This window comes from Euprymna scolopes, chromosome 22 (assembly GCF_053919585.1).
Source record: "Euprymna scolopes isolate OS-2025 chromosome 22, ASM5391958v1, whole genome shotgun sequence".
NCBI lineage: Eukaryota > Metazoa > Mollusca > Cephalopoda > Sepiida > Sepiolidae > Euprymna > Euprymna scolopes.
The window spans coordinates 93,273,868-93,418,046 of record NC_136503.1 but is presented as its reverse complement, the minus strand read 5'-3'; the positions used below and the strand labels follow the sequence as shown (position 1 = coordinate 93,418,046).

At 29.0% G+C, this 144,179-nt stretch overlaps 1 protein-coding gene across 1 annotated transcript; it reads right to left on the bottom strand.

Moving 5' to 3' along the window:
- Positions 1-23,524: 23,524 nt before the first annotated feature.
- Positions 23,525-138,630, bottom strand: LOC145243548 (uncharacterized). Its single transcript, XM_080106526.1, has 2 exons — positions 138,419-138,630; positions 23,525-23,994 (listed from the first exon to the last, which is right to left on the bottom strand). Exons 1-2 carry the CDS (start codon positions 138,479-138,481, stop codon positions 23,635-23,637), a joined length of 423 nt encoding a protein of 140 aa, XP_079962652.1. The 5' UTR covers positions 138,482-138,630; the 3' UTR covers positions 23,525-23,634.
- Positions 138,631-144,179: the final 5,549 nt, after the last annotated feature.

Genomic DNA, 144,179 nt, shown 5'->3' with positions numbered 1-144,179 from the left:
ATTCCTCACACAATTCCAGAAAGATGTCGAGGTTTACACGGTTGGAATTCTCACCAGATTCCAGGAAAATGCCGAGGTGAAAAGACGGAGAATTCTCACCAGTATCCTGAAAGTTGTCGAGGTGAACACATGGGGAATTCTCCCCAGATTCCAGAAAGATGTCGAGGTGAACACACGTGAATTTCTCACCAGATTCCAGAAAGATGCGGACGTGAACACACGGGGAATTCTCACAATATTCCACAAAGATGTCGAGCTGAACACACGTGGACTTAATCTTGAGATTCCAGAAAAATGTCGCGGTGAACACACATGAAATTCTCAGCAGATTCCAGAAAGATATTGAGGTGAACAAACGTGGAATTCTCACCAGAGTCCACAAACATGTCGAGGTGAACAAACTCGCATTTCTCACCCGATTACAAAAAGATGCCGACTTAAATACACGTGAATTTCTCACCAGATTCCAGAAAGATGTCGAGGTGAACACACGTGAATTTCTCACTAGATTCCAGAAAGTTGTCGGGGTAAACACATGGGAAATTCTCACCAGATTCCGGCAAGATATCGAGGAGAACGCACGTTGAATTTCTATCCAGATTCCAAAAAATTGTCGAGGAGTACACACAAGGAAATTCACACCAGATTCCCGACATATGTCGAGGTAAACACACGTAGAATTTCAAACCGGATCCCAGAAACATGTGGCGGTGCACACACGTGAACTTCTCACGGAATTCCAGAAAGATGACGAGGTTTACACACGAGAATTTCTCACCGGATTCGAGAAAGAGGTCAAAGTCGACGCACGTTGAATTTCTCACCGTATTCCAGAAAGATTTCGAGGTGAACAGACGTTTAATTCCCACCAGATTCAAGAAAGATGTCGAAGTGAACACCGAGGGAATTCTCACCGGATTCCAGAAAGATGTCGAGGTGGACGTCGCACCAGATTCTAAAAAGATGTCGAGGTGAACAAACTTGAATTTCTCACCAGATTACACAAAAATGTCGGGGTCAACACACGTTAATTTCGCACCAGACTCTAGAAAGATGTCGAGGTGAACACCCGTGAATTCGTCAACAGATCGCAGAAAAATATCGAGGTGCACACACATGAATTTCCCACCAGATTCCAGAAAGATGTCGAGGTGAAGAAATGTAAATTTTTCACCAGATTCCTGAAAGTGGTCGAGGTGAACACAAGAGGAATTCTAACAAGATTCAAGAAAGATGTCGAAGTTAACACACGTGGAATTCTCACCAGATTACTGAAACATGCCGAGGTGAACAGTAGGGGGAATTCTCATTATATTTCACAAATATGTCATGAAAACACCGAGATTTTATCACCAGATGCCAGAAAAACGCCGAGGTAAACACACGTGATTTCAGAAAGATACCGATGTCAACACACAGGGAATTCTCACTAGATTCCAGAAAGCTGTCGAAGTGAACACACCGGGAATTCTCACCAGACTCCAGAAAGATGTCAAGGTGAACATCTCACCGGATTCCAGACAAATATCGAGGTTAACAAACGTGGAATTTCTCACCAGATTCCGGGAAGCTGGCGAGTGAAACACAGGTGAATTTCTCACCGGATTACAGAACTATGTCGAGGTAAAGACACGTGGAATTTCTCACCAAATTCCAGAAAGATGTGGAAGTTAACACACGTAAAATTCTCAAACAATTCCGGAAGATATCGAGGTGAACACACGCGAATGTCTCACCAGATTCCAGAAAGATGTCAAGGTGAACACACGTGAATTTCTCTCCAGATTCATGAAAAATGTCGAGGTGAACACACGTGAATTTCTCACCATATTCCAGAAAGATGCCGGGCAAAACACACGGGGAATTCTCACCAGATTTCAGAAAGATGTCGGGATGAACACCCGTGAATTTCTCAGAAGATTCCAGAAAGACATCGAGGTAAACACACTTGAATTTCTCACCAGATTCCAGAAAGATGTTGAGGTGCACACGTGTAAATTTCTCATCAGACTCACGCCAGATGTCGTGGTGAACACACGTGGATTTCTCACACGATTCTTAAAAGATGTGGAGTTGCACACACGTGGAATTTTCCCCGGATTCAAGAAAGATTTCGATGTGAATACACATGGAATTCTCACAAGATTCCAGAAAAGGATTGACGTGAATATATCGAAATTTCTCAACTGATCCCAGAAAGATGTCTAGGTAAAAGCATGGGGAATTCTCACCAGATCCCAAAAAAGTTGAATTTCTCACAACATTCCAGTAGGATGTCGAGGTAAATACACGTGGAATTCTCACAAGATTCCAGAAAGTCCTCGAGGTTAACACACCGGGAATTCTCACCAGATTCATTACAGATGTCGAGGTAAACACACGAGGAAATATTCCAAGATTCCAGAAAGATGTCCATGTTTACACATGGGGAATTCTCACCAGATTCCACCATGATGTCGAGGTGAACATCCTGAATTTCTCACCAGATTCCAGAAAGATACCGATGTAAACACACAGGGAATTCTAACCAGATCCCAGAAAGATGTCGAGGTGAAAACACAGGGAATTCTCACAAGATTCTAGAAATATATCGAGGCGAACACACGTGGAATTTCTCACCATGTTCCAGAAAGATGTCGAGTGAACACACGTGAATTTTTCACAAATTTTAAAACAAATATCGAGGTGAGCACACGTGGAATTCTCACCAGATTCCAGAAAAATGTCCAAGTGAACATACGTAGAATTTCTCACCAGATCCCAAAGAAGATGTGGAGGGTTATACACGTGGAATTTACGACCAGACTCGAGAAAGATATCGAGGTGTACACACGTGTATTTCTAACCAGATTCAAGAAAGATGCTGAGGTAAACACAAAAGAAATTCTTACCAGATTCCAGAAAGATATCGAGGTTAACACACATGGAATTTCTCACCAGATTCCAAAAAATATGTCGGGGTCAACACACGGGAAAATTCTCACGGTTTCAAAAAAAAAGACGAGGTGACCACACGTGGGATGTTCACCAGATTCCAGAAAGATGTCCAGGTGAACACACCTGCATTTCTCACCGGATTCCAAAAAGATTTCGAGATGAACCCACGGCTAATTTTTAACCAGATTTTACAAAGATGTAAAGGTAAACACACGTGCATTTACACCGAATTCACGAAAGATGTCGAGGTTATCACATGTAGAATTTCTCACCGGATTCCAGAAAGATGTCCAGGTGAACACACCTGCATTGTTCACCGGATTCCAGAAAGATATCGAGTTGAACACAGATGATATTCGTCCCAGATTCCAGAAAGGTGTCGAGGTGAACACACGTTACATTTCTCACAAGATTCCAGAAAGATGTCAAACGTGGAATTCTCACCAGATTCTAGAAAGATGCCAAGGCTAACACACGTGGAATACTCACCAGATCCCAGATATATGTCGAGGGAGAAACCCCGTGATTTTCTCATCAGATTCCAGAACGACGTCGAGGTGAACACACGGGAATTTCCAACCAGATTCTAGCTAAATGTCTAGGTTAACACGCGGAGAATTCTCACAAGATTTCAGAAAGATGTCGAGGTAAACATACGTGAATTTGTCACCAGATTCTCGCTAAATGTCGAGGTGAACACACGGAGAATTTCTCACCAGATTCGAGAAAGATGTCGAGGTGAACACACGTTAATTTTTCACCAAATTCCAAAAACATATCGAAGGAAACATACGTGTAATTTCTAACCAGATGCCAGAAAGATGTAAAGGTGAACACACGTTAATTTCTCACCGAATTTCCGAAAGATGTCGATGTAGAATTTCTCATCGAATTGTAAAAAGATGTAGAGGTGAACACACGTGGAACTTCTAGCAAGATTACAGAAAGATGTCGAGTTGAATACACGTAACTTTCTCCAGAATCCAGAATGATGTCGACTTTAATACACGTGAATTTCTCACCGGATTCCAGAAATATGTCGAGGGTCAATCACGTGTTTTTCTCACAAGATTCCAGAGGAATGCCGAGGTGAACACACATGAATTTCTCACCGGATTCCAGAATGATGTCGAGGTGCACACACGTTAATTTCTCACCAGATTCCAGAAAGATGTCAAGGTGAATACACGAGAATTTTTCACCGAATTCCAGAAAGATGTCGCGGAAAACGTACGTGGAAATCTCACCAGATCTGAGAAAGATGTCGAGGTAAACAAACCTGAATTTCTCACCAGATTCACGCAAGATAACATGGAATTTCTTACCGGATTCTCGAAGGGTGTCGGGGTGAATACACGTAAAACTCTCACCAGATTTTAGAAAGTTGTCGAAGTAACATGCGTGGAATTTCTCACCGGAGTCCAGAAAGATGTCCAGGTTAACACACGTTGAATTTTCACCAGATACCCTAAAGATGTCAAAGTGACCACACGTGCAACTCTCACCATATTCCAGACAGTTGTCGAAGTTTACACACCGGGAATTTCTCACCAGTTTCCAGAAAGATGTCGAGGTTAACACACATTAATTGCTCACCAGATTTCAGAAAGGTGTGGAGGTGAACACACGTGAATTTCTCACCAGATTGCAGAAAGATGCTGAGGTAAAGACACGTGGAATTCTAATCAGATTCCAGAAAGGTGTCGAGGTGAACACATGGGGAATGCTCACAAGATTCCATAAAGATGTTGAGGTTAACACACGTGAATTTCTCACCGGATTCCAGAAAAATGTCGAAGTTAACTCGTGTAGAATTTCTCACCAAATTCAAGTAAGATGTCGATGTGAACACACGTAGAATTTCTCACCAAATTCCAGAAAGATGTCGAGGTGAACACACGTGAAATTCTCACCGGGGTCCAGAAAGATGTCGCGGTTAACACACATGGAATGTCTGACCAAATTATGAAAAGATGAATACAAGTGAATTTCTAACTAAATTCCTGAAAGATGTCGAGGTGATCACACGTGACATTTCACACTGGATTCCAAAAATATGTCGAAGGGCACACACGTGATTTTTTCACCAGATTTCAGAAAGATGTCTAGGTTAACAGACGTGTAATTTCTCACTGGATTCCAGAAAGATTTAGAGGTGAACACACGTGGAATTATCACAAGATTACAGAAAGATGTCGAGGTAAACACACGTGAATTTCTAACCAGATTCCAGAAAGATGTCGAGGTAGAAACCCCGTGAATTTCTCACCGGACGCCAGGACGATGTCGTGGCTAACACGGAAAATTGTAACCACACGTATATTTCTCACCAAACTCCAGGAAAATGTCTAGGTGAACACACGTGAATTTCTCACCAGATTCCAAAAAGATGTCGAGGTGACCACACGTGAATTTCTCACCAGATTCTAGCAAAATATCGAGGTTAACACACGGAGAGTTCTAACCAGATTCCAGAAAGCGGTCGAGATAGACATACGTTAAATTCTTCACTGGATCTCAGAAAGATGTCGAGTCGAACACACGTGGAATTTCTCATCAAGTTCAGGAACATGTCGAAATGAACACAAGTGGAATTTCTCACCGGAATCAAGCAAGATGTAGAGTTTAACACACGTGGAATTTCTCACAAGATTACAGACAGATGTCGAGTTGGACACACGTTAATGTCACACCGGATTCTAGAAAGTGATTTTCGAAGTGAACACACGTGGAATTCTCGCCAGATTAAAGATAGATGTTGATGTGAATACACTTGAATTTCTCACCAGATTCCAGAAGGTGTCAAGGTAAACACATAGGGAATTCTAACCAGATTTTAGAAAGATGTCGAGGTGAACACACGTACAATTCTCAGCAGATTCAAGAAAGATGTCGAGGTGAACACACGTACAATTCTCAGCAGATTCAAGAAAGATGTCGAGGTGAACACACGGTGATTTTTCACCAGATTCCAGATATATGTCGAGGTGAGCACACGATAATTTCTCACAAGATTCCAGAAAGGTTTCGAGGTGAACACACGTGAATTACTCACCGGATTCCAGACAAAATTAAAGGTAAACATACGTAGAATTTCTAACCAGATTCCAGAAAGATGTCGAGGTGAACACACGTGAAATTTCTCACCGAACTCATACAAGATGACGAGGTGATTACAAGTGGGATTTATAACAGGATTCCAGAAAGATGTCGAGGTTAACACACGTGAAATTTCACACCAGATTCCAGAAAGATGTTGAGGTAAACACGCGTGAATTTCTCACAAAATCCCAGAAAGATGTCGAGGTTAATACACGTTGAATTCTCACCAGATTCCAAACATATGACGAGGTGAACACACGTGAAATTTCTCACCGGAGTCCAGAAAGATGTCGAGGTAGACGCACGTGAAATTTCTCACCGGATTCCCGAAAGATTTTAAATGCACACAAGTGAATTTCTCACCAGATTCCAGACAGATGTTAAGGTAAACACACGTGAATTTCTCACCGAATTCCAGGAAGATGTTTAGGTGAACACACGTGAATTTCCCACTGGATTCCAGGAATATGTCGATGTGAACACACGTAGAATGTTTCACCAGATACCAGACCGATTTCGAACTGAACACACGTAGGATTCTCACTAGATTCCAAAAAGGTGCCGACGTAAACATACGTGAATTTCTTACCAGGTTAAACACAGAGTTCGAGATGAACGCACGTGAATTTCTCACATAATTCCAGAAAAATATCCAGGTGTAGACGTGAATTTCTTTTACAAGATTACAGACAGATTTCGAAGTAAACACACGTGGAATTTCTCACTAGATTACAGAAAGGTGTCTAAGTAAACACACGTGAATTTCTAACCAGATTCCAGAAAGATGTCGAGGTGAACACACGTGGAATTCTCCCCAGATTCCAGGAAGATGTCAAGGTGATCACACGTAGAATTTTCCAACAGATTCCATAAAGATCTCGAGGTGAAAACGCGTGAATTTCTCACCAGATTCCAGAAAATATCTAGGTTAACACACGTGAATTTCTCACCGAATTCCAGAAATATGTCGAGGTTAACACAGGTTGAATTTCTGACTAGATTCCGGGAAGATTTCGAGGTGAACACACGTAAATTTCTCACCAAATTCCGGAAAGATGTCGAGGTGAATGAAGTTGAATTTCTCCCCAGATTCTAAAAGGTGTCAACGCTAACACATTGGAAATTCTCACAAGATTCCAGAAAGATGTCGAGGTGAACACACGTGGAATTCTTACAAGATTACAGAAACATTTCGAGGTGAACACAAATTAATTTCTCACCAGATTCTAGAAGGTTGTCGAGGTAAGCACACGTGAATTTCTCACCATATGAAAGAAAGATTTCGATGTAAACACACGTGGCATTCTCGTCGGATTCCAGAAAGATGTTGAGTCGAACTCACGTGAATTTCTCACCAGATTACAAACATATGTCGAGGTATACACACAGGGAATTTTCATAAGATTTCAGAAGGTTTCGAGGTGAACACACGTGAATTTCTCACCAGATTCCAGAAAAATGTCGAGGTGAACACACGCGGAATGCTCACCAAATTCAAGAAATGCGTCGAGGTAAACACACGTGAATTTCCCGCCAGATTCCAGAAATATATCGACGTGAACACATGTTAATTTCAAAGCGGATTCCCGAAAAATGTCTAGGTGAACACACGTGAATTTTTCACCAGATCCCATAAAGGTGTCGAGGTGAAAACACGTAGAATTCTCACCAGATTCCAGAAAGGTGTTGCGGTGAGAACACGTGAATTTCTCACCCGATTCCAGAAAAATGTCGAGGTGAACACACGAGGAATTATTACCAGATTCAAGAAAGGCCTCCAGGTAAACACACGGGAATTTCTCACCAGATTCCAGAAAGATGTCGAGGTTTGTTCGAGAATTTCTCACACGATGTCAGAAAGATATCGAGGTAAACACACGGTGAATTCCTCACCAGATTCGGGGAAAATGTCAAGGTGAACACACGTGAATTTCTCACAAGATTCCAGAAAAATGTGGCGGTGAACAAACGTATATTTCTCACCAGATGCTAGAAATATGTCGTGGGGGACACACGGTAATTTCTCACCAGATTCCAAAAAGATTTCGAGTTTTATACACGTGAATTCCTCACCAAATCTCAGAAAGTTCTCGAGGTGAACGCACGTGGAAGTCTTACCAGATTCCAGAATGATGTCTAGGTAATCACACGTGGAATTCTTCACGAGATTCCAGAAAGATTTCGAAGTGAATACACGTGAATTTCTAACCATATTGTAGAAAGATGTCGACGAAAACACACATGAATTCCACACACGATTTAAGAAAGATGTCGAGTTTAACAGACAGAGAATTCTCACAAGATTCAATTGAGTTACTTTCGATATCGAAAGTAACTCACCCGATTCCAGAAAGATGTCAAGGTGAACACTCGTGAATTTCTAACAAGATTCCGGAAAGATGTCGCGATGAACATATTGGCGATTATTCACTAGGTTCCAGAGAGATGTCGAGGTGAACACTCGTGAATTTCTTACCAGATTCCGGAAAAATGTCGAGGTGAACATATTGGCGATTATTCACCAGATTCCAGAAAGATGTCGAGGTGAATACTCGTGAATTGTTCACCAGATTCCGGAAATATTTCTAGGTGAACACATTGGCGATTGTTCACCCGATTCCAGAAGATGTCGAGGTGAACACAATGATAATTCTTACAAGATACTAAAAGGTGTCAAGGTTCACACACAATAATTTCTCACCAGATTCCAGACAGATGTCGAAGTTAACACACGGGAATTCTCGCCAGATTCAAGAGAGATGTCGAGCTGGAAACACGTTGAATTCTCACTAGATTCTAGAAAGATGTCGAGATGAACACACGAGAATTTCTCGCCAGATTCCAGAAAAGTGTCGAGGTTAACACATGTGAATTTCTCACCAGATTTCAGAGAGTTGTCGAGGGTATAAATCACCAGATTCCAAAAAGATGTCGAGGGTAAAACACGTGGAATTTAAACCAGATACCAGAAAGATGTCAATATGAATACACGTAAATTTTTCACCAGATTCGAGATAGATGTCGGTGTGTACACACGGTGAATTCTCATCAGATTCGAGAAAGATGTCGAACTGAACACACGTTGAATTTTCACGAGATTTAAAAAATGTGTCGAAGTTCACATACTGGGGATTCTCGCCGGATTCCAGAAAGATATCGAGGTAAACACAAATAAATTTCTCACCAGATTCCTGAAAGGTGTCGAGGTGAACACACGTGGAATTACTCACTGGATTCCAGAAATATTTCGAGGTGAACACACGTGAATTTTTCACCAGATTCCAGAAAGTTGTCGAGGAGAACACGCGTGAATTTCTCTTCTCACCAGATCTCAGAAAGATGTCGAGGTGAATACACGTGAATTTCTCACCAGATTCCAGAAAAATGTCGAGGTGAACACACATGGAATTCTAACCAGATTCCAGAAAAATGTCGAGGTGAACATACGTGAATTTCTCACAAGATTCCAGAAAGATATCCAGGTGAACATACGTGCAATTCTCACCAGATTCCAGCAAGATGTCGAGGTGAACATATGTGAATTTCTCACCAGATTCCAGAAAAATGTCGAGGTGAACATATGTGAATTTCTCACAAGATTCCAGAAAGATATCCAGGTGAACATACGTGCAATTCTCACCAGATTCCAGCAAGATGTCGAGGTAAACATATGTGAATTTCTCACCAGATTCCAGAAAAATGTCGAGGTGAACACACATGGAATTCTAACCAGATTCCAGAAAGATATCGAGGTGAACATACGTGAATTTCTCACCAGATTCCAGAAAGATATCCAGGTGAACATACGTGCAATTCTCACCAGATTCCAGCAAGATGTCCAGGTGAACATATGTGAATTTCTCACCAGATTCCAGAAAAATGTCGAGGTGAACACATATGGAATTCTAACCAGATTACAGAAAGATATCGAGGTGAACATACGTGAATTTCTCACCAGATTCCAGACAGATGTTAAGGTAAACACACGTGAATTTCTCACCAGATTCCAGAAAAATGTCGTAGTGATCACACGGGATTTTTTCACCAGATTCTATAAAAATGTCGAGGTGAACACACATGGATTTCTCACCAGATTCCAGAAAGATGTCGAGGTGAACAATTGGAGAATTCTCACCAGATTCCAGAAATATGTCGAGGTGAACAAACGTGGAATTCTCACCAGATTCCAGAAAGATGTCGAAGCGAACATACGTTAATTTCTCCCCAGATTTCAGGAAGCTTTGAGGTGAACCCACGAGGATGTTTTACTCGAATCCTAAAAGACGTAGGATGGAACAGACTGGATTCTCACTCGAATCAAAGCTTCGAAATTACTTGTTGCTTAGAGACGTTTTAAATGCCCAAATGTTGAGCGGAACTATCATTCAATTTAATAATATTTAAGCAGGGCAAAGTTATATCTGCACGCTAGTGCTACAATTTATTGTTTGTGAAGACGATATTAAGGTCTACTGTTTTACCTGCATTTGTCCGCGATTGGACAGTAATCTACAATGGGTCCATCTAGCTGCATCCCTCGTTGAAGACATGACTTCTCCGACCTACGCATACTTCGTCAGCGGGAATTCTACCCAACCTTTATCAAAGAACTATTTTTCCTATGGGAATGTTACCAAACTGGCAGATAGCTGAAGATGACGGATCTTTTGCAAACATGAACCTTTTTACTTTAATAAAATTTACGCTGAAGTTATAAGTTGAGCTTGTTGTAATTTCTGTATGGTTTTCTTCCATTATGCTAAGGGCAAAAACCTTATGAGAGAAATCTCACACTACAAAGACTGGTAAGTTTAAAACCTAACCCTAAATTGCTTGCACTAAAGTTAGGGGCGTTATTTACTTACTCTTCAGATGCAGCCAACTTAACGCATAAACTAGTAAAGTGTAACGGACATATAGACATTTGTCAGTATACATTAAGCACAAATATTAGTATATATGAAGAAGAATAAGACTGCCTAAAATACATTATACAGTTATATAAAAGAATTTAGACTGAAAGAGGGCAGAAACGTGCTGTTGTCGAGAGAGTGACTCACTCCTTTCCGAACCCCAGAACAGAATCCTGATTATAACGCTAGAAGCTATTTCGGCAGTCAAGGAGGTTAACATGGCTGATTGGAGACCGTCAACTCAGATGTTGAGACCCTTCACTGGGGAGGGTGACCTAATTAAAGGGCTGGAAAAATTAAAGATGGTGGCGAGGTTGCAAAAAATCGAAAACGTGGTCACCCTGCTACCGCTCTACTTAGAGGGGGAAGCCCTCACTATTTACCAGTAGATGCGCGATGAAGATAAGGGAGACCTTGCTTCAGTGGAGCAAAGACTAAAATTGACTTTCGCCAAGAGTCCATTTGAAGCACTCGGCAAGGTTGCAAGTTTGAGGTGGACTGGCGAGTCTGTTGACGTATTTGCTGTGGAGATCAGAAGACTGGCAGGATTGGCTGGTTACGTGGGGAGGAGTCTGAAGATGACGGTACAGCTATACCTAGTGAATGGCTTCCCAGAAGAAATCTCCGCGAACATGCAGAGAATCACTGAGATCAATACGATGGAAGTGGACAATCTCTTGGTCCACGCCAGAGTCCTAGTCAAGAATGTCAAGGGCCCAATCATGGCTGCAGCTGTGAGTGGAAATAAGTGCATGAGGCCCCACTTGAATGATGAGAGGCAGGCTGCGAGGCGACAGGAGGGGAGGCCTGCCATCAAGTGTTTCCGGTGCCAGGGTCCTCACCTGCTCAAGGACTGCAAAGAGCCGAGACCGGGGGTCATCTGCTACCGATGTGGACGAGTGTGGCACATTAGCTGCTATTGTGCTGCTACACGGGACCAGGGAAACGAGGGAAGGGGAGCCATTGCGCCAGTGGTTCCCCCTTCTATCTGGAAATGGCGCACAACAAAACGTTGCCTCAGTTACTGGTAGTAGTCAATGGGAAGAGAGCCATGGCCCTTGTTGACTCAGGCTGCACCACAACGTTGGTAACGAAGAATGTTGCTAGATCATGGAGGGGAGCCAGGAGTACTAAGACTGTGGATGGCAGGGAGGTGAAATGCCTGGGAGACACAACAGCGGAAGTACTGGTGCAAGGTGTGCCTATTGGACTACGAGCCCTGGTGTTGGACCATCTGGTTGGTGATGTTGATGTGGTTTTAGGTGTAAGTGCGATCAACCAACTGGGGGGCGCTATGTTGAGAGGGAACAAGTAACTTTTGGACGTCTCGGCGCAGTAGGAATGGCAGGAGTGGAAGGTGATAGAAATATCAGAACACAAAAACCAGAGGCTTGCTGCATCGAGGACGAGGATTTCCTGGCGAGGTTCGATGGTGAGAGGTGGACGGTAGAATGGAAATGGATCTCCGGGCCTCAGGAACTATGAAACAAAGTAAGCTGCTACGAGAAAACACTGCGAGGAGAAATAAGAAAAGGATTCGAGGAAGAAGCGGAGAGGTGGATAGAGGAGGGGATTCTGAAACCGTGGACAGGGGAAGAAAAAGGAGTGCTACCATTACTGACGGTTGTTCAACCCACAAAGAATAAAGTTAGACCGGTAGTGGATTTCAGAGAATTAAACAGATACATAGCCTGCCACACTGGAAAGGGGATTGATGTATGCGAAGAGGTGATGAGGAAATGGAGGAGGGTGAAGCAGGCTACTAAGATTGTCGACCTGAAGTCGGCTTATCTCCAGATTCATGTAGATGGAAAACTCTGGAAACATCAATTGGTCCGGTACAAGTGGAAGTTGTATTGCCTGACGAGGTTAGGCTTTGGGCTGAGCTCAGCCCCCAAAATTATGACTGCCGTGCTGAAGACAATGCTAAGTAAAGACTGTACAGTGAACAAGGCCACTAGTTCGTACATTGACGACATTCTCGTGGAGGAAGCAGAGGTGACAGCAGAGAAAGTGAGAAGCCATATCGCGAGGTATGGGTTGACTGCAAAACCAGTGGAGTCCCTGAATGGAGGAGTGGCGGTGGGGTTGAAACTATGCCGAGATGGCAAAGGAAGCCTTGTCTTTAGACAAGGGAATGCAATACCCGAAATCGGAACCGACCTGACAAAACGAGAACTCTTCTCAGTCTGCAGGAGACTGGTGGGACACTATCCAATCGCCGGCTGTGACGAAGGAGGTCACAAGCATGCTACAAGAAATCATCGTGAGAGTGAAAGAAGACTCAGTAAAGGGGGAATGGTATGTCAGTGGCGGAGACGTGGGGGTGATTTGGTGTGATGCCAGCAGTCTGGCATTGGGCGTCATATTAGAGATGGGAGGCATAACTGTGGAAGATGGTTAAGGAAGAAAAACGACTATTCCCATATCAACGTAGCCGAACTGGAGGCCACTATGAAAGGAATCAATCTGGCCCTGTAATGGGGATTGAAAACGATTGAAATCAAATCCGATTCGGCAATGGTAGTTTCAAGGATCAGGTCAGCAGAGACTGGCGATAAGAGAGTTAGGATTAGAGGCGCTGCAGAAATGCTGATCAACCACAGGCTTGGAGCACTTGCAGATTTGATAGCGGAATTCCAGTTGAAGGTATCTGTAGTCTGATCCCATCAGAAAAGAACAAGGCGGATTCGATGACATGGGTAAAGAAGGCCTGGCTGCAAGAGAGAAAGGAGGTTTCCTCAGTATGCTGTGCAGGGGAGGAAGTTAAAAAGTTACATGAAATGCACCACTTTGGTCGAGAACGGACGTTATTCCTGGCAAGAGAGGTTTACCCAGAAACCACCGAGAAGGAGGTCAAGGAGGTAGTGGAGCACTGTCAGGAGTGCCAATCGATAGACCCTGGACCATCCAGATACGAAGCAGGAGAATTACACATTGCAGAGGACTGGAAGCGATTGGCCATTGATGTGACCCATTATCGCCATAAGCTGTATCTGTCGATGATCGACTGTGGACCGGGGATGTTTGCCATATGGAGAGAGATCAGTGCAGAAGCTGCATGGGCGATCGGAGGAGGTCATCGAAGAAATATTTTAGAAAGAGGGCCGGTTGAGGAACTGTTAGTGGACAATGGCCCCACTTTCCAATCAGAAGAGGTGTGTGATAGGTGGGGAGTAAGGCAATCTTTTAGGCAGCGTATCGGCCGAGTGGTAATGAGATAGTGGAGAGGAATTATCGCACCATCAAGGCTGCTGTGGAAAAAAGCAACATTTCACCCATGGAGGCGGTGTTTTGGTACAACATCTCACCGAAAACCAGACAAGATGAGACAACTGTGCCTCATAGAGCCATCTTTGCATATAAGTGACGGCATCCGTGCAACAAAACAGTAGAAATTGAGGGTGAAGAAGCTACCATTAAAGTGGGCGAGGAGGTGTGGGTAAAGCCCCCCCCCAATGCAAAATGTACCACTCGCTGGGGGAGGGGAGGTCGTAATGGGAACACAGTCAAAGAACAGCATAATGGTGAATGGCGTTCCCCGGCATATCTTAGACCTGCGTCGTGTAACCCTGCCAGTGCGCAGTGATGGCAGTGAAGAGGAGGAAGTCGATATCCACCAAGAAGCTAACGATGCACCCCAATTCGACTTAGCCCCACATTGTAGTTCTTTACAACTGGACGAGAATGTCTGTAGGGAACCTGAAAATGTCAACCTCCAAGAAGTTGTCCCCCAGAGGCCTCAATGTGACAGGAGTAGGCCTGCTTGGATGAAGGATTATGAAGTGTCTTATTGATCTCAAAGGTCAGGTGGGGCGTGTGGGGTATATGGTAAAAAAAACAAAAAAAAACGTACCGGGCGTATCTGCATTGCTGTTTGGGAAAGAAGAAGGAAAGGATGGGAAACATATTTGTATACGCGAGGGCATCTTGGGAAGGCAGAGCATGATGGGAGAAGCTATTTTTTTCCCCTGTCTCTTCCTTTTTTTTTTTTTTTAGATAGGAGGATATAAAAGCTGAGAAAAATTCCCTGGGCGCGCAGAGAGAAAAGAGTCGTGAACATCTTCTCTTGAAAAGAATTTCGGATTGCTGACGTTCGGATTGTGCGGTGTGACATTGGTGGCGAGAGGCCAGGTGTGGTCGATTGAAAAAGAAGAGGGCAGAAACGTGCTGTTGTCGAGAGAGTGACTCACTCCTTCCCGAACCCCAGAACCGAATCCTGATTATAACGCTAGAAAGGGAAAGAATCATTATTTTAGTGTAAAAATGTCGGGGGGGGGGAATTGTAATTAAGCAACGTAAAAGTAAGAATGGGATAAGAATTAATGTTTGTGGGAATGGCGCTATCGGTTAATTCTGTGATGCATTTCGCATAGAATGTAAGCATAGAATGGAAAGACACAGTAAAATTCCATTCTAGATTTTTTAAGCAATTACAAAGTACAGAAAACTGAAACCGGTGTTCTTTCGTAAATGTCCCGTGTGAACCATCCCGCAACAGTGTAAGTGGTGATGGGGGTAGGAGGAATTAATTAGAGAGAAAAGATTTTACTACTTCCATTGATTTTAACCGATTTTGGCAGTGAACTCTCAACAGAAAAAATATAGGAATCTATGATTATCGAGGAAGTGGAGAGGTAATATGCCTATAACACACCTCAGATATTGTGCTGCAATTTGTGCATATTACATTTGCATGAAATGCCTTGATTTTTAATCCTATTAAGGTCAAAATCTGAGTAGAAAAAATGAGTTCATTTTATATATATATATATATATATATATATATATATATATATATATATATATATATATATATAGGGAGGGATAAGTATTTAAGAAATTGATTCCCGAATTGATTTTTTTAAAATTACAAATCCTTTAATCTAAACAACTCGACAACAAAATAATCGCCTCTCTTGATGTTGAAAGCTTATTTACAAATGTTCTCGTAAAAAAAAAAAAAAAAAAAAAAAAAACATTGAAATAATCCTGGACAACATATACAAAAACCTATCCCTCCCCCTTAAATTAACCAAAACATACTTCTAGTCTGCATCACCGGAGTACTCTTCTATGACCTTGCACCCATCTTCAGCGAGTTCTACATGAGTCATCTAGAAAACCTGATACTCAAAAACACCAATAACCTCCATTTATATAAGGTATGTAGAAGATATCCTCCTCCTTGTTAATAACAACCAACAAATCCTTACACTTAAGGGCCTTCTCCAAGACAACTCTGTACTCAAATTTACTGAAGAATTAAATGTTAATAACAAAATTCCTTTCTTCCTTATTGACACTTCCGATAACACTTTTAGCACTTCTTACTACAAAACCTGCTATAATTCTTGCCTTCTAAATTTCAAGAGCAAATGCCCCACCGTAACAAAATAGCCATTATCAAGTGTGGTATAAGGGCCTACTTCACAAGATTTCCAGCTATGGTATACCTGGAAATGTTTTCTCAATCATTAAATCATTTCTCTCTGATAGTCTCATACGAGTAGTGGTTGATGGGTAGAAATCAGAGGCCCACAGTATTAATGCTGGAGTCCCCCAGGGGTCCATCCTGGGCCCGACTCTCTTCCTGATCTACATCAATGATCTCCCAAAACACATACTTAAATCATTATTTGATATCTATGCTGATGACACGACCATCTCTGGCAACACATCAAAGGCCGTAAATGACAAAGTTCTCTCTCCTTTGATCTCAAGCGCGTGGTACAGTGGGGGAAGAGCTGGCTGGTTACTTTTAATGCATTTAAAACCAAACTCCTATCTTTACATCATCAACGTTCTGATCCCCATCTGGCATCAACTGAAATGGATGGCTCTCGTCTAGGGGAAGCGCCATGTTTTGATAAGCTTCTGGGTTTGACCTTTACTCCTGACCTGAAATGGAAGATGTACATCAAGTATGTTGCCAAGGTCGCTGGAAAAATGGTAGGATCCTTCTACAGCTCCAGAAGAAATCTCACTGCTGATGCAATTCTCTATCTATATAAAAGCCAAGTACGTTCAAGGATGGAGTACTGCTGCCACATCTGGGCAGGAGCTGCTAAAAACAGCCTATCCTGCCTTGACAGAGTACAAAATAGGCTTCCTGGCTTGGTGGGGGATGCCTTTTTCTCTTCCCTGCAACCTCTCTCCCACAGAAGAGACGTTGCGAGCCTGTCTTTGTTTTATCGTTACTTCCATGGCAAGTGCTCGTCTGAGCTCCAATCTCTGGCCCCCCCTCGCCAATCTTTCACGAAAAATACCCATCTAGCTGAATCCACTGTCAAAAATTTCCCCCACTCTTTATCTATGCCAAAACCAAAACGTAGATTCCATGAACAAAGCTTCTTTCTTAGAAGTGCACGCCTATAGAACTCTGTTCCGTTTGCCTGTTTCCCACCTGACTACAACCTGGATGTCTTCAAGTTCAATATAAACAAATTCCTGATGAACCGCCCCCTTAAGTAAGGCACTTTATCAAATCTCAACACTAACGTACTGTACACGCAATAACCCTTATCCCTGAGTGGCTTCCACCTTGTAAAGAAAAAAAAAATCCTCAACCGAGCAAAACGCATCCAACAAAAAATACAACTCATCAAACTAAAAAATATGTAAACAAGTTCTCATCAACAACGGATCACCAAATTGTTGCCCAACACATAAATTACCAAATTGTTGTCCAACACATAAATTACCAAATTGTTGCCCAACACATAAATTACCAAATTGTTGCCCAACACATAAATCACCAAATTGTTGCCCAACACATAAATTACCAAATTGTTGCCCAACACATAAATTACCAAATTGTTGCCCAACACATAAATTACCAAATTGTTGCCCAACACATAAATTCCACGATCCAGAAATTAAACAACATCCCCACTAACATCATAACTAATATAATCATTTTATTGCAATCAAATGCACCCTGGTTTTAAGTTAGAAGAAATCGCTATAAAAACATCATCAATAGATACATCTCCTCCATTGACAACAATAACATTAGATTCATCATTTACTATAAAATTATAAACCCAAAACTTTCTTATTAAAAACAATCCCTCCCTTCCTCCCACTTGAATGCACTAACGTCATCTATCAGTTTAAATGCCCCTTGGGAGAATGTAACTCCGATAACAACAATGTTACTAATAGGCACGTTGTACATGCAACTACCACATTATACCGCCGCTTTTTATTTAAAATTTAAAATTTCAATCCAATGGGTAAATTCCAAATGGTCCATTTGGAATTTACCCATTGGATTGAAATTTTAAATTCGACCTTTTGGATTTACCACTTTTGGATTTTTACCCTTCACCGGACTATCCATTCATGTGAAATCTTTTTATCATTTTTCTTTCGCCTCCTGTTCCCCTTACCTCACCCTTTTTTTTAACCAAGTAATATCTGTGACTCACTTGTAGTTTCATTAAATACTTTTATATGCAAAATCCGAAACTCCACGAATTAAGGACTATCCACTTATCTTGTGTTTCCTTTTTTAAAATTAAATATGTTTTTAACTCTTTTTCAAGATGTCTTTTAACATGTTTTATTAATCATTTGTTATATATATATATATATATATATATATATATATATATATATATATATATATATTTGTAGTCATCCACAAATCCTGTTTCGTTGTATCACACCTTGGCTTATCAGTGCGGCTAGACTAGCACCCTTCCCAAGCCGAGGATTGAACCTAGAACCATCGCGTTGACAGTCGGCAGTTCTACCCATCGACCCTCGAGCTCAGCTGCGCCCGTAAATGACTTCCACAAATGTCTATTTTAAACAGTCGTCCACTACTTTTATAGTGCTTAATCCACTTGTTTACAAACAGCGAGCCTCGCATTTTTCAGCCAATTAAGTTGCGGGTGGGATTACTTACGACAGTGTCCTACCCAATATATATAAACACACACACACACACACACACACACACATATGTGTGTGGGCGTGTGTGTGCATGTGTATATATATATGTGCATATACATATATATACATACATATATACTCTGATAAATATATATTTATACATTACATATTTACATATATAGATATAAGCATATGCATATATACACATAAAATATATACATATAGATGTATACATATATCGGTAGTAATTACCACACAAAAGATACATGCAGACTTGTATGACACAAAAAGCCTACTCACACACACACACACGCGCGTGCTCGCACGCGCACACACACATTCACACACACACGCACACACACATTCACACACACACACACACATTCACACACACACACACACACATAAGTGCGCGTCTCTCTTTTTCTTTCTCTCTTCGAGCTTTTTACACGGAAATAAAAACTTGAATTTGTTCTTTCAAATTCGGTTCTTCTGCTTTCTTCTGTCTCTTCTCTCTTATTTTTAAAACTAGTACGAATAGTTTTCTGCCCATCTCTTTCTCTCGCTTTGTTTAATTCTCACTCTTCATAATTCATTACTTTATTCCAATCCCTTTACTACTTTCTTTGCAGATTTACAATACTGATTCTCAACGCTTGACCTTCATTTGACAAATTTACGCCTGCTAACCACTGACATCTAACTCTCTCTCGCTCTCTCTCTCTCTCTCTCTCTCTCTCTCTCTCTCTCTATATATATATATATATATATATATATATATATATATATATGTATATATATATATACGAGAAAGGAATATATATATATATATATATATACGAGAAAGGTCCTTTCTCGTATATATATATATATATATATATATATATATATATATATATATATATATATATATATTCCTTTCTCGTATATACATACATATATATATATATATATATATATATATATATATATATATATATATATATATATGTATATATATATATATATTCCTTTCTCGTTTCGTTTATTTATTTTCTGTTTTTAACATTTTATTGTTTTTTTTTATTTTTCTTCAGTTTTTGCTTCCTCTCTCTCTCTATCTTTCTCACACACACACACACACACTCTCTCTCTCTCTCTCCCTCTCCCTCTATGTATATATATGTGTGTGTGTGTGTGTGTGTGTGTATATATGTGTGTGCTTGTATATATATATATATATATATATATATATATATATATATATATATATATATATTTCTCCACCCCTCATATTTTATTTTCTTTCCTTACTACTTCTATATTTGATCTATCATTATTCTCTCTCGCTCTCCTATTAAAAATAGGCGTGAATGAATCAAAACCTCCCCACTTACATTTTAGGCAACCTGGAAGCTTTCCATTGGTTGATGTTTTCTCGTTGTGTGTGGTTCCTCTAATTCTGATTGGTTAACTTTTCGGTCGATTCTTGGAAAGACCACGCCTTTTTGACCTTCAATTGTTTCGTAGTCTCCACGACATTTTAAAAGGTATCTGGGGGGAGTCTTTCATCTTTTTTTTCTTTCTTGTATTACTTAATTCAAATTCTAGCGCTTCGCGATTGCTTTTTTCAACGCAAAAACGTTTGTCTGATTCGGTCAAGTCTCGAACAGTTGATGTTGATGAACCCTTTCTCTTTTGAGAGAAAAATGATCTTTCCAATCAGTAGAGAAGGAGAGAACCACACTGATACATTCATTTAATATTTAGATATGCAGCATATGCTATAACATATATTATACATTGAAGCACATCACCAATTAATAAATTAACTGATCATTACGAATTTTGGAATACAGCTGCTGAGCATAAGTGTGGTTTATGTGAATTTTTTTTTTTTTTTTTTTTTTTACATGGAGTTCACCACTTATCAAGGCCCAATGGCCACTCAGGGATAAGGGTTATTGTGTGTACAGTAATCAAAGGGATAGTGTAGCAATAGTATTGGAGAATTTGTAAGGTGTCATTACTTGGGGGGCGGCGGTTCATCAGGAATTTGTTTGTGTTGGACTTGAAGACATCCAGGTTGAAGTCGGGAGGGAAACAGGCAAGCGGAACAGAGTTCCACAGGCGTGTAGTTCTAAGAAAGAAGCTTTGTTCATGGTATCTACGTTTTGATTTAGGCAAAGATAGGGAGTGGGAAAAATTATTGACGGTGGTTTCAGCTAGTCAGGTGTTTTTTGAAAAAGATTGGCGAGGGGGGACCAGAGAATGGAGCTCAGACGAGCACCTGCCATGGAAATAACGATAGAACAATGACAGACTCGCTACGTCTCTTCTGTGGGAAAGAGGTTGCAGAGTAGAGAAAAGGGCATCCCCCACCAAACCACGGAGTCTATTTTGTCAAGGCAGGATAGGCTGTTTTTAGCAGCCCCCGCCCAGATGTGGCAGCAGTACTCCATCTTTGAACGTACTTGGCTCTTATATAGATAGAGAATTGCATCATTAGTGAGATATCTTCTGGAGCGGTAGAAGGATCCTACCATTTTTCCAGCGACCTTGGCCACAGACTTGATGTATGTGTTCCATTTAAGATCAGGTGTAAAGGTCAAACCCAGGAGCTTATCAAAGCCTGGGGCCTCCCTTAGACGAGAGACATCCATTTCAATTGATGCCAGATGGGGATCAGAGCGTTTATGATGTAGAGATAGGAGCTTGGTCTTAGATGCATTAAAGGTACCCAGCCACCTCTTTCCCCACTGTACCACGCGCTCAAGATCAGAGGAGAGAGAATCAGCAAGAACATCATCATTTACAGCCTTTGATGTGTTGCCATAGATGGTCATGTCATCAGCATAGATGTCAACGAAAGATTTTAGTATGTGTTTTGGGAGATCATTGATGTAGATCAGGAAGAGAGTTGGGCCGAGCATGGAGAAGCATGTAACTCTGTCTGTCTTGTAACAAAAACTGTATCGAATCACCTTATAGCGTTAATCCACATTTACGAGGTTGTATACATGCTCGGATTCGTTTTGTCCTTTTTTTTTTTTTTTGTTTTTTACAAAGGCATCACCACATTATCAAGGCCCAGAGGCCACTCAAGAATAAGGGTTAAAGAGTATACAGTAGAAATTGGACAATATAGTAATCATTAGTAATGAAAATTTGGTAAATTTGATAACTTATATGGAACGGTTTATCAAGAACTTATTTACTGTAGACTTGAACACAACCATATTGTAGTCAGCCGGAAAGCAGGAAATCGGAAGACAATTCCACAGGCGTGCAGTTCTAAGAAAGAAGCTTTGTTCATGGAATTATATTTAGTCAGAATTAGCTTCACGCAGAGCGGGCAAATAGGAGGTTGAAGCCCGACGTGAAAATTGAGATTATGCCGATTTTTTGTGAAATCTTAACAATAGGCATTAGATATCAATGAGTATTTCCTAAATTTCATTTAACTGTTAATACATCAAACGGCTCATAAGGAAATATAGCCCAAACTTCGTGTTTGGAATGCAACTGTGATTATTTCCAGTTTGAAACTAAAATCGAAATTGTAAACAATTTATTTTTGTAAGATTCCGATTTTGTATTAATAACAATTTTCAGAATTACGATCTAATTAGGTGAATTTTCTTTCTTTTTACTCCCTCCACCTAGTTTGAGTTCAGGGAGTTTACTGTGGAGCAGGAGTGTATAAATGGAGGGGGGGTCGACAGTGTAATTCAGTTTTCTTGTTTCGATTTAATACTTTTCGCATTTGGGCAACAGTACAGAGAGTATCATATGACATCTTGCAAGCCGCTATAAATCTGACCCCAATTTCACAGTATGTCTCAGCGGCAATGTGCCTTGTTTCTGGTGAGCTTCGGAATCTTAGTCTTAACCAGGTAGAAAGTATTCTCATGATGCCTCAAAGTCCCCTCTTGTCTTGGGTTCCTGGGCTGTAAATCCGATACTGTGTTATGCATAAAAACATCTTTACTTTTCTTCACTTGACCTTTTCAACCATCGATTGCAATGACTGGTCACACCCTTCTCATGAGTAATTGAGATAAATAAAGTATATATTTCTCTATAAAGGCATTACTCGCCCATGCATAGAGTATTGTGTACCAATCATTCTCTTGGACAGGGTAGAATGAAAAACTTCTTACCAAATAGCGTCTTGGTAACAATTTGCCTTGTTTTCGAATAAATGCCAAACCGTAAAAGCAAATATAACTTATTATTTAGAGTTATCGGACTTCTGTTCTCATCTTGGGTGTTATTCTCACAGCGTTTCAGCTGATGTAACAACCAACATTCTACGGGTACATCTTGTCGAATTCGGGAATCTGTACGAGCTCGTCGCGTCACGGATACATGTAATAAAGCTCTGAGTAATAAAGTCTCTGGTCAAAACTTGCAGTTGATACTAAGAATAAAATTACGAATTACTTAACACTTCTAATCGATCAAGATTGACCAACCTTGACCGGGTCGAAGTCGTATATAAACAACTCACGTGGCTTAAATGAAGAGTTCCGTTTGAAATCTTGTAAAGATTTCAGAGTTCGACTGAAAGATTACAAAATTCGGCAAGTCCAGGAAGAAGACCGAAGATTACATCGACCGTAACGTCGTGGGAATTCGAAATGAGAACAATAGTCCAAATAGTCCAAAAAAGACACATTCTTAAAAAATTTCGAACCAAATAAAAGTACTTTTACTAAAATAAAATTATTTTTTAAAATCGTTTTTTTTCCTAAGTTTTCAAAAGTTCATTTTGTCCCGAACAAATGCCCGATTCCGATCAGACGCACAGTTCAAATGAGATTCTCACCCTGGGTTTCTTGAGTGGTTCTCTCATATCGATCACATCGATCTTGACGGGTGTTTTCGATATCGGTGCCTCTTTTAAAACTTTGATCAGCTGCAATGAATTGTTCCATTTGATGTGTCGCGTTGTCCATCGAACTCGAAACCATTTACTAGTTTTCAGGATGGACTTGGGTGCAAAACTTCCCGCTCCTTTAGGGGGCGTTTTAAAAACACACACTTGCAATCGTTTCTGTTCGTTGTTGTTCTTCTTGTTGGTGATAAAATGCGACGCGATCCACGTGAGCAACGCTCCCATATGCCAAGTACTATCTTCATTGACCGTAATGCCATACTGAAAAAGAATGAGAGAAAGGAAATATTTTCTTTTAATTTATTATCCTTTTTCACATTACCAAATATTTGTTACTAGTGTAAATTTTTTATCTGTCTGCTTCAGTAGTGGACCTGCATGTACACACAAGATGTTTTATAAAATATGAATATTAAATTGGAATGTAAAACTTCATGGAAATCTTTTTTTAACTGCCAGATATCCAAAATTCTATATTCAAAATATTAGTATGTTTCACCGGATGCTGGCTTGCCAGGCTAAGAACAGGCTCAGGATACTGTGGAATGTTCGGTAAAAAAAAAAAAAAAAATTGCTGTTAACTGCGGAAAACTCTTTAGATAACCTCTCCTTATTCGATATGAAACAGATGACCGGTAAAACAAAATAACGTTTTCAACATTAATTTTTTCATTTTATTTTTCAAACATTTCATTGAATATATCTATTTATAAGATAACTTTTACTGCTTGATAAAACTATCAAATTTAATTTTTCGTTCGATAATTTACATTATTACGAGTGTTCTGCCTATAGTAGAATAATAATTCATCTCCCTTAGCCTTTATTTCTAAGACTTCCGCAGGATCGTCACGAACGATGTTCCAGTGACCGTTCTTATATACATCGTAGCTGTTTACTTCGCAACCACATGAGGCCGTTTTCAATCTCTCTAAATATTCTGATGTTTGGGCATCGACGGCGAAGAACTTTGCATTTCCTTTATCTAAGAATATAATTAAATCGTATTAGTATTTTTTCTTAACATATCTTAAGAAATATATACTTTATTTACCTATTCCCATAAGTTTTTCTACATTTATAAATCGGTTGCCACCTACAGTAATTTGTATTTTTCAGTTTCTATCGTTATTTTGTCCAGTGCAAATATCTCGTCTGTGATATTATTCTTTGTGCTTTACGTCTTTATTTTTTTGTAATTATGTGCTTGCGAAATTGTTTTTTAATTAAAGTTTTTCACGGCCAACAAAGTTTTTTATTGTTGAAAAGAGTTTATCTAACTAACGAAATTCACACACGTCGCCACGAAACCGAAAGATAGTTGCGATAGACATTTAATTACGATATATATATATATATATATATATATATATATATATATATATATATATATATATATATATATATATATATATATATAAGAAATATGTTGCGGCTTGATTGAAATATTGTTTAACGGATTAAAAGGGTTTTGTAAATTTGTAAAAAATATGAGTTTGTAAAAAAAAATGAGTTTGTATTTAAAAATAAGATTGTAATAAAAAATGAGATTGTAATTAAAATGAGATTGTAATTAAGAAATAAATTTTAATAAAACTGAGATCGTAATGAGTTCGTAAAAAATGAGTTTGTAATTAAAAATAAGTTGGTAATTAAAAATAAAATTGTAATTAAAAATGAGTTTGTAATTAAACATGAGATTGTAATTAAAAATGTATTTGAAATAAAAATGTGATTAGTTTGTAATTAAAAATGAGATTGTAAAAAATAGTTTTCAACTACAAATGAGTAAGTAATAAAAAGAAAAGTTTGTAATTAAAATGAGTTTGTAATTAAAAATGAAATTGTAATTAAAAATGAAATTGTAATTAAAAATGAAATTATAATTACAAATGAAATTCTAATCGAAAATGAGATTGTAATTAAAAATGACATTGTAATTAAAAATGAAATTGTAATTAAAAATGAGATTGTAATAAAAAATGTAACTGTAATTAAAAATGAGATTGTAATTAAAAATGAAATTTTAATTGAAAATGAAATTATAATTGAAAATGAAATTGTAATTGAAAATGAAATTGTAATTAAAAATGAGTCTAATTAAAAATGAGATTGTAATAAAAATTGACATTGTAATTACAAAGGAAATTCTAAGAAATGATGAGATTTTAATAAAAAATAAAATTGTAATTAAAAACGAAAATTTAATTAAATAATAGAGATAGGAATTAAAAATAAAATTTCGATTAAAAATGAGATTCTAACTGAAAATGAGTTGTAATTAAAAATCAGATTTTAATTAAAATTAAGATTGTATGTAAAAATGAGATTGTAATTAAAAATGAGATTTTAATAAAAAATGTAACTGTAATAAAAATGTGATTGTAATTAAAAATGAAATTATAATTACAAATGAAATTCTAATTGAAAATTTAGATTGTAATTAAAAATGAGATTGTAATTAAAAATGAGTTTGCAATTAAAAATGAAATTGTAATTGTAAATGAAATTGTAATTAAAAATGAAATTGGAAATGTAAAATGAAATTTAAATTAAAAATGAGATTCTAATTAAAATGAGATTGTAATAAAAATTGACATTGTGTTTACAAAGTAATGATAAGATTTCAATAAAAAAATTGTAGTTAAAATGAAATTTTAATTAAAAATGACATTTTAATTAAAAACGGATTTTAGGGGGAAATGAGTTTGTAATTAAAAATGAAATTCTAATAAAATTAATTGTAATTACACATAAAACTTTAATTAAAATGATATTGTATTAAAAATGAGATTGTAATAAAAAATGAAATTGTAATATAAAATGAAATTGTAATTAAAAATGATATTATAATAAAAAATGAGATTCTAATTAAAAATTAAATTTAAATTAAAAATAGGATTGCAATTGAAAATGAGATTTTAATTAAAAATGAGTTTGTAATAAAAATGGTTTGTAATTAAAAATGAGATTGTAATAAAAGATTATTAAAATTAGATTGTAATTAAAAATAAGTCTGTCATTAAAAATGAGATTGTAATTAAAAATGAGTTGCAAATTAAAAATGAGTTTGAAATTAAAATGGAGATTGTAATCAAAATGAGTTTATTAATAAAAATTTAGATTGTATTTAAAATTGAGATTGTAATTAAAATTGAGATTGTAATTAAAATTGAGATTGTAATTAAAAATAAGTCTGTCATTAAAAGTGAGATTGTAATTAAAAATGAGTTGCAAATTAAAAATGAGATTGTAATTAAAATTGAGATTGTAATTAAAAATAACTTTAAAATACAAAATCGAGTTTGTAATTAAAAATGAGATAGGAATTTAAAATAAAATTTCGATAAAAATGGGATGCTAACTGAAAATGAAGTTGTAATTAAAATCACATTCTAATTGAAAATGAAGTAGTAATAAAAAATAATATTGTAATTTCGAATGTAATTAAAAATGACATTGTAATTAAAATTGAAATTGTATTTAAAAATGAAATTGTAATTAAAAATTAGATTGTAATAAAATATGTAACTGTAATTAAAAATGAGATTGTAATTAAAAATGAGTTTAAAATTTATAATGAGTTTGTAATTAAAAATGAAATTATAATTACAAATGAAATTCTAATTGAAAATTTAGATTGTAATTAAAAATGAAATTGTTATTAAAAATGAAATTGTAATTGAAAATGAAATTTTAATTGGAAATGAATATATAATTAAAAATGAGATACTAATTAAAAGTAAGATTGTAATAAAAATTGACATTGTAATTATAAAGGAAAATGTAAGTAATAATACGATTTTAATAAAAAATAAAATTGTAATTAAAAATGAAATTTTATTTAAAAATTAAAGTTTAATTAAAAAAAGATTTTAATCGAAAATGAGATTGTTAAAAATATCATTCTAATTGAAAATGAGTTTGTAATAAAAAATAGATTGTAATTAAAAATGAGTTGAAAATTTAAAATGAGTTTGTAATTAAAATGGAGATTGTAATCAGAATGAGATTGTAATTAAAATCAAATTGTAATTAAAAATAAGTTTGTAATTAAAAATGAGATTTTAATTAAAAATTATTAAAAATTCAAAATGAATTTGTAATTAAAATGTAGATTGTAATCAAAATGAGTTGCAAATTAAAAATGAGATTGTAATTAAAATTGAGATTGTAATTAAAAATAACTTTAACATACAAAATCGAGTTTGTAATTAAAAATGAGATAAAATTCCGATTAAAAATGAGATCTAACTGATAATGAAGTTGTAATTAAACATCAGATTCTAATTGAAAATAAAATAGTAATAAAAAATAATATTGTAATTTCGAATGTAATTAAAAATGAGATTGTAATTAAAATTGAAATTGTATTTAAAAATGAGATTGTAATAAAAAGTGTAACTGTAATTAAAAATGAGATTGTAATTAAAAATGAAATTGTAATTAAAAATGAGATTGTAATTTAAAAAGTAGATTGTAATAAAAAAATGAGTTTGTAATTAAAAATGAGATTGTAATTAAAAATGAGATTGTAACAAAAAATGAAATTGTAATTAAAAATGAAATTTTAATTAAAAATGAAATTGTAATTAAAAATGAGATTGTAATAAAAAATGTAACTGTAATTAAAAATTAGATTGTTAGTAAAAATGAAATTTTAATTAAAAATGAGATTGTAATTAAAAATTAAATTGTAATTAAAAATGAAATTGTAATTAAAAATGAGATTGTAATAAAAAATGAAATTGTTATTAAAAATGAGATTGTAATTAAAAATGAAATTGTAATTAAAAATTAAATTGTAATAAAAAATGAGATTGTAATTAAAAATGAAATTGTAATTAAAAATGAGATTGTAATTAAAAATGCAATTGTTATTAAAAATGAGATTGTAATTAAAAATGAGATTGTCATTAAAAATGAGATTGTAATTAAAAATGATATTGTAATAAAAATGTAACTGTAATTAAAAATGAAATTGTAATTAAAAATGAAATTGTAATTAAAAATGAGATTGTAATTAAAATTAAAATTGTAATTAAAAATGAGATTGTAATAAAAAATGAGATTGTAATTAAAAATGAAATTTTAATTAAAAATGAGATTGTAATTAAAAATTTAATTGTAATCAAAAATGAAATTGTAGTTAAAAATGAGATTGTAATTTAATATGAAATTGATGATTAAATTGTAATTACAAATGGAATTGTAATTAAAAGTGGGATTCTAATTGAAGATGAGATTGTCATTAAAAATTAGATTGTAATCAAAATGAGTTTATAATTAAAATGAGATTGTAATAAAAAGTAAGATTGTAATTAGAAATAAGATTGTAATTAAAAATTAGTTTGTAATTTAAAAAAAGATTGGAATTAAAATTGAGTTTGTAATTAGAAATGAGTTTGTAATTAAAATGTGTTTGTAATTTAAAATAAGTTTGTAATTACAACTGTGATTGTGATAAAAAATTATAAACGATTTGTAATTAAAAATGAGTTTGTAATAAAAATTATATTGTAATTAAACACAGTAGTGTTACTTAAAATGATTTTGAAATTAAAAATGAGATTGTAAATGAAATAAAATTGAAATTATGAATGGGATTGCAATTAAAAATGAGTTTGTAATTAAAAAATGAGATTGTAATTAAAAATCAGTTGAACTTTAAAATGACATTGTAAAAAAACTTTCTAACTAAAGATGTATTAAAAATAAAAAAGTTTGTAAGTAAAATGAGATTGTAATAAAAAATGAGTTTGTAATTAAATATAAATTTAAATGAAAAATTGAGTTTTTAATAGAAAATAAAATTTTAATTCAAAATAAGATTCTAACTTAAAATGAAGTTGAATTAAAAATAAGATTTTAATCAAAGATTAAATTTTATAATGAGATTGTAATCGAAAAAAAATTGTAATAAAATTAAATTGTAATTAAAAATTAGATTATAATAGAAAATAAGATCGTAATCAAAAATCACATTTTAATTAAAATAACATTGTAATTAAAATAACATTGTAATTAAAAATGAGATTTTAACTACAAATGAAATTGTACTTAAAAATGATTGTAATTTAAAATTAAATTCTAATTAAAAAATTAATTTTAATTAAAAGTGAGATTTAACTGGAAATTAGATTCAAATAAAAATGAGATTGTAATTAAATAGGAAATTGTAATTAAAAATAATGAAAATCTAAGTGAAAATGAGATTTTAATTAAAAATTAAATTGTAATTAAACATGATATTTTAGTTAAAAATAAGATTGAAATTAAAAATGAGGCTGTAATTGAAAATCAGTTGTCAATTAACAATAAAATTTTACTTAAGAATTGTATTCTAATTGAAACTGTGGTTGTAATTAAAAATGTGTATGTAATTAAAATCAAATTCTAATTCAAAATAATATTGTAATGCAAAATAAAATTCTAATTAAATATGAGATTGTAATTAAAAATGAAAGTGTAATTACATATATGATTACAATTAAAAATTAAATTGTAATTAAAAATTAGTTTGTAAAAAATGAGATTTTTATTAAAATGATATTGTAATAAAGTAAGATTGTAATTAAAAATGAGTTTTTAATTTTAAAAAGTTTGTAATGAAAATGGGGTTTTAATTTAAAATAAGTTTGTAATTAAAATTGTTTGAAAGTTACAACGAGTTTGTAATTAAAATGATTTTGAAATTAAAAATGTGATTGTAATTGAAATGAAATTGAAATTATAAATGAGATTGTAATTAAAAATGAGTTTGTAATTAAAAATAAGATTGTAATTAAAAATGACATTGTAATTGAAATGGGGAATTTTTATAAACAATGAGATTGTAATTGAATATGAGATAGTTATCAAAAATAACATTGTAATTACAAATGAAATTGTTATTAAAATGAGTTTGTAATTTACAATAAAATTGTAATAAAAATTAGATTGAAATAAAAATTAGATTGTAATAAAAATGAGTTTGTAATCAAGATTGAGTTTGTAATTAAACATGAGGTTGTAATAAAATTAAAAATAGGATTCTAATCGATAATGAGATTGTAATTAAAAATTAAATTGTAATTAAAAATGAGTTTGTAATTAAAAATGAATATGTAATTAAAGATATATTTGTAATTAAATATAAGATTGCAATAAAAAATTGAGTTTGTAATTTAAAATAAATTTGGAATTAAAAATGAAATTGAAATAAGAAAAATGAGTTTCAAAGTAAAAATTAGTTTGTGATTAAAAATGAGTTTGTTATTAAAAATATGATTGCAATTAAAAATGTTTTTAAAATTAAAAATGAGTTTCTAATTAAAAACGAGATTTTAATTAAAAATGTTTAATTAGAAAAGGAGATTTTAATTGACAATGAGATTGTAATTACCAATGAGATTGTAGTTTAAAATGAAAATGTAATTGAAAATGAGATTATTATTAAAAATGAGATGTTAATTACAAATGCGTTTGTCATAAAAAATGGTGTAATAAAAAATGAGATTAAAATCAAAAATGAGATTGTAATTAAAAATGAGTTTGCAATCAAAAATGTGATGGTAATTTAAAATGAGATTGTACTTAAAAATCAGATTGTAATTTAAAAAGAGATAGTACTTAAAATGATATAGTAATTAAAAATGAGATTGTAATACAAATGGAGATGGGAATCCAAATGAGTTTATAATTAAAAATCATTTTAATTGCAAACTCATTTTCAATTACAATAGCATTTTAATTACAATTTAATTTTTTTACATTTAAATATAAACATAAGTTTCTAATTAAAAATAAATTGTACTTAAAAACGATTTAAAAATTAAGTTTAAATTAAAAATTAGTATGCTATTACAAATAAAATTGCAATTAAAGATGAGATTGTAATATAAAATGTGATTGTAATAAAAATGAGATTGTAATTTAAAATGGGATTGTAATAAAAATTAAAATTATAATTTAAAATAATATTGCAATGAAAAATGAGTTTGTAATTAAACATGAGATTATAATTGCATATGAGTTTGTAATTAACAACGATATTGTAATTAACATGAGATTGTAGTAATAATGAGACTGTAATTTAAAATGAAATCGTAATTAATATCATTTTGTAATTTAAAATGAAATTGTAATTTACAATAAAATTGTAATTAAAATATGGTTGTGATTGAAAAGTAGTTTGTAATTAAAAATGAAACCGTAATTAACAATTAGATTAAATAAAAAAGAGATTTAATAAAACATAAGTTTGTAATTAAGATTCGGTTGTAATTAAAAATTAGAATGAAATTTGCAATTAAAAATGAAATTTAAATTATAAATGAGATTTTAATTTAAAATAAGTCTACAATAAAAAGAAATTGTAATTAAAAATGAAATTTTAATGTAAATGAATTCGTAATTGATAATGTAATTTTAATAAAAAAGAGTTCGTAATTAAAAATGTAATTGTAGTTAAAAATTTGTTTCTTATTACAGACGAATTGTAATTAAAAATTAAAGTGTAATTAAAAATGATTTTGTAATTAAAAATTAGATTGTAATTTAAAATTAGTTTGTAACAAAAATGATTTTGTAGTTAAAAATTAAATTGAAATTAAAAATTAGATGGTAATTAAAAATGAAATTGTTATTAAAATTGAGATTATAAGTAAAAATATTATTGTAATAAAATTAGATTGTAATTAAAAATGAGTTTGTAATTTAAAAAAAATTTGTAATTAAAAATTAGTTTGTAATTAAATATAAGATTGTGATGAAAAATGAGTTTGTAATTAAAAGAGGTTTAAAAGGCTTTTAAGTTAAAATGATATTGTAAAAAAATGAGCTTCAAAGTGAAATTGAAAATAAAAAATGAGTTTGTAATTAAAAATGAGATTGTAATTAAAAATGGTTTGTAATAAAAATGAGATTGTAATTAAAAATGAGATTGTAAATAAATAAGAGTTTTTAATCAAAAATCAAAATGTAAAAAAATAAGATTGTGAGTTAAAATGAAATTGTAATTAAGAATGAGTTTTAATTAAAAATTGAGTGTTTAATTAAAAATGAGTTTGTAATTAAATTGTGATTGTAATTAAAAATGAGGTTGTAATAGAAATTAGATTGTATTTAAAAATTGTAATTAAAAAGACGTTTGTAATTAAAAATTAGTTTTTAATAAAAAATGTGTTTTTAATTAAACATGCGTCTGCAATTAAAAATGAGATTTAATTAAAAATGAGTTCGTAGAAAAATTAAAAATGAGATTGTAATTAAAAATGAGTTTGTAATAAAAAATGAGTTTGTAATTAAAAATGGGATTGTAATTTAAAATGAAATAGGATTTTTATAAGATTTTAATTAAAAATGAGTTTGTAATTGAAAAAAGTTTGTAATTAAAAATGAGATTGTAATAAAAATGAAATTGTAATTAAAATTGAGTGTGTAATTTGAAACGAGTTTATAATAAAAAATTAATAATAAAAAATAATAATAATAAAAGTTAATTAAAAAATGAGCTTGAAATTAAAAATGAGATTTTAATTTAAAATGTGTTTGTAATTTAAAGTAAGTTTGTAATTAAAAATGAGATTTTGTATTACAATCTCATTTTTATTTTAATCTCATTTTTAATTACAATTAAACTTTTGATTACAAACTCATTTTTAATAAAAACTGACATTAATTTAAATTACAAAATTATTTTTATTAGAATCTCATTTTTATAACAAACTCATTTTAATTACTATCCAATTTTAATCATTAACTGATTTTTAATACAATTTCATGTTTTATTACAATTTAGTTTTAATTAACATCCCATTTTGAATTACAATCTAATTTTTAATTACAACCTCATTTTATATTACAAACTAATTTTTAATTACAAACTGATTTTTATTACAATCTCATTTTAATTACAATTTCATTTTTAAATATAATCTTCTCTTTAATTATAAACTCATTTGTAATTAAAACTCATTTGTAATATAAACTCATTTTTAATTAAAACTCATTTTAATTAAAACTCATTTTTAATGACAATCACATTTTTAATTACAATCTCATTTTTAATGACAATCTCATTTTTAATTACAATCTCATTTTTAATTACAATCTCATTTTTAATGACAATCTCATTTTTAATTACAATCTCATTTTTAATTACAATCTCATTTTTAATGACAATCTCATTTTTAATTACAATCTAATGTTTACTTACAATCAAATTTTAATTGTAATTTTATTTTAAATTACAGTTCCATTTTTATTACAAACTAATTTTTAATTTCAAATGCATTTGTTAATATCTCATTTTTAATTACCCACTCATTTTTATTGCAATTTTATTTTTAATTACAAACTCATTTTTAATTACAAACTTTTCTTTTTGCAATTTTATGTTTTATTACAATCTCATTTTTATTACCAACTCATTTTTAAATGAAACTCATTTTTAATTAAAAATGAAATTGTTATAAAAAACGAGTTTTTAATGAATATAAAATGAAATTTTAATTAGAAATGAGATTGTAATATAAAATGAGTTTGTAATTAAAAAATGATTAGGTAATTAAAAATTTAATTGTAAGTAAAAATGAAATTGTAATTAATAATTAAATTGTATTTAAAATGAGTTTTTAATTGAAAATACGATTGTAATTAAAAATTAATTTGTAATTAAAAATTAAATTATAATTTACAATGAGTTTGTTATGAAAAATTAGATTATAATTAATAATTAAATTATAATTAAAAATGAAATTGCAATTAAAATGAGTTTGTAATAAAAAAATGAAATTGTAATTTAAAATTAGTTTGTAACTAAATATGAGTTTTCTAATTAAAAATTGAATTGGAATTAAAAATAGATTTATTTAAAAATGAAATTGGAATTAAGAAGTATATTGTAATTAAAAATTAAATTTCAATTACAAAGGAGTTTGAAATTTTAAATGAAATTAAAAATGAGTAGTAATAAAAAAATGAAATTGTAATTAAAAATGAAATTTTAATAAAAGATGAGTTTGTAATTAAAAATTAAATTGTAATTAAAAATTAAATTGTAATAAAAAAGGTTTTATAATTAAAAATGCAATTTTAAGTAAAATGAGATTGTAATTAAAAATGAAGTTGTTATTTAAATATGAAATTTTTAATTTAAAATGTAATTGAAGTAAAACATTAGTTTGTAACTAAAAATGAAATTGTAATTAAAAGTAAAATATTAATTAAAAATGAAAGTGTAATTAAAAATGTGATTGTAATTAGAAATGAGATTGTAATTTAAAATGAATTTGTAATTAAAAAATAACTAGGTAATTAAAAATTAAATTGTAAGCACATTCTATATTGTAATTCAAATGAAATTGTATTTAAAAATGAGTTTGTAATTAAAAATGAAATTATAATTTACAATAAGTCTGTAATTAAAAATGATATTATAATTAAAAATGAGTTTTTTATTAAAAATGAAATTGTAATTAAAAATGTAAATTGTACTTGAAAATGAGATATTAATTCAATATACTTTTCGTTACGTGTGTAATTTTACATGTAATTGTAAAATCTGTGAATACTTTGCCTAATTTTTGTTATTCAACATTTAAATATGTTTGTAATAAAATATTTTTTCTAAACGTTTGTAATTGAAAATGAAATTGTAATAAAATATGTGTCATTTTCTAAACTTTTGTACTTTAAAATTAGCTATTAATGAAATATGTATACTTTTTCTAGCGTCTGTCATTAAAAATGAAATTGTAATTAAAAATTAGATAGTAATCAAATATGTGTACTTTTCTTAAATTTGTAATTAACATTGAGATTGTAATAACGTTTGTAAAAGAATATGAGATGGTCATTTTCTAAATGTTTGCAATTGGAAATTTGCATACAAACTTTGATTGCTACACATTTGTATTTTTCGGACGTTTATTATACAAAATAAGATAGTAAAAATATTAGTATAGTTTATCTAACGTTTGTAATAAAAAAATGAGATTGAGAAACATGTGCATATTTTTCGAACGAATTATAATGCTGAATTTAATTGCAAAAAGATGTGTTGTTTTTTAACTTTTGTAATACAACATTATGTGGTAAAAAATTGTATTGTTTTTATACGTATTGCAAATTTTAATTTTTAAGATATGTATAGTTTTACTACCTTATGTATTTCGTAATGGTAATACATATGTCATATAAAAACACGATACAAAAAAATCTAAAAACACATGTATAGTTTTTCTAAAGCATGTAATATGGAATTAGATTTTCAAAACATATGTATAGTTTTTAAAACGTTTGTAATACAAAATTGGATTGTGAGAACATATACATAGTTTTCCCTCGTTTGTTATACAAAATAAGATTGTAAAAACACATTTCTTGTTTTTCTTACGTTTGTAAGATAAGATTAGATTGTACTAACTTATGTAGAGTTTCTCTAACGTTGCATAACAATGAAAAGTATGTAAAATAATGCATGTATGTATATAATCATAAAATCATATATATATAATCATAAAACTCAAATGGCCTTATAACGAGTGTTGTAACCCAACATCAGGTTTACGATTTCCGGTTGTGCATGCGTACATAAACAAATAATCAACGCGACAATAAAACATATTGTTGTACTGTGTGCGTTTTCAGCGTCCCAATTGTTTTTTTTCGCGTTTAAATTATCAAAATAAACAATTGTTAATACTTTCTGCGTTTTTTTACATCATTAATTTCTGTATTACGTTTAAGCAATTAACAAATAAATCTTCTTTAACCCGGTAGCAGCAATAAGACCATTTTACAACGGCCATTTACCCATCGCCTTCACTTTTTTAACTTATTCTCCATTTTTTAATACACCCTTCTTTAAAAACCATTTACACATTTTCTTCTACACTACCAACATAAATAAATAACCCCGAAATATGTTTTTATTTACAAAAATAATCAACGCAACAATAAAACGTATTGTTTTACTGCATACGTTTTCAGTGGCCCAATTGTTTTCTTTTTTTTTTCGCATTTAAATTAAAAGATATATCAAAATTTGAATTTAACTTTCAGTATTATGGGATCTGTTCAGTGTACATTTTCCTATAAGTATGGCAAACCACTTTTAATTCAATGGCTGTAAGTTTTTTTTTAAATAAACAATTATAAAAAGAACGACTCATAGAAATCTATCTATATTCTTTTTTCATTTTAATATACTTTTATAGAAATGTGTCTGTTATGTCACAAAAACTATTTTCTTTACGTCACAAGTGTCACGCTCATACATTAATTCCATAGCTAATATAATGTACGGTTAGTCTAGTGTGTACATATATATATATATATATATATATATATATATATATATATATATATATATATATATATATATATATATATATATTTCTTTTTTTTTATCTATTTTCACCCCAAACAAGGCATAGTACCACTTTGAAGAAGGGGTTACTATCGGGGATATAAGTTGCAGGAGCAATACAGTTCGGAATGCAGAATCCCGGAAGGAAGTTCAAAGTCTAGCAGTTTTGGAGAAGAAACTATGTGAGTAAAAGACTTTCTTACACCTGTGAAGGGGTTTTATTAATTTATATGTTCTATTTTATTTTTATCCATTTATATATTTTATTTTTATTTTTATCCATTTATATATTTTATTTTTATACATTTATATATTTTATTTTTATTTTTATACATTCATATATTTGTTTTAATTTTTATCAATTTATATATTTTATTTTTATTTTTATCCCTTTATATATTTTATTTTTTATTTTTATACATTTATATATTTTATTTTTATTTTTATCCATTTATATATTTGTTTTTATTTTTATATATTTATATATATCCGTTTTTTTTTGTTTTAGCTGTTTTATGTATTTTATTTTATTTTTATTGATTTATATATTTTATTTTATTCATTTATATATATTATTTTTATTTTTACCAATTTATGTATTTTATTTCATGTTTTTATCCATTTAATATTTAATTATTATTTTTATATATTTATAGTTGTATAACTATAAAATAGATAAAAATATTAAAAAATACATAAATCGATAAAAAATGTAAAATACATATATTGATGAAAATAAAAAATATAAATAAAAATTAACTATAAAATTGATAAACTTATAAAATTAAATGGATAAAAGAAAATATATAAATGGACAAAAATAATAATAAAATACATAAACGGGTAAAACAAAATATATATATAAATATATAAAAATAAACGTAAAATAAATAAATGGATAACCTTAAATAGATAAATGGATAAAAATAATATATATATATATATATATATATATATATAAATGGATGAAAATAAAAATAATTAACATAAATGGATAAAAAATACATAAATGTATAGAAATAAAATAAATAAATTGATAAAAACAAATATAAAACTAGAATATATAAATGGATAAATAAAAATAAAATATATAAGTAAATAAAAATAAAAATATAATATAAAAATGGATAACCATACAAATAAAAGTAAAATATATAAATTGATGAAAATAAAAATAAAATATATAAATGGATAAAAATAGAAATAAAATATATAAACGGATAAAAATAGAAATAAAATATATACGGATAAAAATAAACATAATGGACATAAATAGATAAAAATAAAAATGAAATACATGAATAAAAATATATAAATGGACAAAAAATAATATATATAAATGGATAAAAATAAAAATAAATGGATAAAAATAAAATGTATAAACGGATAAAAATCAAAAATAAATATATAAATGGATAAAAATAAATATAAAATGGATAAATTGATGAAATAAAAATAAAATTATATAAATGGATAAAATTAAAAATACATGACTAAAAATAAAATTTATAAATGAAAAAATATATAACATATGAATGGATAAAAATAAAAAATATAAATAGACAAAATGAAAAATAAAATATATAAATTGATAAAAATAAAAATAAAATATATAAATTGATAAAAATAAAAATAAAATATATAAACGGTTAAAAATAAAAAAAATATATATAAATGGATAGAAATAAATATGAAATGTATAAATGGATAAAATTAAAAATAAAATCTATAAATTGATAAAATTAAAAATACATGAATAAAAGTAAAAATATAATATATAAATAAAAAATATAGAATATATGAATTGATAACAACAAAAATATATAAATAGACAAAATGAAAAATAAAATATATAAATGGATAAAAACAAAAATAAAATATATAAATGTATAAAAATAAAAACAAAATATATAAATGAATAAAAATAAAAATAAACAATATATGTGGATAAAATAAAAATAAAATATATAAATGGATAAAATAAAAATAAAATATATAAAGTGATAAAAATAAAAATAAATAGATAAAAATAAAAATGAAATATATAAACGGATCAAAAAAATAAAATGGATGAATGGAAAAAATAAAAATATAAAAATGGATAAATTAAAAAAAAAATATATAAATGGATAAAATACATGAATAAAAATAAAAATAAAATACATAAATAAAGAAATTACAAAATATAATATACTAATGGATAAAAATTTCAAAAAATATATAAATGGACAAAAACAAAAATAAAATATATAAGGGGATCAAAATATAAACAAATTATATAAATGGATAGAAATAAAAATATATATAAATGGAAAAAGGTAAAAATAAAACATATAAATGAATAAAAATATAAATAAAATACTAAATGGATAAACAAAAATAAAATATATAAATGGATAAAAATAAAAATAAAATATATAATGGAAAAATAAAATTAAAAATATATATATAAATGAATAAAAATAAAAATAAAATATATAAATGGATGAAAATAAAAATACAATGTATAAACCGATAAAAATAAAAATAAATATATAAATCGACAAAATAAAAAATAAAATATTTAAGTTGATAAAACTAAAATACATAAATGGATAAAAATTAAAATTAACTATAAAACTATATTTATATGTTTTATTTTTATCCATTTATATATTTAAATTTTATTTTTAACTGTTTATATATATATATATATATATATATATATACATATTGCATCCCTTTATATATTTTATGATATGTTTATCTACTTATATATTTTATTTTTGATTTTGATTTTTATCCATTTATATATTTTATTTGTATGTTTATTCATTTATATATTTTATTTGTATTTTTATTCACTAATGTACTTTATCTTTAAGTTTATCCATTTATACATTTGATTTTTTTTCAATTTATATATTTTATTTTTATTTTTAGATTTATCCATTTATATATTATATTTTATTTTTATCTATTTATATATTTTATATTTTTATCGATTTATGTATTTTATTTTTCTGTTTATATATTCATATATTTTATTTGTATTTTTCATCCAGTTATATATTTCATTTTTATTCATTTATGTACTTTATATTTGTTATCCATTTATATATATATATATATATATATATATATATATATATTTATATATATATATATATATATTGTCAATTTATATATTTTATTTTTATTTTTATTTGTATCCATTTATATATTTTATTTTATGTTTATCCATTTGGTATGTAATTTATATTTTCATTCATTTATATATTTTATTTTATATATATATATATTGTTTTTATTTTTGTCCATTTATATATATTTTACATTTTTATCTAGTCATACATTATGTTTTTATTGTTTTTCATTGATATATTTTATTTTTATTCTTATTCATGTATTTCTAATTTTATCCATTTATATATATTATTTTTATTTTTATCCATTTATATTTTTTATTTTTGTTTTTATCAGTTTATGTATTTTCAATTTATTTTTTATTTTTTATTTTTATCCATTTATATATTTATTCTTATTTTATCCATATATATATATTTTTTATCCATTTATGTATATTATTTTATTTTTATACATTTCTATATTGTATTTATTTTTCATCCATTTATATATATTATTTTTATGTTTATCCATTTATATATTTCATTTTGCATCCATTTATGTATTTTAGTTTATATTTTTATCCATTTTATATTTAATTTTTATTTTCATCCATTTATATATTTTATTTTTATCAACTTATACATTTGTTTTTGTTATTTTTATCGATTTATATATTTTATTTTCATTTTCATCCATTTATATACTGTATTTTTATTTTTATCCATTAATTTATTTTATTTTTATTCATTTATATATTTTATTTTTATTTTTATTTTTATCCATTTATGTACTGTATGTTTATTTTAACCATTTATATATTTTTATTTTTATCCGTTTATATATTTTATTTTTATTTTTATACATTTATTTATTTTATTTTTATTTTTCTACATTTATGTATTTTAGTTTTATATATTTATGTATATTATTTTTATTGTCATCGCTTTATATATTTTATTTTTATTTTTATACATTTATGTGTTTTATGTTTATTTTCATCCATTTATATATTTTGTTTTTGTTTTTATCCATGTATTTATTTTATTTTTATCTATTTATACTTTTTATAAATCAATTTATATATTTTATTTTTGTTTTATTTTTTATCCATTTATATATTTTATTTTTATGAATTTATATATTTCATTTTTGTTTTCATACATGTATATAATTTTGAAAATGTTTATTTTATATATTTATATATTTTATTTTTATTTTTATCAATTTATATATTTTTACGACTCGGCTATCTCCACTGGGAAAGTGTAGAGAAAGGATTGCAACACTTATAAAAAAAAACAATTTTTCTCCGGGATAAAAAATAAATAAATACGGGAAGGGATTATCTAAATTCTTCAGAGGCAACGGTAAAACACAAGACAGAAAAACGCAACCGAAATAACAAACAAAAGGCTGATGGTAAATATGAAGAAAGTTTATTTATAACAAAAATGCAATTGTTTTGATAGTTTAAATTGTAATGCGTGAAAGAAAAATAAATTGCCTTTATCGAGAGAGAATGTTCAAGTTAAATATATGCCAGACCCAAATACGACATTTTCGTACTGGTCATTGTCGTCTGCTCAGTTCAAAACAAAAAGAGTAAGGGAGAGAGAGAGAGAGAGAGAGAGAGAGAGAGAGAGAGAGAAATAGAGAGAGATTTTGTTTCACTCTCTATCTTAGTGTCTTTACTTCTTTCTTCTTCTTATCCGATTTCCTTCCGAAAAACTGGCTCCAAAATAGCTTAAGTAGACGCCTTTGAATCATCAAAGCCTTTTATTTTATTTAATTATAAGTAGTAAGAATAAAAAAGCACAAAAATGTGATCAATAAATCAAAAGCAGTTGGCAAAAATGTTCACTTTATAACAAAAACAACAATCGAAAACTTTTTGAAATTATTTCTCCAAATGAAACAAGAAAATCCCATTGAACAAACCACAAACAACGACCAGTTAAGAGGGAAAGAAAAATCAGGGATGGGGTGGGGGGTCAATAAAGAAGACTAGCAGCAGTATTTAATCGAAACTCTTTAAATTTCCAAGAGTATAAAAATATTACAGAGAAAAAAATTCACATTATTTTATAAACATTTTATGCATCACAGAACAAAAAGGCTCAATGAATATATATGAACTAGCAGGGATACCCGGCGTTGCCCGAGTTGAATTTGGACCCACCTGATATAGAGCACTTTTTGATTTCAAAATTCCACTTTCATCTCGGACAATGCCGAGTATATTTTCTTGTATATTTAGCATTCACGTTTGTTTGTAAGTGTTTCAATGCCACAAATAGGACCTTTTTTTTTAGTATATGGAATTACCACCCGTTAGTTCACCAAAAGTATAATGCAAAAACAATATGGACCATCATGTCTGGGGGTGTAATAAACATTTTTAAATATTTTTTCGGGTGGAGGGGGGGTAAACTCAAGTGATGAAAAATACTTGTAAAAGTAATGATAACGAATGTATAGATTTAAAGATTTAAAATTAAAAAATAATTAAAACCACGTAAAAATTATTTTTGTTTCAAATATGAATCTGGGAAGAAGAGGAGTTCGCAAGCACATTTGTCAAAAAGAAAGTTGTATTCAAAGTGCCACATTTCGTCACAGTACTGTAATTTGTTTTTGTTTCCTGTTTGTTTGTTTTTTGTTTGTTTTGTTTTTTATCTTGAATTTAAAAAAACTTGGGGCAGGCTAATAAACTTTTTGGGAGTCGGGGCTGATGAAATAAGCGGTTCCGTAAAATTAAATATCGACCATGAGAAGGTGTAATAAAAAATTTTCGATTTTTTTCAGGGTGGTTAAGCTTGATTGAAAATATTTATGTTTGTCTAAATTAAAATGATGATAAATTCATTGATTTCAAATAGTAAAAACACTTAAAACTTTCAAAACCAAATTGTCAATCCAAGATCTAGTGAGAGAGAGAGAGAGAGAGAGATGGGGGGAGAGAGAAAGAGAGAGAGTTACCTGTTTAACTTTTTATAAACTCGATCACGAGCTGGATTCTGAATTAATTATTAAATTAATAATAAATTACTCCAATTTATATATTTTCTGTTTTCTATTTTAAATATAATATGGGAATCGACTTTATTATTTAGAAACTAATTTTTAATATGAAAAATTTGTTTTCTTAACTATTCTACACGTTCAAATAACAATTTAATAAACAAAAGAAAAACATTATTTAACTTATCTAAAAACTAGCATGTTTCATAAACTTTAGAAATATTAAACAGATAACAAATACGAAAGTGTAATCGCTTAAAAAAGTTGCAAATTTTTAAGATGTTGCAGTAGAGCCTCCTTATTATTAAAATGCTTCGATTATTTTTTTAAAACAAGAACACACATTTGATGATTTTAGAAAAATCTCTCCCGCCAAATATTATCAACTAAATGAACCATGATTGAGTGAAGGGGGTGTTTAAATGGTGGAAAATACTCGTGTTTTGGCTAAATAAAAGTGATTATAGATTTAAAACGATAAAAGAACACAAAATATTCAAAACTACGCAGTAATCCTTCGAATTTATCGTTATTTTATTGGTTTTGTTTCAAATTAAACTAGGGTGGGGGACAAACACTTAAACATTTGCAACTTTTGCACTTACGGATCGTGCAAAAAGAATGACGTCATTATTTAAAAATATGGAAGAAGGGCTTTCTTAACTATTCTGTATTTTCACATAGCAATTTAATAAACCAAAGATATGGTAAAAATTAAATTTAACTTGAAAAAATAGTACGATTCGTAAACTGCAGAAGTATGAAACAGATAAAAAGACAACAATGTAATCGCTCTAAAAAAAGAAGAAAATCTGCATTTTTTATGGGTAGACTGTCTCTAATCATTCGTGACACACGTTTCCACTACTACTTTAGACACAAACTGCCATGAACTTTGTCTCTTTCAACAAGCCTGTATCAAGTCTCCAATAGAAACTCTTCCTGCGAATAACCCGTTTCCTTTTTCTTACTAATGAAGATGACTAATAAAGCTGCTTTTAAATGTTAGAATGAAATTTCTTGTCACCCATTTCTACAGACCCCTAATTATTTAGATGCTCAAATTATGCTATTAAGAAGGAATCAACGCATATTTGATGATTTAAAAATATCTCCACCCCCTTCAAAAATATCAACTAAATAAATCCACCCATGCAGCGGTTACACACAAAATAGCATTTCTCTTAACAATGGAAGAAGAAAATTGAAAACTTCGATCGATCAAAAAAATACTGTAAGAAACCCACCCAATATATGCTACCGTGACATAGGCTGACATATATTGAGTGAGTTTCTAACAGTATTTTGTATATTTTTTTTGTTTGAACTCATTTTCCCAAACTTAACGTATTCAACAAAGACCTAGCCGCCATGTGTCTTAGTAACTTATCTTGCCTTTGATTACATTTATTTGTTTTTTTGACAACTTTTTCGTATCTATGTGAATAAATATAAAAGAAACCCGAATATTTAAATAAATGCTTTTCCGAGAGAATTCAAACAGTTTCGGCACATAAGAAATAAATGCTAGGAAGAGTAAAATCAATCATTTGTTTAGCTTTTTATTTATCTATTTAAAAGGGTTTTTTTTTTTATTAATTCGCCGTCGGGTTAAAAAAAAAATCCTTTTATCGCCGTGTCTCCCCAGTGAGTTGTTTCTGTAGTAGCTTTTTTACAAAAATGAAAAAAAGACTTTATTCCAGTTTTTAAACGGAAGTTGTGTCGACTTCAGCAAATAATTAAAAAAAATAATAATAAATAAAAAGTAAATTAAACAAATCAACTTTAAATAATATTCTTAAATAAAACAAAACAATTAATTGTAAATTAGCTTACCTATGAAATGTAGATTTCCTCTCAATATATATATATACAGGGTGGTCGAAAAGTCCCAGGACACTCTATCTTTAATATTTTAATGCTGTTAAATATGATTGATTTTAATATTCTAATGTTGTTAAAACAATTTATTTCATTTATTTTTTCAGGTTATGACTGACATCAATGTATTTACTGTTGAGGAGCGCTTAATTGCTGCTGTTTGGGTTCACGACCGCATCAGGAATGACATGACTATGGAAGATGTTCGAAGTGCTTTCACAGAAAGATTTGGAAAGCCCGCGCCATCAAGAAGTAATCTGTATCTTTGGGAGAAGAAAGTTTTTGAAACAGGTAGCGTTCTGGATCGGACAAGAAGTGACAGGCCTGAAACACGAAAGGAAACGTGTGCTGGTGTTCAAGAATTACTGCAACAGTCTCCCAAGAAATCCACCAGAAAACGTTCTGCTGAACTTGGAATACCAAGGGCTACCATGATGGATCATATGAAAAAGGACTTGGATGTCAAAGCTTATAAGCCCATGTCGGTAAATCAGTTGTCAGATGAAGATATGGATCGAAGAAAAGAATTCTGTGAGAAATTTTTAAAACGCTTTCCTGATGGTCCAAGAACTCACAGAAAGATAATATTCAGTGATGAATGCGCCATTTATAAAAGTTCTAAAAGTCGAAACATATATTTCTGGGCTAAAGAAAACCCCTTTTACAAAGAAGAAGTTGAAAATAATCCTCCACATGTCATGATTTGGGCTGCATTGACATCTGAACATTTGATTGGTCCTTATTTCTTTGATGGCAATGTCAACCAGGAATCATATGCTAACATGATTAGAAACTGGTTCATTTCCAAGTTAATAGAACTTGGTATTAAGGATCGTGTATGGCTACAGCAAGATGGTGCACCCGCACATTATGCACTTCCTGTGAGAGCGTTGCTAAATGCAGAGTTTCCTGATCGATGGATTGGGCGCGGATCAAATTCTTTTGCTTGGCCACCACGAAGCCCCGACTTGACCACTCCAGATAACTCATTATGGGGTTTAATTAAAGGTCAAGTTTCTGGTATTAGATACGAAACCATTGATCAGCTAAAGCATGCGATTATTGCAGCTTTTGCTAGCGTATCAAGGAATTCTCTAAAAAAAATGGCACAAAGAACCTGGAGGCGAATGGAATTGTGCAAGAACAACGAGGGCCAACATACTGATCCCCTAGACCACTTAATTACTCTAGTTGTTTTCTGCTTTGTTTCTAATAAAGTTCTCTTTTTTTGTTGTTGAATATATATGTTTTCTGTGTGTTTCATTAAAAAATACTGTGTTTTATTAAAAATACATGTATAATGTCCTTTTCGGCCACCCTATATATATATATATATATATATATATATATATATATATATATATATATGTATATATATATGTATATATATAGAACTGATTGAATAAAAGTGGATAAATTCGTTTTCAGTATACAAATTAATTTGTGAAAGAGTGAACTTATACTTATAAAATAAAAACCTATAAAAATAAGTCTTAAATTGTGAACAAACTAGCGACTTTAGATTATATATGTGTGGGGGGGGGTGTATAGTAGTTAGCCAAAAATTGTTTTGCGGTATTATAGCTCTTCAGTGCGGCTAGACTATCATTCATCCCGAACCAGAGTTCGAACCTATAACCATCAAGTAGAACCGGCAGTTCTACTCTCTAGCCCAGAGAATCGGTGCCCATAAAAGACCTCTCAAATGTTTCTTTATCGAAACACCTGATTGCCATTATTTACAGTGCTCCATTTGTTTATTTACAAAAAAGGGCATTTGCCTTACTCCAAGCAAGTAGCGGGTTAAATCACTTATGACAGTGTTGTGATTGAAATAAATCTAAAATAAATATATGTTTAATAAATACATAAATTTATAATGAATAAATATATAGAGTATGTTGCAATAGGCTTGAAACATTGTGCGTAGTGTGAAAGGAGTTGTGTTTGAAAGCTATAGCAATGCAGTTTGCAATAAACACCATTGACCCGAGTTGGTGTATAAAGGAATTATGACAATTCCAATAATTTTAATTATATTGTATTTATTTACCAACGTAATGTATTGTACAAAATAGTAGTGTTGATATCCCGACTTTTCGAGAACGGAATCTCTTAGTCAAAGGAGAAAAATACCTCTGCAACTGTTCAGTGAAGTTTTTCTTTGTTTTATTCCTTTATTTTTTTGTTCTTTCTTTAGTTCCCCCCCCCCTTTTTTGTATCGCTGGCCAAAAATCAGTGTTGCAGTCGAGCTGTTGAATCAATTTTCAGGATACGAGTTGTGATGAAGATTAAGTATTGTAGAGAATTATTATAGCCTTTTTTAAAGGATTAGTTTTTGCGTGTTACGCTTAGGAGTGTTAGTGTTTATGCATCCGTCTTGAATAATGGAAGTGGTCTAAGGGAGAAAACGTATGCATATTCAAATATTTATTTTATAAAGTAATTATTTTTCATTCTTATTTTTTATTTATTTTTCATTATAATTTCTTTATCTATTATATATATATATATATATATATATATATATATATATATATATATATATATATATATATATATATATATACTAGCAATCGGTGCCCGGCGTTGCCTAGGTGTTTTGAAGTGTATGCTGAGGAAAAAAAACGGTCAATTTTTTAAAACTTTGACCCCTATTATGACCTCTTAAAATTTATTGTTTAGGGATCAAGTAAAGTTACTAAGTTAGATCCATGTCCAAGGAATCTATATATAAAATATCACGTGTTTAGACCCTAAATTGTAGGAGGGGTTTGGTAGAGTTCTCAAAGGTCAAATTGTTGAATATTGACCACTTAATCGCCAAATTTCTGTCGAAAACCTATCATATCGATTTTCCCAAATCTCAGTACCCTGTATATCAAATTTCGAATCTGTAGGCTTAAAATTGACAGAGTTTTAGCGTAGGGAAATGCACACAGACGCACAGACACACACAGACACGATCACTTATATATATATATAAACATAAACATCATATATATAAGGATAATAGTACGCCATATATATAACAAAAGACCATTATTTACTGAAGTGAAAGGAAAACCCGGGGGAACTTTACCCAAAAATAAATCTATATTTTTTGTGTGTATTGATAGTCTTATCAACACCCCTTTTTTCTATTTATTTAAAAAGAAAATACAACTTTGTTATTTATGAGTCGTGGAATTGCATTCATCTACAAAAGATCTAGCTAATGTGCATATTTTTTTATCGTTTTTAATTAATTCCCTATTAGTTTTTTTTTTCGGTTCTCTTATACGATGATCATCTTTATTTAACTATTACGTGTAATTATATTCATACAGATATTCTATATTATTTATATTTGCGTAATATTTGCGTAGAAATGAAGAAAATCAAATTTACTGTGTATTTATCGTGTTGCCATAACAACGTGACGTAGCCAAGGACGGTAGTGGACGTGAGTGTGTGTGCGTGTGTGCGCGTGTTTTCGTGCTGTGTTTATATTATGCATATTGTTTCGTATCTTATCAACTTCTTCGAATCTATGTGTACAGTAATACAAACCCGTTTTTCGAGCTGAATAAATATGTTACATTGAATAAAAACACGAAAAATATATCCAGTTTGGTAGAAAAGTAACTTATCTTGCCTTTGATAACATTTATTTGTTATATATTTGTTTTTGACAACTTTTTCGAATCTATGTGTACAGTCATACAAACCCGAAATGAAAAGACCACGAGTGAACGCGCGTTTTACATAAAAATAAGTATTTTTAAATTTTATCTTTCTAGCTTTAAAAAAAAGTTTTAAAATTTTATCAGCCGGCATAATTTATTTTTAAATATTGTAAAATTTCAGGAAAATTAATTTTTGCTAGATTTTCAAAACATTGTTTTCGTGTTGTGTGTACGTGTCTGCGACTAGCACCAGAATGGCGGCCGTGATATCGTAGGTTGGATTGTTAGATTGTGTAAGCTTCGTATTTTTTTAATTTGTAAATAACAAGTTATGAAAAAATTAAACCCTTCGAAGATGGACAATAAATAAAGCCATAATATTTTATGGTAAAGGTAAGAGCGTAGGAACCATAGTTTTTTAGGAGATGTGATTATTGGATTAACCAATCAGAAATCGTCTGTGGCACACACATCTCTGTTTTATATATATATATATATATATATATATATATATATATATATATATATATATATATATATTGTTAAATTGGTAAAGAGGCTGGTTGATATCGGTTGATAAATTAGGAAACAATCATAACGGAATAAGACAGTTTTTTTTTATCTCTTAGGGAACCCCAACGGCGAACGGTGAATTTTAATTCAAATATAAATATAAAAGCATGCACCCCCCTTTGCCTTCGGCGAGTGTGAATTTAAATTCAATAAAAAAATTAATAATAAATAATAATAACAAATAAAAAACGCACTAGCGTTCGAGGCGTACACACACACACACACACACACACACTCCACCCTCTGAAAATGCAATGCGCGAGAGCCCACTATCAGCAAAGCTGATGAAAAAGGAAAGGGAGAGAAAGAAAAACTGAAATCGAAGCGGACGAATAAAGAAAGCAGTTTTGGAACTGAGCGTTTTTTTAACGGTGGTAAACGATAGCGTTCGTATAAAAAAATTGAGAGGCAAAAAAAAAAAGACAGAAAAGAAAAAGAGACTGGGGAGAGCAGTGAACGTTGTACAAATGGACCGGTTGTTTTGCTTACGTTTGAGCGAATAATGAATAAAAAAAAAATAACAAAAATTCGCTATGAGCCGGTGATGCTCAGGAATGCCCAAAGAGCAACGTAAACAGATTTCCCTGAAATAAACAGGAGTTGAATTCTTTCGGCCGAGAATAGACATCATGAAAAGTTCACGTCGAAGATATTAAAGATGAATAAGAAGAGGGTTGCAACGAACAAAAATATCGTCATGTCGACGGGCGTCCCAATCCCAGAAGAAACCAAACAGGAAAAATCTTGCGAATGATGAACTTTGCGGAGACATTATGAAACACAAAAGTCCAACTGGATAAAGTTAAGTGACTATTATGATTTCCCCATCCCGATATCCCCGCTCCTTGTTCTTGGCCGAACTGTCACACCAAAATGGAAATGGCATATACATTTTCTCTTATATTTTTTTTGTTTGTCACCTTGTTTTGTTTTCTTTCTTTTATGATGTTTCTTTTTTTTATCATCCGACCTCACCCCAACCTATTGCGGTGTGATATTAAATTTAAGGATGTTGAATAAAATTCGTGTTTTAAGATTCTAGCGTTGTGTCATTCTTGCTTTGAGTTTGAATCGTTCGGAACAAAATGTGCTAATGAGAACCTCAGACAACGTGTCAAATAAGTCATAAATCGTGGCCGACATTCATTATTGTCATTATTTTATTTTCATTTATATATTTTTATTTTTATATTGTGTTACGGACAACGTAGGGTGAAGCGCTGACCTAGAGTCATAAGGTTCTTACCAGGGGACATCCACCCCGACTCAGCTTCATACCGGTCCGTAACATAAATTGGGGTCTCGTCCGGGAATTTCTCATTGGCTCATATAAAAAAAAAATCCCTGAATGATTCACAAGGCAAGATGGCGAGCATAGAAAGTTTTCTAAAAGACCCATCTCCGGATAGTCTTGGTAAACTCAAGAAAGAAGAGTTAATAAAAGTAGGGAAAAGGTTAGATTTAGAAGTAAAGGGAGCGATGAGAAAAACTATACTAGTTAGAATTATCACGGAACATATAGTAGATAATGGGGTGTTTGAGCAGGAAACGTTGGAGGAATTGCCAGCAGAAATGGCAACTATGACTCCAGCCGAAGTAGAATTAGAGAAGGCAAAAATATTAGCTAGGATGGAGATAGAGAAAGCCAGGATTGAACAAGAAACGAGGATGAGTGAGCTAACCATAAGGCACCAAACAAACGAGAATAGACTGAATAGCTTTGACGTGACGAAACACGTAAGGCTGATCCCTAAATTCGTCGAAACTGAAGTGGACGAGTACTTCGCCCACTTTGAAAGGACAGCTCTTAATATGGGCTGGCCGAAGGAATGCTGGATCATGCTACTACAAACAACGCTGTATGGGAAAGCACAACGGTCGTACGCGGCGCTCCCAGTAGAGGACTGCGCAGATTATGAACCCGTCAAGGGGGCGATTTTAAAGGCGTACGAACTAGTTCCAAGAGCATACCAACAAAAAATCAGGGGGTTAAGGGTGAGTGAAGGCTAGGCCTATATGGAGTTTGCAAATCGAAAAGAAGCACTCATCAACCGTTGGTGTAGCTCTAAAGGTGTGGAGGGAGATTTTGAAAAATTGAAACAGCTCCTATTAATAGAAGAATTTCTAAACTACGTCCCCGAAGACATGAGGCTATACCTGGCCGAGAAAGAGGTAGCGACAGTACTCGACATGGCTAAATTAGCAGACGAGTATGTCATCATCCACAAGGGTAAACCAGGATCGCATAAGCCTACGCATCCACGTAATAAAGAGGCCTATGCACTCCATGAAAAACGAAGCAGTCCGCAAGCGCTTAGGGGCAGTCCGGCATTCTCAGCCAAACAACCGCCATTCAAACAGGAAGCCAGACCTATCGCATGCTTCAACTGTAAGAAGCTGGGTCACATAGCTGCAAACTGTTGGGCGAAGCGAGGCCCGGAACAAATTCGAAATCCCCCAGTTAAACTACAGTTGATGGTACACGCAAATGTAGAAGCGGCGTATAAACCCTTCACATCGAGAGGATACATTTCCCGAAACAAAAAGAGCCAGATAAGGCCCATCAATATCCTAAGAGACACGGGTTCATCCCAATCCTTAGTGCTAAGGAACCACGTGCCCACGGCAATAAAAACAACCTCCAATAGGACAGTCGCTATTAGAGGCATAGAATATAAGCCTATGAAAATTCCTCTAGTTAAAATTTACCTAGAATCAGATTGGATATCAGGCGAGATCATCATAGGAGTCATTAGTAGCTTACTTATGACCGGCGTGGCGATGATAGGAGGCAACGACATTGCCAAAAGCCGAATCAAACCCTCGAACCAAATGAAGCCTGAATCCATGGGGGAACTCAAGGCATCAGAAGATAAAGCATCGGCAATTGTAACGACGAGGGGGAAGAAGAAAGAGCGGGAGAAGTCTACTACAAGGTCACCAGAAAGGAAAAAAAGAGATAGGGCTGCGATCCAATCTATTAATACCGCGACAGGAACTAATTAAGGAACAATGAAACGATGTTGATTTGAAACCCTTGTTTGGGCGGATCGGAAATAAAGAATCCGATGGCAGGGCAGGACAATACTTCCTCAATACCGGCGTATTAATGAGAAGGTGAAATTCTCCTAGTGTGACGGAGGGGATAGACCGGAGAGTGCGCGAGCAAGTGATGGTGCCGAAAGCGTACCGGGAGGGAGTGCTAAAAGTTGCACATGAGATACCATTGGCGGGTCACCTGGGTGTCACTAAGATGCACGAAAAGCTCACGAGACACTTTTATTGGCCAGGAATCATGGGAGACGTGAAAATGTTCTGTCGAACATGCAAGATATGCCAAGTGACAGGAAATCCCATCCAGAAGATTCCTCTGGCGCCACTCCAACCAATACCACAGTGGAGGAACCTTTCGGTCGAGTGATTGTCGACTGTGTTGGACCGTTGTCTAAAACTAAAGCCGGCCATAAATATATAATGACTATAATGTGTGCGTCCACCAGATTCCCTGAAGCGATCCCATTGCGGAATGTATCGGCAAAAAAGATAGTAGACACCCTGATAACTTTCTTTACAAAGGTGGGATTACCAAAAACAATCCAGACCGACCAAGGGTCTAATTTCATGTCAAAGATCTTCAGGGAGACGGCGGCACAATTGGGAGTCACGCACGTCAAATCCAGCGCATATCACCCGCAGTCCCAGGGAGCGCTGGAACGCTTTCACGCCACACTTAAAACTATGATGAAAGCATAGGCACCGCCAAAACTGGGGGGGGGGCAGGTAAGTACTTTTTGACGGACCGTCTTTTTAAAAATCTATTAAAAATCAGGTAATTATCCAATCAATCCGAAATTTTCAGCGATTATTAAGAGAAGAATAAACTTTATAACAGTGTACTTATTTTTCATAAACAATATTTATATATATATATTTTTTGCTTACAAACCCCCCTTATTTTGAGGGGGTTCCAAATATGCTTAAAATAATCATCTGAAACTAAACAAAACATATTGTGTTGTTGTAAGGAACGGGATTATAGATTAAAAAAAAACTTGTTTGCATACCTTATTTTGATGTCTGAATATCAGAACTTCGATTGTGTTTAATTATCCCGCTTTTGAGTTTTGAAGTGTGAAATTCGGTGAATATATTAAGTAAAATAATTAATTTAAGTTAAGCAAAAAAAATAAAAAAATTTTTAATATTTATACGAAAAAAGCCATTTTAAAATCTTTGATAAATAAATTAACAATTTCTTTTTAGGGATCTGAATAATGCATGATCATTATTAAACAGGGCATGCTTTGAAGAATCGATACAAAAAAAATCGATTAATGTTGTGCTCTTTGTGTTAAAAATAGCATCATTTTTTCGATCCAGTTTGCCGCCTTTCGACTATGGTGGACCAAACGCGCTGAAATAATTTTTTTGATTCTGCTTTAAATTGTCCCCCTCCCCATTTTGGAGAGCCTGGCCCCCACAAACATACACATTTAAAACCAAACTCATACAAATGGTCACCCATCTGGTACTGGCCAGCCTCAGCGTTAATAATGCATTGAAATTTTCGTCACTGAAAAATAAGTTTGGTTTTTTTTTTTGCTTTTTGGTCTTCCGTAGTTTGCTTTTTATCAAATGTAAACAGAGTAATCAAATCGACTCGAAGTAACTGTTTGCTTATATGAATAACTGGAATTATTTGAAATCCAGGTACTTATATTATAATATTTTTGCATATTCTCATAGAAAATCACCCTAAATCTTAGCTAACTAAGATTTAGGGTGATTTATAAATAAATAAATAAAATTATAAAGAAATAAACAAATTAATTCTTTCAAAACCTTTTTTTAACTACGTTTTTTTATATACGTTTTTTGTGCAAAACAAAAGACGCCAATTGTTAACTTTTGGGGAAAATTTAACATTTCAAATTTAATTAAAAATAGTAGAAAACGTTTTACATTATTCTGCTTTCTATATGCTCCTTGTTCTTGGCCGAACTGTCATACCATAATGGAAATTGTATATACATTTTCTCTTGTATTATTTTTTTTGGTTTGTCACCTTGTTTTGTTTTCTTTCTTTTATGATGTTTCTTTTTTATCATCCGACCTCACCCCAACCTATTGTGGTGTGATATTAAATTTAAAGATGTTGAATAAAGTTCATGTTTTAAGATTCTGGCGTTGTGTCATTCTTGCTTTGAGTTTGAATCGTTCGGAACTAAATGTGCTAATGAGAACCTCAGACAGCGTGTCAAATAAGTCATAAATCGTGGCCGACATTTTACTTGTCATCATTTTATTTTTATATTGTCTTACGGACAACGTAGGGTGAAGCGCTGACCTAGAGTCATAAAATTCTTACCAGGTGACATCCACCCCGATTCAGCTTCATACCGGTCCGTAACAATATATATATATATAACCTTATTTATATATTATTATTGATTTGTGGTCAATGGCTTAATAGAATTATTTGTTTGCCATTGTAAGCGATGAACGCATGTTCGGAGTATTATAGGTGTTTCTGTGTTTATATATTGAGTCTGCCGTTTAGTTTTGCCCTCTTATTTATTTTGGGGTTTATGTTTTTTTTATAATTATTATTAGTGATTTTTTAAGTCTTAGATTACCTTAGTTTCTTTACGTGGCTAGCATTTTTGTTTGTGTGTCTTTTGTGGGGTTATGATTGTTAGACAGGTGTTTATGAAATCGGGGCATGGTTATAGTGCGTTCTTTTATGCGTATGTGCAATGGCCTTAATATGCTACATATGAAGCACTCATTGTAAACTGAAAATTGTATTTGATATACTAAATACGTGCGTTTACATAATTCTATATATTAATGATGGGGCAAATCGTTGTCGATTGGTTTTCTAGTTTTTGATAAATTTTGTCTCAGTGTTGGTCCAGTTGGTGTAACACTAAGGGGAGGCCGCATCAGACCTGTAGGGTTGATGTGACGTTTCTTTTAGTTAAAAGTAATTTTTTGTTCCCGGACGATGATCGGGTGTTGAAGGAATAACAATTATTATTAATTTTTTTTTGTCAATAAATTCTGAGCTAAGTCTGTTGTTGAGATGGCGGCGGCAAAAGTGCCTTTGTAGCGAGAGGTTAAATCACAAAATCTTCAAAAGCGAAAAAGAATGCATAAAATATTTTTGCCAAAATACACAGGCGTTTGATCTGAAATGGCCGAAATCATAGTTTTGCAGGAGTCGGAGGGTTGGGGATTTCACACCCGCAATTGGCAAAACTATATGAGCCAAGGTTGATCTGTAAGTTTGACAAGTTGAAAAAGTCGGGTTGTTTTTGATCTGAGCGAAACACACGCAGTGACTCGGCATTATGCTTTAGAACAAAGAATAGGAAAAAAATGAATTTTCCGAAATTTCAAAACAATAATATAACGTATCGAGAATTGTCATTTGGTGAATCAGGTCGAACGAAAATTGAAGTTATGAAATATTTTTGCTCGGATGGGAAAATGTGTTGTCCAATAAGTTCAAAGCGACAAATGCATTCTTGGTCTTTTGACGTAATCAAAATGTCTGATATAATGGAATGGCCGACAACCAGAACTTAATTCAAAGATAAACTAAAATTCCTTTGAATTATCAAAGCGAAAAATGAGATCAATCATCGTGATTTACTTTAAGTCAAAGGAAAAATAATTTTCCTGGATATGGAAAAATTCCATTAGTAAGCCAGGGAGGAGTTAAATAATACCACGTGTAAGTTGGGCGTTAATTAAAGGAGGAGTCAATCCAATTTTGGAAATGGACCAATGAAAAAGAGCCCTGTCGAAGTATAATCAACCAATGAGAAAAGGCCCCGTCGAATTATAATCAAGCAATTTGATTGGTCGATGACGAACATGGGTGTCGTCATCATTCCATAATTGTATTATAAAAGAAATGAAAAATCAGAGATTAAGACAGAGAGAGAGAGAATCCGGAATCAGAGTCAAAGAGAGCTAAGTCAAGTTGTTCTGTCTCGGCAGAATCACCTCTCCTATCTCTCCCCCTCGCTTGTTGCCTGATAACTCAACGCTTATAACGTGTCGATCACTTAATGAGAATTACGCAAAGTCCACGATACCGACCAGGTATTTCAACAACAGAAGCTCAGTTGTAGAACTAACTGCTTGCTTGAATTCATTGTCAACTATATGTATATGCTGTAAATACTTCTTTTATGAATTTCCGAAATATATATTATATTAACCAACCTCCGGAGTTTTGTTGCTGATGTGCGTTGATCCCTATATGTGGATATTTCTTTATTTGCCATTTGTGACACCGTATCCGTCAACGAACATCCAGAATAACTAGACGATCCACGGAGAACAGGCCTTGAGGACCGAGCATCCGAGAAGAATCTCCAATGCCTTAACGAAGAACTCACTGGGTGACGCGACATACTAACGGTTGGCAGACATGGTTGCCCAGTCGACATATTATAACTGTACCGACCAGGGTGCAGATCATAACTGGGCCGCGATCAGAGGTTCAAGGTCGTGTAAGACCACGTGGCAAGGTCACATTTGGTGCCGTGACCAGGATTTGGACCCTGAAAGGCTTCTACGGCACATCAACCGGGAGGAAAAACTCAGAAGAAAAACCACGGCACAACGTTTTTGAAGGAAATCATAAACTACAGCGCAGCGTTATTGAATTGAAGGAGAAAACCAACCAGCCACCAAAAACTACAACGGTTGCATGCATTAAAGAACCAATCGACAACAAACACTACCACGGCACAATGTCATTGAAGAGACCAACCAACAACAAGGAACTACGACACAACGTCATTGAAGAGACCAACCAACAACAAGGAACTACGACAAAACGTCATTGAAGAGACCAACCAACAACAAGGAACTACGACAAAACGTCATTGAAGAGACCAACCAACAACAAGAAACTACGACAACGCGTCATTTGGAAGTTAAAGAAGAAAAAGCAATCACAAACTGAACAGTATAGACTTTTTTCTTGCGCTCTGTGAGCGAGCGTGCAACCCCAAACTACGGGAACTCGACTCTCGGAACCTGAAGCGAAGCGGGATATAGGTGAGACCCTCTTATTTTTTTTTTGTGATTTTTTTGACTTGGGTACTTTTTTTTCCGCAGCAGTTTGGGGGCGCCTGGAGGCATTACTTGTGAAAATTGTGAGAAAGGGATAGACAGGCGAATCCCCGTTTGATAAATTTAGACAAGAATGACGGAGCCGGTGGAACATAAGAGTGAGGCTTTAGGGGGAGTAGAGAGGGTGGTAACGGAGACTGGGACTGAGAGAGATTGGGCGAGGGAGTTACTCAGACTGCTACAGGAGGCAGCTGTGGCGGAACTGGCTGAGAGGGCAACTAAGGTGTTGTCGGAGGGTACCCTGAAAGAAAAAGGGGCCATCCAGGCTAGGCCGGCCAAGGTGCTAGAGAAGGGTAGCACAGAAGGGAAGATAAGGGAAGACAGAGCCCTATCAAACGGCCGAGAATGGACACTGATCCACGCCGCATTATCGGGAGAGGCGAGCACACAAGGACCACCTCGGAGGAGGGGGCGCTCGGCCAAGCGGACCCGACAAACCCCGCCCCAGCCCGAAGTCGAGGAAGTTCAAGAGAGGAAGGTCTCGGATGTCCAACTTTGGGGGATCGAGGAGGATTGGGAGACAGAGGCGGAAGCTGATCCCAACATAAGAGAGCGGAGCCTCACGCATGGGTTTTTTCCACCCACTCCTGGCAGATATGGGTCGTTCTGCTGGACCTGCCAGAAGGAGGGGCACCGAGCTGCAGAGTGTCCCACGGGGTATGATAGACCACCTCGCTCGTTAGGACCAAACGGTGGTAAAAACAGACAGTTCGGTTAAGAGAGCAGACGGTGCAGACCAACAGGGGGAGCGGAGTTGGGGAGCGCTGCAGGGGGATGTGTCACTGCAGCCCCAGGAAAGAGGTACGAGGGCCAACAAGGTGCCCCAATCCGGCCGCTGTCAACCGACCCCTGATGAAGATGAGTGGTATTGTTTCACCTACCACCCTGATGGGCACATAACGAAAGGATGTCCCACCAGGAAGGGGGAGCCGCCCGGGGCGGACCCCAGAGAAAATGTGCAGAGAACGGACGGATCCCAAGGAGCCCTATTGTTGCCGGCCCCTATGTCCGTGGCGGTGGCAGGATACAGGGAGGCCCTCTGATGATAGAGGGCCCACTGGCGGGGGGCGCAACTGCCGGAGGGGAAGTTAAGGGAAAAGTGATCGGCAGCGAATTTGTTCGAGGTGCGACCGTCTATATTTGTCCTAATGAATAGGTGAGTACGGGTGGGCAAGGGCTCTGCCTAGGCGTATCACCATCGATGAGTGGGACGGTTCCACACCGGATCCTTTGAAGCTGGAGCACCCTAGTACCGAGAATACCCCTGGCAAGGCGGCACGAGGCCAGTGTCCGGAGGAGAGTTGGGGGCGACAGGAAGTTGCAACCCGCCAACTCTATAAGCACGAAGAGATGGATTAGAGAGAGAGCGCCCTAGGTCACGATGAAGATAGATTAGTTGGAACTAGGAATAGAACACTAGGGTAAGCTCTCGGACTAAATCTATTATAAGAGATACGAGAATAAGTCGACCGAAAGCACGAGTATCGGCCGCTTAGTTAAATGCTAGTTGTCTGGAATACGCATTAGTGGAAAGGAAAATCTAACAGGGATCGCATGTTAGGAAGAAGATAAGCACCCCTAACGTTTCAGAAGAAAAGCACAAGAAGGAAGAATTCTTCAGAATGTCTTCTCGTTAATTCGAAGGACGCCAACGGTAGTGGTGTGCACAGGCGGAGACAACCTTCTGTAGCCGTCATAATTGTTGACGGGAGAAACTATAAAATTCGGCAGAAAAGCCGGGAGGTCTCCGTCAAGAATGGTTGACTGGAGAATAAATAGACTTGGAGGTCAACATAGACGGGCGGTATTACCTATCATAGGTAGGGCCCGGGGACCTCTGTTTGGTGTGGTTGCTGAGGAAAATGTCGAAAGTATCCGACAAGATTGAGAGCCGTGGAAAACAGGCAGAAGACATTAGCCTATGTAAATGGAGCGGTCTCTCCATACTTAATATGAAAATAGAGCAACACTTAAGCACCCTTATTGGACGTTTTGCACACCTGCAGGAGGAAGTGTTAAAAAATTCGGCAGAGAAGCCGGGAGGTATATCAGTCATAAAGGCTGACTATACAATCTAAGGGGACACAGGGTGTGCCCCTTCCCAAAATGCCACGGATGGGCATGCGCATTCTAGGGTTGAATGCCGCAAACATCCTCAAGTAATTGAAGTCTGTTGTCTGACGGTCCGCAGTGCATGATTTGAACCCTACGAACCACGAACCAAAAGAGAAAGATTACGAGATTAGCCCTATAGGGGTTAGAGCTGAGGTAACTCCGAAAGAAGGTGCTTCTTAGAATAGTCGAAAAGGGACAGTTAAGATTAGAGTAGTCTATCGGAATCGCCTGGTTATGATTAGACAGCTTACAACGTCAGTTGGACCACATAATTAAGCAGGAGTCAACGAGCGACCCTCCTAACTTAGTGATGGTGGGGGTCTGACGGGTGGAATAGGGGTTATAGCAGGGCTATTAGTGGTGGTGATGTGTTATCTGAAGAAGTGGATGTATGGAATTGAGTGTTTGAAATGCCTCTTGGCGACCCATGGCGCTGAGGGGAGCAGCCCTGGTCGGGATTCACAAAGGGTCCGCATTAACCTGGCGAAGCTACAGACGAGCGACGAGGAACCCGCCCCAAATCCACCCCTACGACAAGAAGCTGAACATACAGAATATTTTTAAACACTATTAAGTGATGTCAATGTAGGACTAATTGCATGCTTAATGTTCCAAAACGAAGAAAAAAAAAAGAGACACTTTTTATTATTACCAATTTTGTTACACGAACTTTGTACTTATGAAACCACCACTACGAACTGTTATTGAACACTCTGAGTTAAGGCAGTAGGCATTTATATGAACTTTCAACTTCTGCATGACATTTATTTTATTTGTTTTGCATGTCATTCAGCAAATTCTCGCTTTCAGAGTAGGCCAGAATTGTGTTATGAGATGAGAGAATCTCTTTGAGTGTTAACGGACATGGGACGCCGTTATCCTGTGGAGAGCGTCGCCCCATGGGGGCCGAATGTAACACTAAAGAGAGGCCGCATCAGACCTGTAGGGTTGATGTGACGTTTCTTTTGGTTAAAAGTAATTTTTTTGTTCCCGGACGATGATCGGGTGTTGAAGGAATAACAATTATTATTAATTTTTTTTTGTCAATAAATTCTGAGCTAAGTCTGTTGTTGAGATGGCGGCGGCAAAAGTGCCTTTGTAGCGAGAGGTTAAATCACAAAATCTTCAAAAGCGAAAAAGAATGCATAAAATATTTTTGCCAAAATACACAGGCGTTTGATCTGAAATGGCCGAAATCATAGTTTTGCAGGAGTCGGAGGGTTGGGGATTTCACACCCGCAATTGGCAAAACTATATGAGCCAAGGTTGATCTGTAAGTTTGACAAGTTGAAAAAGTCGGGTTGTTTTTGATCTGAGCGAAACACACGCAGTGACTCGGCATTATGCTTTAGAACAAAGAATAGGAAAAAAATGAATTTTCCGAAATTTCAAAACAATAATATAACGTATCGAGAATTGTCATTTGGTGAATCAGGTCGAACGAAAATTGAAGTTATGAAATATTTTTGCTCGGATGGGAAAATGTGTTGTCCAATAAGTTCAAAGCGACAAATGCATTCTTGGTCTTTTGACGTAATCAAAATGTCTGATATAATGGAATGGCCGACAACCAGAACTTAATTCAAAGATAAACTAAAATTCCTTTGAATTATCAAAGCGAAAAATGAGATCAATAGATAATTTTAAAACAAATAAAATCGCGTGATTTACTTTAAGTCAAAGGAAAAATAATTTTCATGGATATGGAAAAATTCCATTAGTAAGCCAGGGAGGAGTTAAATAATACCACGTGTAAGTTGGGCGTTAATTAAAGGAGGAGTCAATCCAATTTTGGAAATGGACCAATGAAAAAGAGCCCTGTCGAAGTATAATCAACCAATGAGAAAAGGCCCCGTCGAATTATAATCAAGCAATTTGATTGGTCGATGACGAACATGGGTGTCGTCATCATTCCATAATTGTATTATAAAAGAAATGAAAAATCAGAGATTAAGACAGAGAGAGAGAGAATCCGGAATCAGAGTCAAAGAGAGCTAAGTCAAGTTGTTCTGTCTCGGCAGAATCACCTCTCCTATCTCTCCCCCTCGCTTGTTGCCTGATAACTCAACGCTTATAACGTGTCGATCACTTAATGAGAATTACGCAAAGTCCACGATACCGACCAGGTATTTCAACAACAGAAGCTCAGTTGTAGAACTAACTGCTTGCTTGAATTCATTGTCAACTATATGTATATGCTGTAAATACTTCTTTTATGAATTTCCGAAATATATATTATATTAACCAACCTCCGGAGTTTTGTTGCTGATGTGCGTTGATCCCTATATGTGGATATTTCTTTATTTGCCATTTGTGACACCGTATCCGTCAACGAACACCCAGAATAACTAGACGATCCACGGAGAACAGGCCTTGAGGACCGAGCATCCGAGAAGAATCCCCAACGCCTTAACGAAGAACTCACTGGGTGACGCGACGTACTAACGGTTGGCAGACCTGGTTGCCCAGTCGACATATTATAACTGTACCGACCAGGATGCAGATCATAACTGGGCCGCGATCAGAGGTTCAAGGTCGTGTAAGACCACGTGGCAAGGTCACATTGGATGTCTAATTTTTCTCTGTGAATGGCTTTGTGGATGACTGTTATTGTATCATTGAAATGCGGTAATTTTAAGAAGCAAGTGTTGGCGATTCGGTATTGTGTTCTAGGTGTTTTGGGTCGGTGTTTGGCGTTCGCAGATTATCCGTTAATGTTTGGAAGTGACCTTCTTTATGTCACTAGTGTATTTGCTAAGGATGCGGTCAGCCTCATTCATAGCATATTCTATTTCATTTGGTGGGGGAGGGTAGATTTGTTATTTATGAAGATGTCCCGTTTCGATAATGTTAAAGATGAAATTTAGAAGTAAAAGAGATCCAGATGTGTCGGGATGTTCTATAGTGAACTTCGTACGTGGGTTAGCATTTTTGAAGGTGATGGTGATTTTATATTTTCATAATTTTTCATACACTGTGTTTCCTAAAAACTGCATTGTCATAGCCTACAAAGCACAGCTCTTTTCATATATATAAATCAATATCTATATATATATAAATGTGTAAATGAATACTTAAGTAAATAAATATATAAATATACAAATAAATCCATATAAATATATAAATGAAATAAAGTTAATAAATAAATATATGTATATACAAATAAATAAAAAATAAATGCATATATATAGATATGTATAAATAAATATATAAACAAATTAATATACAAATATATATAAACACAATAACAAAATGTAAGTAATTGCATAAACAAATATATGAATAAATGAATATATAAGTTAATACATATGTAGTAATATATAAAGATATGTATGGGCATAAAAATGTATGACTAAATGGATGATTAAATATATATCTATAAATAAATATAAATAAATGTATCAATATTAATGAATATATAATTAAAAGTATAATACATTTATAAAATATAAATATAAATACATAAATGTATATATATAACCATATAAATAAATAGAAAAATAAATAAAATGGAGATATAAGTATACCTAGATAAGTATAGATACAGCAAATGCATATATATATATATATATATATATATATATATATATATATATATATATATATATATATATATATATATATATATATATATATATATATATATTAGTGTTAGGACGATTAGTCGGAATCAGAATCGGGAATCGGAAAAATCGGAACTTTCGGGGGTATCGGAATCGGTATCGGAATCGGAAAAATTATAGCTAATTTCCGATTCCAAACCGATTTTTTTATACTTTTTTGGGGCAATAAAAAAATGAAACATGCACAAATTCGGTTTTGCACATTGAAACATGCACAAATTCGTTGCTGGGCTGAGTTTTTAAATTTCGTTGACGCCAGACGTCCATTGGGGTGTCTGTCATCGGCTTCTTCTGAAATAATTAAAGTTTTATGGCTTTGGACACAATGAAATGCTTCACGGCTGTGGCAACTGTTATTCCAAGCATATTTGAAACCCATTCCAAGACGTAGAATGTACTCTCCAGACCTAATTTAATTTGCTTTTATTAGTTTTTATTGTAAGTAAATATTCTAGAGTTCATTAACCTATTCAATATTACAGATTTTAAAAAGCTTTTCGCACATATTTGATAAATGGCCTTCACACTTTAATATCAAAAGATTAAAATGCCTGGAATTTTTTTCTGTAGTTGGTTTCGCCTGATCACCACATCCTCTGAAATATATCATGTTTCCTTATGTTTTGTTTGCTTTTGGCATGAGTAAAAATATTGATGAAAATCTCACAAATTTATCAAAACCTTGGATAGAAAATAGATAAAGAGCAAACATTGAGAAGTATTTTAACTAAAAAAATAATTTTTTCTACATTTAAACTACATCAAAACATATGAGGTTTTACTTTTTAGACGTTATGTGTGAATACATTGAAACGTTACTTTAGAATTTAGAATGGGGGTTCAGTTGTGAATATAAATCTAATTGAAACTGATCTCATTTCGGTACATTCTAACTTTTTAAGCAGTTAAGTAATTTTTACTACTAATTCTAAGGCCGATCAGAAAACTCATAAAAGCACATGTAATTGCCATAGGTCATAGGTTATGAGTAGAAAACAAGCATGGTTTTTATGATTTTTAACAATACTATTTATTAATACATTAGCGTGTGTTATTTATTTTGTGTGTCAGGATTACATCTGAGTGACTGTTGTTTAATTGTTATGGATTCCCATTTCTCATAATAAATAATTTACCGAGAATTCGTCATAATTTTTGGTTTCATTTTAAATAATAACAGATGCCACTTAAGTCATCTATGGCCCTGTCGGTGGGGCATTAGAATACACCGACTGCCTCCCTGCAGAGGGTAAAAATCCCTCAATGGGGGTCCTGGATATGACCTTAAACTATATCCAGTGGTGAGGCCCCAGCTTGCGGGCTTTGGGGAGTGTGGAGCCACCCTTTAATTACCATTGCTCCCAGGTCCACTCTGACCCGGAGTGGTAGTACCTGTTAGGGTTCCAACTATGGGTTAAATAGAAACTGACTTGAAAACAACAAATATATTCTATTAAAAATTTTTTCTTCAAAATCTTTGGATTCGGCATTAAATAACCCGAAAAGGGTTGATATGCCGTAAAACAAAAACAACCAACATAAGTCATCTATTTTTATTTTTATATATATATAAATAATTTTACCAAGAATTCTTTCTAAGTTTCGGTTTCAGTTTCGATTATAGCTGATGGAACTCCAGTGATCCATTTTTTTATAATAATTTTTTTTATAATAATTTTTTTATCAAAAATTCTTCATAAGCTTTGGTTTTGGTTTCGATTATAACTGAAGGAACTCAATTATATATATATATATATATATATATATATATATATATATATATATATATATATATATAATAAAGTCCACAGCCAAACAACGTCGCAGCCTACAAGAGCCATGACAGTCAACGAGCCGGAAGTCCAAGACTCGAGTTTCGCCCTCATTTGGGCTCATCAGTTAGACACATCCGAACTCAGGATTCGGCACCCGAGCCTCTTGCATGCGAGGCAAGCACTCTACCAACTGAGCAAACGCCCCACACACAAGAATTTCTATTAACCAAAATAGATCAAGCAAACCGCATTGAAATCCCTTGTCGAGACGAAGTAGGTTCATTTCACAGTCGGATTTCGGCGCGGTTTGCTTGATCGCATGCAAGAGGTTCGGGTGTTGAATCCTGAGTTCGGATATGTCTAACTGATGAGCCCAAATGAGGGCGAAACTCGAGTCTTGGACTTCCGGTTTGTTGACTGTCATGGCTCTTATGGGCTGCGACGTTGTTTGACTGTGGAATTTATTATATACATTCTATCTTAAAGGAAAAGAAAACAATAACAATCGCTCCTGATGATAATGGGACACACCGATAGGAAGCGCTTGAGAAAAATATGGCCGAACAACAATTTTTGGGCACCATTTTATATAACATACCTGCTGAAACTAAAAAAACTGCTCGGCAAATGGAAACGATATCCAGAAAGAGCGGAAAAAAGAATAAACCTCTCGCGTTCAATCAGACGAGATTGAATAATGATTTGCTGTCAATATATATATATATATATATATATATATATATATATATATATATATATATATATATATATGAAATCGTATTCCTGTTTGTTTGTTCACAGTTTGATTAATATATACAAAAGCTTCCTTACTTTACTCGTTCATTTATTTCTATATATAGTATGATTCTTTCAAACTATACAATTAAGAGATCATCTTATTTGCATATCACATTAAGAAAAATCGAGCCGTATCTTAGTTAATGTATCTAGCGATAGAATTGTTTTAAGTGTTCTATTTAAAATTCTTATTTAATAAATTTTAAGCAATTATGATATTGATAACATATTTAATTTAATTGGAATTATTATTCCAATAAAGATTTAAAAAAAAACCTTTTTTAGAGTTATTTGCCCCTAGAAATTCGGAACATGAATAGTTGTTGACCAAATAAAATAATTTTGGTAATCTCAATAAGTTTTTAGCTTGAAAACATAATTCCGTGTAGATAGAAAAATGCTTGGCTTTTATTGTTTTTTTTTAATATAAAAAAACACTTACGAAAAAACTGAAAATATTTCATCTGCTTGTTTTTATTATTCCTTAAGTGGCTATACAGAAATCGGTAATTTTTTACAATGTGACCCAGCGTCGTTTAGCACCTAAAAAAATAAAAAATCTACTGACCCTCCCCCTCTTAATTCCACATTTTCCATTTTTTTTTCTTTTTCACGTTAATCTCATCGATGACAAACTTTCTAATTAAAAAAGGTAAATTTTTACGATGTGACCCAACGTCGTTTAACCCCTAAATAATGAAGATCTACTTGGGGGGGGTGATACGTTTAATCGGCCTTTATAAATAATATGAAAGAAGAAATTTTGAAAAAAAATAACATTTACCTTTACATTTAACATGGGTGATTACTTTTCTATACAAATTTAACGCAAAATGAGCACCCACTTTTTGACTACCAAGCGTTCAACGAGACATGTAACCTCTAGCATTTTTTCAAGTTTGGCGACCGAGGGGGGGGGGCAAAATATGACAAATACAATTTGTTTTTTGGTTCTATTTTTTGGTGGGTGGGTGGGCGGGAATTACATTTGAAAGATAAAATAACGATAAATTTAATTAATTTTTATGAGAGCATTTTGTACGATCGCACGGGTATTCGCTGCTATTTTTTAATGAAACAAAAGCTGTAATGATTTATTTTTAATTATTTATTTTTGGGGGAGGGGAATTTTCTTTCCAGTGCTCAGTATCTGGAGACTAGTTTCTTTTCTTTGTATCCCTTCTGCCGAAATATCTGGTGGAGAGGGATCACGTACTTCTTTTGGGGGGGGCGATTATATGTTTTTATCCGTTCTTTTATTTTTGGAATTGTTGTGGGGTTATCCACGTTGCTCATGATGAAAATGATTACTATAACAGGTGTGTACCAAACGACATTTCCTGTCAACCCAGGCAACGCCGGGTACCCATAAGTTTTAGTTTCGATTCAAGCTGATACATCCAAATCATATGGATATTTTTTTTTAAATCGCAACTTTATAATATACAAAAATCTTTACGACCGGGCTACGCCGGGCGTCCCTGCTAACTTAGATAAATACTTTTGGAGTTTTAAAAAGTTACAATAATCTCAGAGCGTCTTTATTTACGTTGAATAATGTAACATTAATACATTACATAAGAATGTGTCCCCTGAGGTCCGCTAGTTGTTATTATTATTATTTGCATCTCGTTTTTGTTTTTGTTCTGTTTTAATTTTTACTGCAAAGCAAATCAATTTAATAACCCACCAAATTTATATAATTAAAATAAAATTTAACATTCATAGAAGGAAGGCATATAATAATTACCTAATGGTGAAAATATTTTTAAATAGTATGTGCAAACCTGTTCTAGTCTCACACAAAACACGCGTTCACATCTCAAGCCACTTTTCTTGTCATACACATACGCGCACACAAACATACGCATGCACGTACACACACGTACATATATTCACGTTCACGTACATACACTCACATTCATGTGCATACACACACACGCTAACGTACACACATGTACGCACATATACACGCACATATGGGCATTTCCCTTTAAAGAAAATCCACACATGCGCAAAGGACACCGGAAATGACTACAAAAGCAAGAGACCTAAGCTTTTTCCTCCTTTTCAATTCAGCTCCCAACTTGAGTGGTCGATGGACCAATCGCTTCCCTTGGGGCGCGCGCCAGCGCGCATCACATCCCCTGCTACTATATGTGGGGCAAGAGCCAACAGACAGTATGTACACCTTACACGCTTTCTCTCTCCATGGCCTGGATTGACTTGACTTTCTCACTCTATCTCTACAACAATAGACTTTCCCTCTCACCAGTTAACAGCAAAAGACGCACGCCAAACTAAACACGCGATGTACCATTTCTTTTATTTGTTTCTTCATGAAATAAATTGTAGTTCGTTTATTTCAATAAAGGCGTTGTTCGTTTCTTTCTCAATTCAATTCATTTTCCCTATTTTGCACGATTGGGGATATATATATAATATATTCACCAGTCCGCTACAAACTGGTGACACCCGAACTTAAGATGAACATGCATTTCCTTCTATACCACAAGTCTACCACAAACTGGTGACACCTGAACGTGATGATGAACATGCATTTCTTTCCATAACCCTCGTCAGACTACAAACTGGCTACCGGCTACGTGATAACGAACACGCATGGTGACCCTATTTTTTTTAATGAATTGTTTCGAGCGAGACGCACGTTTTATTTCATAAAAAAAACACTTCACCAAAGAAAAACAAGTGAAGTACTGTGATACTATAAAGTGGATGTGGGTGGATTTGAGCCAGTAAGTGCTAAGAAGGGGGGGAATAGACAAAGGAAGAGGAAATAGCTTAGAATAAACAAAGAAATCGGAAATATCCTATAATTAACAATAGAGAGGAAATAGCTTAGAATAAACAAAGAAATCGGAAATATCCTACAATCAACCATAACAATAGAAACCTACTGATAAAACAGGTAAGGGCAGCTTCCGGTAGCCAGGGTGGGGTGGGCGACCTGTGATACCAACGTAGAGGGGACGGTCAGTTTATATCTAGATGCCCGTCACAGCGGATGGAAGTTGGACAGTGATAGTTGATAACTAGATGCGCTCGACGTCGGATGGCGGTTGATAACGACTACAGTGTGACATTTAGAGTTGATTGTGAAACAGAGATAGACAAATGTAACATCGATAGAACAGGGGAAGACACACACACTCACAAGTCCAACAGTCAATTTATATGTGAACATTGGCGTTTGTGTTTTTCCTTTCTTTGTTCACATTTCTATTTTGTGAAGCGTGTGTGTTCTCATCGACAGTCACCAACGGGAAAATGACGATCCGGCCACAAGAAGAACAGTCAAACGAAAAATCCATGGTACACGACGTTGGGATTCGGCGATCTGACGAGGGAGCCACACGTCGGGTTACACTACTACCGACAAGAATTTCAACAAACAATAATGACGAAACCCCTCGTCAGACTATTCCAGCTTGACAAACATTTTTAATGGTTTCCTGACATTACCCTGCAACAAACGCAAGGAGCAAAATCACGTGTGTCTATATACATTCTCTCCCGCACAGCAGAGGCAACAACAAAGTAACAATAACAGGACATCCTTATGAATCAACAATACGAGTTGAGATGCACCATGCACACGGATAAACTCACAACTGGAGGTTTTGGTGACAGCCGGCAACTGGACACTGACCGTTCAACACGAACGAATGCGCTAGAAGCGCTCGTACAGACTCACAGACCACAGACTCACTTGCGAAGACACCAGAAACTGCACACACCACGTCAATAGGGACAAAAATTTTCCTTCCAAACGAATAATTCACTTTACTGTCCAAGCAACTCGTTGCACATGTCAGCCCAAAAAATAAACAAAAAAAAACATATGTCAGCCTAAAAATATGAGTAAACGCCTTTTTCCACGCGTAAGTAAATACTTTTTATGAACACACTCCGTTTTTGAAACAACCACACCAACAGCAGAAAAAAAAACAGGACGAAAAGTCAATTGCCCAAAACACTGCCTATTTTTTTCCTGGAAAGGTAAGTATCTGTGCAAGCTTGTTCTAGTATCACACAAAACACGCGTTCACATCTCAAGCCACTTTTCTTGTCATACATATACGCGCACACAAACATACACGTGCACGTACACACACGTACATATATTCACGTTCACGTACATACACTCACATTCATGTGCATACACACACACGCTAACGTACACACATGTATGCACACATACACGCACATATGGCCAACGTCACTTTAAAGGAAATCCACACATGCGCAAAGGACACCGGAAACAACTACAAAAGCAAGAGACCTAAGCTTTTTCCTCCTTTTCGATTCAGCTCCCGACCTGAGCGGTTGACGGACCAACCGCTCCCTTCGGGGCGCGCGCCAGCGCGCATCACGTCCCCTGCTACTATGTGTGGGGCAAGAGCCAACAGACAGTACATGCACCTTACACGCTTTCTCTCTCCATGGCCTGGATTGACTTTCTCTCTTTCTCTCTACAACAATAGACCTTCCCTCTCACCAGCTAACAGCGAGACGCGCACTAAACTGGATTGACTCTCTCTCTCTCTCTCTCTCTCTCTCTCTCTCTCTCTCTCTCTCTCTCTCTCTCTCTCTCTCTCTACAGCAATAGACTTTCCCTCTCACCAGTTAACAGCGAGAGACGCGCGCCAAACTAAACACGTGCTGTACCATTTCTTTTATTTGTTTCTTCACAAAATAAATTGTAGTTCGTTTATTTCAATAAACGCGTTGTTCATTTCTTTCTCAATTCAATTCATTTTTCCTATTTTGTACGACTGGAGGATATATATAATATATCCACCAGTCCTCTACAAGTAATATTTTATTTAGAAATTCGTTTGTAACAATATGAGGAGGAGGGGAGCGAAATCAATATTTTGTTCTTACATCGTTTTCTCATTTTACCTACCAATCATCAACTATTTTCAACTTGAAAACTTTTAAGTAACATGTCGTATATTAACAATGAACTGATACAATCTGGCTTTGTTTAAAATCAAAATTGTTGTCTTACAATTTTCAATCAATTACAAGGAAAACATTTGAGAAAAAATATACGCGGAAATTACCCGGGAATTTATGTAATAATTTGAAAATTTACAAAAAAAAGTATTTTATTAAATATTTATAAATATTAAAAGAATCGGAATCTGAAATCGGTCCCAATTTCGAATCTCGCTACATTCAGCCACTCTGGTGAGCCGTAGACGATGAAACGCGTGTCAGTTGCTAATTATATTTTTAAAATAATATATATGCCGCTCTCCATGTGGAGGTACCAAATTGGTTAAAGTGAAAATTATTCCACACTCGCATTTAGGTAAAAATGCACGTTCGTAAATAATTGAATTCATTCAAAACGTATCGCAAAAACAAAAACAAATATATATATATATATATATATATATATATATATATATATATTTGATTTCATCATATATACATATATATGTATATATATATATACATATATATACATATATATGTATATATATATATACATATATATGTATATATATATATATATATATATATACATATATATGTATATATGATGAAATCAAATACTTTTGCAAGCAAAATCCGATCCCGTATTTTGCTAAATCCTACCCTCTGACGAGAAGGAAAGTATTTCTTCGAAACTCCGCGGATTAAGGACTATCCACTTATTTTGTGCTTCCTTTTAAAAATTAAATATGTTGTAAACTCTTTTTCAAAGTGTTTTTAACATGTTTTATTAACTACTTGTTCTTATTATATATGTATATATATATATATTTGTTTGCATATTTATTTACGTACTTATATATATATACATATATAAGTACGTAAATAAATATGTAAATAAAAATATAAATACAAATGATACCATATATATACATGTATAATTTAAAGTATAAATAAATGTATAAATGAATAGATAAATAGATATATAAATATGTCCAAATATATACAGTGAATGTATAAATATGAAAGTAAATAAAATTATTAAATATACAGAAGTAAATATAATAAAGTAAAAGTAGAAATATAGGTATAAAAATATAAATATGCAACTAATACTGTGATCATAAAAGTCTTTATACAGATGTGTAAAAACTTTGGATGCAGCAGAGTATAAGATGCGTCCTCTTTTCTTTGGGTTTCCAACACTGCAATTACTCAACACTTTCGTTTAGAAAGACATTCACGCTTAAGCCTTCATTTTAATAGCATTCCTCAAAGTTTTTAACTTAACAAGTAAACCTTCCATTGTTTCGAAGGCAAGTACTGCGTCAATTATGTGTATCAGAATTATAGGGAAATTTTTGACACCCCTAACACGAAACTGCGAATAAAATATAAAAAACTCGTAATTTATTTTTTAAAAGTGGGTTGCTTATTTTCTTTATGGAATATACTTCCAAAATAAACTATTAAACTTTTTTTAAAAAATAAGAGAAATATAATTTTTTTTACTTTTTAAAAAACAGTGTTTACAAAGTGCCGGCGCGGCTTCATGCAGCCATTTTCTTACGTAATAAAATCAATTGAATTTTACGAGTTAATTTTTTTTTCAATTTTTAAACTTTAAATTTTAAATTAAATTTTTCTATTAGTTCAATTCTTACGATATTTTCAGGGTCAACGTGAAATTTTATGCTCTTTCCAATAAACCGAATATAATATTTTAGACAAAGGTTTTTTTTTTAATTCACCCCCATTTTGAAATGTCTATTAAAATTTTAACAATTAATTTATGTACCAAAGTTTTATATATCACAACTTGAAGATAAAAGATCAATAAATAATATATTGTAAATTAAAACAAAAAAGAACAGTCTTTTGGAAATTTACCTGTAAAGTCCAAACTGTAAAATCTTAAAAAAAAAAAAAACACGTTGATATTTTTTTAATTGAAAGCCTATGTTCTGCTTATATTGTCCAGTAAGTAATGGACCATGACAACAATTTTTTCTATTTCATTCCATGTTGTCTTTTTTTAGATATTAAAAAAAAAGTTTCACTCGACAAAAAAAGAATGAAAATATAATAAATCAAAAATGTATGTATTTCTTTAAGAATGTCTTCATTTTGAAGGCAAAATCTTATAAGTAAAATTTGACTATTTTTAAACTATGGGAACACATATTTCTTCACGGACAAGACCAGACGACTAACGCGAACGTGTGATTTTTACTTCCTTCTGTCAACCAGTAGTTCAAAACAATAAAAAAAACTACTTCCGGTTTTCGATAAAAACATAAAATTCTTGCGCCATGGCGCCTTTTTCAAATAGGCGTTTAAAAATTCTTTTATTTAAAAAATAAATAATTTGTAAAATATAAATATGGATAAATTCTTAACAATGAAGAATGGAACTACACATTGATTAGTAATTTTTATAGGTAAGTGCTTTTTTTTAATTTATATCGATTTTTTTATAATCGACGTAAGTTACATTTCGTTTATTTTCTTCAAATCTTTTTTAAAGAAAACCGATTTAAAAAAACAAATATTGCATAATTTGCTATTAATGCTGTTATTTTTTTTTAATTTGGTCTTTGCTCCTTTAATTGAAAAAATAAATTAGGGTTTGAATTACATTTTTCAAGTAGTTATAAGCTTGGAAAGATAGGAGGTCGAATTATTCAATATTTTTTCACGCATTCGTAAGGTCGGTTTCTGATACACCTCCTGCACCATCAGCATACGGTGTCTCTTCTGATACAGAATTTTGTAACCAAATAAAAGAGAAATTAAGCAAATTCAATTCGATATTAAACAAATATCGGAATACCTGCAAGAAATGTTACCACGCACAAAATCTATTTTAAAATCATGCTTTTTCTTAAATCAGGGATTTTTTTTTTAAATCTATTCTAGTTACTAAAAGAGAAATCAACGATATGATTCTTCGAAAATTTGTCAAATTATTATTTTAGAAATACAAGGTGTAATTACTATATATTTTAAGTTCACTACATTATCAACTCATTTATATTTCGGTCTAGAAGACACTAAGACATTTTTAGCTTGACGAAATTCCTTATGAAAAATAACATATTTTAAGTGGTTTCTATTTCCATTCTGTTAGCATCATTTTTTTTGGGGGGGGGGGGGTATCTCAAAGAAAATGTTTATGTGAACGTGAAAGCTTACAGGAATCGAGAGAGAACATCAGGAACAAACTTTTTCTTTAGGATAGAAAACATTCAAATGAAGACATTAATTAATTTTATAATAATACTAGCATTTTCAGCCCGGCGTCGCCCGGGTGTTTGGAGGTGTGTGTTCAGCAAAAAAAAAAAAAATAGTTGTAGTAGGAAGGCAGGCTCAAACCCGTACCGCGAATGAGGAAAAGAACGTAAAAAAACTGAAATGAGTTATGTTTAAATTAAGGCTAGACAATCTAAAGGAGAGGAGGATTTTCGAAAATATTGGCGAAAAAAGCGCCCCCCCCCCCTGTAGAAAAGTGCCTAGTTGAAGATGAAGATATTAATGTTTTTAGCCAATTTTTCGATATTTGTCGTCTGAAAGGTCTAACTTTAAAACGATACTGATCTTCGTAAAATTCGTCGCCTCTGTCGAAAGTTTTAGGCAGACATGCAAGCATACACACATACATATATTTATATATTGGTAACTAAAAATTTTCGATCCAAACTGATAAAAAACCTTGTCCTATCTCCGAACACCCTTTATGTAAAATTTCAAATGTTTAGACCAGAAATTGTCTGAGTAATTTGATAGAGACCGCAGAGGTCAAATTTTTTTTAACTTTGACCCCTATTATGACCCCTTAATATTTATTGTTTTGGGCTCAAATAAATTATTAAGTTAGACCCATGTCCAAGGAACCCATATGTAGAATTTCATGTGTTTAGACCCAAAATTGTCGGAGGAGTTTGGTAAAGTTCTCAAAGGTCAAATCGTTGAACTTTGACCCCTTAACAGCCAAATTTCTGGCCGAAAACCGATTACAAAGACTTACTCAAAATTTCAATACCCTGTATATTAAATTTCGAGTCTGAGACTTAAAATTGACAGAGTTATTGCGTAGGGAAATATGCACAGACACACAGACAGACACAGACACAGACACGTTCACTTTTATAGATATATAGATTAATTAATTTTTCAAATGAAGACATTAATGAAAAGACATGCAGTGATAGTTGCCTTAAGTGTAAAACAAAATGATTTAGAAATCAGTAATGTTTATATGCTGCAAGAGCATTTGCTCATAAGGTTAGAGCTAGAGAGATATGTTGGCAACTTTTCCCTAAGCCATGTGTATCGTTTTCTGATGTGCACCAAATATCACATTACTTTGATGGTTTGGGAGTTGTGAGCAGTAAAGGTCATGCCATGCTAGTTTTTATTTTCCCATAAGTTGGATACTTTCATGTTCTAAAAATGGTTATGAAGACTTGGAAAGATACACTATGGAAGGTCACATGTCTTTAACAAAACTATTGTAACACAAACCTGATTATCAGAGAAGTTTTACGACAACGTGACTCCCAACACGTTACTCCATAACTAAACAAATTTAAAGGCTGTGGACTATTATGTGTGTGATTGTTGAAAGAGAGACTGATCGATATTCTCATAGTACACTAGATGTAGTAAAGACCGCCATTTGACAGTTGATGTTAAATGAATAAAACTACTTAATTTGAGCTTGTAGACGGTTTCAAACCCAAGTAGAAGTAACGATTGAAACGAAAGGTAGATTTATAGAATAATTAGATAAAGGAATGTTATAAAAAATATTTGTGTTCTTTGGATTTATATATATATATATATATATATATATATATATATATATATATATATATATATATATATATATATATATATACAGGGTGTTTCAAAAGTCTTGGGAACATTACAAATTCGTATATCTCATGAACTATTCCAGGTAGAAAAATGAAACTGGTGTCATTTTAAAGCTTGCTTAATCAAGTTTTTGGTCATACTAATGATTTTCGTCTTATCTTTCCATGTGCAGTAATGGCGTTCTCTAAACAAGACAAGGCGTTTTGCGTCCTCCAAGTTGCAAAGACTGAATCGTGGACATGTGTTCAGCGTGCATTTCGCAGGAAATTTAAAAAAGAAGTCCCTGAAAGGAAACCCATTGTCAGATGGCATGCTAAATTTGTGAAAGATGAGTGTTTGTGCCCAAGTAAGCGAACAGGTCGCCCTTCAACTTCAGAAGCTGCAGTTGAGCAAGTCCGGACAGCCTTTCAGCGGAGCCCCCGTAAATCAGTGAGAAGAGCCAGCAGGGAACTTCAGCTTGCTCCAGCAACTGTCTGGCGTGTCTTAAGGAAACGACTGCAAATGGTACCTTACATGCTCAAGTTGGTCCAAAAGTTGAAGGACACTGATAAGCCACTTCGCCGTGACTTTTGCATTGCAATGCAAGAGAAGTTGGAAGATAACGGCTTTGATGACCGGCTTGTTTTTAGCGATGAGGCGACCTTCCATCTGAATGGCAAAGTTAACAAGCATAGCACTCGCATATGGGGTACTGAGAATCCTCATGAAATTCTTGAGCACGAGCGAGATTCACCAAAAGTGAACGTGTTTTGTGCAATTTCCAAGAAAGGTGTCTATGGACCGTTCTTCTTTGAAGAGGCAACTATCACTGGTGAATCCTATCTCAACATGATGGAAGACTGGTTAATGGCTCAGTTGGAAGAAGCAGAATCTGATGACTTCATTTTTCAACAAGATGGTGCACCACCACACTGGAGACTTAGAGTAAGGCAGTTTCTTAACACAAGGCTGCCTGGTAGATGGATTGGGAGATCTGGGCGAGGTGATGACGTTCACATGCCCTGGCCTCCTAGGTCTCCAGATCTTACCCCGTGTGACTTTTTCCTTTGGGGCTTTGTCAAGCAACAAGTCTATGTGCCGCCCCTTCCAAGAGATATTGACGAACTAAAGGCTCGAATAACGGCAGTTGTGGGGACCATTGACGTCAAGATGCTGGAACGCGTTTGGCAGGAAATGGACTATCGACTAGATGTCTGCCGTGTGACGAATGGTGCTCATATTGAGCAAGTTTGAAGATTCCCCACAAAACTTGAAACTTTAACCTTTCCAACGGTACCAATTTCATTTTTTAACTCCTAATAGTTTTTGAGTTATTAAAAATCTCTATGTTCCCAAGACTTTTGAAACACCCTGTATATGTAGGGACTAATGAATACAACGAGGTTGTTAGATAATGGTCGATAACAAGAGCAAAATATGTTTTTATCATTTATTCGAAGGTAAACAGTTACATTTGGTCGCTACAAACAGCCATCTGCTTCAGTCAATCAGACTTCGTCAGGCGACCCTGAACCATTCGATGCTATAAAAAAACTGAGCTCTTCGAAAAAAAAAATGACTATAAAAGTTGCGAGCTCTCTAAAAAAGAAGGATAAAAATGAAGAAGATTATCACAGCTGGATTTACAGACAATTTAAATTTGAAATTATTAATGTGGGACGTATTTTACCAGAACAGTAGGTTGTGTTAGTTAAACTGAACATCGAGTTTCATTAAGTGTGTCTGTTTATAAGCTAATTTTTGCGTGTCAAAAAAAGGGTTTGAAAATGTATTCGTTGACACAAGTCGCGTGTCAGAAAAAGTTGAAGGGTTAGAGAGGCAGAGAGAGTTTAATAATAATTTTAAAAAAAGCAATAAAGAAAAGTGAAATAGAGTTAATAACAAATTGAATGCGGCGGAAAGCGGGAGATATTTTTTTCAACCTGCTGCCTTGTCTTACTTGAGGGATTTTATGGCCCTAATGATCTCTGCCTTGCTGGGGGGGGTTAGTATTGATGTCCGGGAAGTTAGTTAGTGATGGGATGTCTGGTGGCGTGGAATATCTGGTGCTTGTCTGTTGGGCGTCTCCTTGAAATGCTCGGCCCATTTTTCTCACTTCTCATCTTCCTCATCGTTTGCGATGGCATTCCCATTATTGTTTTTCACAGTAGAGCAACGTAATATTAAGACATTAAGAGACTATATGAAATCACCAGGGCACTACCCAGGTAGAATAGCATATATATATATATATATATATATATATATACTAGCTGTACCCTGTCACGCATTGCTGTGGCTCAAATTGGCGCAATGGTAAAAGTTCCAAAATGAGAAAAAGCATGTTTCTTATAGGTTTAATTTTCCATTTTGCATGGGTACACAGTTTTTGTTGTTCCATTTTCTTAGCTGATATAGAGATATCCGGTTTGGTGACTCTTGAATACGTAACATAAATTGTCCATGTGAAAAAACAGTCAGTGTGTAACTGTAAGGCCCACAATTGTAAAGATTGTTCCCTGTGCTTTCTTGATGGTTATTGCAAATGACAATAAAATTGGAAAGTGCAATTTCCTAAAGTGTAATGATGTATCCGGTGGAATCATAGGAATGCATGGAATGAAGATATATTCATCTGTGAAAGGTCCTGTTAAGATTCTTGTTTCTATGATATTGTTTGTTAATTTTTTTTACTGCAAGCTATGTGCCATTGCAAAGGTTGGATTGGTTTATATTTCACAACATGAAAATTAGTACACTAAATTTCAGTTGCAATACATGCGGTGGCATCCCTGGCAAATATAGCTGTTGGATAATTAACCACTTTATCTGCTTTCACAACAGTGTCGATGGATTTGTATTTGACTACCTCACTTGGAATTTTACATTGAATAATAGCGTTAAGTTCATGGGCATCTTTGTATTGACCTGCAAGAATAGCTCATTCGCTCAGTCAAATGGAATTCTTATAATTTGAATATCTGCAAAAACCTTTTAAACTAACTATTCTTTTGATGAAATCAAATTACAGAAATTACAGAAGTTAAAAGTCAAAGAATTTTGCCCTTAACTCTGATCAGCTGGCACTTTTTCGTACCCAATTTCCCACAAGTGATGCAAAAGTTTTTGTGCGGATCGAACAGTCTGCAACTGGCATGCATATTTTGAGTTAAGTTTAATGTCTTCACATGGAACAAAAAAGTAGAGTAGTTGAGGCAAGTATTTATTTCATCTGCTGGTGTTGATTGAAGAATAACAGGTAACATTTGTCTGAAATCTCCTGCAAGCAATATTACTGCATTCCCAAATGGTCTGACATTGCCACGCAAATCTTGCAAGGATCGACCAAGAGCCTCAAGTGATTTTTTGCGTACCATTGTGCATTCATCCTAAACAATAAGTTTGCATTTCTGCAATATTTTCCCCCATATTGGATGTTTTGGAGATGTCGAACATGAGATTTTTGAAAAATTGAATGTTTTAAAGTAGAATAAATAATTCTTCTACTTGGCAGCAAGGTCGTAGGTATTCCTCATGCAGCAAGGGCTAAGGCTATGTCATTTTGTTACCAAATGGCTGCCAAACTCAATTTAATTAGAAAGGTTTTACCAGTTACTTCTGGTGCTGTTCAAGGTAGCAGTAATTTCCAAATAACTTCTATTCTGACAGTCAGTAAATTAGGTGACTAAAATAGGATTTATCCATGTTTTGACAATGCCTTATTCACTGTAATTAATTTAGGAGACTAAAATAGGATGAGGGATTAGAGATGGACAGACAGAGAGAAAGATATATAGATAGAAAAGAGAAAGTGAGAGGAAAATAGAGAAAGAGAAGGAGATAGAGAGATAAAGGGATTGATAGATAAACAGAGAGAGGGGGGAGAGTTAGAAACAGAGAGGGATGAGACAGAGGAAAGGAGAGAGATAGAGGGAGTTTGAGAGAGAAAGGGGCTCAAAGAGAGATGGAGAGAGTGATATAGAGAGAAAGATAGACTGAGAGAGGGAAAGGGAGAGATGGATAAAGAGAGATATTAAGAGAGAAAGAGAGAGGGTGAGAGAAACAGAAGGTGAACTACACTTCACCGTTTGTTTCCTCGTTCAGTAGAGAAGAAATCTTTCGAGACTGAGGCAATTTTAATATTTTGTTATTATCCAGAGTACCCCTTTTTTTTGGGGGGAGGGGGGCTAGATTTTCCTCACATTAGAAACCGACCGGGTTATCTGTACTTTCACTTAACAAATTAATAAAAGAAAAACATATTGTAAAATTTGAATTTAACATGCAAATACTATTTAAAAAAATAGCACGATAACATAAGTGCATAAGTGGCACTTTAGGTACTCCTTGGGCGTTGAGTTCCATGGCGACTAGCATAGCATAATTATTTAATGGTCCCTCCTTTAGCCCCCCCCCTAGTCAAGGCTAATGCATGCGCACGTAACATTTTTTTTATTTACTGACGTTGGCTTAGTAACTAAACGATTTATTGATAATTTCGTAACCCTTAAACGCATGCCGGAAGATTTAAATTGGTTCATTATTGTTGTAATGAAAAAAAAAGTTTCATTCAAAACAAAACCAAAAACACATATTAATGATAAATGATTTCTTATTCTATTCATTCAAATTTACTAATTTTTGAATAAAAAAGTAAAAAAAAAAAGTTAATAAAAAAAATAGTATTCAAGAATTCTGGCGAAAGAACTGACCCATTAAATTATCGCCCTATTAGCCTCCTCCCACTTTTTGCCAAAATATTTGAGACCTTAATTAACCATGCTCTAGTCCAGCACCTTACAGATGCTAAACTTCTGACCGACCATCAATATGGATTTAGACAAGCCCGTTCCACGGCAGACATCCTCACTGTAATCTCTGGACGCATATACCATTCACTGGACAAAGCGGGAGAGGGAAGAGCGGTAGCTCTAGATATATCCAAGGCTTTTGACAGGGTATGGCATGAGGGTCTCCTCAGGAAGATTAGATCTTACGGTATCACTGGTAGAATACTTAACGTAATTATCTCCTTCTTAGAAAAGAGAAAAATCCACGTTGTCCTCGACGGTCGTACATCTAAACAATATGATATAAATGCGGGAGTGCCCCAAGGATCTATCCTGGGACCTCTGCTGTTCCTGATATTCATAAATGACTTCCCCGACAAGATTGCCTCTGAGATGGGGATATATGCTGATGACACCACACTCTATAGCAGGCACGACAGGAAAACAAATGAACATATATCTAAAGTAATGGCAGAAACACTAGAGGATGACCTCCAATCAGTAGTGGAATGGGGACAAAAATGGATGGTAACGTTCAATGCCACCAAGACAAAACTGGTTTCATTCAATAATTACAAGAAACCTTTTCTACCACCTATAGCAATGGCCAACGACTCTTTATCTGAGAGTACGTCTCCCAAGCTCCTTGGCCTAACGTTCACTGGAAACATGAGTTGGAACAGTTACATCGAGGGCATTGCCAGGGCCGCTGCAAGGAAGGTGGGCTCTCTCTACCGTGCTAGAAAACTTTTAACACCCGAAAGTATCCTGTACCTCTATAAGGCCACTATTCGCCCATGTATGGAGTATTGCTATCATATTTGGGCCGGTGCATCGGCTACTAGTCTCTCGCTCCTTGACAGGGTTCAAAAGAGAGTCGCAAATCTGATAGGCCCTAAACTGGCATCAAAACTTCAACCTCTGTCCCATCGTCGAAACGTTGCATCCCTCTGCCTGTTCTACAAGTATTATAATGGTGAATGCTCTGAAGAACTGCAAGCACTTGTGCCCCCACGACGTGAACACCCTCGACAGACCCGACAAGCTGCAAAATCCCACCCCCACACTGTAGAGATCCTTAGATGTAAATGATCCTTCTACTCCAGTAGTTTCTTCCCCAGAACTGCTAGACTTTGGAATTCCATTCCGGGTCACTGCTTCCCCAACTGTACTGATATGCATAAGTTCAAGTGCAACGTGAACCAACATCTCGCTGCCCTAATCCCTACATAGTACCCCAGTAGATGTTTCCCCTGATAGTAGCCCCCTACACCAAAGTGGCAATGTGCCTTGTTTGGGGTGAAAATGTAATAAAAAAATAAAAAAAAAATGTGCGCATAAAAAACTTGTTTTTTTGTTTTTTTTAGATTAGGTCCACCTTATAATCACCACTCCCCCAACCTCCTCATCTTAAGAACAGCTTCCGGAATAAACACCACTTTTGGAGGAGGAGGCTATTTGCGAAATTTAACTGATATTTGTTGTCAGCATACCCACCCGAAAATACTATTAAAAAAAAGGAGGGGTTCAGTGCTCGTGGCAGAGAAGTAGATTTATATATGAATAAAAGTTGCGGAGAAGTAAATTTATTTATCAATAAAAGTCGTCATTTAAAAAAGAAAATTGTGAAGGTGGACCTAAATGTAAATATTTACCCAAAAAATTATCCTGAAGTTTATTACAAAAACGTTTTGTTTTCGCACTATTCAACAATTTGTTCATCCGCGCATGTAAATTAAAAAATATTTGTAAAACTGAGAAGTTATCAGTAAAAGTTTTAATTTATTTATTTTTTTTTACATTAGGTCCACCTCCACAAATGTTAAGAACGGCTTTCAGAATAAACACCCTCAATCTCTCCATGTTAACAACGGATTTCGGAATAAACACCATTTGAGGGGGGGGGGGTATTTAAAAAAAAAAGTCGATAAAAATCGTCATTTAAAAAGAAATTTAAAATCAAATGTTTGCAAAAGTGAGAAATTATTAATAAATGTTTAGTAACATTTTTCGGTGCTCTTCATGGGAGTGATATTTTTAAAATCGTATTTCCACGCTTAATTAAAGTTTTATGATATGTTTTTTTTTATTCAATTGCAAGGTTAAAGTACAGAATAGGTACAAAACACCCTCCCCTCCCCATGTTAAGAATGGCTTTTTAAATAATAACGTTATTATTTCAGCATGAATCACTCTCTGCATGAGTACCCATTTTTCTTTTAATATTCATAAAAAGTAAAACTTTTTTCAAAATAAATAAATAAATAAATGTTTGTAAATGTGACAAATAATCGTTTAGTTACGGCAACGTCAGTAATGAAATATGTTACGTGCGGGGTGGGGTGGGGGACTAAGGGAGCGACTATTATTTTTTTCTGCTGGTCGCCATGGAACTCAACGCCCAAGGAGTACCAAAATGTAATTTTTTTTTTGTCAAATAAATAAATTTCAAGCAATTTTTGCAATAAATAATAGATAGCAACTTTTACGACTCGCCCCAGCATATTATAAACACCCTAACTTCCCCATGTTAAAACGGCTTTCGGAATGAATACCCCCAACCTCCCCATATTAAGAACGGCTTTCGAGGTTTATGGAAGGGCATTTTTTTTTAACATGGGGAGGTTAGGGTGTTTATAATACGTTGAGGCATGTCGTAAAAATGAAACAGTTTAGAAAAAGTTAAAACAAACTTTTTTATGTAAACAATGCCGTGAAAAGAAACTAAACAATTAAAACGTAATGTTTCATGAGTGAAAAGCCTTAACATAAATAAAGGAATTTAAAATTAAAAAATTGGTAAGTACATAAATGAATTAAAATTTTTTAAATATGGGATTATTTATTATCAAACATTATTGATTACATGTGTGCATACGTGTTTCAGTGGAATTTCAATTCAGAGAGATTACTTCATCAGACCGAAAAAAGAAGCAATATTAAAGCAAAAATTAAGGTATATAAAAAGATATCGTGAGTGAAACTTAAACTCTGGAAAAGAAGAAATAGGAGTGAGAAAGGTGGGAGAAGGGGAAATACAATCCAGGCCCGGCAGGGCATCTTAGCGGGGGTGGGGGGGGCTATACTTTAGTTTAAGGGCGTATTTTTACTTTGATATAATGTTATTATTCCACATCCTAAGGTCATTGTTTATTTATTATTATCAAGGTCATTCCTTTATTTATTATTATCAAGGTCATTGTTTATTTATTATTATCAAGGTCATTCCTTTATTAAAGACTTTCTGTCTATTTCATGTTTTACTCTAACCCATTATCTTTTTCTTTAATTTACCAATAAACTTAATTTATTCTTTAATAACATGCGTTTAATTAATCAAATCAATACCGTGTAACATAGATACATTATTTTATATGATATGATACAGTATTTTACATGATATGATACAGTATTTTACATGATATGATACAGTATTTTACATTATATGATACAGTATTTTACATGATATGATACAGTATTTTACATGATATGATACATCATTTTACATGATATGATACATTATTTTACATGATATGATACATTATTTTACATGATATGATACAGTATTTTACATGATATTATACATTATTTTACATGATATGATACATTATTTTACATGATATGATACATTATTTTACATGATATGATACATTATTTTACATGATATGATACAGTATTTTACATGATATGATACATTATTTTACATGATATGATACAGTATTTTACATGATATGATGCATTATTTTACATATGATATGATACATTATTTTACATATGATATGATACATTATTTTACATGATATGATACATTATTTTACATGATATGATACAGTATTTTACATGATATGATACATAATTTTACATGATATGATACATTATTTTACATGATATGATACAGTATTTTACATGATATGATACAGTATTTTACATGATATGATACAGTATTTTACATGATATGATACATTATTTTACATGATATGATACATTATTTTACATGATATGACACATTATTTTACATGATATGATACAGTATTTTACATGATATGACACATTATTTTACATGATATGATACATTATTTTAAATGATATGATACATTATTTTACATGATATGATACAGTATTTTACATGATATGATACATTATTTTACATGATATGATACATTATTTTACATGATATGATACATTATTTTACATGATATGATACATTATTTTACATATGATATGATACATTATTTTACATGATATGATACATTATTTTACATATGATATGATACATTATTTTACATGATATGATACATTATTTTACATATGATATGATACATTATTTTACATGATATGATACATTATTTTACATGATATGATACATTATTTTACATGATATGATACAGTATTTTACATGATATGATACAGTATTTTACATGATATGATACATTATTTTACATGATATGATACATTATTTTACATGATATGATACGGTATTTTACATGATATGATACATTATTTTACATATGATAAGATACATTATTTTACATGATATGATACATTATTTTACATATGATATGATACATTATTTTACATGATATGATACAGTATTTTACATTATATGATACAGTATTTTACATGATATGATACAGTATTTTACATGATATGATACACTATTTTACATGATATGATACAGTATTTTACATGATATGATACATTATTTTACATGATATGATATAGTATTTTACATGATATGATGCATTATTTTACATGATATGATGCATTATTTTACATGATATGATACAGTATTTTACATGATATGATACATTATTTTACATGATATGATACAGTATTTTACATGATATGATACATTATTTTACATGATATGATACATTATTTTACATATGATATGATACATTATTTTACATGATATGATACATTATTTTACCAGATATGATACAGTATTTTACATGATATGATACATTATTTTACATGATATGATACAGTATTTTACATGATATGATACATTATTTTACATGATATGATACATTATTTTACATGATATGATACATTATTTTACATGATATGATACATTATTTTACATGATATGATACAGTATTTTACATGATATGATGCAGTATTTTACATGATATGATACAGTATTTTACATGATATGATACATTATTTTACATGATATGATACATTATTTTACATGATATGATACAGTATTTTACATGATATGATACATTATTTTACATGATATGACACATTATTTTACATGATATGATACAGTATTTTACATGATATGATACATTATTTTACATGATATGATACATTATTTTACATGATATGATACAGTATTTTACATGATATGATACAGTATTTTACATGATATGATACATTATTTTACATGATATGATACATTATTTTACATGATATGATACAGTATTTTACATGATATGACACATTATTTTACATGATATGATACAGTATTTTACATGATATGATACATTATTTTACATGATATGATACATTATTTTAAATGATATGATACATTATTTTACATGATATGATACAGTATTTTACATGATATGATACATTATTTTACATGATATGATACATTATTTTACATGATATGATACATTATTTTACATGATATGATACATTATTTTACATATGATATGATACATTATTTTACATGATATGATACATTATTTTACATATGATATGATACATTATTTTACATGATATGATACATTATTTTACATATGATATGATACATTATTTTACATGATATGATACATTATTTTACATGATATGATACATTATTTTACATGATATGATACAGTATTTTACATGATATGATACATTATTTTACATGATATGATACAGTATTTTACATGATATGATACAGTATTTTACATGATATGATACATTATTTTACATGATATGATACATTATTTTACATGATATGATACAGTATTTTACATGATATGATACAGTATTTTACATGATATGATACAGTATTTTACATGATATGATACAGTATTTAACATGATATGATACATTATTTTACATGATATGATACAGTATTTTACATGATATGATACATTATTTTACATGATATGATACAGTATTTTACCTGATATGATACATTATTTTACATGATATGATACATTATTTTACATATGATATGATACATTATTTTACATGATATGATACATTATTTTACCAGATATGATACAGTATTTTACATGATATGATACAGTATTTTACATGATATGATACAGTATTTTACATGATATGATACATTATTTTACATGATATGATACATTATTTTACATGATATGATACATTATTTTACATGATATGATACATTATTTTACATGATATGATACAGTATTTTACATGATATGATACAGTATTTTACATGATATGATACAGTATTTTACATGATATGATACATTATTTTACATGATATGATACATTATTTTACATGATATGATACAGTATTTTACATGATATGATACAGTATTTTACATGATATGATACAGTATTTTACATGATATGATACAGTATTTTACATGATATGATACATTATTTTAAATGATATGATACAGTATTTTACATGATATGATACAGTATTTTACATGATATGATACAGTATTTTACATGATATGATACAGTATTTTACATGATATGATACATTATTTTACATGATATGATACAGTATTTTACATGATATGATACAGTATTTTACATGATATGATACAGTATTTTACATGATATGATGCATTATTTTACATGATATGATACAGTATTTTACATGATATGATACATTACTTTACATGATATGATACATCATTTTACATGATATGATACAGTATTTTACATGATATGATACATTATTATACATGATATGATACATTATTTTACATGATATGATACAGTATTTTACATGATATGATACATTATTGTACATGATATGATACAGTATTTTACATGATATGATTCAGTATTTTACATGATATGATACATTATTTTACATATGATATGATAAATTATTTTACATGATATGATACATTATTTTACATGATATGATACAGTATTTTACATGATATGATACAGTATTTTACATGATATGATACAGTATTTTACATGATATGATACAGTATTTTACATGATATGATACAGTATTTTACATGATATGATACAGTATTTTACATGATATGATACAGTATTTTACATGATATGATACAGTATTTTACATGATATGATACAGTATTTTACATGATATGATACATTATTTTACATGATATATACAGTATTTTACATGATATGATACATTATTTTACATGATATGATACATTATTTTACATGATATGATACATTATTTTACATGATATGATACAGTAATTTACATGATATGATACAGTATTTTACATGATATGATACATTATTTTACATGATATGATACAGTATTTTACATGATATGATACATTATTTTACATGATATGATACAGTATTTTACATGATATGATGCATTATTTTACATGATATGATACAGTATTTTACATGATATGATACATTATTATACATGATATGATACATTATTATACATGATATGATACATTATTTTACATGATATGATACAGTATTTTACATGATATGATACATTATTGTACATGATATGATACAGTATTTTACATGATATGATACATTATTTTACATGATATGATACATTATTTTACATGATATGATACAGTATTTTACATGATATGATTCAGTATTTTACATGATATGATACATTATTTTACATATTATATGATAAATTATTTTACATGATATGATACAGTATTTTACATGATATGATACATTATTTTACATGATATGATACATTATTTTACATGATATGATACATTATTTTACATTATATGATACAGTATTTTACATGATATGATACAGTATTTTACATGATATGATACAGTATTTTACATGATATGATACATTATTTTACATGATATGATTCAGTATTTTACATGATATGATACATTATTTTACATATTATATGATAAATTATTTTACATGATATGATACAGTATTTTACATGATATGATACATTATTTTACATGATATGATACATTATTTTACATGATATGATACATTATTTTACATGATATGATACATTATTTTACACGATATGATACATTATTTTACATATGATATGATACATTATTTTACATATGATATGATACATTATTTTACATATGATATGATACAGTATTTTACATGATATGATACATTATTTTACATGATATGATACAGTATTTTACATGATATGATACATTATTTTACATGATATGATACATTATTTTACATGATATGATACATTATTTTACATATGATATGATACATTATTTTACATGATATGATACATTATTTTACATGATATGATACATTATTTTACATGATATGATACATTATTTTACATGATATGATACAGTATTTTACATGATATGATACATTATTTTACACGATATGATACATTATTTTACATATGATATGATACATCATTTTACATATGATATGATACAGTATTTTACATGATATGATACATTATTTTACATGATATGATACAGTATTTTACATGATATGATACAGTATTTTACATGATATGATACAGTATTTTACATGATATGATACAGTATTTTACATGATATGATACATTATTTTACATGATATGATACAGTATTTTACATGATATGATACATTATTTTACATGATATGATACAATATTTTACATGATATGATACAGTATTTTACATGATATGATACAGTATTTTACATGATATGATACATTATTTTACATGATATGATACAGTATTTTACATGATATGATACAGTATTTTACATGATATGATACAGTATTTTACATGATATGATACAGTATTTTACATGATATTATACATTATTTTACATGATATGATACATTATTTTACATGATATGATACAGTATTTTACATGATATGATACATTATTTTACATGATATGATACATTATTTTACATGATATGATACAGTATTTTACATGATATGATACAGTATTTTACATGATATGATACTAATTTTACATGATATGATACATTATTTTACATTATATGATGCATTATTTTACATGATATGATACATTATTTTACATGATATGACACATTATTTTACATGATATGATACATGATTTTACATGATATGATACATGATTTTACATTATATGATACATTATTTTACATGATATGATACAGTATTTTACATGATATGATACATTATTTTACATGATATGATACAGTATTTTACATGATATGATACATTATTTTACATGATATGATACATGATTTTACATTATATGATACATTATTTTACATGATATGATACATTATTTTACATGATATGATACATTATTTTACATGATATAATACAGTATTTTACATGATATGATACATTATTTTACATGATATGATACATTATTTTACATGATATGATACATTATTTTACATGATATGATACATTATTTTACATGATATGATACATTATTTTACATGATATGACACATTATTTTACATGATATGATACATTATTTTACATGATATCATACATTATTTTACATGATATGATACATTATTTTACATGATATAATACAGTATTTTACATGATATGATACATTATTTTACATGATATACCGTTAACTGAAAGAATATATCATTAACTGGAAAAAGTGATTGCACTTTTCATATTTACAAATAAAATACCCAAAAACGGGTAACTAAAATAATCTTTGTGACTAACATGTTTTAAAATAGAATATTGACATATACTTGTGAGAATTTATAGTCATGAAGCAGCATTATATAATAGAATCAACCACATAATTGATTTCGATGAATATTTTTAAATAACAAAAATTCTCTGCTTTAATTTGATGTTTTATATGAACTGAGTGGCCTATCGATATGGGCTTATCTGTACTATTATGTATCTGTTTGCATGTATACAGTCAGAGAAATTTATTTTTATAAGGAAATATAGAAGAGGAAAGGTTTAATAAAATAAAAGAAAATTAAATACAATCAATTGGTTCATAAATTTATGGATCCACATAATAAATTACGAATCCCTCAAACGATTATCATTAAATCCAAATTCGGCTCATAGAAAAGAATAAGAACCATGGAAAATCTATATATAGACGTAAGCAGCTATACATTCAAATGCGTGAATATTTTTATCTGTATTTTAAGTTTTAATTACTATACGCACGTTAATATAAAGAATGCAACTTCTATGATATCAACTATATTTAAATTATGTAAAAGTAATGTATGTCTTGTAATTGATTTGCTCTATCTTTCATCGAGCATTCTTCATTAAACACAGGTGTTTCACTGGATCTGAAGAAAACCAAACTATACAACGATTATATATATATATGTCCCAAAGCCTAGCTGGAGTCCGAACACGGTACCCCCGTAATAATAATAAAGGGTTGAGTTCGAGACTCCTAACAAACCGTTCACCTGACGAAGGCCGGAGGGCAAAACGGCTGAAACGTTGTGACAATTACAACCAAGATGAGGAAGTCAGTCCGACAATCTCAATCAATGAAAACAACTCATCTCAAAAATACAGACAATTACTATTCGACGGAATAGTCCAAAACTTAGTAATCCTTAATCCGCGAAATTTCAAAGAATGCTATCTTCTCTTCAGAGTAAAGAAAGATATCAGCAAATTACTAGTATAGCCGAGCTAAGAATTTGCTGGTTGTGGCATGAGATGAAACAGCACTTTATGATAATTACTCATAAAATTCAAAAAAAAAGGTAATATGTTTATATCGATTAAAACATGTGAAATGGGAAAACAAACCGAATATAGGAACCATTGACATGATTTTCTGTACCTGCCAACTACAAGAAAAATCAAAAGAACAAAAACCCAGGAAAAATCAAGAGAACAAAAACCCATGTTCCTAATATTCTAAGACCTTGAGAAAGCATATGACAGTGTTCCAAGAACAGCAGTGTGGTCCATTCTAGATCAGTATGGAGTTGCTGAACCATTTGTGGACATGATCAAAGCCCTGCATGACAGGTTGTCAGCTAAAGCCGACAGAGCCCTTCTCGATCACTTGTGAGCTTAAACAGGGCTGTGTGCTCGCACCAACACTGTTCTCCCTCTATCTCGCGGCCATGATATTCAAAGTTCCCCCAAACAACCCTGGGATAGATATCAAGTTCAGGTTGGATGGAGGAATTTTCAGACTGGCCAGATTAAAATCAAGACAAATGACCAACACCATCAAAGTGATAGAACTTCAATATGCAGACGACAACGTCGCTGTAGTCTAATCCCCCGATGGACTCTAGCAGTCTGTGGACAATTTTCATGCCGCGTACTGGCCTAACAGTTAACAATACTGGCCCAACCACCGCCAGAGGAAGTTGTGCCAGACTTCAACCATGGATGGCACCACCATAGAATGCGCCGAGAACTTCCCATACTTGAGCAGCATTCTTTCCACTTAAACTAACTGCTCAAAAGAAATAGGAAACCGACTACAGATAGGAAGCGTATTCAAGAACAAGGATTTAACCATCCAGACAAAGATGATGGCGTACAACGCCATAGTTTTCTCCGCCCTATTATATGTGTGCGAGATCTAGACCATCTACAGTAAATACCTTAAAACTCGAACAGTTCCACCAGAAAAAACTTCGGACCATTATGCGGATTAAGTGGGACGATTTTGTGTCCAACATAACTATTCTCAAGAGAGGCGATCTCACCAGCATGGAGACCTTAATCATGAAACACCGACTGAGATGGTCTGACCATGTGGCACGCATGGAGTACACCAGACTGCCGAAAAAGTGTTCTTCAGTCAACTAAATGCTTTTGAAGCCTCATCGAATAACAGACATGAATGGAGGAACAGAGTGAAAGTATGTACAAGACAATTCGAAGAAAATTTAATAACCAAACTTTAATAACCAAACGGCAACAAACGGCAACTAACCGCAAACCCCTCCACATCATACACACAATACAATGTGACTAATTCCCCCCGACTATTAAAAGCCCAAATTGTTTTTTCAATCCACAAAAGGACTCATCATCCTGATAATGACTAAAATTCTTACGTAACTCATAAAGCTTTCTCTTCTGCTTGTTTTCTGTATTGGCCTTGGCAACTATCATATTCAGACACGAATCACGAATACATACCGCCGCCGACGCCGCCGACAACGACGACGACCATAAAAAAAAACATGCAGCCAAGCACTACACGAATTTGTAGTGTAATTCAAATCTTGTTCATAGCTGAATACTTGATGCTTCGTTAGGGCTATCAAAGGTATTTTTATCATGACACCATTACTAGTTGGCTACTACGGCTTAAAAGAGGCCCATCTACCCTCGAGAGGAGGATAGACCGCGCCAGTTCCCCAACATGGTATTTTACCTCGCGTACTGGCCAGGCTCGACGTTGCTTAACTTCGGTGATCTGGTGAGAACCGGTGTGTTAACGTGATTGTGTCAACGACCATAAGGTGGTGCATGTTAAGTATAATTAATTTAAATAATTTAAACTTTAGAAATGCAAGAAATGGACCCAATTTTTGTATTTATTTAGATGTGTTTGTGTTCGTGTGTGGGAGAGGGGGGGGGTTATACCCTGAGTATCAGAATTAACAACAACAAAAGAAAATAGAATGAACTGCAACATAAATGATAGAAAACAAATGATAAAAGGTGGACACATTAAGCTGGCAAGTCAGATATGATCTCACCAGTTCGTGTGCGTTAGGAGAAACAGACGACCTCATTCTCATAATTTAGGTATGGTAGCAGAGAATTTACCCTCATGCAGTGATGCTATTATTGTTGCATGAAAAAGGGCTGTCAATTTCTATGTAAATAAAAAGAACATTAGATTAGTGAAAATGAGATTAGGATAAGCCGAGACTCGAATCTTATAAACAAAGGTTAAGACATAGAATGTTAGAAATCGGAATGTTAAAAAAGTATATTGATAAATTCTATTAGAAATAGTTCGATATTGTTTATATTGTAAAAAGAATTGATTGTTCATTCTTTTCAACAATTCCAACTTTTACACATTGATCTAAATTTCACAATAATAAATGACCCCACTTTCTCTACTTGTGTGTATATCATATATATTTCTTTTTTTTTTTAATTTTTCACATAATTTGTGCGTGTGTATGCCTATATTTCATCAATTTTTACGCAACAGTACTTTATAACCTTCGTATTTACGTTTTCGTGTATTTTTCATTCTATTATTGTTCTTTCTTTTCCTTTGAGCAGATCGTCTTTTTTCTTTTTTTAATACATTTTTTTCTTTCAATATCAGAGTGTATGCTTTACTTTATTTATTCATTGCGTGTGTATTTCATCTTTTTTTCTTTTTTTTAATACATTTTTTTTCTTTCATATGAGAGTGTATGCTTTACTTCATTTTTTCACTGTGTGTATTTCATCTTTTTTTCTTTTTTTTAATACATTTTTTTCTTTCATATGAGAGTGTATGCTTTACTTCATTTTTTCATTGTGTGTGCATTTCATCTTTTTTCTTTTTTTAATACATTTTTTTCTTTCATATGAGAGTGTATGCTTTACTTATTTTTTTCATTGTGTGTGTATTTCATCTTTTTTTCTTTTTTTTAATACATTTTTTTCTTTCATATGAGAGTGTATGCTTTACTTCATTTTTTCATTGTGTGTATTTCATCTTTTTTTCTTTTTTTTAATACATTTTTTTCTTTCATATGAGAGTGTATGCTTTACTTCATTTTTTCATTGTGTGTGTATTTCATCTTTTTTCTTTTTTTAATACATTTTTTTTTTTCATATGAGAGTGTATGCTTTACTTATTTTTTTCATTGTGTGTGTATTTCATCTTTTTTTCTTTTTTTTAATACATTTTTTTTCTTTCATATGAGAGTGTATGCTTTACTTCATTTTTTCATTGTGTGTATTTCATCTTTTTTTCTTTTTTTTAATACATTTTTTTCTTTCATATGAGAGTGTATGCTTTACTTATTTTTTTCATTGTGTGTGTATTTCATCTTTTTTTCTTTTTTTTAATACATTTTTTTCTTTCATATGAGAGTGTATGCTTTACTTATTTTTTTCATTGTGTGTGTATTTCATCTTTTTTTCTTTTTTTTAATACATTTTTTTTCTTTCATATGAGAGTGTATGCTTTACTTCATTTTTTCACTGTGTGTATTTCATCTTTTTTTCTTTTTTTTAATACATTTTTTTCTTTCATATGAGAGTGTATGCTTTAATTTTATTTTTTCATTGTGTGTGTATTTCATCTTTTTTTGCTTTTTTTTAATACATTTTTTTCTTTCATATGAGAGTGTATGCTTTACTTATTTTTTTCATTTTGTGTGTATTTCATCTTTTTTTCTTTTTTTTAATACATTTTTTTCTTTCATATGAGAGTGTATGCTTTACTTCATTTTTTTTTATTGTGTGTTTATTTCATCTTTTTTTCTTTTTTTTAATACATTTTTTTCTTTCCTATGAGAGTGTATGCTTTACTTCATTTTTTCATTGTGTGTGTATTTCATCTTTTTTCTTTTTTTTAATACATTTTTTTCTTTCATATGAGAGTGTATGCTTTATTTTGTTTTTTTCATTGTGTGTGTATTTCATCTTTTTTTCTTTTTTTTTAATACATTTTTTTCTTTCATATGAGAGTGTATGCTTTACTTTTGTTTTTTTCATTGTGTGTGTATTTCATCTTTTTTTCTTTTTTTTAATACATTTTTTTCTTTCATATGAGAGTGTATGCTTTACTTCATTTTTTTTATTGTGTGTATTTCATCTTTTTTTCTTTTTTTTAATACATTTTTTTCTTTCATATGAGAGTGTATGCTTTACTTTTGTTTTTTTCATTGTGTGTGTATTTCATCTTTTTTTCTTTTTTTTAATACATTTTTTTCTTTCATATGAGAGTGTATGCTTTACTTATTTTTTTTTATTGTGTGTGTATTTCATCTTTTTTTCTTTTTTTTAATACATTTTTTTCTTTCATATGAGAGTGTATGCTTTACTTCATTTTTTTTTATTGTGTGTTTATTTCATCTTTTTTTCTTTTTTTTAATACATTTTTTTCTTTCATATGAGAGTGTATGCTTTACTTCATTTTTTCACTGTGTGTATTTCATCTTTTTTTCTTTTTTTTAATACATTTTTTTCTTTCATATGAGAGTGTATGCTTTACTTATTTTTTTCATTGTGTGTGTATTTCATCTTTTTTTCTTTTTTTTAATACATTTTTTTCTTTCATATGAGAGTGTATGCTTTACTTCATTTTTTCACTGTGTGTATTTCATCTTTTTTTGCTTTTTTTTAATACATTTTTTTCTTTCATATGAGAGTGTATGCTTTACTTATTTTTTTCATTGTGTGTGTATTTCATCTTTTTTTCTTTTTTTTAATACATTTTTTTCTTTCATATGAGAGTGTATGCTTTAATTTTATTTTTTCATTGTGTGTGTATTTCATCTTTTTTTGCTTTTTTTTAATACATTTTTTTCTTTCATATGAGAGTGTATGCTTTACTTATTTTTTTCATTTTGTGTGTATTTCATCTTTTTTTCTTTTTTTTAATACATTTTTTTCTTTCATATGAGAGTGTATGCTTTACTTCATTTTTTTTTATTGTGTGTTTATTTCATCTTTTTTTCTTTTTTTTAATACATTTTTTTCTTTCCTATGAGAGTGTATGCTTTACTTCATTTTTTCATTGTGTGTGTATTTCATCTTTTTTCTTTTTTTTAATACATTTTTTTCTTTCATATGAGAGTGTATGCTTTATTTTGTTTTTTTCATTGTGTGTGTATTTCATCTTTTTTTCTTTTTTTTTAATACATTTTTTTCTTTCATATGAGAGTGTATGCTTTACTTTTGTTTTTTTCATTGTGTGTGTATTTCATCTTTTTTTCTTTTTTTTAATACATTTTTTTCTTTCATATGAGAGTGTATGCTTTACTTCATTTTTTTTATTGTGTGTATTTCATCTTTTTTTCTTTTTTTTAATACATTTTTTTCTTTCATATGAGAGTGTATGCTTTACTTTTGTTTTTTTCATTGTGTGTGTATTTCATCTTTTTTTCTTTTTTTTAATACATTTTTTTCTTTCATATGAGAGTGTATGCTTTACTTATTTTTTTTTATTGTGTGTGTATTTCATCTTTTTTTCTTTTTTTTAATACATTTTTTTCTTTCATATGAGAGTGTATGCTTTACTTCATTTTTTTTTATTGTGTGTTTATTTCATCTTTTTTTCTTTTTTTAATACATTTTTTTTCTTTCATATGAGAGTGTATGCTTTACTTCATTTTTTCACTGTGTTTATTTCATCTTTTTTTCTTTTTTTTAATACATTTTTTTCTTTCATATGAGAGTGTATGCTTTACTTCATTTTTTAACTGTGTGTATTTCATCTTTTTTTCTTTTTTTTAATACATTTTTTTCTTTCATATGAGAGTGTATGCTTTACTTATTTTTTTCATTGTGTGTGTATTTCATCTTTTTTTCTTTTTTTTAATACATTTTTTTCTTTCATATGAGAGTGTATGCTTTACTTCATTTTTTCACTGTGTGTATTTCATCTTTTTTTCTTTTTTTTAATACATTTTTTTCTTTCATATGAGAGTGTATGCTTTACTTATTTTTTTCATTGTGTGTGTATTTCATCTTTTTTTCTTTTTTTTAATACATTTTTTTCTTTCATATGAGAGTGTATGCTTTACTTCATTTTTTCACTGTGTGTATTTCATCTTTTTTTCTTTTTTTTAATACATTTTTTTCTTTCATATGAGAGTGTATGCTTTACTTATTTTTTTCATTGTGTGTGTATTTCATCTTTTTTTCTTTTTTTTAATACATTTTTTTCTTTCATATGAGAGTGTATGCTTTACTTATTTTTTTCATTGTGTGTGTATTTCATCTTTTTTTCTTTTTTTTAATACATTTTTTTTCTTTCATATGAGAGTGTATGCTTTACTTCATTTTTTCACTGTGTGTATTTCATCTTTTTTTCTTTTTTTTAATACATTTTTTTCTTTCATATGAGAGTGTATGCTTTACTTCATTTTTTCACTGTGTGTATTTCATCTTTTTTTGCTTTTTTTTAATACATTTTTTTCTTTCATATGAGAGTGTATGCTTTACTTATTTTTTTCATTGTGTGTGTATTTCATCTTTTTTTCTTTTTTTTAGTACATTTTTTCTTTAATGTGAGAGTGTATGCTTTAATTTTATTTTTTCATTGTGTGTGTATTTCATCTTTTTTTGCTTTTTTTTAATACATTTTTTTCTTTCATATGAGAGTGTATGCTTTACTTATTTTTTTCATTTTGTGTGTATTTCATCTTTTTTTCTTTTTTTTAATACATTTTTTTCTTTCATATGAGAGTGTATGCTTTACTTCATTTTTTTTTATTGTGTGTTTATTTCATCTTTTTTCTTTTTTTAAATACATTTTTTTCTTTCCTATGAGAGTGTATGCTTTACTTATTTTTTTCATTGTGTGTGTATTTCATCTTTTTTTCTTTTTTCTAATACATTTTTTTCTTTCATATGAGAGTGTATGCTTTACTTTTGTTTTTTTCATTGTGTGTGTATTTCATCTTTTTTTCTTTTTTTTTAATACATTTTTTTCTTTCATATGAGAGTGTATGCTTTACTTTTGTTTTTTTCATTGTGTGTGTATTTCATCTTTTTTTCTTTTTTTTAATACATTTTTTTCTTTCATATGAGAGTGTATGCTTTACTTCATTTTTTTTATTGTGTGTATTTCATCTTTTTTTCTTTTTTTTAATACATTTTTTTCTTTCATATGAGAGTGTATGCTTTACTTTTGTTTTTTTCATTGTGTGTGTATTTCATCTTTTTTTCTTTTTTTTAATACATTTTTTTCTTTCATATGAGAGTGTATGCTTTACTTATTTTTTTCATTGTGTGTGTATTTCATCTTTTTTTCTTTTTTTTAATACATTTTTTTCTTTCATATGAGAGTGTATGCTTTACTTCATTTTTTTTTATTGTGTGTTTATTTCATCTTTTTTTCTTTTTTTTAATACATTTTTTTCTTTCATATGAGAGTGTATGCTTTACTTTTGTTTTTTTCATTGTGTGTGTATTTCATCTTTTTTTCTTTTTTTTAATACATTTTTTTTCTTTCATATGAGAGTGTATGCTTTACTTATTTTTTTCATTGTGTGTGTATTTCATCTTTTTTGCTTTTTTTTAATACATTTTTTTCTTTCATATGAGAGTGTATGCTTTACTTATTTTTTTCATTGTGTGTGTATTTCATCTTTTTTTCTTTTTTTAAATACATTTTTTTCTTTCATATGAGAGTGTATGCTTTACTTCATTTTTTCATTGTGTGTGTATTTCATCTTTTTTCTTTTTTTTAATACATTTTTTTTCTTTCATATGAGAGTGTATGCTTTACTTCATTTTTTCATTGTGTGTGTATTTCATCTTTTTTCTTTTTTTTAATACATTTTTTCTTTCAATATCAGAGTGTATGCTTTACTTCATTTTTCCATTGTGTGTGTATTTAATCTTTTTTTCTTTTTTTTAATACATTTTTTCTTTCAATATCAGAGTGTATGCTTTACTTCATTTTTTCATTGTGTGTGTATTTCATCTTTTTTTCTTTTTTTTAATACATTTTTTTTCTTTCATATGAGAGTGTATGCTTTACTTCATTTTTTCATTGTGTGTGTATTTCATCTTTTTTCTTTTTTTTAATACATTTTTTTCTTTCATATGAGAGTGTATGCTTTACTTATTTTTTTCATTGTGTGTGTATTTCATCTTTTTTTCTTTTTTTTAATACATTTTTTTTCTTTCATATTAGAGTGTATTCTTTACTTCATTTTTTCATTGTGTGTGTATTTCATCTTTTTTCTTTTTTTTAATACATTTTTTTCTTTCATATGAGAGTGTATGCTTTACTTATTTTTTTCATTGTGTGTGTATTTCATCTTTTTTTCTTTTTTTTAATACATTTTTTTCTTTCATATGAGAGTGTATGCTTTACTTATTTTTTTCATTGTGTGTGTATTTCATCTTTTTTTCTTTTTTTTAATACATTTTTTTTCTTTCATATGAGAGTGTATGCTTTACTTCATTTTTTCACTGTGTGTATTTCATCTTTTTTTCTTTTTTTTAATACATTTTTTTCTTTCATATGAGAGTGTATGCTTTACTTCATTTTTTCACTGTGTGTATTTCATCTTTTTTTCTTTTTTTTAATACATTTTTTTCCTTCATATGAGAGTGTATGCTTTACTTTTGTTTTTTTCATTGTGTGTGTATTTCATCTTTTTTTCTTTTTTTTAATACATTTTTTTCTTTCATATGAGAGTGTATGCTTTAATTTTATTTTTTTATTGTGTGTGTATTTCATCTTTTTTTGCTTTTTTTTAATACATTTTTTTCTTTCATATGAGAGTGTATGCTTTACTTATTTTTTTAATTTTGTGTGTATTTCATCTTTTTTTCTTTTTTTTAATACATTTTTTTCTTTCATATGAGAGTGTATGCTTTACTTCATTTTTTTTTATTGTGTGTATTTCATCTTTTTTTCTTTTTTTTAATACATTTTTTTCTTTCATATGAGAGTGTATGCTTTACTTTTGTTTTTTTCATTGTGTGTGTATTTCATCTTTTTTTCTTTGTTTTAATACATTTTTTTCTTTCATATGAGAGTGTATGCTTTACTTATTTTTTTCATTGTGTGTGTATTTCATCTTTTTTTCTTTTTTTTAATACATTTTTTTCTTTCATATGAGAGTGTATGCTTTACTTCATTTTTTTTTATTGTGTGTTTATTTCATCTTTTTTTCTTTTTTTTAATACATTTTTTCTTTCATATGAGAGTGTATGCTTTACTTTTGTTTTTTTCATTGTGTGTGTATTTCATCTTTTTTTCTTTTTTTTAATACATTTTTTTTCTTTAATATGAGAGTGTATGCTTTACTTATTTTTTTCATTGTGTGTGTATTTCATCTTTTTTTCTTTTTTTAAATACATTTTTTTCTTTCATATGAGAGTGTATGCTTTACTTCATTTTTTCATTGTGTGTGTATTTCATCTTTTTTCTTTTTTTTAATACATTTTTTTTCTTTCATATGAGAGTGTATGCTTTACTTCATTTTTTCATTGTGTGTGTATTTCATCTTTTTTCTTTTTTTTAATACATTTTTTTCTTTCATATGAGAGTGTATGCTTTACTTATTTTTTTCATTGTGTGTATTGCATCTTTTTTTCTTTTTTTTAATACATTTTTTTTCTTTCATATGAGAGTGTATGCTTTACTTCATTTTTTCATTGTGTGTATTTCATTTTTTCTTTTTTTTAATACATTTTTTCTTTCAATATCAGAGTGTATGCTTTACTTCATTTTTCCATTGTGTGTGTATTTCATCTTTTTTTCTTTTTTTTAATAGATTTTTTCTTTCAATATCAGAGTGTATGCTTTACTTCATTTTTTCATTGTGTGTGTATTTCATCTTTTTTTCTTTTTTTTAATACATTTTTTTTCTTTCATATGAGAGTGTATGCTTTACTTCATTTTTTCATTGTGTGTGTATTTCATCTTTTTTCTTTTTTTTAATACATTTTTTTCTTTCATATGAGAGTGTATGCTTTACTTATTTTTTTCATTGTGTGTGTATTTCATCTTTTTTTCTTTTTTTTAATACATTTTTTTTCTTTCATATGAGAGTGTAGGCTTTACTTCATTTTTTCATTGTGTGTGTATTTCATCTTTTTTCTTTTTTTTAAAACATTTTTTTCTTTCATATGAGAGTGTATGCTTTACTTATTTTTTTCATTGTGTGTGTATTTCATCTTTTTTTCTTTTTTTTAATACATTTTTTTTCTTTCATATGAGAGTGTATGCTTTACTTCATTTTTTCATTTTGTGTGTATTTCATCTTTTTTTCTTTTTTTTAATACATTTTTTCTTTCAATATCAGAGTGTATGCTTTACTTCATTTTTCCATTGTGTGTGTATTTCATCTTTTTCTCTTTTTTTTAATACATTTTCTTCTTTCATATGAGAGTGTATGCTTTACTTCATTTTTTTTTATTGTGTGTGTATTTCATCTTTTTTTCTTTTTTTTAATACATTTTTTCTTTCATATGAGAGTGTATGCTTTACTTCATTTTTTAATTGTGTGTGTATTTCATCTTTTTTTCTTTTTTTAATACATTTTTTTCTTTCATATGAGAGTGTATGCTTTGCTTCATTTTTTTAATTTTGTGTGTATTTAATCTTTTTTTCTTTTTTTAATACATTTTTTCTTTCAAAAGTGTATGCTTTACTTTTATTTTTTTCATTGTGTGTGTATTTCATCTTTTTTTCTTTTTTTTAATACATTTTTTTCTTTCATATGAGAGTGTATGCTTTACTTCATTTTTTCATTGTGTGTGTATTTCATCTTTTTTTCTTTTTTTAATACATTTTTTCCTTTCATATGAGAGTGTATGCTTTACTTTTATTTTTTCATTGTGTGTGTATTTCATCTTTTTTTCTTTTTTTTAATACATTTTTTTCTTTCATATGAGAGTGTATGCTTTACTTTTGTTTTTTTCATTGTGTGTGTATTTCATCTTTTTTTGCTTTTTTTTAATACATTTTTTTCTTAAATATGAGAGTGTATGCTTTACTTCATTTTTTCATTGTGTGTGTATTTTATCTTTTTTTCTTTTTTTTTAATAAATATTTTTCTTTCATATGAGAGTGTATGCTTTACTTTTATTTTTTTCATTGTGTGTGTATTTCATCTTTTTTTCTTTTTTTTAATACATTTTTTTCTTTCATATGAGAGTGTATGCTTTACTTTTGTTTTTTTCATTGTGTGTGTATTTCATCTTTTTTTGCTTTTTTTTAATACATTTTTTTCTTAAATATGAGAGTGTATGCTTTACTTCATTTTTTCATTGTGTGTGTATTTTATCTTTTTTTCTTTTTTTTTAATAAATATTTTTCTTTCATATGAGAGTGTATGCTTTACTTTTATTTTTTTCATTGTGTGTGTATTTCATCTTTTTTTCTTTTTTTTAATACATTTTTTTCTTTCATATGAGAGTGTATGCTTTACTTTTATTTTTTCATTGTGTGTGTATTTCATCTTTTTTTCTTTTTTTAATACATTTTTTTCTTTCATATGAGAGTGTATGCTTTACTTTTATTTTTTCATTGTGTGTGTATTTCATCTTTTTTTCTTTTTTTAATACATTTTTTTCTTTCATATGAGAGTGTATGCTTTACTTTTATTTTTTCATTGTGTGTGTATTTCATCTTTTTTTCTTTTTTTTAATACATTTTTTCTTTCATATGAGAGTGTATGCTTTACTTTTATTTTTTCATTGTGTCTGTATTTCATCTTTTTTTCTTTTTTTAATACATTTTTTTCTTTCATATGAGAGTGTATGCTCTACTTTTATTTTTTCATTGTGTGTGTATTTCATCTTTTTTTCTTTTTTTAATACATTTTTTTCTTTCATATGAGAGTGTATGCTTTACTTTTATTTTTTCATTGTGTGTGTATTTCATCTTTTTTTCTTTTTTTTAATACATTTTTTCTTTCATATGAGAGTGTATGCTTTACTTTTATTTTCTCATTGTGTCTGTATTTCATATTTTTTTCTTTTTTTAATACATTTTTTTCTTTCATATGAGAGTGTATGCTCTACTTTTATTTTTTCATTGTGTGTGTATTTCATCTTTTTTTCTTTTTTTAATACATTTTTTTCTTTCATATGAGAGTGTATGCTTTACTTTTATTTTTTCATTGTGTGTGTATTTCATCTTTTTTTCTTTTTTTTAATACATTTTTTCTTTCATATGAGAGTGTATGCTTTACTTTTATTTTTTCATTGTGTCTGTATTTAATCTTTTTTTCTTTTTTTAATACATTTTTTTCTTTCATATGAGAGTGTATGCTTGACTTAATTTTTCATTGTGTGTGTATTTCATCTTTTTTTCTTTTTTTTAATACATCTTTTCTTTCATATGAGAGTGTATGCTTTACTTTTATTTTTTTCATTGTGTGTGTATTTCATCTTTTTTTCTTTTTTTAATACATTTTTTTCTTTCATATGAGAGTGTATGCTCTACTTTTATTTTTTTCATTGTGTGTGTATTTCATCTTTTTTTCTTTTTTTAATACCTTTTTTTCTTTCATATGAGAGTGTATGCTTGACTTAATTTTTCATTGTGTGTGTATTTCATCTTTTTTTCTTTTTTTAATACATTTTTTTCTTTCATATGAGAGTGTATGCTTTACTTTTATTTTTTGATTGTGTCTGTATTTCATATTTTTTTCTTTCATATGAGAGTGTATGCTTTACTTTTATTTTTTGATTGTGTCTGTATTTCACATTTTTTTCTTTCATATGAGAGTGTATGCTTTACTTTTATTTTTTGATTGTGTCTGTATTTCATATTTTTTTCTTTCATATGAGAGTGTATGCTTTACTTTTATTTTTTGATTGTGTCTGTATTTCACATTTTTTTCTTTCATATGAGAGTGTATGCTTTACTTTTATTTTTTCATTGTGTCGGTATTTCATATTTTTTTCTTTTTTTTAATACATTTTTTTCTTTCATATGAGAGTGTATGCTTTACTTTTATTTTTTGATTGTGTCTGTATTTCATTTTTTTTTCTTTTTTTTAATACATTTTTTTCTTTCATATGAGAGTGTATGCTTTACTTTTATTTTTTCATTGTGTGTGTATTTCATCTTTTTTTCTTTTTTTAATACATTTTTTCTTTCATATGAGAGTGTATGCTTTACTTCATTTTTTAAATTGTGTGTGTATTTCATCTTTTTTTCTTTTTTTTAATACATTTTTTTTTCATATGAGAGTGTATGCTTTACTTTTATTTTTTTCATTGTGTGTGTATTTCATTTTTTTTTCTTTTTTTAATAAATTTTTTTCTTTCATATGAGAGTGTATGCTTTACTTTTATTTTTTCATTGTGTGTGTATTTCATCTTTTTTTCTTTTTTTTAATAAATTTTTTTCTTTCATATGAGAGTGTATGCTTTACTTTTATTTTTTCATTGTGTGTGTATTTCATCTTTTTTTCTGTTTTTTAATACATTTTTTCTTTCATATGAGAGTGTATGCTTTACTTTTATTTTTTCATTGTGTGTGTATTTCATCTTTTTTTCTTTTTTTTAATACATTTTTTTCTTTCATATGAGAGTGTATGCTTTACTTCATTTTTTCATTGTGTGTGTATTTCATCTTTTTTTGCTTTTTTTTAATACATTTTTTTCTTTCATATGAGAGTTTATGCTTTACTTTTATTTTTTTCATTGTGTGTGTATTTCATCTTTTTTTCTTTTTTTTAATACATTTTTTTCTTTCATATGAGAGTGTATGCTTTACTTCATTTTTTCATTGTGTGTGTATTTCATCTTTTTTTCTTTTTTTTAATACATTTTTTTCTTTCATATGAGAGTGTATGCTTTACTTTTATTTTTTCATTGTGTGTGTATTTCATCTTTTTTTCTTTTTTTTAATACATTTTTTCTTTCATATGAGAGTGTATGCTTTACTTTTATTTTTTAATTGTGTGTGTATTTCATCTTTTTTTCTTTGTTTTTAATACATTTTTTTCTTTCATATGAGAGTGTATGCTTTACTTTTATTTTTTCATTGTGTGTGTATTTCATCTTTTTTTCTGTTTTTTAATACATTTTTTCTTTCATATGAGAGTGTATGCTCTACTTTTATTTTTTTCATTGTGTGTGTATTTCATCTTTTTTTCATTTTTTTAATACAATTATTTCTTTCATATCAGAGTGTATGCTTTACTTCTTTTTTTTATAGTGTGTGTATTTCATCTTTTTTTCTTTTTTTAATACATTTTTTTCTTTCATATGTGAGTGTATGCTTTACTTTTATTTTTTCATTGCGTGTGTATTTTATCTTTTTTTCTTTTTTTAATACATTTTTTTCTTTCATATGAGAGTGTATGCTTTACTTTTATTTTTTTTATTGTGTGTGTATTTCATTTTTTTTCTTTTTTTTAATACATTTTTTTCTTTCATATGAGAGTGTATGCTTTACTTTTATTTTTTCATTGTGTGTGTATTTCATCTTTTTTTCTTTTTTTAAATACATTTTTTTCTTTCATATGAGAATTATGCTTTACTTCATTTTTTCATTGTGTGTGTATTTCATCTTTTTTTCTTTTTTTTTAATACATTTTTTTCTTTCATATGAGAGTGTATGCTTTACTTTTATTTTTTCATTGTGTTTCTATTTCATCTTTTTTTCTTTTTTTTTAATACATTTTTTTTAATATGAGAGTGTATGCTTTACTTTTATTTTTTCCATTGTGTGTGTATTTCATCTTTTTTTCTTTTTTTTAATACATTTTTTTCTTTCATATGAGAGTGTATGCTTTACTTAATTTTTTCATTGTGTGTGTATTTCATCTTTTTTATTTTTCTTATTACATTTTTTTTAATATGAGAGTGTATGCTTTACTTTTGTTTTTTTCATTGTGTGTGTATTTAATCTTTTTTCTTTTTTGTAATACATTTTTTTCTTTCATATTAGAGTGTATGCTTTACTTTTGTTTTTTTCATTGTGTGTGTATTTCATCTTTGTTTCTTTTTTGTAATACATTTTTTTTAATATGAGAGTGTATGCTTTACTTTTGTTTTTTTCATTGTGTGTGTATTTCATCTTTTTTCTTTTTTGTAATACATTTTTTTTAATATGAGAGTGTATGCTTTACTTTTGTTTTTTTCATTGTGTGTGTATTTCATCTTTTTTTCTTTTTTGTAATACATTTTTTTCTTTCATATGAGAGTGTATGCTTTACTTTTGTTTTTTTCATTGTGTGTGTATTTCATCTTTTTTCTTTTTTTTAATACATTTTTTTTCATATGAGAGTGTATGCTTTACTTTTGTTTTTTTTATTGTGTGTGTATTTCATCTTTTTTCTTTTTTTTAATACATTTTTTTTAATATGAGAGTGTATGCTTTACTTTTGTTTTTTTCATTGTGTGTGTATTTCATCTTTTTTCTTTTTTTTAATACATTTTTTTTCATATGAGAGTGTATGCTTTACTTTTGTTTTTTTCATTGTGTGTGTATTTCATCTTTTTTCTTTTTTTTAATACATTTTTTTTCATATGAGAGTGTATGCTTTACTTTTGTTTTTTTCATTGTGTGTGTATTTCATCTTTTTTCTTTTTTTTAATACATTTTTTTTAATATGAGAGTGTATGCTTTACTTTTGTTTTTTTTCATTGTGTGTGTATTTCATGTTTTTTCTTTTTTTTAATACATTTTTTTCTTTCATATGAGAGTGTATGCTTTACTTTTGTTTTTTTCATTGTGTGTGTATTTCATCTTTTTTCTTTTTTTTAATACATTTTTTTTCATATGAGAGTGTATGCTTTACTTTTGTTTTTTTCATTGTGTGTGTATTTCATCTTTTTTCTTTTTTTTAATACATTTTTTTTCATATGAGAGTGTATGCTTTACTTTTGTTTTTTTTCATTGTGTGTGTATTTCATCTTTGTTTCTTTTTTTTTATACATTTTTTTTCATATGAGAGTGTATGCTTTACTTTTGTTTTTTTCATTGTGTGTGTATTTCATCTTTTTTCTTTTTTTTAATACATTTTTTTCTTTCATATGAGAGTGTATGCTTTACTTTTGTCTTTTTCAGTGTGTGTATTTCATCTTTTTTCTTTTTTTTAATACATTTTTTTCTTTCATATGAGAGTGTATGCTTTACTTTTGTTTTTTTTCATTGTGTGTGTATTTCATCTTTTTTCTTTTTTGTAATACATTTTTTTTCATATGAGAGTGTATGCTTTACTTTTGTTTTTTTCATTGTGTGTGTATTTCATCTTTGTTTCTTTTTTTTAATACATTTTTTTTCATATGAGAGTGTATGCTTTACTTTTGTTTTTTTCATTGTGTGTGTATTTCATCTTTTTTCTTTTTTTTAATACATTTTTTTCTTTCATATGAGAGTGTATGCTTTACTTTTGTTTTTTTCATTGTGTGTGTATTTCATCTTTTTTCTTTTTTGTAATACATTTTTTTCTTTCATATGAGAGTGTATGCTTTACTTTTGCTTTTTTCATTGTGTGTGTATTTCATCTTTTTTCTTTTTTTTAATACATTTTTTTCTTTCATATGAGAGTGTATGCTTTACTTTTGCTTTTTTCATTGTGTGTGTATTTCATCTTTTTTCTTTTTTGTAATACATTTTTTTTTTCATATGAGAGTGTATGCTTTACTTTTGTTTTTTTCATTGTGTGTGTATTTCATCTTTTTTCTTTTTTTTAATACATTTTTTTTCATATGAGAGTGTATGCTTTACTTTTGTTTTTTTCATTGTGTGTGTATTTCATCTTTTTTCTTTTTTTAATACATTTTTTTTAATATGAGAGTGTATGCTTTACTTTTGTTTTTTTCATTGTGTGTGTATTTCATCTTTTTTCTTTTTTGTAATACATTTTTTTCTTTCATATGAGAGTGTATGCTTTACTTTTGCTTTTTTCATTGTGTGTGTATTTCATCTTTTTTCTTTTTTGTAATACATTTTTTTTCATATGAGAGTGTATGCTTTACTTTTGTTTTTTTCATTGTGTGTGTATTTCATCTTTTTTCTTTTTTTTAATACATTTTTTTCTTTCATATGAGAGTGTATGCTTTACTTTTGTTTTTTTTCATTGTGTGTGTATTTCATCTTTTTTCTTTTTTTTAATACATTTTTTTTATTATGAGAGTGTATGCTTTACTTTTGTTTTTTTCATTGTGTGTGTATTTCATCTTTTTTCTTTTTTTTAATACATTTTTTTCTTTCATATGAGAGTGTATGCTTTACTTTTGTTTTTTACATTGTGTGTGTATTTCATCTTTTTTCTTTTTTTTTATACATTTTCTTTCATATGAGAGTGTATGCTTTACTTTTGTTTTTTTCATTGTGTGTGTATTTCATCTTTTTTCTTTTTTTTAATACATTTCTTTCATATGAGAGTGTATGCTTTACTTTTGTTTTTTTCATTGTGTGTGTATTTCATCTTTTTTCTTTTTTTTAATACATTTTTTTTAATATGAGAGTGTATGCTTTACTTTTGTTTTTTTCATTGTGTGTGTATTTCATCTTTTTTCTTTTTTTTAATACATTTTTTTCTTTCATATGAGAGTGTATGCTTTACTTTTGTTTTTTTCATTGTGTGTGTATTTCATCTTTTTTTCTTTTTTTTAATACATTTTTTTTAATATGAGAGTGTATGCTTTACTTTTGTTTTTTTCATTGTGTGTGTATTTCATCTTTTTTCTTTTTTTTAATACATTTTTTTCTTTCATATGAGAGTGTATGCTTTACTTTTGTTTTTTTCATTGTGTGTGTATTTCATCTTTTTTCTTTTTTTTAATACATTTTTTTCTTTCATATGAGAGTGTATTCTTTACTTTTGTGTTTTTCATTGTGTGTGTATTTCATCTTTTTTCTTTTTTTTAATACATTTTCTTTCATATGAGAGTGTATGCTTTACTTTTGTTTTTTTCATTGTGTGTGTATTTCATCTTTTTTCTTTTTTTTAATACATTTTTTTTCATATGAGAGTGTATGCTTTACTTTTGTTTTTTTCATTGTGTGTGTATTTCATCTTTTTTCTTTTTTTTAATACATCTTTTTAATATGAGAGTGTATGCTTTACTTTTGTTTTTTTCATTGTGTGTGTATTTCATCTTTTTTCTTTTTTGTAATACATTTTTTTCTTTCATATGAGAGTGTATGCTTTACTTTTGTTTTTTTCATTGTGTGTGTATTTCATCTTTTTTCTTTTTTGTCATACATTTTTTTCTTTCATATGAGAGTGTATGCTTTACTTTTGTTTTTTTCATTGTGTGTGTATTTCATCTTTTTTCTTTTTTTAATACATTTTTTTCTTTCATATGAGAGTGTATGCTTTACTTTTGTTTTTTTCATTGTGTGTGTATTTCATCTTTTTTCTTTTTTTTAATACATTTTTTTTCATATGAGAGTGTATGCTTTACTTTTGTTTTTTTCATTGTGTGTGTATTCCATCTTTTTTCTTTTTTTAATACATTTTTTTTCATATGAGAGTGTATGCTTTACTTTTGTTTTTTTCATTGTGTGTGTATTTCATCTTTTTTCTTTTTTTTAATACATTTTTTTTAATATGAGAATGTATGCTTTACTTTTGTTTTTTTCATTGTGTGTGTATTTCATCTTTTTTCTTTTTTTTAATACATTTTTTCTTTCATATGAGAGTGTATGCTTTACTTTTGTTTTTTTCATTGTGTGTGTATTTCATCTTTTTTCTTTTTTGTAATACATTTTTTTTCATATGAGAGTGTATGCTTTACTTTTGTTTTTTTCATTGTGTGTGTATTTCATCTTTTTTCTTTTTTTTAATACATTTTTTTTCATATGAGAGTGTATGCTTTACTTTTGTTTTTTTCATTGTGTGTGTATTTCATCTTTTTTCTTTTTTTTAATACATCTTTTTAATATGAGAGTGTATGCTTTACTTTTGTTTTTTTCATTGTGTGTGTATTTCATCTTTTTTCTTTTTTGTAATACATTTTTTTCTTTCATATGAGAGTGTATGCTTTACTTTTGTTTTTTTCATTGTGTGTGTATTTCATCTTTTTTCTTTTTTGTCATACATTTTTTTCTTTCATATGAGAGTGTATGCTTTACTTTTGTTTTTTTCATTGTGTGTTTATTTCATCTTTTTTCTTTTTTTTAATACATTTTTTTCTTTCATATGAGAGTGTATGCTTTACTTTTGTTTTTTTCATTGTGTGTGTATTTCATGTTTTTTCTTTTTTTTAATACATTTTTTTTCATATGAGAGTGTATGCTTTACTTTTGTTTTTTTCATTGTGTGTGTATTTCATCTTTTTTCTTTTTTTTAATACATTTTTTTTAATATGAGAGTGTATGCTTTACTTTTGTTTTTTTCATTGTGTGTGTATTTCATCTTTTTTCTTTTTTTTAATACATTTTTTTCTTTCATATGAGAGTGTATGCTTTACTTTTGTTTTTTTCATTGTGTGTGTATTTCATCTTTTTTCTTTTTTGTAATACATTTTTTTTCATATGAGAGTGTATGCTTTACTTTTGTTTTTTTTCATTGTGTGTGTATTTCATCTTTTTTCTTTTTTTTAATACATTTTCTTTCATATGAGAGTGTATGCTTTACTTTTGTTTTTTTCATTGTGTGTGTATTTCATCTTTTTTCTTTTTTTTAATACATTTTTTTTCATATGAGAGTGTATGCTTTACTTTTGTTTTTTTCATTGTGTGTGTATTTCATCTTTTTTCTTTTTTTTAATACATTTTTTTCATATGAGAGTGTATGCTTTACTTTTGTTTTTTTCATTGTGTGTGTATTTCATCTTTTTTCTTTTTTTTAATACATTTTTTTTCATATGAGAGTGTATGCTTTACTTTTGTTTTTTTCATTGTGTGTGTATTTCATCTTTTTTCTTTTTTTTAATACATTTTTTTCTTTCATATGAGAGTGTATGCTTTACTTTTGTTTTTTTCATTGTGTGTGTATTTCATCTTTTTTCTTTTTTTTAATACATTTTTTTCCTTCATATGAGAGTGTATGCTTTACTTTTGTTTTTTTCATTGTGTGTGTATTTCATCTTTTTTTCTTTTTTTTAATACATTTTTTTCTTTCATATGAGAGTGTATGCTTTACTTTTGTTTTTTTCATTGTGTGTGTATTTCATCTTTTTTCTTTTTTTTAATACATTTTTTTTCATATGAGAGTGTATGCTTTACTTTTATTTTTTCATTGTGTGTGTATTTCATCTTTTTCTTTTTTTTAATACATTTTTTTTCATATGAGAGTGTATGCTTTACTTTTGTTTTTTTCATTGTGTGTGTATTTCATCTTTTTTCTTTTTTTTAATACATTTTTTTCTTTCATATGAGAGTGTATGCTTTACTTTTGTTTTTTTCATTGTGTGTGTATTTCATCTTTTTTCTTTTTTTAATACATTTTTTTTAATATGAGAGTGTATGCTTTACTTTTGTTTTTTTCATTGTGTGTGTATTTCATCTTTTTTCTTTTTTTTAATACATTTTTTTCTTTCATATGAGAGTGTATGCTTTACTTTTGTTTTTTTCATTGTGTGTGTATTTCATCTTTTTTTCTTTTTTTTAATACATTTTTTTCTTTCATATGAGAGTGTATGCTTTACTTTTGTTTTTTTCATTGTGTGTGTATTTCATCTTTTTTCTTTTTTTTAATACATGTTTTTTCATATGAGAGTGTATGCTTTACTTTTGTTTTTTTCATTGTGTGCGTATTTCATCTTTTTTCTTTTTTTTAATACATTTTTTTTCATATGAGAGTGTATGCTTTACTTTTGTTTTTTTCATTGTGTGTGTATTTCATCTTTTTTCTTTTTTTTAATACATTTTTTTTCATATGAGAGTGTATGCTTTACTTTTGTTTTTTTCATTGTGTGTGTATTTCATCTTTTTTCTTTTTTTTAATACATTTTTTTTAATATGAGAGTGTATGCTTTACTTTTGTTTTTTTCATTGTGTGTGTATTTCATCTTTTTTCTTTTTTTTAATACATTTTTTTCTTTCATATGAGAGTGTATGCTTTACTTTTGTTTTTTTCATTGTGTGTGTATTTCATCTTTTTTCTTTTTTTTAATACATTTTTTTTAATATGAGAGTGTATGCTTTACTTTTGTTTTTTTCATTGTGTGTGTATTTCATCTTTTTTCTTTTTTTTAATACATTTTTTTCTTTCATATGAGAGTGTATGCTTTACTTTTGTTTTTTTCATTGTGTGTGTATTTCATCTTTTTTCTTTTTTTTAATACATTTTTTTCTTTCATATGAGAGTGTATGCTTTACTTTTATTTTTTGATTGTGTGTGTATTTCATCTTTTTTTCTTTGTTTTTAATACATATTTTTCTTTCATATGAGAGTGTATGCTTTACTTTTGTTTTTTTTCATTGTGTGTGTATTTCATCTTTTTTCTTTTTTTTAATACATTTTTTTCATATGAGAGTGTATGCTTTACTTTTGTTTTTTCATTGTGTGTGTATTTCATCTTTTTTCTTTTTTTTAATACATTTTTTTTCATATGAGAGTGTATGCTTTACTTTTGTTTTTTTCATTGTGTGTGTATTTCATCTTTTTTCTTTTTTTTTAATACATTTTTTTTAATATGAGAGTGTATGCTTTACTTTTGTTTTTTTCATTGTGTGTGTATTTCATCTTTTTTCTTTTTTGTAATACATTTTTTTCTTTCATATGAGAGTGTATGCTTTACTTTTGCTTTTTTCATTGTGTGTGTATTTCATCTTTTTTCTTTTTTGTAATACATTTTTTTCTTTCATATGAGAGTGTATGCTTTACTTTTGCTTTTTTCATTGTGTGTGTATTTCATCTTTTTTCTTTTTTGTAATACATTTTTTTTTCATATGAGAGTGTATGCTTTACTTTTGTTTTTTTCATTGTGTGTGTATTTCATCTTTTTTCTTTTTTTTAATACATTTTTTTTCATATGAGAGTGTATGCTTTACTTTTGTTTTTTTCATTGTGTGTGTATTTCATCTTTTTTCTTTTTTTTAATACATTTTTTTTAATATGAGAGTGTATGCTTTACTTTTGTTTTTTTCATTGTGTGTGTATTTCATCTTTTTTCTTTTTTGTAATACATTTTTTTCTTTCATATGAGAGTGTATGCTTTACTTTTGCTTTTTTCATTGTGTGTGTATTTCATCTTTTTTCTTTTTTTTAATACATTTTTTTCTTTCATATGAGAGTGTATGCTTTACTTTTGTTTTTTTCATTGTGTGTGTATTTCATCTTTTTTCTTTTTTTTAATACATTTTTTTCATATGAGAATGTATGCTTTACTTTTGTTTTTTTCATTGTGTGTGTATTTCATCTTTTTTCTTTTTTTTAATACATTTTTTTTAATATGAGAGTGTATGCTTTACTTTTGTTTTTTTCATTGTGTGTGTATTTCATCTTTTTTCTTTTTTTTAATACATTTTTTTTAATATGAGAATTTATGCTTTACTTTTGTTTTTTTCATTGTGTGTGTATTTCATCTTTTTTCTTTTTTTTAATACATTTTTTTCTTTCATATGAGAGTGTATGCTTTACTTTTGTTTTTTACATTGTGTGTGTATTTCATCTTTTTTCTTTTTTTTAATACATTTTTTTTCATATGAGAGTGTATGCTTTACTTTTGTTTTTTTCATTGTGTGTGTATTTCATCTTTTTTCTTTTTTTTAATACATTTTTTTTAATATGAGAGTGTATGCTTTACTTTTGTTTTTTTCATTGTGTGTGTATTTCATCTTTTTTCTTTTTTTTAATACATTTTTTTTAATATGAGAATGTATGCTTTACTTTTGTTTTTTTCATTGTGTGTGTATTTCATCTTTTTTCTTTTTTTTAATACATTTTTTTTAATATGAGAGTGTATGCTTTACTTTTGTTTTTTTCATTGTGTGTGTATTTCATCTTTTTTCTTTTTTTTAATACATTTTTTTTAATATGAGAATGTATGCTTTACTTTTGTTTTTTTCATTGTGTGTGTATTTCATCTTTTTTCTTTTTTTTAATACATTTTTTTCTTTCATATGAGAGTGTATGCTTTACTTTTGTTTTTTTCATTGTGTGTGTATTTCATCTTTTTTCTTTTTTTTAACACATTTTTTTTAATATGAGAATGTATGCTTTACTTTTGTTTTTTTCATTGTGTGTGTATTTCATCTTTTTTCTTTTTTTTAATACATTTTTTTCTTTCATATGAGAGTGTATGCTTTACTTTTGTTTTTTACATTGTGTGTGTATTTCATCTTTTTTCTTTTTTTTAATACATTTTTTTTAATATGAGAGTGTATGCTTTACTTTTGTTTTTTTCATTGTGTGTGTATTTCATCGTTTTTCTTTTTTTTAATACATTTTTTACTTTCATATGAGAGTGTATGCTTTACTTTTGTTTTTTTCATTGTGTGTGTATTTCATCTTTTTTCTTTTTTTTAATACATTTTTTTTAATATGAGAGTGTATGCTTTACTTTTGTTTTTTTCATTGTGTGTGTATTTCATCTTTTTTCTTTTTTGTAATACATTTTTTTTAATATGAGAGTGTATGCTTTACTTTTGTTTTTTTTCATTTTGTGTGTATTTCATCTATTTTCTTTTTTTTAATACATTTTTTTTCATATGAGAGTGTATGCTTTACTTTTGTTTTTTTCATTGTGTGTGTATTTCATCTTTTTTCTTTTTTGTAATACATTTTTTTCTTTCATATGAGAGTGTATGCTTTACTTTTGTTTTTTTCATTGTGTGTGTATTTCATCTTTTTTTCTTTTTTGTAATACATTTTTTTCTTTCATATGAGAGTGTATGCTTTACTTTTGTTTTTTTCATTGTGTGTGTATTTCATCTTTTTTCTTTTTTGTAATACATTTTTTTCTTTCATATGAGAGTGTATGCTTTACTTTTGTTTTTTTCATTGTGTGTGTATTTCATCTTTTTTCTTTTTTGTAATACATTTTTTTCTTTCATATGAGAGTGTATGCTTTACTGTTGTTTTTTTCATTGTGTGTGTATTTCTTCTTTTTTCTTTTTTGTAATACATTTTTTTCTTTCATATGAGAGTGTATGCTTTACTTTTGTTTTTTTCATTGTGTGTGTATTTCATCTTTTTTCTTTTTTTTAATACATTTTTTTCTTTCATATGAGAGTGTATGCTTTACTTCATTTTTTTTTATTGTGTGTATTTAATCTTTTTTTCTTGTTATTAATACATTTTTTTCTTTCATATGAGAGTGTATGCTTTACTTCATTTTTTCATTTTGTGTGTATTTCATCTTTTTTTGCTTTTTTATAATACATTTTTTTCTTTCATATGAGAGTGTATGCTTTACTTCATTTTTTCATTTTGTGTGTATTTCATCTTGTTTCTTTTTTTTAATACATTTTTTTCTTTCATATGAGAGTGTATGCTTTACTTCATTTCTTCATTGTGTGTGTATTTCATCTTTTTTTGCTTTTTTTTAATACATTTTTTTCTTTCATATGAGAGTGTATGCTTTACTTCATTTTTTCATTTTGTGTGTATTTCATCTTTTTTCTTTTTTTTAATACATTTTATTCTTTCATATGAGAGTGTATGCTTTACTTCATTTTTTCATTTTGTGTGTATTTCATCTTTTTTTCTTTTTTTTAATACATTTTTTTCTTTCATATGAGAGTGTATGCTTTACTTCATTTTTTCATTTTGTGTGTATTTCATCTTTTTTTGCTTTTTTATAATACATTTTTTTCTTTCATATGAGAGTGTATGCTTTACTTCATTTCTTCATTGTGTGTGTATTTCATCTTTTTTTCTTTTTTTTAATACATTTTTTTCTTTCATATGAGAGTGTATGCTTTACTTCATTTTTTCATTTTGTGTGTATTTCATCTTTTTTTCTTTTTTTTAATACATTTTTTTCTTTCATATGAGAGTGTATGCTTTACTTCATTTTTTTTTATTGTGTGTATTTAATCTTTTTTTCTTTTTTTTAATACATTTTTTTCTTTCATATGAGAGTGTATGCTTTACTTCATTTTTTCATTTTGTGTGTATTTCATCTTTTTTCTTTTTTTTAATACATTTTTTTCTTTCATATGAGAGTGTATGCTTTACTTCATTTTTTCATTTTGTGTGTATTTCATCTATTTTCTTTTTTTTAATACATTTTTTTCTTTCATATGAGAGTGTATGCTTTACTTCATTTCTTCATTGTGTGTGTATTTCATCTTTTTTTCTTTTTTTTAATACATTTTTTTCTTTCATATGAGAGTGTATGCTTTACTTCATTTTTTCATTTTGTGTGTATTTCATCTTTTTTTCTTTTTTTAATACATTTTTTTCTTTCATATGAGAGTGTATGCTTTACTTCATTTCTTCATTGTGTGTGTATTTCATCTTTTTTTCTTTTTTTTAATACATTTTTTTCTTTCATATGAGAGTGTATGCTTTACTTCATTTCTTCATTGTGTGTGTATTTCATCTTTTTTTCTTTTTTTTAATACATTTTTTTCTTTCATATGAGAGTGTATGCTTTACTTCATTTCTTCATTGTGTGTGTATTTCATCTTTTTTTGCTTGTTTTTAATACATTTTTTTCTTTCATATGAGAGTGTATGCTTTACTTCATTTTTTCATTTTGTGTGTATTTCATCTTTTTTCTTTTTTTTAATACATTTTTTTTCTTTCATATGAGAGTGTATGCTTTACTTCATTTTTTCATTTTGTGTGTATTTCATCTTTTTTTCTTTTTTTTAATACATTTTTTTCTTTCATATGAGAGTGTATGCTTTACTTCATTTTTTTTTATTGTGTGTGTATTTCATCTTTTTTTCTTTTTTTTAATACATTTTTTTCTTTCATATGAGAGTGTATGCTTTACTTCATTTCTTCATTGTGTGTGTATTTCATCTTTTTTTGCTTTTTTTTAATACATTTTTTTCTTTCATATGAGAGTGTATGCTTTACTTCATTTTTTCATTTTGTGTGTATTTCATCTTTTCTTCTTTTTTTTAATACATTTTTTCCTTTCATATGAGAGTGTGTGCTTTACTTTTGTTTTTTTCATTGTGTGTGTATTTCATCGTTTTTTCTTTTTTTTTAATACATTTTTTCTTTCATATGAGAGTGTATGCTTTACTTCTTTTTTTCATTGTGTCTGTATTTCATCTTTTTTTTTTTTAATACATTTTTTTCTTTCATATGAGAGTGTATGTATTACTTCTTTTTTTCATTGTGTGTGTATTTCATCTTTTTTTCTTTTTTTTAATACATTTTTTCTTTCATATGAGAGTGTATGTATTACTTCTTTTTTTCATTGTGTGTGTATTTCATCTTTTTTTCTTTTTTTAATACATTTTTTCTTTCATATGAGAGTGTATGCTTTACTTCTTTTTTTCATTGTGTGTGTATTTCATCTTTTTTTCTTTTTTTTAATACATTTTTTTCTTTCATATGAGAGTGTGTGCTTTACTTTTGTTTTTTTCATTGTGTGTGTATTTCATCTTTTTTTCTTTTTTTTTAATACATTTTCTCTTTCATATCAGAGTCTATGCTTTACTTCTTTTTTTCTTTGTGTGTGTATTTCATCTTTTTTTCTTTTTTTTAATACATTTTTTTCTTTCATATAAGAGTGTATGCTTTACTTCATTTTTTTATTGTGTGTGTATTTAATCTTTTTTTCTTTTTTTTAATACACATATTTCGGTTCATTAGTAAATAAGTCATTTTATTTTTTTTTTTTTTGGTTCATTAGTAAATAAGTCATTTTTTTTTTTTTTCGGTGTATTAGAAAATAAGTCATTTTTTTCGGTTCATTAGTAAATAAGTCATTTCATTTTTTTGTTTTTGGTTCATTAGTAAATAAGTAATTTTATTTTATTTTTTTTTCGGTTCATTAGTAAATAAGACGTCTAATTTTTTTTCTGTTCATTAGTAAAGACGTAATGTGATTTATTTATTTTTTTCGGTTAATTAGTAAATAAATCATTTTATTTATTTTTTTCCGGTTCATTAGTAAATAAGTCTTTTTATTTTTTTTTTTTCGCTCCATTAGTCAATAAGTCATTTAATTAATTTTTTTTCTGTTCATTAGTAAATAAGTCATTTTATTTTTTTTTTTCTGTTCATTAGTAAATAAGTTATTTTATTCATTTTTTTCGGGTCATTAGTAAATAAGGTATTTTTTTTTCTGTTCATTAGAAAGTAAGTAATTTTTTTGTCGGTTCATTAGTAAATAAGTCATTTTCTTTTTATTTCAGTTCATTAGTAAAGAAGTTATTTTATTTATTTGTTTTTCGGTTCATTAGTAAATAAGTAATTTTATTTATTTTTTTTCGGTTCATTAGTAAATAAGTCATTTTTTTTTGGTTCATTAGTAAGTAAGCCATTTTTTTCGGTTTATTACTAAATAAGTAATTTTATTTATTTCTATGTTCGGTCATCAGTAAATAAGTCATTTTACTTATTTTTTCGGTTCATTAGTAAATAAGTCATTTATTGTTTGTATGTAATTTTATTTATTTTTTTCGGTTCATTAATAAATTAGGTTTTTTTTTCGGTTTATTAGTAAATAAGTCATTTAATTTTTTTTTTCGGTTCATTAGTAAATTAGTCATTTTATTTTTTTTTTCGGTTCATTACTAAAGAAGTCCTTTTATTTTTTTTTTCGGTTCATTAGTAAATAATTCATTTTATTTCTTTTTTTTTAGGTTCATTAGAAAATAAGTCATTTTTTTCGGTTCATTAGTAAATAAGTCATTTAATTTTTTTTCGGTTCATTAGTAAATAAGTAATTTTATTTTATTTTTTTTCGGTTCATTAGTAAATAAGTCATTTTATTTTTTGTTTTGTTCATTAGTATGTAAGTCATTTTTTTTGGTTCATTAGTGAATAAGTCATTTTATTTTTTTTTATTCATTAGTAAGTAAGTCATTTTTTTCGGTTCATAAGTAAATAAGTCATTTCATTTATTTTTTCTTCGGTTCATCAGTAAATAAGTCATTTTACTTATTTTTTCGGTTCATTAGTAAATAAGTCATATATTGTTTATATGTAATTTTATTTATTTTTGTTTTCGGCTACTTAGTAAATTAGATATTTTATATTTTTTCGGTTCATTAGGAAATAAGTCATTTTATTTTTTTTCGGTTAATTTGTAAATAAGTCATTTAATTTTTTTTTCGGTTCATTAGTAAATCAGACATTTTATTTTATTTTTTCGGTTCATGACTAAAGAAGTAATGTTATTTATTTTTTTCGGTTCATTAGTAAATAAGTCATTTTATTTATTTTTTTCGGTTCATTAGTAAATAAGTCATTTAATTTTTTTTTTCCGTTCCTCAGTAAATAAGTTCATTAGTAAAGAAGACATTTTTTTTCGGTTCATTAATAAATAAGTCATTTGTTTATTTTTTTTGTTTCATTATTAAATAAGTCATTTTATTTATTTTTTTCGGTTCATTAGTAAATAAGACATTTTATTCTTTTTGGTTTATTTGTAAATAAGTCATTTTATTTTTTTTTTCGTTTCATTAGTAAATAAGTCATTTTATTTATTTTTTTCTGTTCATTATTAAATAAGTCATTAGTTTTTATTTTTAAGTTCATTTTTAAACAAGTCATTTTATTTATTTTTTCGGTTCATTAGTAAATAAGTCATTTTATTTTTTTTTTTCGGTTGATTAGTAAATAAGTCATTTTTTTTCGGTTCATTAGTAATTAGTAAATAAGTCATTTTTTTTTCGGTTCATTTGTAAATAAGTCATTTTATTTATTGTTTTTTGGTTCATTAGTAAATATGTCATTTTATTTGTTTTTTTTAGGTTTATTAGTAAATAAGTAGTTTTATTTCATTTTTTTTCAATTAATTTGTAAATAAGTCATGAACTTATTTATTTTTTTCGGTTCATTAGTAGGTAAATAACTTTTTTCGGTTCATTAGTAAATAAGTCTTTTTATTTTTATTTTTCGGTTAATTAGTAAATAAGTCATTTCATTTATTTTCTTTTCGGTTCATTAGTAAATAAGTCATTTTATTTATTTTTTTTTTGGTTCATTAGTAAATCAGTCATTTTATTTATTCTTTTTCGGTTCATTAGTAAATAAGTCATTTTTTTTTTTTTCGGTTCATTAGTAAATAAGTCATTTTATTTATTTTTTCGGTTCATTAGTAAATAAGACATTTTTTTTCGGTTCATTTGTAAATAAGTCATTTTTTTTCGGTTCATTAGTAAATAAGTCATTTTTTTTTGTTCATTAGTAAAAATGACATTTTATTTATTTTCGGTTCATTTGTAAATAAGTCATTTTATTAATTTATTTCGGTTCATTAGTAAATAAGTCATTTTATTTATTGTTTTTCGGTTCATGAGTAAATATGTCATTTTATTAGTTTTGTAAGGTTTATTAGTAAACAAGTCATTTTATTTCATTTTTTCATTTAATTTGTAAATAAGTCATTTTATTAATTTTCTTTTCGGTTCAGTAGTAAATAAGTCATTTTATAAATTTTTGTTTCGGTTCATTTTTTTTGGTATATAAGTAAATAAGTCATGTTCTTTATTTTTTTTTAGTTACTTTAGTAAAACAGTCATTTTTTTTTTCGGTGCATTATTAAATGAGTCATTTTACTTATTTGTTTTCGGTTCATTAGTAAATAAGTAATTTTATTTTGGTTTTTTTGGTTCATTAATAAATAAGTCATTTGTTTTTTTTCGGTTCATTAGTAAATAAGTAATTTTCATTTTTTTTCGGTTCATTAGAAAATAAGACATTTTTTTCGGTTCATTACTAAAAAAGTCATTTGATTTACTTTTTTCGGGTCATTAATAAATAAGTCATGTGTTTATTTTTTTTTGTTTGTTTCATTAGTAAATAAGTCATTTTATTTATTTTTTTCGGTTCATTAGTAAATAAGTCATTTTATTCTTTTCGGTTTAATTGTAAATAAGTCATTTTATTTTTTTTTTCGTTTCATTAGTAAATAAGTTATTTTATTTATTTTTTCGTTTCATTAGTAACTTAGTCATTTTATTTTTTGTTTCGGTTGATTAGTAAAGAATTTTTGTTTCGGTTCTTTTTTTTTTGGTATATAAGTAAATAAGTCATTTTCTTTATTTTTTTTAGGTTCATTAGTAAAAAAAGTCATTTTATTTTTTTTTCGGTGCATTAGTAAATAAGTAATTTTAGTTATTTGGTTTTCGGTCCATTAGTAAATAAGTAATTTTATTTTGGTTTTTTTGTCGGTTAATTAATAAATAAGTCATTTGTTTATTTTTTTCGGTTCATTAGTAAATAAGTAATTTTATTCCTTTTTTTTCGGGTCATTAGTAAAGAAGACATTTTTTCGGTTCATTACTAAATAAGTCATTTTATTTACTTTTTTTCGGTTCATTAATAAATAAGTCATGTGTTTATTTTTTTTTGTTTCATTAGTAAATAAGTCATTTTATTTATTTTTTTCGGTTCATTAGTAAATAAGACATTTTATTCTTTTCGGTTTATTTGTAAATAAGTCATTTTGTTTTTTTTTTTTCGTTTCATTAGTAAATAAGTCATTTTATTTATTTTTTCTGTTCATTATTAAATAAGTCATTAGTTTTTATTTTTTAAGTTCATTTTTAAATAAGTAATTTTATTTATTTTTTCGGTTCATAAGTAAATAAGTCATTTTATTCTTTTCGGTTTATTTGTAAATAAGTCATTTTATTTTTTTTTTCGTTTCATTAGTAAATAAGTTATTTTATTTATTTTTTCGGTTCATTAGTAACTTAGTCATTTTATTTTTTATTTCGGTTGATTAGTAAAGAAGTCATTTTTTTTCGGTTCATGAGTAAATAAGTCATTTTATTTTTTTTTCGGTTCATTAGTAAGTAAGATGTGTTATTTTTTTTTCGGTTCATTAGTAAATAAGTCATTTTATTTTTTTTCGGTTCATTAGTAAATAAGTCATTTTATTTTTTTCGGTTCATTAGTAAATAAGTCATTTTATTATTTGGTTTTTCGGTTCATTAGTATGTAAATCATTTTTTTCGGTTCATTAGTAAATAAGTCATTTTATTTTTATTTTTCGCTTCATTAGTAAATAAGTCATTTCATTTATTTTTTTTCGGTTATTAGTAAATAAGTCATTTTATGTATTTTTTTTTTTCGTTTCATTAGTAAATAAGTCATTTTATTTATTTATTTTTCATCGATTCATTAGTAAATGAGTCATTTTATTTATTTTCTGTTCGGTTCATTAGTAAATAAGTCAGTTTATTTATTTTTTTTTTCGGTTTATTAGTAAATCAGTCATTTTATTTATTTTTTTTCGGTTCATTAGTAAATAAGTCATTTTATAAATTTATTTCGGTTCATTAGTAAATAAGTCATTTTATTTATTTTTTTTGGTTCATTAGTAAATAAGTCATTTTTTTTCGGTTCATTTGTAAACAAGTCATTTTATTTATTGTTTTCTGGTTCATTAGTAAATATGTCATTGTATTTGTGTTTTTAGGTTTATTAGTAAATAAGTAATTGTATTTCATTTTTTTTCAATTAATTTGTAAATAAGTCATTTTATTAATTTTTTTTTCAGTTCATTAGTAAATAAGTCATTTTATAAATTTTTGTTTCGGTTCTTTTTTTTTGGTATATAAGTAAATAAGTCATTTTCTTTATTTTTTTTTAGGTTCATTAGTAAAAAAAGTCATTTTATTTTTTTTTTCGGTGCATTAGTAAATAAGTTATTTTAGTTATTTGGTTTTCGGTTCATTAGTAAATAAGTAATTTTATTTTGGTTTTTTGTGTCGGTTCATTAATAAATAAGTCATTTGTTTATTTTTTTCGGTTCATTAGTAAATAAGTAATTTTATTCCTTTTTTTTCGGGTCATTATTAAAGAAGACATTTTTTTCGGTTTATTACTAAATAAGTCATTTTATTTACTTTTTTTCGGTTCATTAATAAATTAGTCATGTGTTTATTTTTTTTTGTTTCATTAGTAAATAAGTCATTTTATTTATTTTTTTCGGTTCATTAGTAAATAAGACATTTTATTCTTTTCGGTTTATTTGTAAATAAGTCATTTTTTTTTTTTTTTCGTTTCATTAGTAAATAAGTCATTTTATTTATTTTTTCTGTTCATTATTAAATAAGTCATTAGTTTTTATTTGTTAAGTTCATTTTTAAATAAGTAATTTTATTTATTTTTTCGGTTCATAAGTAAATAAGTCATTTTATTTTTTTTTTTTCGGTTGATTAGTAAATAAGTCATTTTTTTCGGTTCATTAGTAAATAAGTCATTTTTTTTCGGTTCATTAGTAAATAAGTCATTTCATTTATTTTTTTTCGGTTATTAGTAAATAAGTCATTTAATGTATTTTTTTTTTGGTTCATTAGTAAATAAGTCATTTTATTTATTTATTTTTCTTCGGTTCATTAGTAAATGAGTCATTTTATTTATTTTCTGTTCGGTTCATTAGTAAATAAGTCAGTTTATTTATTTTTTTCGGTTCATTAGTAAATCAGTCATTTTATTTATTTTTCGGTTCATTAGTAAATAAGTCATTTTATTAATTTTTTTTCGGTTCATTAGTAAATAAGTCATTTTATAAATTTATTTCGGTTCATTAGTAAAGAAGTCATTTTATTTATTTTTTTTGGTTCATTAGTAAATAAGTCATTTTTTTTCGGTTCATTTGTAAACAAGTCATTTTATTTATTGTTTTTTGGTTCATTAGTAAATATGTCATTTTATTTGTTTTTTTAGGTTTATTAGTAAATAATAATTGTATTTCATTTTTTTTCAATTAATTTGTAAATAAGTCATTTTATTAATTTTTTTTTCAGTTCATTAGTAAATAAGTCATTTTATAAATTTTTGTTTCGGTTCTTTTTTTTTTGGTATATAAGTAAATAAGTCATTTTCTTTATTTTTTTAGGTTCATTAGTAAAAAAAGTCATTTTATTTTTTTTTCGGTGCATTAGTAAATAAGTCATTTTAGTTATTTGGTTTTCGGTTCATTAGTAAATAAGTAATTTTATTTTGGTTTTTTTGTCGGTTAATTAATAAATAAGTCATTTGTTTATTTTTTCGGTTTATTAGTAAATAAGACATTTTATTTATTTTTTCGGTTCATTAGTAAATAAGACATTTTTTTTCGGTTCATTTGTAAACAAGTCATTTTTTTTTGTTCATTAGTAAATAAGTCATTTCTTTGTTCATTGGTAAAATGACATTTTATTTTTTTTCGGTTCATTAGTAAATAAGTCATTTTATTTATTTTTTTTGCTTCATTAGTAAATAAGTCATTTTATTTTTTGTCGGTTCATTTGTAAATAAGTCATTTTATTTATCGTTTTTCGGTTCATTAGTAAATATGTCATTTTATTAGTTTTTTAAGGTTTATTAGTAAATAAGTCATTTTATTTCATTTTTTTCAATTAATTTGTAAATAAGTCATTTTATTAATTTTTTTTTCGGTTCAGTAGTAAATAAGTCATTTTATTTATTTTTTTTTCAGTTCATTAGTAAATAAGTCATTTTATAAATTTTTGTTTCGGTTCATTTTTTTTTTGGTATATAAGTAAATAAGTCATTTACTTTATTTTTTGTGAGTTCATTAGTAAAAAAAGTCATTTTATTTTTTTTTTTCGGTGCATTAGTAAATGAGTCATTTTAGTTATTTGTTTTTCGGTTCATTACTAAATAAGTAATTTTATTTTCGTTTTTTTTGGTTCATTAATAAATAAGTCATTTGTTTATTTTTTTCGGTTCATTAGTAAATAAGTAATTTTATTCATTTTTTTTTCGGTTCATTAGTAAATAAGACATTTGTTTTCGGTTCATTACTAAATAAGTCATTTTATTTACTTTTTTTCGGGTCATTAATAAATAAGTCATGTGTTTATTCTTTTTGTTGTTTCATTAGTAAATAAGACATTTTATTCTTTTCGGTTTATTTGTAAATAAGTCATTTTTTTTTTTTTCGTTTCATTAGTAAATAAGTAATTTTATTTATTTACTTCTGTTCATTATTAAATAAGTCATTAGTTTTTATTTTTTTAAGTTCATTTTTAAATAAGTCATTATATTTATTTTTTGGTTCATTAGTAAATAAGTCATTTTATTTGTTTTTTCGGTTGATTATTAAAGAAGTCATTTTTTTCGGTTCATTAGTAAATAAGTCATTTTATGTTTTTTTCGGTTTATTATTAAATAAGTCATTTTATTATTTTTTTTCGGTTCATTAGTATGTAAATCATTTTTTTCGGTTCATTAGTAAATAAGTCTTTTTATTTTTATTTTTCGCGTCATTAGTAAATAAGTCATTTCATTTATTTGTTTTCGGTTATTAGTAAATAAGTCATTTTATGTATTTTTCTCGGTTCATTAGTAAATAAGTCATTTTATTTATTTTTTTGGTTTTTTAGTAAAAAAGACAATTTATTTTTGTTCGGTTCATTAGTAAATAAGTCATTTTTAAGTTCATTAGTAAACAAGTCATTTTTTCTTTCGGTTCATTAGTAAATAAGTAATTCGTTTTATATTTTATTTGGTTAATGAGTAAACAAGACTTTTTTTCGGTTCATTAGTAAATGCGTCATTTTCTTTATTTTTTTTCGGTTCATTAGTTAATAAGTTATTTTATTTTTGTTTCATTTCATTAGTAAATAAGTCATTTTATTTTTTTTTTGTTTCGATTCATTAGTAAAGAAGTCATTTTATTTAATTTTTTTTGGTTCATTAGTAAATAAGTCATTTAATTTTTTTTTTTCGGTCCATTAGTAAATAAGGCATTTTCTTTTCGGTTCATTAGTAAATAAGTCATTTTATTTTTATTTTTTCAGTTTATTAGTAAATAAGTAATTTTTTTTCTGTTCATTAGTAAATAAGTAATTTTATTTATTTTTTTTTCGGTTCATTAGTAAATAAGTCATTTTATTATTTTTCGGTTTATTAGTAAATAAGATGTTTTATTTGTTTTCGGTTCATTAGTAAATAAGTCATTTTATTTTTTTTTTCGGTTCATTAGTAAATAAGTCATTTTATTTATTTATTTCGGTTTATTAGTAAATAAGTCATTTTATTTATTTTATTGGTTCATTAGTAAATAAGTCATTTTATTTTTTTTCGGTTCATTTGTAAATAAGTCATTTTATTTATTGTTTTTTTGTTCATTAGTAAATATGTCATTTTATTATTTTAATTAGGTTCATTAGTAAATAAGTCATTTTATTTCATTTTTTTCAATTAATTTGTAAATAAGTCGTTTTATTTATTTTTTTTTCGGTTCATTAATAAATAAGTCATTTTATTTATTTTGTTTCAGTTCATTAATAAATAAGTCATTTTATAAATTTTTGTTTCGGTTCATTAGTAAATAAGTTATTTTTTTTAGGTTCATTAGTAAAAAAGTCATTTTATTTTTTTTTTCGGTGCATTAGTAAATAAGTCATTTTAGTTATTTGTTTTTCTGTTCATTAGTAAATAAGTAATTTTATTTTGTTTTTTTTTCGGTTCATTAATAAATAAGTCATTTGTTTATTTTTTTCGGTTCATAAGTAAATTAGTCATTTTAATTATTTTTTCTTTCGGTTAATTTGTAAATAAGTCATTTTATTTTATTTTGTTAAGTTCATTAGTAAATAAGTAATTTTTTTATTTTTTTCGGTTCATTAGTAAATAAGTCATTTTATTAATTTTTTCCGGTTCATTAGTAAATAAGTCATTATTTTTTTTATTTTTTTTTTCGTTTCATTAGTAAATAAGTAATTTTATTTATTTTTTTTTTCGGTTTATTATTAAAAAAGTCATTTTATTTATTTTTTTTCGGTTTATTAGGAAATAAGACATATTTTTCGGTTCATTAGAAAATAAGTCATTTACGTTTTTTTCGGTTCATTAGTAAATAAGTCATATTATTTTTTTTTGGTTCATTAGTAAATAAGACATTTAATTTATTTTTTTAGTTCATTAGTAAATAGGTCATTTTATTTATTTTTTTGCGGTTCATTAGTAAATAAGTCATTTTATTTATTTTTTTCGGTTCATTAGTAAATAAGTTTTTTATTTTTTTGTTTTTTAGTTCATTAATAAATAAGTAATTTTATTTGTTTTTCGGTTCATTAGTAAATAAGTCATTTTTTTTCGGTTAATTAGTAAATAAGTAATTTTATTTATTTTTTTTGTTTATTAGTAAGTAAGACATTTTATTTTTTTCGGTTCATTTGTAAATAAGTAATTTTTTTAAGTTCATTAGTAAATAAGTCATTGTTTCTTCGGTTAATTAGTAAATAAGTAATTTTATTTATTTTTTTTTTGGTTAATTACTAAATACGACATTTTTTTCGGTTCATTAGTAAATAAGACATTTTATTTTTTTGTTTCGGTTCATTAGAAAATAAGTAATTTTATTTATTTCTGTTCATTAGTAAATAAGTCATTGTATTTTTTTCGGTTCATTAGTCAAGAAGTCATTTTATTTATTTATTTTCGGTTCATTAGTAAATAAGTTATTTTATTTTTTTTGGTTCATTAATAAATAAGTCATTTTATTTTTTTATTCGGTTCATTAGTATATAAGTATTAATATTTTAATTTTTTCGGTTTATTAGTAAAAAAGTAATTTTCTTTATTTGTTTTCGGTTCATTAGTAAATAAGTCATTTTATTTATTCTTTTTCGGTTCATTAGTAAGTAAGTCATGGTATTTTTTTTTTCGGTTCATTAGTAAATAAGTCATTTTATTTATTTTTTCTCGGTTCATTAGTAAACAAGTCATTTTATTTTTTTTGTTTTTTGGTTCATTTGTAAATAAGTAATTTTATTTTTTTTTCGGTTCATTAGTAAATAAGTAATTTTTTATCGGTTCATTAGAAAATAAGTCATTTTATGTTTTGTGTTTATTTTTTTTTTTTTCAGTGCATTAGTAAATAAGTCATTTTATTTTATTTTTTTTCGGTTCATAAGTAAATAAGTCATTTTATATATTTTTGTCGGTTAATTACTAAATAAGTCATTTTATTTATTTTTTTTTCGGTTCATTAGTAAATAAGTAATGTCATTTTTTTAGGTTTATTAGTAAATAAGTCATTTTATTTTAATTTTTTTCGATTCATTAGTAAATATGTCATTTTATTTATTTTTTTTTGTTCATTAGTAAATAAGTCATTTTATTTATTAATTTTTCGGTTCATTAGTAAATAAGTCATTTTATTAATTGTTGTGTCGGTTCATTAGTAAAGAAGACATTTTATTTTTTTCTTTCATTAGTAAATAAGTCATTTTATTTTTTTTTCGGTTCATTAGTAAATAAGTAATTTTATGTATTTTTTTCGGTTCATTAGTAAAAAAGTAATTTTGTTTATTTATTTACGGTTCATTAGTAAATAAGTAATTTTATTTTTTTGTGTTTGGTTCATTAGTAAATAAATAATTTTATTTTTTTTTTTCGGTTCATTAGTAAATAAGTCATTTTATTTTTTTTGCAGTTCATTAGTAAATAAGTCATTTTATTTATTTTTTTTCGGTTCATTAATAAATAAGTCATTTTATTAATTGTTGTTTCGGTTCATTTGTAACTAAGACATTTTATTTTTTCGTTTCATAAGTAAATCAGTCATTTTATATTTTTTGTTTCGGTTCATTAGTAAATAAGTAATTTTATTTTTTTTTTTTTTCGGTTCATTAGTAAATAAGTCTTTTAATTTTTTTTTTCAGTTCATTAGTAAAGAAGTCATTTTATTCATTTATTTTCGGTTCATTAGTAAATAAGTCATTTTATTTTTTTGTTTCGGTTCATTAGTAAATAAGTCTTTTATTTTATTTTCGGTTCATTAGTAAAGAAGTCATGTTATTTATTTATTTTCGGTTCATTAGTTAATTAGTCATTTTTTTTTCGGTTCATTAGTAAATAAGTCATTTTATTTATTTTTGTTTCGGGTTATTAGTAAGGAAGTCATTTTATTTTTTTTCGGTTCATTAGTAAATAAGTCATTTTTTTCGGTTCATTAGTATATAAGTCATTATTTTTTTTTGTTCATTAGTAAATAAGTCATTTTTTTCGGTCCATTAGTAAATAAGACGCTTTTTTTCGGTTCATTAGTACACAAGTCATTTTATTTTTTTTTCGGTTCATTAGTAAATAAGTCATTTTTTTTTTTTTTTTTTTCGGTTCATTAGTCAATAAGACATTTTATTATTGTTTTCGGTTCATTAGTGAATAAGTTATTTTATTTTATTTTTTTCGGTTAATTAGTAAATAAGTCATTTTATTTTTTTGTTGTTCATTAGTAAATAAGTCATTTTATTTATTTTTTTTGGTTCATTAGTAAATAAGTCCTTTTATATATATTTTTTTCGGTTCATTAGTAAATACTCATTTTATTTTATTTGTTTCGGTTCATTAATAAATAAGTCATTTTATTTTTTGTTCGGTACATTTGTATATAAGTCATTTTTTTCGGTTCATTAGTAAAACAGTCATTTTATTTTTTTTTTTAAGGTTTATTAGTAAATAAGCCATTTTATTTTATTCTTCACTTCATTAGTAAATAAGTCATGTTATTTTTTTTACGGTTCATTAGTAAATAAGTAATTTTATTTATTTTTTTTTCGGTTCATTAGTAAATAAGTCATTTTATTTATTTTTTTTCGGTTCATTAATAAATAAGTCATTTTATTAATTGTTGTTTCGGTTCATTTGTAAATAAGACATTTTATTTTTTCGTTTCATAAGTAAATCAGTCATTTTATATTTTTTGTTTCGGTTCATTAGTAAATAAGTAATTTTATTTTTTTTTTTTCGGTTCATTAGTAAATAAGTCTTTTAATTTTTTTTTCAGTTCATTAGTAAAGAAGTCATTTTATTCATTTATTTTCGGTTCATTAGTAAATAAGTCATTTTATTTTTTTGTTTCGGTTCATTAGTAAATAAGTCTTTTATTTTATTTTCGGTTCATTAGTAAAGAAGTCATGTTATTTATTTATTTTCGGTTCATTAGTTAATTAATCATTTTTTTTTTCGGTTCATTAGTAAATAAGTCATTTTATTTATTTTTGTTTCGGGTTATTAGTAAGGAAGTCATTTTATTTTTTTTCGGTTCATTAGTAAATAAGTCATTTTTTTCGGTTCATTAGTATATAAGTCATTATTTTTTTTTTGTTCATTAGTAAATAAGTAATTTTTTTCGGTCCATTAGTAAATAAGACGCTTTTTTTCGGTTCATTAGTACACAAGTCATTTTATTTTTTTTTCGGTTCATTAGTAAATAAGTCATTTTTTTTATTTTTTTCGGTTCATTAGTCAATAAGACATTTTATTATTGTTTTCGGTTCATTAGTGAATAAGTTATTTTATTTTTTTGTTGTTCATTAGTAAATAAGTCATTTTATTTATTTTTTTTGGTTCATTAGTAAATAAGTCATTTTATATATATTTTTTTCGGTTCATTAGTAAATACTCATTTTATTTTATTTGTTTCGGTTCATTAATAAATAAGTCATTTTATTGTTTGTTCGGTACATTAGTATATAAGTCATTTTTTTTCGGTTCATAAGTAAAACAGTCATTTTATTTTTTTTTTTAAGGTTTATTAGTAAATAAGCCATTTTATTTTATTCTTCACTTCATTAGTAAATAAGTCATGTTATTTTTTTTACGGTTCATTAGTAAATAAGTAATTTTATTTATTTTTTTTTCGGTTCATTAGTAAATAGGTCATTTTATTTATTTTTTTTCTGTTCATTCTTAAATAAGTAATTTTATTTTTTTTCTTCTGTCCATTAGTAAATAAGTCATTTTATTTTTTTTCTGGTTCATTAGAATTTTATTTTTTTTCGGTTAATTAATAAATAAGTCATTTAATTTATTGTTTTTTCGGTTCATTAGTAAGTCATTTTATTAATTTATTTTTTTTTGTTCATTAGTAAATAAGTCATTTTATTTTGTTTTTGTCGGTTCATTAACAAATAAGTCATTTTCTTTTTTTTCGGTTCATTAGTAAATAAGTTATATTATTTTTATTTTTTTCGGTTTATTAGTAAAGAAGTAATTTTCTTTATTTTTTTCGATTCATTAGTAAATAAGTCGTTTTATTTATTTTTTTCGGTTCATTAGTAAATAAGTCATTTTTTTTTCGGTTCATTAGTAAATAAGTCATTTAGTTTTTTTTTCGGTTCATTAGTGAATAAGTCATTTTATTTAATTTTTTCGATTCATTAGTGAACAAGACATTTTATTTTTTTTCGGTTCATTAGTAAATAAATCATTTTTTTCAGTTAATTAGTAAATAAGTCTTTTTATTTATTTTTTTGGTTCATTAGTAAATAAGACATTTTATTGTGTTCGGTCGATTAGTAACTAAGTCATTTTATTTATTTTTTTTGGCCGCATGTGTAAATAAGTCATTTTTTTTTCGGTTCATTAGTAAATAAGTCATTTTATTTTTTTTTGGTTCATTTGTAAATAAGTCATTTTATTGATTTTTTTACGGTTTATTAGTAAATAAGTCGTTTTATTTTAGTTTTTTTTCGGTTCATTAGTAAATATGTAATTTTATTTTTTTTAGGTTCATAATAAATAAGACATTTTATTTTTGGGGGGGGTTCATTAGCAAATAAGTCATTTTATTTTTTTTTTCGTTCATTTGTAAATAAGTCATTTTATTAATTTGTTTTTCGGTTTATTAATAAGTAAGTAATTTTATTTTTTTTCTGGTTCATTAGTAATTAAGTCATTGTATTTATTTTTTTCGGTTCATTAGTAAATAAGTCATTTTATTTTTTTTCGGTTCACTAGTAAATAAGTCATTTAATTTTTTTTTCGCTTCATTAGTAAATAAGTAATTTTATTTATTTTTTTCGGTTCATTAGTATATAAGTCATGTTATTTTTTTATTTTTTTTTGTTCATTAGTAAATAAGTAATTTTTTTTCGGTTCATTAGTAAATAAATTATTTCATTTTTTTTCGGTTCATTAGAAAATAAGTCATTTTATTTTTTTGTGTGTTCATTAGTAAATAAGTGATTTTATTTATTTTTTTCAGTGCATTAGTAAATAAGTCATTTTATTTAATTTTTTTCCGATCATTAGTAAATAAGTCATTTTATGTATTTTTTTTAGTTCATAACTAAATTAGTCATTTAATTTATTGTTTTTTCGGTTCATTAGTAAATAAGTAATTTTTTTTTTTAAGGTTTATTAGTAAATAAGTCATTTTATTTTTTTTTTCGGTTCATTAGTAAATAAGTCATTTTATTTATTTTTTTTTCGGTTCATTAGTAAATAAGTAATTTTATGTATTTTTTTTTCGGTTCATTAGTAAATAAGTCATTTTATTTATTTATTTATTTACGGTTCCTTAGTAAATAAGTAATTTTATGTTTTGTTTTTGGTTCATTAGTAAATAAGTCAGTTTATTTTTTTTTTCGGTTGATTAGTAAGTAAGTCATGGTGTTTATTTTTTTTCGGTTCATTTTAAATAAGTCATTTTGTTAATTTTTGTTTCGGTTCATTAGTACATAAAACATTTTATTTTTTTCGTTTCATTAGTAAATAAGTCATTTTATTTATTTATTTTTGGTTCATTAGTAAATAAGACATTTTATTTTTTTTCGGTTCATTAGTAAATAAATCATTTTTTTTTTCGGTTCATTAGTAAATAAGTCATTTTATTCATTTTTTTTCGGGTAATTAGTAAATAAGTCATTTTATTTTTTTCGGTTCATTAGTAAATAAGTCATTTTTGTTTCGGTTCATTAGTATACAAGTTATTTTTTTCGGTTCATTAGTAAATAAGACGTTTTATTTTTTTTCTGTTCATTAGTAAACAAGTCATTTTATTTTTTTTCGGTTCATTAGTAAATAAGTAATTTTATTCTTTTTTTTGTGTTCATTAGTAAATAAGTCATTTTTTTTTTTTTTTTGTTCATTATTGAAGAAGTCATTTTATTTATTTTTTTTCGGTTCATTAGTAAATAAGTCATTTTATTTATTTTTTCGGTTCATTAGTAAATAAGTCATTTTACTTTTTTTCGGTTCATTAGTAAATAAGTCATTTTATTTTTTTTCGGTTCATTAGTAAATAGGTCATTTTATTTATTTTTTTTTTTCATTAGTAAATAGATCATTTTTTTTCAGTTGATTAGTATATAAGTCATTTTATTTATTTTTTCGGTGCATTAGTAAATAAGACATTTTATTTTTTGTTTCGGTTCATTAGTATATAAGTCATTTTATTTATTGTTTTACGGTTCCTTAGTAAATAAGTCATTTTATTTTTTTTTTGGTTCATGTGTAAATAAGTCATGGTATTTATTTTTACGGTTCATTAGTAAATAAGTTATTTTATTTATTTTTTTTCGGTTCATTAGTAAATCAGTCATTTAATTTTTTTAGGTTTATTAGTAAATAAGAAAATTTTTTTTTTTGTTGTTTATTAGTAAATAAGTCATTTTATTAATTTTGTTTTCGGTTCATTAGTAAATAAGTTATTTTATTTATTTTTTTTCGGTTAGTTAATAAGTAAGTCATTTTATTTGTTTTTCGGTTCATTAGTAAATAAGTCATTGTATTTATTGTTTTTCGGTTCATTAGTAAATGAGTCATTTTATTTATTTTTTTCGGTTCATTAGTAAATAAGTCATTTAATTTTTTTTCGGTTCATTAGTAAATAAGTCATTTTATTTATTTTTTTCGGTTCATTAGTAAATAAGTCATTTTATTTTTTGTTTTTTGGTTTATAAGTAAATAAGTTATTTTATTTATTTTGTTTTCGGTTCATTAGTAAAGAATCATTTCATTTTTTTTTCGGTTCATTAGTAAATAAGTCATTTTATTTTTTTTGTTTGGTTCTTTGATAAATAAGTCATTTTATTTTTTTTTCGGTTCATTAGTAAATAAGTAATTTTTGTGTGTTTATTAGTAAATAAATCATTTTTTTTCGGTTCATTATTAAATAAGTCATTTTATTTTTTTATTTCGGTTCATTAGTAAATAAGTCAATTTATTTTTTGTTTCGGTTCGTTAGTAAATAAGTGATTTTATTAATTTTTGTTTCTGTTCATTAGTAAATAAGACATTTTATTTTTTTCGGTTCATTAGTAAATAAGTCATTTTATTTTTTTTTCCGGTTCATTAATGAAGTAGTCATGTTATTTATTTTTTTCGGTTCATTAGTAAATAAGTCATTTTCTTTATTTTTTTTCGGTTCACTAGTAAATAAGTTGTTTTATTATTTTTTTGGTTCATTAGTAAATAAGTCATTTTATTTATTTTTTTTCGGTTCATTAGTTAATAAGTCATTTTATTTTTTTTTCGGTTTATTAGTAAATAAGTTATTTTTTTTTGTTCATTAGTAAATATTTCATTTTTTTTCAGTTTATTAGTATATAAGTCATTTTATTTATTTTTTCGGTTCATTAGTAAATAAGACATTTTATTTTTTTGGTTCATTAGTAAATAAGTGATTATATTTTTTTTTTTGGTTCATTAGTAAATAAGTCATTTTACTTTTTTGTTTGGTTTATTTGTAAATAAGTAATTTTATTGTTTTTTTTACGGTTCATTAGTAAATAAGTCATTTTATTTTTTTTTCGGTTCATTAGTAAATAAGTCATTTAATTTTTTTAGGTTCATTAGTAAATAAGACATTGTATTTTATTTTTTTTGGTTTATTAGTATATAAGTCGTGTTATTTATTTTTTTTCGGTTCATTAGTAAATAAGTCATTTTATTTTTTTTATCGGTTTATTAATAAGTAAGTCATTTTATTTTTTTTCGGTTCATTAGTAAATAACTCATTGTATTTATTTTTTTCGGTTCATTAGTAAATAAGTCATTTTATTTTTTTTCGGTTCATTAGTAAATAAGTCATTTAATTTTGGTTTTCGCTTCATTAGGAAATAAGTCATTTTATTTATTTGTTTTCGGTTCATTAGTAAATAAGTCATTTTATTTTTTTTTCGGTTCATTAGTAAATTAGTCATTTTATTTATTTTTTTTTTTTTGGTTCATTAGTAATAAAGTCATTTTATTTTTTTTTTCGGTTCATTAGTAAATAAGTCATATTATTGTTTTTTTTCAGTACGTTAGTATATAAGCCATGTTCTTTTTCGGTGCATTAGTAAATAAGTCATTTTTTTTATTTACTTCATTAGTAAATAAGTCATGTGTTTTTGTTTACGGTTCATTAGTAAATAAGTCATTGTATTTTTTTTCGGTTTATTAATAAATAATTCATTTTATTGGGTTTTTTTCGTTTCATTAGTAAATAATCATTTTATTTTTTTTTCGCTGCATTAGTAAATAAGTCATTTTTTTCTGGTTCATTAGTAAATAAATCCTTTTTTTTTTCGGTTCATTAGTAAATAAGTCATTTTATTTATTGTTTATTCGGTTCATTAGTAAATAAGTCATTTTTTTCTGGTTCATTAGTAAATAAGTCCTTTTATTTTGTTTCGGTTCATTAGTAAATAAGTCATTTTATTTATTGTTTATTCGGTTCATTAGTAAATAAGTCATTTTATTTTTTTTTCTCTTCATTATTAAAGAAGTCATTTTATTTATTTTTTTCGGTTCATTAGTAAATATGTCATGTTATTTTATTTTTTCGGTTCATTAGTAAATAAGTCATTTTTTTTTTGTCCATTAGTAAATAAGTCATTTTATTTTTTTTTCGGTTCATTAGTAAATAAGTCATTTTATTTTTTTTTTTTTCGGTTCATTAGTAAATAAGTCATTTTTTTTATTTTTTTCTTCGGTTCATTAGTAAATAAGTCATTTTATTTTTTTTTTTTTTTGGTTTATTAGTAAATAAGTCATTATCTTTATTTTTTTCGGTTGATTAGTAAATAAGTCATTTTATGTATTTTTTTTCGGTTCATTAGTAAATAAGTCATTTTTTTTCGGTTCATTAGTAAATAAGTCATTTTTTTATTTTTTTTTTTTTCGGTTCATGAGTAAATAATCATTTTATTTTTTTTCGGTTCATTAGTAAATCAGACATTTTATTTTTTTTGTCTGTTCATTAGTAAATAAGAGATTTTATTTTTTTTTTACTTCAACTGTAAACCGAAAACGAAACTCTCGCTCTTCACCTGCAAACAACACACGTACACCGCTTTCAAACCATCAAATGTTGAGTCAAATCCATAACAGAGCTAACATCTATTTTACGCCAGTTACCCTGAACGTCTGTTGGGCTGGGAAAGTATTTCTCAACTCACGCACGCACATGCGCATATACATGTTGTCTGCTGATTGGATATAAATTCATTTTTAATATTCCTAACATTTCTCACTCAACATTTCATGATGGAAACAAATGAGCATTAAATAGCATTTAATAACTTTCACTGAAATGTCATTTGTGTAATAAGGAAGTGGGGAAGTGTTAATTACGATTTTTCAGTGGATTTCTTTTTAAACTATCGACTCACACTTCTTTAATATCTCAGCTAATGACCCCCTGCCGTCCTGCAAGGACTCTTAAAATATGAACAAACATTTAATGTAAACATGTTTGATCATTTCTACCGCACATTGTTTGTGTATTTTTTATTGTGTTGTGTTTTTCGTCTGACACTTCACTCATTCACTAGCAGTGTCAGAAATCGATTTTAAGAATGCGTGAAAAAAATTGAATAATTCGACCCCCTATTTTTACAAGCTTATAACTACTTGAAAAATGTAATTCAAAACCTTTTTTTTTCAATTATAGGAGCAAAGACCAATTCTTTTTTAAATAACAGGTTTAATAGCAAATCATGCAATATTTGTTTTTTAAATCGGCTTTCTTTAAAAAAGATTTGAAGAAAATCAACGCAATTTTACTTCCTTCGTGTATAAAAAATCAATATAAATTCTAAATATCACTTACCTACAAAACCATTCAATGTGTTGTTCCATTCTTCATTGTTAAGAATTTATCTATATTGATATTTTAAATTCCATTTATTTTTTTAAATAAAAGAATTTTTTAAACGACTATTTGAAAAACGCGCGATCATGGAAGCATTTTTCGAAAAACCAGAAATAATCTTTCTTCTTGTTTTGAACTACGGATGAACAAAAAGACATAAAAACCACACGTTCGCGTTAGGCGTGTAGCCTTGTACCTGGAGAAATATGTGTTCTCATAGTTTAAAAATAGTTAAATTTTACTTATAAGATTATTCCTTTAAACAAAAAACACTCCAGGAATTTTTTTTCTTTTCTCAAAGAAATACATAAATTTTTGATTCATTATATTTTCATTCTTTTTTGTCGAGTGAAATTTTATTTTAAAAATCTAAAAAAAAGAAAATATTGTATGAAATAGAAAAAAATGTAGTTATCATCCATTACTTACTGGACAATATAAGCAGAACATAGGCTTTCAATTAAAAAAAAATCACCGTGTTTTTGTTTTTTTTTTGTTTTTTTTTTAATGGTTTTACACTTTGGACTTTACAGGTAAATTTCCAAAAAACACTTCTTTTTGTTTTAATTTACAATATATTATTTATTGATCTTTTATCTTCAATTTGTGATATATAAAACTCTGGTACATAAATTAATTATTAAAATTTTAATAGACATTTCAAAATGGGGGTGAATTTTAAAAAAAAAACGTTTGTCTAAAATATTATATTCGGTTTATTGGAAAGAGCATAAAATTTCACGTTGACCCTGAAAATATCGTAAAAATTGAACCAATAGAAAATTTTGATAGATTTTTAAAGTTTAAAAATTGGAAAAAATTAACTCGTAAAATTCAATTGATTTCATTACGTAAAAAAAATGGCTGCATTAAGGCGCACCGGCACTGTTTTAAAAAATAATAATATTTCTATTATTTTTTAAACAACTTTAATATATTATTTTGGAAGTATATTCCATAAAAAAAATAAACAACCCACTTTTAAAAGAGAAATTACGAGTTTTTTTTTTATATTTTATTCGCAGTTTCGTGTTAGGGTGTCAAAAATTCCCCCAAAATTCTGACACACCTACTCATTCACTCACACTCAATAATTATCTGAAACTGTTTTCCTAAAAATGCTTGTTAAACCAGCTATACCAAGATTATAATCCAGAAACTAAAACCCTAAAAAAGGACCTTCCAAATCTTTATTTAACTACAAGACAAACATTTGCTTTAGACACCGATTTTTTTGTTGTTATTTTTATTAATTTATTTATTTTTTTGTCTTTTCATAAGATATTTAAAAAGCTGCAAATTAATAATTTTTCAAAATCCGTTTTACTTGTACGAATTTGTCCTCCAACCTTGTTGTAAATTACTTTTGAAAAATAAACATCTAAGTAACTCACCTTAGGTTGACCTCGTGACAAAGACTGCGTGTCAGCAAGCCTTTGGAGGACGTGGGGAGGCATATTCGTGCCGATTATGTCATCCGGCAAATATGCAATATGTCCGTTCGTCGAAAGAGTGAAAACGCTTACCTCGCGAAAAATAGTGGCATGTCATGACGTTATTCTGTTTGATGGCGTGTTTATTACGTCATATCAAGAGAAAAAGAGAATTGACAAATTAGAATTGAGGATTTCAACCAAATTAATATTTCAAATTCATTTTTTATCGTAGTCGTCGTCGTTGTCATCGTCGTTGTTGAACAGAGAGTTGGACTTTTCTATAGACCTCATAAAGATTATAACGCAGGTTTTCTGGTTTAAGTCGAGGCTACTTCCCGAAGAAAGAAGGAAAATCTGCTGTGCAGCGCTTTTTATACTACACGATCTACCGTCATGATCTACCACGATCTACCATCACGAAAAGGGGAGGTAATTTGGACCAGAACACTGTAGTGAGAGGTCTATGTAATTTTTTGGAGATTAATAGTTAATACTACTAAGTAAACTGCATACAAATGTCAATTGAATTTTGTAAAAGTAATTATTGTCAAGTGTAAAGTTAATCTCGTAAACTCTCTCTCTCTCTCTCTCTCTCTCTCTCTCTCTCTCTCTCTCTTTCTCTTTCCCGTATTTCCTTATCTGGGAGATCTAATTCTCACTCGCTGTATACCATATTTTTTCACTTGTTGGGTAGGACAGCATTAGCGGGGCTCTAATTTTCCTCTTATAAAAGCTGATTGGCGTTCTAGTTTTCCGGCATCTGGTGTTGTACGATCGCTTAAAAATGGCCAAAAAATCAAGTTGTTGTTTTTTTAAAACGAAATTACATTTATTAAAATCTATTATTTCTGAGTAACTTTTTTTTTCCAGAAAGATAAAACCCTGAATTTTATCATATAGAAAACAGAATAATGTAAAACTTTTTCTACTATTTTTAATTAAATTTTAAATGTTAAATTTTCCCAAAAAGTTTACAATTGACATTTTTTGTCTTGCACAAAAAACGTACATAAATATTTTTTTAAAAAAAGGGTTTTGAAATCATTTATTTATTTATTTGTTGTCTAACTAAGATTTAGGATGATTTTCTATGAGAATATGCGAAAATATTATAAGATTTCAAATAATTCCACTTATTCATATAGGCAACCAGTTACTTTGCGTCGATCTAGAGTCTAGATCGACAATGTTTACGTTTGTATTTGATAAAAAGCAAACTATGGGAGACCAAACAAGCCAAAAAAAAACTTATTTTTCAGTGACGAAAATTTCAATGTATTATTAACGCTGAGGCTGGCCAGTACCAGATGGGTGACCATTTGTATGAGTTTGGTTTTTAATGTGTATGTGTGTGGGAGCCAGGCTCCCCAAAATGGGGGGGAGGCAATTTAAAGCAGAATAAAAAAAAACTTATTTCAGCGCGTTTGGTCCACCGTAGTCGAAAGGCGGCAAACGTTTTCAAACGGGATAAAAAAAATGATGCTATTTTTAACACAAAGGGCACAATATTTATCGATTTTTTTTATCGATTCTTCAAATCGTTTAATAATGGTCATGCATTATTCGGCTCGCTAAAAAAAATTGTTAATTTATTTATCAAAGATTTTAAAATGGCTTTTTTCGTATAAATATTAAAAAAAAATTTTGTTGTTTTGCTTAACTTAAATTAATTATTTTACTTAACATATTCACCGAATTTCACACTTCAAAACTCAAAAGCGGGATAATTAAACACAATCGAAGTTCTGATATTCAGACGTCAAAATAAGGTATGCAAACAATTTTTTTTAAATCTATAATTCTGTCTCTTACAACAACACAATATGTTGTGTTTAGTTTCAGATGATTATTTTAAGCATATTTGTACCCCCTCAAAACAAGGGGGTTTTGGAAGCAAATATATATATATATATATATATATATATATATATATATATATATATATATATATATATATATATATATAAATATCGTTTATGAAAAATAAGTACACTGTTATAAAGTTCATACTTCTCTTAATAATCGCTGAAAATTTCGTATTGATCGGATAATTACCTGATTTTTGGTAGATTTTTAAAAAGACGGTCTGTCAAAAAGTACTTACCTGCCCCCCCCCCCCCCAGTTTTGGCGGTGCCTACTTAAAAGCAACCTTGGTAGAAAAACTTTTCTTTTCTTATCTTTTTTTTTTTTTTTTTTGAGAACATAATTTACTTTTTTTACGGTCAGTACAATTCTTTTCGCTAACTCATTCATTTGTAGCAGTTATATATTTGTAAGTTTGACACAAATTTTCGACACCCATAAACAAGTAAAACCAATAAAATGAAATTAATTCATCGTAACTTTTACTTTATATTGAAGAAGGATCAGGTTTTAAATCGCAGATAAACATTCTTTATTTTACACTCCATAAAACCGGCGAAATTTGATTTGAACATCGCGGAATGACAAAACCTTAAAAATGACAAAAAATCAAAATGGCTGTAAATTTTTGTAGATACTAGGAAAATAACTACATTAAACATTACAAATATAGGAAAAACGTAGTACAAAAATGCATTGTACATGTTAAAATTTTGGTTCAATCATTAGTCGAGTTAAATATAATAAAAGTCTTACCTTTGGCTTGAAATTTGATGAAATAGATATTTAATTTTTGTATATAAAAATGTCATATCTGAAGCATAAAACTTAGAACAGTTATATTTCGCTAACTATGGAAGCAGACAACTGTAAGCATTTCCCCGTTTGTTAAAAAATTGATAAAAAATATTATTGAAAAACGTTAAGTAATGTTTTACATGAAGTAAACTAAATTCCATTTTTTAAATAAATGTATTTATTTTATCATAAGATATTTTGTAATCTTATAAATTTTATTTTTTTACATAGAAAAATATTTTTCATTTGACGAAACGGAAAGTAAATTAATAAAATATTTTTCAAAATCGTAATTTGTAGCCTGAAAAAAGTAATATTTTTATTAAATTCCTCTTCATTCTAGGAAATATCAATTATTAATTCCTATAACTAAGCATTATTTTAATTTTTAATCCTTGAAAGTATCGCGCTAAAATAATGTTATTTAGGAACCCATTCTTAAAATAGGAGGATGTTTCACTATTTTGTAACTATACTCTAGTTTCACCTATTATACGGTCATCTGGGAAGTCTCGATTAATGTTTTAAAAGCGAAAATTAAACAAAATACTCGTAGAAACCCAATAAATGTCACGATTACTCAACACTACTTATATTTCAAATTAAATAAACACTTTAAAATAAATTCAAAAACTTATTCAGGGTCTGCTTTTGGTAACATTTGTTAGGTATTTGTTTTGTCTTTTACCACATTTTCTGTTTTGTTGATTAATAAAGAATTAGCAGTTAATTTAACTGCTAAATTTTTTATCGGAAACCTATTTTCAATTCCAAATTTTTCTATGAAAATAATTCCATAGAAAAAAAACAAAAATAACTTTTTTAATATTAACAGATTGTATGACTAGCCGTGCACAAACATTTAATTAAGTCTGAACGCAATTGTTTCAGTTACTTGATTTAGAAATTATATTTTTATTCTAACAATTGAGAAACAAGTAATATGGGTTTCATTAATAAATTTACAAATTATTTAATTAATAAATTCTAACTTTAAAAACTAATTATGCATAGAGAAAAGGTATGTCGTGTGAAAAAGAAAAAACGAAGTAAATATTTCTTTATGTTTTCTATTCTATATTTTTTTCTTTTCCACTACTAAAACATCTTCCACATGAAAACATTTTTATAACCACTGAGTCATTTTCAAGTTTGTTGACCCCACATGAAAAGCTGCAGTTAATTTCACACCTTTTTGCTAAGTACACATACTAGCATCTTCACTGAATTCAAACAACTTAGGTGTGAAAATTCAAACAACGAGGTGTGAAAATTGAACATTTTAGAATCAAAGGATACGTACAGATAACTTTTAAAGAAAACGCGCTGATATTGGTCTACCATACAAAAATTATTCACTTTCGATTTTCAATATACTTTTTATTATTCATCAAATTCATCAACCCAAAAAAACTGGCATCGGTTAATTTTTTTTTTTTCATAATTAACAATAAGATTGTCTGTTTATTCATAATAAGTTCTAAGACCTAATTTTCCACATATTTTTCACGAATCTTGAAAAATTCAATCATTAAAAAAGAAGAAATAATATCGGAAATAATTTGAAATTTCACACGTAAAAACTGTCAAATATAAATAATAATTTTTTTTTAATTTCGTAAAACTTAAATCATTTTAATATATTTTCAAACTTTTTTTCCGCAAAACCGATAAAAATCGTATAAATTGGCAATGTTTGTGACACAAAATTAAATATATCTTATTTTATCATTCTAGTATATTTTCGTGTTTAAAAAGAAATAAGATGTAAATCTACTCCTCTCCCCCAAAATTCTGATAAGATTGCGTTGAGGAAAAATATGAGAATTTTCTTGTGTATATTATTTTATTTCGGTATATATATCATCATGAGCCGCATCTTCCGCTTCCAGTGAGGATTGCGAACCAACGTGCCTTATTTTTTGCCATGCCTTCCGATCGAGGGTAAGTTGGTTGATGGACGCCCAATCAAAACATTTCCCTCCACCTTCTCCTTGGTTTTCTTCTGTCTCTTTTGCCTTCTAACATGTCCTCAAAGCATAACTTTTACAGAAGAATGGTTGACAGTTTAATATGACTAAAAATTTTAAGGGTTTTACTTTTGATTTTATCAAATAGAGGGGGTAGGGAAGTAGTTTGACCGAGGGTGCATATTTTGTTTCTTCGATCAGCCGACGGCTCGAAACGGAACGCATTATATGATTTCGAAACACTTCAATGCGATTAACTAATTGTTTAGTCCATATCAAGGCCATATAAAACTACTGGGAGGACATAAATTGAATACATTTTTACTTTATCAGTTATCAGCAACCTTTTTTGATTTTAGAATGTTGTGTTTTTGGAAAACCGCCCAACCCAGCCAGATTCTGTATTTCAATGTCGTCTCGTGATCACTGAAGTTTATGCCCTAAATAAATAAATTGGGTGGCCTTCTTGATGGCTTTACTGTGAATAGTCATGTTTAGGTTAAACTGTGATTTAAATGTAAACATACATTTTGTTTCTTTAGGTTTATTTCTAATCCTTGTGAAAAATTCCACATACAACCGCCATTTTCTTTTAAGCTGGTCATACAGTTCTAGCAGCCGGTCTGTGATTAGCTTAAATTTGAATGTGGCAATGATTTGACTTGGCGCCTTTTTTTGTATTATTGCGTTTATTTTTCAGTCTAAGAAAGGACACGGAATGGTATAGACTCAAACCAGCGGTTCCCTCACTAGGGAGCCAAGACAATTCCTTCATGGACACCAAACAGTTGGTGAACGAAGGACATATCTCTACAAGCAGAGACAACTTATTTTGCTGAACCTATTCAAATCAAGGAAGACATTCTACTACTGTTCGGCATGTTATTATCCGATCATTGGATCTTATCTCATTTCTTCTTGAGTCCCAAGGGGCTCACCTTATGCCTCATTATAGACGCCATCATTCCCGCCGTGTTCTACATGATCTTCATGGATCCTTCCAAAGGAACAACGAACTAACATTCCAACAATAGGAATTCATACTAAAAGCTCCATGTGTATGGGGGCAAATCGGGCTACCGTTTTG

Excerpts from the sequence above, each read along its gene's own strand:
- LOC145243548 (XM_080106526.1), bottom strand. The coding sequence starts at position 138,481 with ATGCCTCCCCACGTCCTCCAAAGGCTTGCTGACACGCAGTCTTTGTCA. Across the intron at positions 23,995-138,418 it reads TGTCACGAGGTCAACCTAAG|TATGGCATTACGGTCAATGA; the intron begins GTGAGTTACTTA and ends ATTCTTTTTCAG.